The sequence below is a fragment of the Lathamus discolor genome, chromosome 1 (assembly GCF_037157495.1).
Source record: "Lathamus discolor isolate bLatDis1 chromosome 1, bLatDis1.hap1, whole genome shotgun sequence".
Classification (NCBI taxonomy): Eukaryota; Metazoa; Chordata; class Aves; order Psittaciformes; family Psittacidae; genus Lathamus; species Lathamus discolor.
In genome coordinates, this window is record NC_088884.1 from 77,647,388 (window position 1) to 77,791,566 (window position 144,179).

Below are 144,179 nucleotides of genomic sequence, written 5' to 3' on the forward strand. Positions count from 1 at the left end.
AGCACCCTAATTTTCTAAATAACTTTCTAGAATTAACCTCAAAATATAAAATCCTTTCCCCCTCCCACCCATGCATACAGTTAAGCATTCATGTGGTCCCCAGCCTCCCTCAGAGGGTAAGTGGCTGTGGACACCTGTGCACTTTTCCGTCAATGTGGGTGCTTGAGCATTACACAAGCCTAAGCTGCTCCCTACAACACACTCATCTTCATTTTAGCAAGAAAACATCCCGCATGGTCACGTATGCATGCTCCAAATGTGAGTCCCTAGCTGGTGCACACCATATTGTAGAACCACAGAATGGTTTGGGTTGGAAAGGACAGTAAGATTATCTAGTTCCACCTCTCCTTCCATAGGCAGGGACATCTCTCACTAGACCAGGTTGCTCAAAGCCCCTGTCCATCTTGTCCTCAAATACTGCCAGGGATGGAGCACTCACAGCTTCCTTGGGTAGTCTTTTATCAGTCGAGTAGTTGGATGTAGGTTACACACAGCTTCCATCAGGGAGGATGGTCTGCCAGGCACAGATAGAAGTGATGATGCTTCTGGGGCAACTTCAGCAGTGTCAAACCTGGTTTCAAATTGAGTGGAGATTTGGTACCACTTCTCACACCAAGGTCTGTGCCCCATGTTCCAAATTTTCATGCTTCTGTTACAATTCAACCTACCTCCTTTTCTCAAAAATGTCCTGGGAGTCCCCTGCTCACTGTTTGATCCTGCAAATGGTTGTTCAAGGTAAAGTTCATCATTGTTGCTTTCTTCTCAATATTACCAGTTTTGGGGCAACTGTCCTCCCAGAATATCCAGTGGGGAGCGTTGCATTCTCCTGCTTGGTTTGTGCCTCCACTGCTTTTCTACCCTTCCTGGTTACAACAACATCTTAGCACAAGGGACTGCACACATTTCCTCACAGAATCATTTTGGGTAGAAAAGGACTCAATAGGATTGACATACAGGCCTCCACTGACAAGAGTATGACAGCAGGAAAACTAATTTAACTAAATTAGCTAGCCAAGATTGGTTTACAACAGTTGGTTTACAACCTCAAATTCCACAACTCCATACCTGTACATGGAGCAAACATCTCCTGTTCACAGCAGAACAGCCACTATGTCTGTCCATTAACCTTCAGAGCTGAGCATGCAGCTGATTTGTTCCCTCATCTATTACCAAAGGCTTCTAGTAACATTTATTACCTGGATGCTCAGGATCATTTGGACAGTGCAAAGCCCACTGGCAGCAAACTAGCCAGCCTCATGTTCTCTGTTTTTGCTGCACATTAGCTACTGGCTATTTCTTCTTTCTCACAGAGTTATGCAGATCTAACAAGTAAAACGTTTTGTTTGAAATTAAAAAAAAACAACAACAAAACAAAACAAAAAAACCCACGAGCAATATCCCTTCTAATATATTCTCAGATTTGCGCTCCAGACATAGCACGTTATGCATTTCCACAGAACATTCAGCAGCATCTCTTTCCTTTTCATCACCTAGCTACAGATTTCATAATGTGTTGATTACAGCCAAAGGGAAAACCATCTCAAATTATTTAATCAAAGCCATACCTAGGTGTCTTTCTGCTGATTTAAGTGATATCGGTTATTTTCACATTCAGCTAAATACTCACAAAACAGATTTTAAATCATACTACTGGCATCAACCAAACAATGGAAACCATCTGAAAATTGCAAAGTCATTTAATTGGCTGAAAGCAATTGAGAGCGACCTGTTACCAAGGCATTACAAACCTTACAAGCTGGAAAAATTACATGGTATCATGATGCTGTAATCACCAAACAACTCTAACATACCCCATGTCCAGCTAAAGTGAGGACTGCTTAGATCAAGGGGTTTTTAAAACATCTTAAATTCCTGGCTATATCAGTATATAGGTATATATATAGGTATATAGTACTGCAAATCTGCATGTATTAAAGCAGAAGAGGTTGTTAAAGCACTTGCCTGCAATACAAGGGAACTGAGGTTTGGTGCCTGATGGTTTTCCGATGTTGTCTTTGTTACTTCACTGATGCCCACATCTACACCAGTACCTGACATTTAAAGATGCAGGCAGATGCCTAGTGAGATTTGCAAAAGTTCCCAAACTGGGTACATAACTTCCACAGGTTTTTTAGTTCGGCACATGCTGGAATCAATGGACAGCATCCCTCCAAAATCAGTGGACTTTAAGTCTATGGTTTCCTTGCCTGTCCAGAAAAAAGATATAGGTCTTCATTTATCCCACTGCAGTATGACAAATGAACAATCATGATTCATATGAAATGTATTACTTCAGCTACCCCAAATAAATAAAGTTAATTGCAAGTAGTCAGCAAGAGGGAATAACATGTTATACTCTACTCTCTAATTCACAGTGAAAAGAGTGCGGCCCTGCTGTGCTGTAGTTGAAATTCCTGCAAGAAACAGGTATTAAAAATACTTTTGTACAAATCTCAGTATTAAGTGTACAGTAGAAGGTATTTATTAAAGGATGTACAGTCCTGGTTCCTTTTGCTGTCTCCTTATTAATAAGATTCCTTTGTACTGTACAGACTGACTTCTGAATTATAGTTTGTTTGACCGGTGTCACACAGGGAAATTCAAAGTGGAAGGGATTCGCTGATGGTGGAAAGAGTGACTATGGAAAATATCTTTCACATGCAAGTCCTACCCACAGTGTTTTGGCAATGGACATGGCTTCCAGGCTCTAAACCAGTCATTATTGCTGCATACTGGACATATTGAAACCGCTATAAAAGTGATACTCAACTTCGGAAGCTTTCAGTTCTAGATCGATTTGTTTTAGTTTAAATCACTCTGGTGTAATAAAGTGGCACACATCAAGGTACCTGTTGAATCAAACTCTTCTCTCCTCATAGATTTGGAAATCAGAATGTACTTTTATTTAAAACTTGGTTCATGTTCCACCACGCTCTTTTACATTTCTGTCTTTGATTTTTTATTTCTTCCTTCACTAGTTATAAAAGGAAGAAATGTTCATTCTTCTCAATTTCTCAGATTTGTTACAGTGACAGGTCTTCAATAAGGTACTTACACTGAAAGTAATCAAGAAAAAATGAAGTTCTGTAATCTGACCATGAAAAAGGAGCAGAAGCAAGAAACATTCACCATAAAAGTTTTGTTTTTGGTTTTTTTTTTTTTTTTTTTACAAATAACTGCTAAAGTCTATTTTCTTAGTGATTCTTCAGCCAAGATCCTGTCTTTTCTATCACCTTCCCCCCACCATAGCCTACAAGAGATTAGCTGGAAGTGTTCCTTCTAGCACAAACTCCCCTGGACTGTTTTCCATGAAGTAAGAGGAACATAATTTGCTGCCCTTCCCACAGTGTACCCCAGCTGGCTGGAAAAGAAGGAAGCCCAAAGAAGTTACATAGCTCCAGTGCCATCTGCTTTCACTTGGCAGTTAGAGCAGGTCATGAGAAGAAAGTGGAAGGGTGGTCAAGCAGACACCCAGAAAATGTCCAAGTCTACGGTCCACTGCCTATGTCACGAGTTAAACAAAGGCACTATATCTTCAAGCAAGGTTCTGAAGCTCTCACCATCATTTCTGAACATGGGTATTGTACACAGTAGCACAACTTGCTGCCCCTGCTCCATACTGCAATTCGATGGGCCAGATCATCTATTTTCCTACTATGAAATTAAGGGAAGAAAAGAGCAGTGGAAGAACTCTTGTAATGAACCAGGTGACTTTTTTGCCCTTGAGTGAAGTTGTGCCAGCGTGTATCTAATTTTCAATTGGCTCATAAGCAAACTAAGACATTTTTTAATAAAAATATCCTTTTTTCATTTTTTCAGACTTCTTCATTTAAGTTACTAAATATTTTGTTTGGGAGTTAAAATACCTTTGTTTTATTGAGCAATCACATCTTCACAGTCCTTTCCTTAGAAAACTGGGCATTTTGGGGGTCGTCTAAGAACAAACTCTGCTAGATGACTCAGCCACCTTCTGCTTCTACTTATCTGAAACATAACAGCCTGCTTTCTTGTGCTTTTTCTAGACTTAGCTATGCAAGATGAAATATTCTTTAACAAAAAACACCCACAAAAAGCCTCCCACCATTACTGACACAAGCTCATCTGAAAAAAAACCCACCCAATTTAGAAAATTAGGAGCAGGGGGCTGCATGTGATTTTTAGCACTGCTAAGAAATTTAGACTGCAACTGAATTTACTTTACGTGGTGCTACACAAATGATCTGGAAAACTTCAATCCTGTCTATGCTTCTTAATGTAAATAAAATATTTTCATTTCAGGTATCTTGGTAACACTGTGAAATCTTGGGGTTTTTTTTCCAGGAACAGACAATATCTTTGTGAGCCACACCACAGTAAAAGCCACGCAGTATATCTGATACTGCCTTTCTCCCCTTTATACACACGAACTCCCCTGAGCAGCAACTTTCAAACCAACTCTACATTACTGATCAGCTACGATGAGACACAATTCCCTAGGAGAACTGGAGCTTTAGCAGAGCTGCATTTCACTCCATACCAGACTGAGAAACTAATTGTTATCACCTTTTCTTGGTGATCTTTGAAGGTCTGGAACAGAAGGACTTTCATCTACTTTCATCTGTCTTAGCCCTCTCAGTCCTCTTGGAGAAACTTCTCATGAAGTTTTACAAGTGAATTCTTTGACCACTACACAGACACAATTATTGGTAGTGGATGCACAGATTATAAGAAACACCTATTTATAAAGATCGTTATTTTTCTCTCTCTCTGGTTTGAAAGAAGAAAGGGGAATATTTTAAAGGCCTAAATCTCACCTACATAGGTGGACAAAACAATCCACAGGGTGAAAGGCAGTGTATTAGAAGCTTTCAAGATCCAGCCTATCAAAAACACTTAGCCTAGAAGCTAAGGTGGAATGTATGCTGACTGAATATATCCAATAATCTTCAGTGACATAAAGCAATTCTTGGAAGCTAACTAAGCCCTAAATTACCAGCAATGTGTTCCCAGTGATAAAAAAGTAAGATGAAACATTTCCAGCATACCAGTAAAATTCAGCTGACATTTTAAATACAAACTAGAATTGAAGATTAAATCTACAAGTCTTGAAAGTCAGATTAGCTGTGCAGCCATATTACTCTATGCACAGCCAAAGCTCTGATGCTGATTTTTGGTATATTGCAACTTTGAATGTCTCACCCGCACTCAGACCATTAACACAGCTTCATACAGATGATTTCTAGCATTGCAGCCCCTGAACAGCTTTTAGCAACTGCTTCAAAACAACATCTAACCTCCAGATAAACTTTCCAAAACAGTTGAACAGTTTTAAGATATGACATAAAGTAAGTACAGAAAAATCAGCTCCTCCATGGAGTTCCCAAATACCTTAAAAACCTATTTCATGCTCTATGGTGCCTGCACAACTCTAGCAGGGGGACCAATGGAAAAGATGTCTTTACTATGAAGATGATTGATAGTACCGTCAAAAAAAACCTCTACTGGAAAAACATGCATTAGGTAGTAAACACATGATTAAGTAATATAACCGGTTTGGGTTCCCTGATTTTATATTCCTTACTGGTAATGAAACCATCCATACAGAAGCTAGTTAAACTGCAATAGGACACTGTCATATGGTGTTAGCAGCAATGACAGATGAGAGGCACAATCATAAGAGGGCTAACAAGCCATTTGTGTTATTTGACTGTTTAAAGTAAGCTTTTAAAGGGAAGAGCAAGCTGTATAAAAGAAAAATAAAATTAAGAACATCCTCTACCATCTGGGCTCGTTACAGCAGGGAGATGGGTTTTGTTTGTTCTAAAGATGTATTGTCTGGATGGTGATCACAAAAATAAGCCCTAGTGAAAATCCTTGAAAAATAAATGCCAGAATATGGATTTTGCTTTGGTGGTTATTTAACCTTTCACTAGCTTACCAAGAGTATTTTCTTTTCCCTGGTAGTGGCATGAGGCCAAAGTTTTGCTCATTACCTGCAGTGGGCCCAGGCACAGGGGACTGCACGAAAAGCAAAGCTAAGAGAAGCTTCACTGACCAGCTGCTGACCAGGCTGCCCAGGAGGACAAGCTCCTGGAGGTACTGAAGCTGCTATCCAGCTTTATAGTGTCCCTGGAAACAAATTGATACAGCACTGAAAGTAATTTAAAACTATTTAAGGCAAGAAACAGGAAGAACACACCCACCTTTACAATTCAGTAAATATCATCAGGCTAGTTTTAAACGGGTTTATGCACTTCTTGGGGTGTACTGTGTATAGAGCAGTGGGTTTGGTTTATTTGTGTTGGTACTGGCTGGTTTCAATAGTGTCCACGGCATTCTCTTACACTGAGAGAAAACTTAGCTCGGCTCAGGCACATTTTTATGACCTTACTTACAAATCTATGTTTAGGGTACCCCTTCAATGTTGATACCAATGGTGATATTAAAAGGGTCAAAAATAACAGCTTTATAATAAAATTGACATAATAGAATACTTTTCAGTTAGATAAAAATTATCCTCACTCTTTTCCAACAACATTTACATTACAGACACTAGTATTTGAGTAGAATAAGTAAGATAGAAATCTACTCAGTCTCTGACAGAGTCTGTCATTAATCCTCTTGACATTTTTTGCTCAGAAATATAAATGAGATACAATTTTAGGCTGTGGCAATCAATGGCAATCTGCCCACAGGCTTCAGCAAGGTTAATATATCTTCACCTTATGATGAATGGTTAACCTAGTGTTAATGGGACAAGAGACAGAAGATTTTGATCTATTTAACCAGCTCCTTATTCTTTACTAGCCATTTAAGAACATCTTTTCTATAACTGTACCACCATTTAAGGAGTGAGTGTGACAGTGCCTTATTTTGTCCAACTGTAAGCTACTCATGTACTTCAGTATAGCGACCAGAAAAAATTGTCGTTGGGTTTTTTGCGCTGTTGAGTTTTATTTTGCTCTGAAAAGATCTTTTTTTTTCCTGGAAGTAGGTAAACTGATTAGCTGCCCTTTTACAGGAATTCCATCATGGGAAGATGTAATACTGCAGCACTAAGTGCTTTGTTATTATGGTATGTTTATGTTTTTTTGTTTTTTTTTTTTTATTTAATTGTCTTTTGTGCCTGTAGAACTCCATTACAGAGATCAGAAAAGCTATTAGCTGCACAGTAACGTGGGAATTGTCTCTTGCCCTGTGGTCATGATTTAGCAAAGTACTTAAGCCACTTACCTAACTTCATGCAAATTGCCTTCAAGTGCACTGGCCAATGCTGATGTTACTGCTAAATGTGTACCTTGCTGAAGAGGAATCTAATTATTCATTTGTTTAAAACTGAGCACACCATGAGGTCTTTCACTGTAGCAGGTCTTCCTCTTACCTATCATAGGTGCTGAGGTTATTCTTTTCTTTCTGTTATTGTTTTCTAAGCAGTGGAAATCATAATCTGTAAGTAGCACAATATTTTAATGTACCAGACAGCCTGGGCCTTCAGGGGGTTTGGGCACTGCTCTCTAGTGTATCTGAATGCTGGCTGTGCTTTACTAGGAAATTGCCACCCAGTGTAGGTTTCCTCTTCCTAACTTCAGCCATTACCAAGGCTTATGTCTTCTTTTTCACTGATGTCCATTATAGTCAGCAGAGAAAAACAGGAATGTCTAGACAACGACTCAAATGCCCCATTTTCCACATGCACGTAGGAATGAGTGGATGTATCTATTTCTTTCCAGTGATCATAAAGTCTGTCTTGGGGATTAGCTCACATGGTAGATACTAAAATTCCCATCCCATTCTTGACCACTCTGACCACGGAAGATGTCATACCAGGAGGAACACAAATAGAAATGCAGACACAAATGTAATGACCCACAAATGTCAGAGTTCGGCAGACACCTAATCATTTTAGAATTCTTAGGCACCTTGAAATGTCCAGAGCTCCCACTACTTTATTATGGATGTTGCCCCATTGTCTGCATCCCTACATTTTACTCCAGGTGAACAAGTTCCTGCAACCATAAATCTAGAGGGCTTCAGGGTATTCTGCATAGGGTCCCTTGAATTAATTCAATCTGAGTGAGCAAGCAAATTAGAAAAACGTTAAACAGATTAAATCTAGCTTCAGCAGATACGCGATTTGTGTGCGCAGTCACTGGATCCATAAATAGCCTTAGGCTGATGCTCTTTTGAAACAAAGGTGTTTAATGAGTGCATCCAGTTAACTTCTGTACCAGACATATAAATACCTGAAATGGGAAATAAAGCACAACTACTAAAGTATTTCTTTCCTCATAAATCAGTGTACCACTAGTAAGCAGCTTACACACTATGGGTTCTTCACTCCCACCCACATACATTTTATTTCTATTTAAGCTGAAATAAGAATCTGAGATCCCAAAATGTTTCCTCCTACTGCCAGATAAATAATGGGACAGAGCCAAGAAGTCTGTTTTTAGAAATTGTTATTAGAGCACAAATCTCCATTCTGTTCACATAGTACTCATAATACCACACTACAAAGGTCCAAGTCCACAGGTAGCACTACAATGTTTCTCATCACTGTTGGCATTCATCACAACTAAACTGGGAGGAAAACCAAAATATTTTGGATTGAACATATCATCAGTGTTCCTGTACTAACAGGGTGCTGGCCAAGGGAATTGGGCATCTAGATAGCATTTTGGCTAAATACTTCTTCTGCAAATGCAAACTATTTTCTTAATATCAGAACATGTGGCTTTATGTATAATTGTGCTGTTGAATGGACTCAGATCATTAAGGGGCTGAAATCGCTTTGTATTGGAGACTTGTCTGCTTTATTTTTAAAAGACTCCCTGGAATTTTTTATTGCCAAAGACTAAAGCAACAATGTTTTCTGATTTCCTTCAAAAACTTGTCTTTCCAAAGACTCACTGGAGCTGTCTGTAAGATAATATTCTCCATTTACAACTACAGTTTGGTATCGCTGACTTGGGCAATCACTTGATATAGAATCATAGAATCATAGAATAGTTAGGGTTGGAAAGGACCTTAAGATCATCTAGTATCAACCCTCCTGCCATGGGCAGGGACACCTCACACTAAACCATGCCTCATAAGGCTTTGCTCAACCTGGCCTTGAACACTGCCAGGGATGGAGCATTCACAACCTCCCTGGGCAACCCATTCCACTGCCTCACCACCCTAACAGGAAAGAATTTCTTCCTTATATCCAATCTAAACTTAGCCTGTTTAAGTTTTAACCCATTACCCCTTGTCCTGTCACTACAGTCCCTAATGAATAGTCCATCCCCGGCATCCTTATAGCCCACTTCAGATACTGGAAGGCTGCTATGAGGTCTCCACGCAGCCTTCTCTTCTCCAGGCTGAACAGCCCCAACTTTCTCAGCCTATCTTCATATGGGAGGTGCTCCAGTCCCCTGATCATCCTCGTGGTCCTCCTCTGGACTTGTTCCAACAGTTCCATGTCCTTTTTATGTTGAGGACACCAGAACTGCACACAATACTCCAGGTGAGGTCTCACAAGAGCAGAGTAGAGGGGCAGGATCACCTCCTTCGACCTGCTGGTCACGCTCCTTTTGATGCAGCCCAGGATATGGTTGGCTTTCTGGGCTGCGAGCGCACACTGAAGCTGGCTCATGTTCATTTTCTCATCGACCAACACCCCCAAGTCCTTCTCCACCCCCAAGTCCTTCTCCGCAGGGCTCAGTATATATGTTATACTGTTTTTTGTATTATTCATGTCCCTTGATCTAACCAGGTCGAACAGCCCTGCAGAGGCCCAGATGTAGGACACAATCATTTCTATGAAAATCATAAAAGACAAAGAATTAATTGAGTCACATGAGATCAGTCTTCTATAAATTCATATCAATTGATGTGAATTGTACTACTTTTGCTTAAATTTGTTATGAGATGGTTCCATTGCTTTTCACTGACACTATATAAGATTTACTATAACGAGCCACTTAACTCCTTTACTGCTCTTAGATTTTGGCATCAGCTTCAAAAGTTCTAGAACATCCTGATGTATTTAAAACAGTGCTCTTTGTCATGGTTTAACCACAGTGGTTAAACCACATGGTTTAACATCTAAGTTCTTGTGCCTGCTCACTGGCAGGACAACGTGAAAAGCAGGAGCAGCCTTGAAGTTCTGTGAGCATTTCTCAACAAAAACTAAAACATTGTTAATCAGAGATAAGCTAGTACTTCAGAGCAGCAAGTTTCTGTTCCTTTGATGACTCCTGATTTGTGTTGTATTTTGGTTTAATTTTAATCATTCCATGTGTATTTAGTTTTTGAGAGACGGATTTAGAGATGATACAGAGACTAAGTTTTACTTATGGTTAGCTATAGAATGCACAAAGAAAAGCTTAAGTTTCAGTTATGGTTATTGTTATAAAACAAGATAAAAACTTAGAACCTGTGTATGTTTAAGCCTCTGCTTTACAAATGCCTCTGCAAGTGAACGCATTTAGTTCAAAAGTTAGATTAATAATTTTGTCAGGCTAATCAGTATTGAAAATACGATTCCACAAAATAAAAAGGGAAGTAGAAGGGGAGCATTTTTGCTTTGGTTTTGTTATCATTTTGGAACCAATTATGTTGCAGTTACATAATTTAGGTGATCTATACAGTTATTAGCAAATTTGTGTATTAAAAATTCAAATCAACAAATCAAATATCTTGAAAGAAGATTTTTCTGTATTAACTGGTTTCACTGTGTTGTTCTTAATTCAGTTACTAATAAAATTTGTTTCAGATGTCTAAATAATCATGTGGGTTTTTCTCACATTGGCCATTCACATTTTCAAAACCACCTATATATTACAGAAGAAGCTCATGTTTTCAATTCGTTTGACGGATGAATGCAGCCAGTGCATGAATCTGTTAATAACATCATTTATTTCAGTTGAAACCAAGAAATAATGATTTCTGTTTCAGTAGCAGTCATTCTCTTTTATTTTTAAAAGCATAACAGCTCAGTTTTCCTAATCTATTAAAAATACAATAGAAATTGTTTGGTTTTGAGATATAAATTAAGCCCTTAAGTATTTCTGTTTCAAGCAGACTTTGTTGTTGTTTGTTTGTAATAAACCTGTTCCTTTCAGGAGCATTGCTGATTGCTCCCCTGACTTATTAACTCATTTTAGGGTCTCTCCTAACATTATGTAAAGTATTAAAAAACAAATTAAGGGATAATTTATGGCACATGCCTGTTAATAGTAAATCTAAGACTATAAAACAAACTATCTCATTCAGTTTCTTAGATTGCTATAAATATAACACATCTGAGCTTAGGTGAGAACAGAGGGATATGGAAAAGGTTTGCTCAGTCTTTACTATTAAGGAAGCATGGGAGGTTGTCTTGGAGAATGAAACTGTAAGGAAAAGGCAGCAGGCATAGCGGATGATATTAAACAGAGTTAGAGATGACTTAATCAAAGCTATTCTGCAAAACTGTCCATTAGGTTTTCCCCCCTCAAAAAAAAAAGAAAAATAAAAAATGAACTGCTATTTTGATGTATCTCTCACCATCACTTTCAACTGAGGAAGGTAGGATCACTTGGCTAAAATATTTCTGAATGACTCAGTCTTTAAAGAATGAAAACAATGGAGCAGTAAAAATAACAGGTCTTAGTGTGTACTCAGATACTACTGTCTAATGTAATATGGTTTAAGAATATACTGTGAAATGTCTGACTGTAGTTAACAAGCAAAAATATAAAGGGTTAAAACCCTTCTTCAATACACGAAGCTCTTGGGAAATTTCCAAGAAAAAAGCAGTATTCAGTTGCTGCCTCCCTCATATGTTGTATCCTCTTCCCCACATTATTAAATGGATCCTGAATCTAAGATTGCTGTAGAACAATTATTGTGTCAGTGGCTTTAGGAAAAAAAAGATGAAATAGCATTTAAAATTTTATCACTGCAGTTGAAAAATATCTCATAAAATATGTACCAGAGCCTCTTTCACTTTCAATATTTAGATGGCTTCTGAAAGAGTGCATTAAATCTTTAAGACTTGTGAGATAGTGGCTGAAACAGTTTACAGGAATCCGTGTGATCATCCACATTCCAGCACCAATCTGCCTTATACTGTCTGCAAGGGCACTTAACCTCTTTGAACTACTTCCTTACCATCCTTGATACAGAGATAACATATGATAAAAATTCAGAGAAAAAAAGCTTTTTAGACAGAGTATTTACCAGACTGTTCCTTGTTAAGCTCGCATTCTCAGGAACTCTGAACTCTCTAGGGACAGAAACCATTCACCCCTTATTCTGTAGGGAATGCAGGGAAGTTAGCTGTGAGCTCCACAGCAACTCACAGGCTCATACACAACAGGTATTTTGGTTAAAACCTACAGCACAGATTTCCATAAAAACAAGCTAAGCATGTCAGAGTGAGACAGAGGCAAGCTGTGGTGCTCCTGTTTCACTCATGCTTAGAGCCGAGGATGTCCAAGCTAGCTCTGGGAACAACAGCATTGCCTTCATTAGTAGAGCAGTGGACTTAGGTCTGTATTTACGTATTAAATGGGGCCTTTCTAAAGATAACTCATAAGCATCTTCATATTTTTATTCTCCAGTTTTTGCCCTTTGATGGCTTCACCCTTGTCTCTGTCCCACAGCTTCCTTTTTGAGGTGTTCTGTGTATTGCCACACAGATCTTTGCTCTCTGTAATCCACCTTACCATCCAGCCAAAACATCTGGAACAATTTAGATGATTTTAAATCTGGTGCTTCTTTACTGCTTTGTCTTAAATGGTTTGTGTATCCGAAAGTTTCCTGGAATATATAAAAAAATAAAATAAAATTAATTAATAATCTACAAAAAAAATATAATGTGACATTTCACTTGTCATTTATCAGTTATTAGACTTTCTCCTTTAGGGTTGCCTGCTCCAGTAAGACATTTTAAGTAACTCTTTAAGGATTATTTCATGTAACTGCATTTCAACAAGAAAGGAACGGTGACCCCATTAAAGTCCACAGATGCCTGTAAGTGTGTAAACTTTCTGAAGTATGGTATTCTATACATGGTATTTGTGTACATAGTATAAAAAAGTAGGTATTTTGAGTCTGCAAGGCTTAAAGTTATGATGGGATTATCATGAGAAAAAACATTTTTCAACCTGGTCATAGATTCTGAGAGACATTTCCGTTTTGATTTATTTTGCCTGGGAAATATCCTTTCAAAGAAAACATTAAAGAATTATTTTCCAAAGTCATACTATTGCTTTTGTTATGGGTTTTATTACAATAATAATTGTTGTTGTAATTATAACATTATTAATTTTGGTATTAGTAGTAGTACTAGCAACAATATCAATAATAAGGACTTACCCTTCCAAATGTTTTTTGCTGCCCCATCATGTGAGAAAAAAAAACCTTTGCTTTTTTGGCCAATAGTTCCACTACTATGAGGATTTACTTAGCATGGAGAATATCCAGATTAACAAAAGAGCACAGATTTCATTACCCCTCTGTAAGATTTCATACACAATAAAGCCACAAAAATACTGGATGATGTCTAAATCAAAGCAGCTTGAGACTTGAGAATCAGATGTCTTTAGTCAGGTAGAATTTTTTGGCTTGCATAGTATCTGCATGTGGCAAGAAGCCCTAAGGAAACTGTCTTTTTCTTTCTTTGGAAACACTTGAGGCGACCTAGAGTCCTCCAGTGCTCTTGGTGGGAACAGAGTTGAATGGTACTGCACCAAGGTCTAGGAAGAATTTCTTGATGAAAGTTATTCTAAGAAGAACGGGGTTTCAGGTTCACAGTCCATGCCACAGGAACACTGACCATAACTGTGTGAAAAGCAGCAAAAAAAGGACTCCTTAAGGAATTTTTTTGGCACAAATCTCTAAAGTGCCAGCAGACAGAGGAGCACACCAGATTACTAAGAAGTGAGGCAGGCAAGGCAGTACTTTATGCAGCTGAGGAGAACATTTATAGCCACACTGGCACAACTATTTGGGTATATTGATAAGACAGATACAACCCTCACATTCTACAGGAACAGACACCTTCCTGACCCTCTTTCTTAGTGTGAGCTGGGCCTACGGTCTGTGTCTGTCTGATTACAAAAGCATGGCTTGGGTGATCTCCATACGGTTGTACCGGGTCTAGGTGGATCAGCTCCCTGATTGCTTCTCAGAGTTTCAGGGAGACTCATCAAACTGTGATTATCCATACTGCATTTGAAATACTGAAACCAAGTCAATCCTTTAAGAGACAGTGTCTTGCAGGTAGTTCAGTATCTCCTTATGCCACCACTACCTGCCTGAAAAACAGTATCCAGCTAGGTCACTCAGTAATCCACAATTACTCTGGTAAAATAATGTCACCCAGGACAGAAGGGAGTATGTTGTATCCCTCACCATTTGGATTAGTGTGATGACAATGATGTTATTGTCAGCTGGATGAAAGATGTATTGTTGGCTGTTCTTAAACTGCCTAGCGTTACAGAAGATGAGGTCGTCATGTTTGGTCACTGTAGTCAATGATGGTGTTCATGAACTTGCAACTGTGATCAGCAAAAACTCACACAACCACAGATTGCTGTTTCCTTCACAAATACCTTCTTACACAGCCAAGGATTCATTCAGGTGGGTACGAGGTGTGGATGTGAATATTATTTACTGTGCTGCATGGTTGCACTGAGAACACCTGCAAGCAAATAGTGGTCGCAGGAGCTACAACATGTAAAAAAGAAAGGGGAAAATGTCTGGAAATAACAGCAGTAAAACCTACTCTTAAAAATACACAACTCTGGACAGAGTCCTGAGGCACCCTCAAGGGGTAAGCCAAAATATGTTTGCTGGATTTAAACCTCTTTAGATGTTTGTGATGAAGGAAATGCAAAGCACTGGAGAATGTTCAAATAAATGCCCCTAGACTGAAAATGAAGTGCCTGACACAGGTTTGCCAGAATAAGCCATTCAAAGTCTAGTGTCCTGTCCCGTGGGAAGAACTGAGCACAGCTTGTAGTTTGGTGGGGAGGCTGCTGCCACCTGTCTTTATTAAGATTTAACTTAATCTCCTCCGTTTCATGAGTCCCCTAAACTGTTAAGCTTCCTCCTTCGTAAGTTTAATTTCCTGCCTCAGAACAGCCTGCAGGACAAGAATTCCTTTTAAGTTCATCTTTCCAAACGCACGTGAGCTTTCCAGGGCTGCCACAATCTCCACCACTATAATAAACACACCTGAGTGCTTGTATAACACTTAGCTCAGACAGTAGGACTTTCATGTGCTACTTTCGTATACAACGACAACTTGACCCTTTTCAGCAAGGCTGGTTAATGAATTTAAAAATTATTCAATAAAAGCCACACATGAAGAATTTCAAAGTCCCTTCCATTCTGCAGGGTTCCAAAATAACTACTTGTTTCTGAAAATGTATATTTAAACTTCTTATCAAATTATTTCTTGCAAAGCAGAAAAAAAAAAAAACCAGCTTTCAGTGCAAAATTGACAGGAAGATTAAAATTTGGATGATATCTTTGAAAATGTATTCAGTGTTATAAATGTCTCAAAAATTTCAATGCCATAAGTTTTATTTACCCCAAAATTTCATTTATAATTAAGAGCAGGGGTGGGGGTGTCCCTTTTTTGAGAGAAGCTACTCCAGCATTCTCTGACTTTCTCTGTAGGGCACTGGTTTTATAAACAAATTTCAAAAGAGAAAAAAATCCTTAAGTCCTGCTTGAAGCTCAGCGGGAGAGAGGCTCCCTCCTGTGGAATATGAGGTTTCCATAACTTTTCACTTACACATTAAAAATACCTTACCGAAGAAGGACATGCTTTATTTAGTTATACTTCAGTTACATTTTTTAGGTAATCAAGAATATAGGGTAGTTAGACAAAAAGCTATTAAAAAACCTTTGAGATTAAAAAATATGGGCATTAAATTCTCAGTGAAATCTCGGCAGAATACCTTCCTGAATTTATTTCCAACAAGCTGAAATTTCTCCCTTCATTTGGAAAGGTTAGTCTAGAAACCATACTAAAGGATGCTGTTTTCAAATTTTCTAAAAGAAGGTCAAGAAGATTTGAAGAAGCTCATGAAAAAAAACAGAGTGATGAAGGAATCCCTAGTTCAGAATATTTGCAATTTAAGAAGGGCACCATACAATAGCTGTGAAGCCAAATAGCTGAAGAAGAAATTGGAAAGCTCACCTCACAGCATCCTCTCTTTGTTCTTCTTTCCTGTTTAAAAAAATAAAAAGCAAACAAATAGATTTTGTGTATTTGGAGATCTGCAAAACAGATTTGCAAATGGATGATTTAGTTACAGTTTCCCATTTTTTTTTCAGGGAAAGAAATACAAGTCTCTTAAATACCAAATGAGCAGTAGTTCTTAGGTATATATCTAAAACATGGTATTAAAGACTTGTTTACCTTATTATCAAAAATCTATACATTAAAACACTTATTGAACATAGTTTCTTCATTTTCTCCTTTTATTCTCATATGTTTTAAAATGCTTGGAGCATTATTAGGGCAGTAGGACATACATCGAAGACAAAAAAATTATGTTGATTTAATAATGTTAACAAAATATTAAACCAATTCTGCATATTTAATTACATTTTGCTTTTGAGTCCTTTTTAATGAATGGTATATATGCAATATCATTGCTACATTTCCAATGCTCTATTTCTTGCTGTGCATCACATTTTTAAAAGAGCCTAGTGTGCTATGGTTATATAAGATAATCAGAAAATTCAATCAAGGAGAAATATTTGTCTGAGTTTATGATTAGTCTCATTAGATTTTTTTAATGTTGCATTGCAACATTACCTAGATATTAAAATATACAAAAAAAGAAACCCAACCCAAACAAATAAACATTATATTGCATCCATTTTACTGTTTCAATTTTCAACAACGTATTTCAGCTTACATGAGCAAATTGCTGTGCATTCAATCCTAGATATATAGGAGTTGTCACAATGAGAGTAAGCAAAACACTCCTTTACTTTTAACATGCATATGTATTAGGCTTGCAGGAATATAGTTCATAATAATATACTATTATTATAATAATAAATATATAATTGTCCTTGGTTCAGTTGCTATATACAGAATAATTTATAATAATTATTGGCAATGGATATTTTGGTTACACAACTGCTGTAAAGAATTGGTTTAGCAATTTGAAATAAATATACTTTGCTGGATCTTGCTTTTGAATGTTGTTTGCATTCATTCCCAAGCTAATTGCTGTTTCTGAGTAGATTAGTCCTACTCAGATGTTATTGGTTTACAAAGCCAATACCCCCTGATAATAAAGTTCAGTTTCTGTTCCCAGTGGCTATGTTGTATTAATTTCATCACTGATGTAGAGTAAGCAATAGCCGATTTGTACTTTATGGTATTTTTAATAAAGTAATCATAGTGCAGGCTTTTTCTCTTAACTAGAATGAACAAGAAATGTATGAGGAGAGAACGGTATCCTCAGCTCTATTCCCCTGAGCATTGCTCTGCCGCTAGTCCCACATCAGGTGATCCGACACTCACATTGTTCTTTTCCTTTCCACCAGGACAATTTTTAAAAACACAATTCTATCCACTTAGACATCAACTTTGATGTCAGTCGCATATTGCAAGTTGAGGTCGGTGTGTGTATTAGCAGATTTTTTTTTACAATTCTTTAGAACTCTTAATTCCTGCATATCATCTCTGATGGTAAGATGACAATTTATATTTTACTGAGATAGAAACACCTATCTTTATTTTCTAGATAAGGTGCTGGACCTGTTTCATTTTAAACAGGTAGCATTTGTAATTAAATATATAATATGAATTTATAAATAGACATAAACTGAGAAAACACATACAAAGTCTGAGAGAACAATTTTCTTACATGAAAGATGCTGAACCCATACCCGCTGATTTGTACCCTGCTCAAATGTAAGTAAGTGTCCTATTTCTCAACTGAAGAGATATTTCTGTATGTGCCCAGCATAAAGCCAGTGGTACATATATATATGTTTGTAGAAAGATTATTATTATACTATTCAGAGAAAGGACAGTAACATAAACTAAGGGTGTATTTAAAACACAGATAGCTCCTCAGTTTAAATTCCATCTTGCATGGTAAAGTGGCAAATTATTTCACTCTTGATCAAAATTACTCTTGAAAGTCTTAGTAATTACACACAACATAAGTAATTTCATTTTAGAAACTATACAAGACTGAAGATGAGCATTCACATATTAAAATCCAATACTGCAAAATCAGATGCAGCTGTAAAATTAGAGCTCAAGTAAATAATCTGCTCAGTTTATCAGGTCTGACTGCAAGCATAATTGCTCCTCTTGCAATTAATTTCAATTATTAGAAGAAAATAGGTAGACCAGTTTAGTAAACAAATCTTAATAAACATAATCAAGAACAGCATTGCATAAAAATTACTTGATAACACTTTCTTTTCTGCTATTAGGCACTTACATTCATGTGTTTGCTTTTAAAATATGTATATTTACTTGAGTTTCTGCAAGAATAAGAGTGCTTGTTATATGCAATTGGTGTTACAGACATAGCTTTTTTTCCATTATAATTGCTACATGCTTTTTCTCATGCCTTGAACAGGTGGGTCAGAAATTAAATTGCAGACTCACACAATGGTCGAGGTGGAAGGGAATTCAGTAAATCTAGTCTAACACACTGCCCAGAGCAAGGTCAGTTAGAGCAGATTATTCAAGTCAATGTCAAGCCAGGTTTTCCATATCTTCAAGGACAGGAGCCCCACAGCATCTGTGGTCAACCTGTCTCAGTGAATGATCACCCTCAGAATATTCTTTCACTGTATACCACTGAATGTCGAAGGTGATAGCTTCAGGGTCCATATCAGTGCCATAGGCTCAGTGAAAAACAACAGGATCTATGATGCCACACTTCCCTGACTCATCCAGAGCAGGTGTGCAGGATTTCACTTGCATTTGGAGCTGGAGTAGGGGGGTTGCTCTTTGCCAGCGCATCTGGGCTTTCAGACTCCCAGCTGCACTCAAGGCAGGGTGGGTGCCACACATTTTCCACTCCTTGCTGCCCAGTTGAGAAAGGACACCAAAACGAAGTCCCCCCCAGCTATACATGGCAATCTTCATTGTGCAAAGCTATTCTGGTGCCAAAAACCTTTCCTGGTGCCAAATGTTATGACTTGAGGGCAGTCACCCTTTTACTTCAGTATAAAGGATGTTTTTGCAACACCTACATGCCTCTATAACTTTGTTGTCTCATCTCAGCTCTGGCCACACATGGAAGTACTAACTGCACATAAACACTCCTACACAAGCCATATTCCCCTGTGAGTGCCTTCCAATACTATAATGCACTTAGCTGGGGAACTTTCCTTCTGTCGAGGACTGAAGCAGGTAATTCTGCTACCCCACGTGCACCTCAAACCAGCACTTTGAAGTGCCCCAGTCTTGGTGCTCCCAGTTGGAGGAGTGTGGTATGAGGGCTACCTAGAGATCCTTTTTCCCTTAATTTATATTAGCCTGCATCTTGTTGATGGAGCAGATGGTTACTTTTGTTCTAACAGTAGATCACTCTTGGGAAATAAAATCCATAGTGAAATTAAGAACAAAATAGCTCAAAAATACTGACCATATTCATTCTGACTTGGCACAGACCAAATGAAGGCTTAACAAAATGAAAGGGAAAATGTCTGTCCAGACTGTACTTCATTTGCTTACAAATGAGTATTAGGACAGCTTGAAAGTTGTACTTTTGAAATCCAGGGAGATGGATTCTGCTGTTTTTCTCATACAGGTGAGGATAAGCACATTTGATAAAAATACATCACTCCTGGTTTTAGCTAATATTTTGAAGCAACATCAAGCTGGATTTATTTTGTCATAGAAATTTTATATTTGAATTTTTCTAATTACTCATGACAGTGACACCACTAGGTGCTTTTAAGATCAAGACCCCTGCTTTGTCACAGAAATGGTGCAGCAGACAGAACTGAAGTGTAAGATAGTCCAACATTACAGTGTTATCATCTTCCTTCACCAAGGTTTAGAGGATTTTGGTTCCAAAGAGAAGAGTGCAAATAAAGCTGTGATGGTCCATGGCATTTTTTGTCTCTGCTGAGGCTGAGAATAAAGGTCACTTACAATGATTTGTGAAAATTACCCTGATCAATTAAAAGTTATCCTGTTGGCCCCATCTTATCTCACACAAACAGCCTAATGCAACAGAGCAATAAATTCCAGTCCCTGGGAGGCCACAACTGGGATTTGAACTGGCATTATAAATTCCTTAAACTGTCAGCCATAAACAGTTTTGATTTCCCCCTTCTCTTGCTTCTTGAAAGTCACCACAGCTTCACAGCTTGGAGGACACAAGAATGATCTGTAACTCCTGTGTCAGCATCTACAACAAAAGTGAAAGGCTTTCCTCAGCCTTGGCCGTCTCCCTGGTTTACCCCACATAGAAGGTACAGCTTCTGTAGTATCTTTTTCTGGAAAGCGTATTGTAGGAGAGCTGTGGCTGACTTCTGAACCTCAATGATATCTATATCACCTTTCCTATATTTTATCTTTTTTCACCATAAACTTGGATAGCACATGGCAATATTTAACTGCTCTCAAAACTTTTACAGAAAAAGAGAAGACTGAAAAGGAATATACCACTTCCTCCAGAGTACTTTTTGTGCCATGGTCACTATAAAGACCAGTTTTCACCTAAAAAGCTGTTTTCCTTTGCTTAGGAGTACATTGGGTTTTCTTCTATATGACATATGCTGAAATTTTGACAACATTTGCAAGTTTAGTGGCACCAGTTATCCACCTGGTAATCTCAACATCATCTCCTTCTCCCCACAGCCCCCTCTGGGATCCTCCTTTGAGCTCCTTCTAATTTTATTTTAATCCTTTTCTTTTCTTTTAACTACAGTTTAGTTGACAACCGCAGCAGTACATGTGTGAGCCAGTCTGTTGCAGCTAATTGAGATTTTCAATTGTCATGATTTTGGATTGTATGCTTCGCTTCTTTTCACTTGACAATTACAAAGTTAATTAAATAATTCTGAACACAATTTTAAATTACAACTAGGCAATATAGGAATTGATATTAGCTTGTACATCCCACGTAATACTTGTAAAATGACTTATTTTTTAACTGCAGGGCAGTTAGCACAGTTGTGATTGTTCAACAATCTTTAACATAAGAATAAACTGGTGTTTAAAATCAGCCTTATGTTTTGGTTTGTTTTTTAATACAGCACAATTTAGCTTTTAATGCAGCACAGTTTCCTCTGTTAGGTTTGAAACACCCAGAACAAGAAATAAACAAAAACAGTAACATGAAGGTGGCTTCAAAAAGACCTAACTTAATGTATGAAATGAGATTTAGAGTTTACTCCACCAAAAAAAGAACACCTGCATATGGTAGAAAGAGCCTAACTTTATAAATTATCTTTTTTTCTGCCTTCTCAAGTTTCTGTATGCTCATCACTTCGGTATGTGACTCAACACTGGGACAAAAAACATTCCCTGTTTTAAGAGCATAAATACCTTAACAGAATATGCAGCACTGTTCATATTCAAAGCAACTGTTTAAAACAAATAATAATAATAAAAAAAAAAAAACAACATATTTTTCTTGCTGTTTTTAAAAATATATAGGACTCACAATCATTCAAAATGGTAGGGTATATCTTGTTGGAAGAACAAGCAAGTGATCATTTGTTTGATATCAAAAGAAAGTCCTAAGTAATCAATATTTTAAGCCCTATGAATCTTCAGAAATGAATTATGCCGATAGCTTCTCTATTGACAAGAAACTAAAGCACAGACTCCCTCTTTATTTGTAAAAAATACTGACACATTTTCAGACACTCCTATGTTACTGAGGGTTACACTACCGAAAAATCAGCTAAAGCAGGCATCAGGCAGAAGGCAGCACTATAAATCAGAACACGAAAGCATAGCTGACAACAGAAGAGCATCTAGAGATAAGAACTGTTATTTCAATTAATACTGCTATCCAACCAAAGCAGAACTATGTAGAATGGCAGAATTCAGGATCTGGTTTAAGAAGGCTGTTAACAAGCATGAAGGCTGAAAAAAAATCTAATAGAATGACCTCCTTTCAACAGTGCCCCTAGTAAATGCTGCATGCAATATTGAGATTTTTATTCACACTGTTTTGAAATAGCTTCTTTAGGATTTCATAGATGTAAGAATACAGAATTGTGTCTCCATTTTATATTTCATTCCTGAAAAATGTTGCAAGATTACAAAGAAATGTTACAGGTCAATTATTATCCATAATAATAAAATCAGGTTCATGATTTATACTTTTTAGTTGATGGCCAACCTCCACGTGACACGAAACACATACACGAAACATTCATATTAAACCTTTTTTTTGGCATAGTCATTTTAATTCTTCAATTCCAATCTCTTCATATTGTATTCTCTTCATATTTGCTTCCCTCCAGTTTTATCTGAGGAATAAAAATCTGTTTGCAAGATTGATGTCACAGCATTAAAGTCTTACTTCCTGAAGAAGCTGGAGTTTAGATCTGAGATTGGACAATCCTTCATTTGAGTAATTTTGAAAACCCGGATTAATGCAGTTAGGTTCATATAAAGTTCCTTTAGTTGTATGTACTGATCAAAATCTAAAGTTCTTATCATATCAATAGACATTTAAACAACAGATGAGTCATTTCTGCAATATCTTGGAATAGCCATTCACTGCCCTATACTGTTCCTCCTTCCATTGTTTGTACTCTTGCCTTTTACACCTGAAAAGCACTTCTGCCCTTAATTGTTTACTCTGACTCTTCCATTGCAAATTTCCTTTATTTATTTACCAGATTTGTGTTGCCCAGGCTAGAACTGTACACATTCCATGCGTGTTTTAGTTCTGGCATTTCCTTAACTCAAAATCCTTGAATTTATAACCTTGGTGTTCTTTTAATTTAAGATGCAAGCTCTAATTTACATCATCTGTCAATGATCTGGGAAATTTTATGCCAGGTACTAATTCCCAAGTCAAAGGACTTTTCAGTGATGTTAACAGTCTCCTATGATTCAATGTGACTTTAGATCCTCTTTCCTCTGACATTTTCACATAAAAGTCTCAAGAAAGGGGAGAAGTGAAATCCAGCAAGCGCTATCTTCAGTCCTAATATTGTGTGCACTCTTGCCCTATTTCAGCAATTAGTCCTCAGTTACAAAGTCAGAAAAAACAAACACCCAAAGCTGACAAGTATTTTGGTGATCAAAGAGCCAAGTCGCCTCCTCCTGCATTTCCACCCTGCTTCTCTTTATCCCTGTTGACTGAGCCACCTAGGCCAGTCTTAGCGGAGGTCTAACTTCTTTTCCACTCAGCATGACTGGTTCCCTGTTATTTCTTTTTGTTCAGCAGATGGCATATGCATGCCTAATAAACACTAACACATCTGCCCAACCAGCCATTGTCTCAGTCACTCTGCTGCTTCTTTTGGAGCTTCTCATTCCTGCCAATATTCCTCTTATGAAATAAAACCATCAAAATCACCGCATCCTAGGCTTGTGGTTTAACACAGACCTGCAAAGATGGAAGAATTACATGCAAATGATGTGGTGTTCTTGTGACCCACACCGTACACACAAAGCAGAAAATAAAATGCTCAACACCCTGCAAGAACTTGCTTTCCTATGTTGTTTTTCTGAGAAGTTCAGTCCTGTTGTAGACTTTGTACAGACTGGAGAGGGGCAAAATCTGATAAAAGCTACAAAATCAGCAACTCCCAAAAGAGTGAGGAAAATCACACACGCACTGTGCAGCAGCACAGGAAGGACAAAGAGCAGCAAATCAGAAAGTCTCGAGGAAGAGCTGTCGATAACACTACTAGCACGTAGTGCTATGGCCTGATTCACCTTAAGTGTGCTTGACAATAGTGCAGTAGTTCCTCTGATTTCAAGCCCTATAGTTCCATTTTCACTTGTGACTCCTAATCTAAACTGATTTAAAGAAAGAATGAAGGCTGACACCCTCACTCTCTACCTTACTATCACTGCAGCTTGCCTCCAGCACTGTAACACAAGCAGTTAATTGTTAATCATTATGTTATGTTATATATTTTTAGATATTCTTGCATCTTCTTTACTACCTACTGCTTGCATCAAATAGCCTACTTGAGGATTATTTTTAAGGAGTTATTCAATTATTTGGTTTGGGGTTTTCCGTATTTTCCATCAATATTTCAAGCAAGATGGTACCTTTTAATCCTGAAAGGTACTAATGACGTAGCTCAATTTAGCTTGCCTTTGACACAGTACAGGTTATTTCTGAGAACTCAAGCATCTCTTATAGACGAATGACCAAAGCAAGCCTTTCATTTTCCTCTGTAAAAGCCATCTACTTCTGTGAGAGATTTTTAAACCATTCATGATTGCCACATCTCAAATGCATCCTCATGGAGGCTAAATTTAAAGCTAAAAGCTCTCCTGATGGTCATAGTTAAAGCTCACATCTTTCAATCCATCATCTTGTTTGACATGTGAGAAATGTCTTCATTTCAGATATGACTTATCACTGCTACTTCAACACAAGAAAAGAGGATGGCATTGATGTTTGAAATAGATCATGCAATGATCTTTCCACCTTCGGTGGCCTCCAGCTCATGCTACCCAGTAATTACTTAATAACCATCATATTTTACCCCTGTTTCTCCTGAAGTGTTGTGCCTATGCAAAAATCCCTTTCTAGAAGTTTAAGTTTCTGCGTGGCTCATAATATCACTGAGTTTAATTGCTTTTTTTCACTTCCATGTCATATTGAAACGATACTGCAATCTGAATGCTTTTCAGGCCTCAAACACATAGGACATATCAACAGGTGAACCTACAATTCCTTAAGGAAATTGTATCAGTTTGGTCTCAGCAGGGGAGAAGACCCCACAATGTAATCTTCTGTTCCTGGAGAATATATTACAGTGGATGTGAAACATGCAAATTCATTGGTACGTTATGAATCTCCATTTCAGTTTATAGTGTGAAAGTTTCAAACCACTAGTTTTTCTTATACAAAATAACTTCCTTAAAACTTTTACTGGCCTGTGAGACCAAACAGAATATTTTTTTTTTATATTATTTGTCTCATTAAAAAAGCATAGGAGTAGAAATCTAAAATTAAAGTATCCAAATTTTTAATGAGACATTTTGTGATATCCAAACACTGTTCTGCTCTCAGAAACTTATTTTAAACTTTCAGATTTATGTTTATTACAACAGTTCAGTATAATTATAGTCCCATTATTATGCTTATTGTAACATGTAACTTGACTTACTTTTATTTCTAGTCTTTTTTCTTTTCTTTTTTTTTTCCATTGAGGAGGCACTAACACCACAGAGGCACAATTCAAAGTTCATTAAAGTTTGTAGCAGATTGACTTAACCCGAAGTTAAAATATTTTCTTGCTATTATTACATAGTACCTGAAGGTTCTGTTTTATGTCCCATCCCTGGAAGTGTTCAGTGACAAGCTGAACATGGCCTTGAGCAACCTGGTCTAGTGGGAGGTGTCCCTGCCCATGAAAGGAGGGTTGGAACTAGATGATCTTAAGGTTTTTTCCAACCCAAACCATTCTGTGATTCTGTGATTGTCAGTGTGAATAAAAACTATCATCTCTTTCCATCTCTTTTTATTCTTCTTTCTTTCCCAGCTTCTTTCCTCTTGATGACAACAAAAAACGTCACTCTTTCCCTATCTGTAGCTGGAAGCGGATTTCACCTTATTCAAGGTAAGCCTTAGTTCCTTTTCTCCTGACCTCCCAGTCTTTGGTCTTGCCTAACAAACACTGCCTGTTTGAAGTCAAGAAGCTGACATGCTTCTCCGCTAAAAACAGAACATCAAAGTAAAACTGTCACCTTCCAGAACATATGCAACTGCAAAATCTTTTCTTTGCAAAATCTTTTCTTCTTCTTTTCTGAGCGCTACCTCAATAGCTCTTGATTTTAGTTCTCAGTGGGCATCCCTAAATATGCAGAACCTTTCTTTGTTTCAGTCGTTATTTCCATGTGGATTCCACCCAGTAGTTTGAAAGTTATCCCTTGTGGTTACATTACTCTTACGCTGGTGGCCCTGTAACACCTCTTACACCTGTAACATCTCCTACATTTACTTCAGCTGTATTCAGATGTCATGAAACATACTTCTCCCGGCAAAGCAATAAATTCCTATTGACTGATCTCTTAACCCTCAGATGTGCTTTTCTTAATCTGGTCTTCTATCTCATCAAGAGCACGACAGCTACTGTTGATACAAACAGAGCAGACTACAAGTCAATTCCCTTTCTGCAATGTCCGATGATTGTTTCCGCTGGTGTCCCTCCAGCAGAATTCTGCTTTGACATCAGCAGAAACTTCACCAGGTATTCAGTCTATGCTTACACTTAGCTGCTGTTTCTTTTGACAACAGTATTATTACAGCTTCAAATGCCTAAGTGGAATTATATATGAGTGGGGAAGGAGAATAAGGTCTCTAACTTGCATATAAAGAAACATAATTATCCAAAGAGTGTAGCCAGACTCACAGAACTTAATTTCAATGTTTCCATGTGATTTTGAAGTCAAGTATTATATATCCACATTTTCTTAGAACTCCATCAAAAATATCATTAGTCATATTCTAAGTAGGCTTTCTTTAAGATTGCAAGAGGAAAATAAACAATACTTCGAGCAACTGTAATGTTAATTGGAGATTCAACTCAGGGAATAAATTTCAGTGCTTTTTAATTTACTTCTCAGTAGGCTCCAAGGTTTATAATTTCTGAAAAATAACATCGATGTATAGGAAAAGTGGCTGACAAGTGCAGTCGCACTTTTCTTCCATGTATAGTAATCATCAATAAATTATGTCAGCAATTGTAAACCAGTTTTTGAACAAGAACAGATACAAAAGCTTCTGTTTAACAGTTGTAGTTGTGTTTAAGCAAAATAGTCAGTGTTTGATGCATAGATTCTTTTGTTTTCTTAGCACATTCGTTTAACACTGACACCTGTAATAACCTATACAGCTATCCTCATAAAATAGCAGATAATATTTAACTTGTAAGAGCCAAAAATAGAGAGAGAAGATTCTCTTACCTAGCTGAACAGCATTATTGCTACAAGATAAGGAGCCATTTGATAAATATAGCTCAAAGAAGCAAAGAAATTAATAATTAGAACAAACCACTTGCCAACAGAAGGGTTAAAATCTTGGCCTAGAGCTCAGAATTCAAGACCTGCATGACTTTAGACAAAGTAAAGTAGGAGATTTACTAGAGATTCCTATTCTCTCCACTTTCTAACGGAAAGCTCAGAGTTGTCACACATTTCACTGCCTTGTCTGCTGGACTGAATTACTGCGGCTATTTCTGAACTCAAGCAATTCAGAGTGTTTCTGAGGCAGACACAGACTGTGCCCTCACTAAATCTCAGCTTGTACAAGGGTGCAATGCACAGCAGCACCCCCTTTATACCTTGGCTTTCAGAGAAAGGAAATGGGGCCACACAAAGCTAAATATTATACTGTGCAGCCATGTTATTCTGTGGCCAAATTCCCTATCAAATGATCAGGACAATAGCAGCAACCCAACATATTTCATCTCCCACCCCCAGTGCAAACAGCAGTCCATGAGATGTTATATGAATGAGTTCTATGCTGCTATAGTTTTGGGAATATGTTAATAAAAAAAGGTAAAACTTCTATGCTGGTTTGGATAACACATGCATTCCTTGGTCCCATATAGTACTGATGAGTGCATAAACCTATGCTCTTCACCCCCTAAGTTATTTTTCTTTGGTCTTTTGTCTATAGAGTATTGCAAATGATTAAAAGCTTGACATCTCAGGAAAATTATTTGCAGTCCTGTTCCATAGCTATGAGAAGTCAAGAAATCCAGAGTTTCTTCCTCTCCAGTGAAATCCCCTGGATGGAATAATGAGGGCATTAGTCTGTGCTTGTCTGTGCATACCTGTGTGTGCTCATACACAAAACAGAAGAGTCATATCTCCCATTACTAACATACCACCATACCTCACAGTAGAATACAGTTCAGCACTGAAGAACAGCATAAAAAGCCCAGAGCAGCTTGCAAAATGGGGTAGGAGAGGAAGCAGAGAAATAAAAAGAAAAATCCTAGAAAGCTGATACAGCACCAGAGATCTACAGAAACAGGATTCAACTTTCTTGAGCTGAACTGTTGCCAGCTTGCTTGCTTCAAAGCTGTGGAATATAGCCTATATTCTGTGAAGACAGAGCCATTTTTTCAAACTCTTCCTATGATGGAGAAAAGAGAAGCTAAATTACTCAGGGCTGGAGGGAACAAACAAGCTGTTGCTGATCAATCCCAGTAGTGAGAGAAAAGCTAATGGAAAGTAACTCATGCATGTTTTCCAACAGTCTGCAGTTTCTACACAGACACTAATTTTCATCATCTTTTCATCTAAAATGCATACAACTGCATGTATGCATTTTACATATATATACGCCTATATACTTCTGACGAAACTAATTCATTTCTTTCCAATACTGTGCATGCTCTTAAGTTTGGCATTTTGCAAGAGGTAAAGGTCCATCTCATCTGGACTGCTGCAATCTGAGTTATACTGAACTCTCTGGAGGGAAGGAGAAAAGCATGAAGCAGCAATAGGAGCTGAGAGACTCCCAAGATAAGTGGAGGGCAGCCTGCAAGTGGAAGCAGATCCGTAGCTGTGCAGTTCCAGTTACCCGCCTGCTACTGCCAGAAGATTCGATCCTGCTCCTTCATCTGCCTATCTTACAGAATACTAACCCAATAAAAAAGAAACTTGTAGTTTTTCAGCAGCAGCAAGGTAGGCATTCTTACCCCTGTGAGCTAACTACTGCTACACCCAACACAAAAGACAAAGCAGAAGCATTTAACTGGAAATGTGAGGAAAGAAGTCAGAACATTTCAGCTCATGTGGCGACTCATATGAGTGGTAGCTTGAAAGAGTATCCTGAGACAGACACTTCATTAGAAACCCAGAAGAGGCTGTATGGGTTTCTTCAGTGACGGTGGACAAGTGGAAACAGCCAGACCTGCAAGCATCAGAAAAAAAAAATTATTATATTTCATCTGGTTTAACTCTAAAATAACTTAAATAATTGTCATGCCCTGATTTACTATTTTATAAGTGAAACATTGATTTAAAAACTGAAAGCCTTTGCTGTCCTTTCCATGTTAAAAAAGTAGAGTTTGGAGAAGAAATTCCATTCGTTGGCTGCACGTGATTCCAGGCCTAGCAAGGAAAATTTTCAGCAGAGCTTTTAGAGAGTTCAACAGGAGGCCTTTCAGTAACAGAAGATTCCCACAATTATTTTGCCAGCTAAATTACTGACCACTGCATTTTGTTCAGTCTCTCCTTCCAGCTAAGATCTAGACAGAAAATGTCCTTGTCTGCTTAGACTGCTTTTCAGCTGAACATTCCAGTTTAAATTGCCTATTGAAATATAGGCTTTTTGTAGCAGCAGGAAATCAGTTATCATCAACAGCATCCCTAGAGATCAATTAAATTTCATTAGTATTGGAAAAAGTACAACTTGAATAAGAATAGCCAGCCTGGATTCAGATTATGGAGAGACTGACAGATTCACTTTAAAAAAAAAATCATAAGCGTATTGCCAAAACCAAATAAAACAGATTCAGTGGATGCCAAGGCAACATCTATTCTTTCTATATCTCCATTACTGCCAGTGGCTTTTACACACCATGGAGATATTTGGCTGGATTATTTCAGATTTTCAGGAAGTCCTTTATCCATTATCCCATTAGGAGTTGAGAAAGAGGAGTGAAGTCCAGTGGCTGCTGGCACAGTATATCAGAGTAATCCAAAGTGTACAAGAGAAGGAAAATCCTATAGTTACAATTTTTATTAAGCTAAAAATGAAATGGGATACTACAGAGACCAAAATGGGTTTGCATACATTTTTATAATTTATCTGAAATATTCCACAAACTGGCAAAGGAAGAAACAACATCCAAATCTCCTGTTAACATTAAAATGACAGTCAACTCCAGAGACATAGCATATAGCAAGGAATACTCCATTGGCACAGAGACATTCCCTTGTTTAGATTTAGCACCTGGATTAACAGATGACAGATGCTGCGCTACTGGTAAATATACATGCAACAGAGGAGCAAAGGGTAGGGAGGACATAAAAGTGCTTTAGTACATTGATCAAGGCACAGGTAGAGCATGTTTGTAGAAAAATCTCCAAAGTTTCATTTCATTTTGCAGATGCCTGTAGTTAGGGAACTAGCTGCCAAATATTCTGTTTTGGTGATGTTGTCAAGTATAGTTCAAGAATACATGTAAAACATTTTTGCAGTCTTTGGAACAAAACAAGCAATTCAACTTTGGATTTTTTCCATTTACTCTCTACAGATAAGGACTGTGTTTCTCTTTAATATTTTGGTTTAGTTCCTTTTGACCTATGGCTCTTCTCTACCAATTAAAATTCTGTGTTTGTGAGTGTGTTTACACACTAGACCTTCATTAAAGATGATGTGTATTCTACACCACCTTGGATACCTTGTGAGACCACTAAAACTACAGCAGTGGTTGGATATCCAATTGCAAATCTAAGATCTCATACAGAAATGTCAAGCAGAATATTTAAAAGCAACTCTCAAGGCAAAGTATAGACATTACCACCAATCAGGTTAATAACAGTTAACAAGCTAAGGTAAAATCAGACTCAGGAAGTCTGCCAGGACTAGAAATACCATAATAATAGGAGAATTTAGTTACTCTTATGTAGATTTAAATGTCACACCGGGGTATTTTTAGACACTGTACAGGAATGTTGCATGGATAAGCTAGTAAAGCAACTCAAAAGGGGAGAGTCCGGTTTCAGCTCTTTTCCCAGTGGTATGTTTGGCTTGCGTTATGGTATTACTAAGAAGGACTAACTCTGTAACAGTAACTCAAATGTGTTTGTATTCAACATCCTTGCAGAAAGTGTAAAGGCCAAGGAATCCTCTGCATTAGAATCATAGAATCATAGAATAGTTAGGGTTGGAAAAGACCTCAAGGTCATCTAGTTCCAACCCACCTGCCACGGCCAGGGACACCTCACACTAAACCATGTCACCTAAGGTTTCATCCAACCTGGCTTTGAACACTGCCAGGGATGGAGCATTCACAACCTCCCTGGGCAACCCATTCCACTGCCTCACCACCCTAACAGGAAAGAACTTCCTCCTTATATCCCATCTAAACTGCCCTTGTTTAAGATTTAACCAGTTACCCCTTGTCCTGTCACTACAGTCCCTACTGAAGAGTCCCTCCCCAGCATCCCTGTAGGTCCCCTTCAGATACTGGAAGGTTGCTATGAGGTCTCCACGCAGCCTTCTCTTCTCCAGGCTGAACAGCCCCAACTTTCTCAGCCTATCTTCATACAGGAGGTGCTCCAGTCCCCTGATCATCCTCGTGGCCCTCCTCTGGACTTATTCCAACAGCTCCATGGCCTTTTTATGTTGAGGACACCAGAACTGCACACAATACTCCAGGTGAGGTCTCACAAGAGCAGAGCAGAGAGGCAGGATCACCTCCTTCGACCTGCTGGTCACGCTCCTTTTGATGCAGCCCAGGATACGGTTGGCTTTCTGGGCTGCAAGTGCACACTGCCGGCTCATGTTCATTAGTGTTTGACTTCAAATCTCAGTTTAGAAGCTGTCAAAAAAGCTGCCATAAAGGAATTCTTAGGTACAAAATAGGGAAGAAAAGAGGAAATAATGAACGTATCACTTGGGTATAAACCCGAGGTGTCTCTGTGCCTTAAATATTGTGCGCAGTTCTGGCATCCCATCTTAAAAATGGTACAGCTGAGCTAGAAAAGTGAAGGCTGATAAATATGATCTACAGTCTGAAACAACTTGCATGTCAAGAGTGAGTAAAAGGTTAGGACTTTTCAGCCTGGAAACCCAATTGTGGAGGAACAAAATAGTAAACAGTAAAAGCAGTAGCACAGAGAGGATGAATATGAAACTCTTATTCCTTTTTTTTATTTTTGATTTATAATACTGCAGATTTCACAAAGCTGCACCTTACTGGCAGTCTCCACACACAGGTAATCCACTTTTCATCTAGTCACTCAGGATGTAGCATCACTAGTGATTCAGGAAGCAGCAGGCTTTCTGATACCTACCAGGCTACAGAAAGGGAGGCTGGTGATATGGATCTCAGTGGATTGCCAGAGACAGCAGTGGATTCTGAGGATGATGATGATGAAGAAGATACTGAAAGGGCATCGGATCCTTTGATGAGTAGAGATATTGTTAGAGACTGCTTGGAGAAAGACCCAATAGACGGGACAGGTGATGATATTGAACAACTACTGGAATTCATGCATCAATTGCCTGCTTTTGCCAACATGTCAGTGAGGAGAGAGCTCTCTGCTGTAATGGTGTTCACAGTTGTGGAGAAAGCAGGAACTATTGTACTAAACAATGGGGAAGAGCTGGATTCTTGGTCAGTCATTTTGAATGGCTCTGTGGAGGTGACGTACCCTGATGGAAGAACAGAAATACTCTGCATGGGGAACAGTTTTGGTGCTTCCCCTACCATGGAAAAGGAATATATGAAAGCAGTGATGAGAACCAAAGTGGATGACTGCCAGTTTGTTTGTATAGCCCAGCAAGATTATTGTTGCATCCTCAATCGAGTGGAGAAGAATATGCAGAAGGTAGAAGAGGAAGGGGAGATTGTGATGGTGAAGGAGCACAGGGAACTTGATCGCACTGGAACAAGAAAAGGTCACATTGTCATCAAGGGAACAGCTGAAAGGTTAACAATGCATTTGGTGGAAGAGCACTCTGTGGTAGACCCAACATTTATAGAAGACTTCCTGTTGACATATCGGACCTTTCTTTCCAGCCCAATGGAAGTGGGCAAAAAGTTGTTGGAGTGGTTCAATGACCCCAGCCTCAGCGATAAGGTTACACAGGTAGTATTGCTGTGGGTGAACAATGACTTCAATGATTTTGAAGGAGATCCTGCTATGACTCGATTTCTGGAAAAATTGAGTATTTAAATTTAAAATATTTTTTTAAAAACAAACAAACAAACAAACAAAAACGCTCTCAGCCCAGAAAGCCAACCGTATCCTGGGCTGCATCGAAAGGACTGTGACCAGCAGGTCGAAGGAGGTGATCCTGCCCCTCTGCTCTGCTCTTGTGAGACCTCACCTGGAGTATTGTGTGCAGTTCTGGTGTCCTCAACATAAAAAGCACATGGAACTGTTGGAACAAGTCCAGAGGAGGGCCACGAGGATGATCAGGGGACTGGAGCACCTCCTGTATGAAGATAGGCTGAGAAAGTTGGGGCTGTTCAGCCTGGAGAAGAGAAGGCTGCGTGGAGACCTCATAGCAGCCTTCCAGTACCTGAAGGGGGCCTATAGGGATGCTGGGGAGGGACTCTTCATCAGGGACTGTAGTGACAGGACAAGGGGTAACGGGTTCAAACTTAAACATGTCCCTGCCCATGGCAAGTGGGTTGGAACTAGATGATCTTGAGGTCCTTTCCAACCCTAACTATTCTATGATTCTACGATTCTACGATTATCATACCAATATAGATTACACCAAGCAAAATTGTCATCTAGCATGTTCGAAAAACAGAAAAGGGATTATATGTTCTCATAGGCTATAATTAGGCTGAATAACCTGTTACAAAATGGTAATAGTGATGCGAAAGGACATTTAAATTCATGGTGAAAAATCATTAAAAACAATTAAAGCTGCCTCTGACTGAATATATCCCTGAGCTGCACATTTTTGTCAGCTGCGGAAGTACACTAAAGAAGTACTATTCCACCTTCACGCAGTTTTTATACTAGACATCCACTGTTGGCCGCTATGACGGTATGGTAGGCTACACAGATCCTTGGTCTGACCCAAGATAGACAATGTTCTGTTCTTGCATTACTCCCTAAATAGTTCTGGAAATGCCTGGAATATGAACTTTTTCACTGTACTATACTGTGTATGCTGACAACAAAACCTAAAAAAGAGAAAGTGTTACAAAAATCAAAAAGTATAAGAACCAAAGCAGCTATATATACTGCAGAACTAGTTGCATTTATTTTGAGGCAGGATCAGGTTGGGATTGCACTTTTCTTGACCTGGCCTACTCATGGCAAATCACTACAAAAAAATATGCCCATAAAAAGTTAATCAGTCTGACTTAACCCCTGAAAAAAAAAGGGGGGTGGGGGTGGGGTGGAGCTGGGTGGGAATAAAAGAAAAAAGAAAAAGCCATTGGGAAATCATTGTGTTCCTAGGGCAGCTCTCGACAGCAGTGCTTGCTGGCCAGCTGGACCCGAAGGCCTTACACACAGATTGCTTATAAACTATTCTGGCAACTGGAGCCTATTTGAGATATTCTTTTCCCAAGGAAACAGGCCAGCCAGCTTCATAACTGCTTTGTGCACAAAGCTGCTAAAGAAGCGTTGAGGATCCAACCCAAAATGAATATGCATGTACACTTTGGTTTTCCTTCCAACTTAATCTCCTGTGTGTTTTAGTGCATTCTGTCATTTTCTTATGGTGACTAACTTGGATGCATTAATCTGGCATTATGTGAATTAGTGCCTGTTATAACAGATCTTTCATGTGCACATCCTCAGGTTGTGGAAAAACAGTGTGATAAAGAAATAGCCTACCATCATGCATTGGCTAGCCTATTAAAATCAGATTAGATAGATAGCTGTGATATTTTAGATATAGTTAATCCTACTTTACAGCAGGAAATTAACAGATGTCATCCTCTAGTCCCTTTAGCCATGTTTTCTACAAGTTCACTAAATATCATAGGAAAATAAATTAGGATATTTCCATGAAACTCATGATTTTACTTTTGCTGGAGAAGGGGTGTTGACCTCTTATTAAAAAAGAAAATAAAAAAATAACAAAGTGTTAGTTTTACCTCAAAGGATGCTTTGATAGGGAAATATGACCAACAAAACCCTTTCTACTAACACTAGAAAAAAGAGTGTTTTAAAATGTTGCTTTATCATTGTCCTCAATAAACACATCTCATATATCTCAAACTTAGGAGCCAAAAAGTAATAAATGGTTTTCAATTTCTGGGTTACCACCTTTCTTCAGGAATAGCATTGCAATTCTTCCATCCCTCACTTGTATATAAAGATGAAAGATCAGCCATTTGGAATTATTCTTGTACCATAAGCTGAAGACAAAAATCTCTGACATGCAGCCCTTAACAAAAGAGTGCCCTGATAAAATTCAGAGCCTCTAGATGGTACTGCAAGCAAAACCAGCTCCAATCAACAGTGGTGTTGTGCTCCCCTGTCAACAGTTTCAGAATATTTATACCTCCACCTACACATACAACATGTTCTTTTACTACAGTGACCAAAATACTAATGCATGGAAAAACAACTACCCCTGAGACAGCTGAATAAGCTGCTACTCAAAGCAGTGATTGCAGCTTACCGAAATTAACTCTGTTTCATTCCTTTCATTCCAAACCTTGAAACAAGTCACATTTCATTGCTGCTTTTTTTAGCATAGCATCTGATAAGATCATTTGAATATTTCTTCCTAGATCTTTCCTGGCTGTCTCCCCAGTGCCTAGATGACTCAAGAACTGATGGATGCAGAGCAAAACCTTTGTTCCAGTAACTATCTACGTGCATCTCTGAGTCGAAAAAGAAGGTGGGGGGAAAGGGGAGAGAAGGTGGAAATCACGCTTTTAAAGCATTACACTTGTTTACTAAAGAAAGAACCTAGGAACAGTAGAATAAAACAGAGCACAGGAACCTGGAAAGAAAGGAGATGAGGTCAGGAGAGCAAGCTTTTAGGCACAGGCAATTGCCTAGGGCATCAAGTACTCAGGTAGCAAACAGTCCAGTACATGGACAGGCCATGCTACTACTTTATCATTGCTTAAATGCAGCATTACCAAAATTGCCCATGCTTCCATGCTGCTCAGTTTTGCCTGTTTTGCTAGCAAGACTTCAGTCAGTTGTGATAAACTGTATGAACAAGGGAGCAGTGAAGGGATTGCTATCCACAAGATATTGACTAGGACAGAATGGGCTTAACCACCTTCCCCCAGAACTTTTCCCTCACTGCGTATGGTTCACAGTGTACAGCTGGACCTGTGTGAAACACAGAGGATCTGTAGGGAGATGGAGAATCTACACTAACCCTGTCTCCTCTGCTCTTACTCACTAAAAAATATCTTACCAATGGAGTTGTGCAACCAGGATCTTCCCTACCCACAGTGTGAAAAGGAACCCACTAACAAGTAAAACAGGCCTGGATGCCTGGGGAATCTCCACAGAGGTGATTCACGTTCAGGCCTGTTAAAAACCTTATCTCAGTTCGCTCTGTTCCTGCTGTCTCATCCACTGCGTCAAAACCTTTTTACAGCACAGTAATGACACAAACAGTCCTACCACAAAGGACAGATGTCATCATACACAACGGCAGCCACACACATACACACACCCCCCTTTCTCTTGGAGACTGTTCTACCTACTTCTTGTGACAGAGTATGATCTGTCCCTACAACTTGCGCTGTGCACAGCATCCAAAAATATCCCCTGGTTGAATGCACCCCAATGTATATCATCAGCAGATCTCTAGTGATAGCATCCTATTCCAATCAGATCAAGGTCTGCATGGCAGTCACAGCATGCAAAACTGCTTAACAGTCTGTGGTTCAAGCAGAGATTTTACCCAAGGGATACAACATTGAACAACATCAGCTGCCACCCTGGTATAGGTGAGCTAGATAACCAACTCCTCCAGCTGCAGGAAGAAACAGATTGAGGCAAGACTGACGAAATTAACATTGCTTTATCACCCAGGACAGGACGCAAGTTAGTCCTGCCCTATTACACAGCAAAATAAAAGCAAACATATGCCTGAGGAGCCACTGTTATCTGTAGCCTCAGGAACATACTGAATTCCGGAAAACCCTATAGCTCTCTTGAGGCATAAAGCAAAGCTCATGTTCATATGGCAGTTTAACATGACATTTTTCAGGTCATGACATGTAATCAGCCCTAGGCTATGGCCTGGATTTCCAAAACTAGCGGTTGCACACTCACCCCTCCAAAATTAATTCATGTTTGTGATATTCCAATGAGAACATTGTCATCTTGTCTGTGTGTGTGTGTGTGTGCTCTCTTTTCTCAGGCAATTTGCCACTCCCTTGAACTTTGTCTGTCAGGTAGAGAGTCCCAGTCACGGCTCCTACTGCTTTTATTGCCACTTCTCTGTCAAGCAGAGAACTGCCATCACACCCATTTTACGAATGCAAAAGTAGTATTTTTCCTTTGGTCTCTGTGACAAATCTTTACTTTAAATTAGCCCACAGGATGAAATAGATAAACTTCTATTTCCATCCTTTCAAAATTATGCCAGGATGAAGGAAATGTACAGGTTACTGTGAGAAAATGCAGGATTATCAGTGCCTGTTGCAAAATGCAGGTGGATTGAACTTCCGTTCTATCTCCTATGACAAAATTAAAATAAAATACCGATCTCATATTATTAAACATGGATTACCTCCTCCTGGGGTAATCTCCAAACCCACTCTGCAAGTTTTATCTTCCCGGGAGCAGCGACAGGGAGCGGGTTAAGCCGTGCAGTTCCAGCAAGGGAACAGGCGGTGGCAGTGTGGCCTATTGCTCTTCGCAGGGCTTTTATTGGAGGAAAAGAAATGATTCCCTTTCCCTCGGCGGTATGACTCAAAAGAAACCAGAAGGAAGTGGACAGATGTAGAAACAGTCCTGACTACGCTCCACTTGCATATAGCAACCATAGGATAAAAAAAAAAAAAAAAGGGGGGGGGGGGTGGGAGAAAGGGAAGGGGAAAAAAAGGGGAAAAAAACCCCAAACAAACAAACAACAAAATAATGAAAAAAGTGAACAGCACTTCATTTTCCATGTGGTCCTAGAGCTACACATAGGAATAAAGTTGTGTTTATCTAAGAGGAAGCCCCTGCTGTTGACCTGTTTTACATTTAAAATGAACACCTCAGTGTTCACTCTTAACACCCTTTCCCTCTAAGGTTCCTGCAGCTGAAACAAATCTGTTTCCAGGGTACAAACCCAGCTTGTTCCTTGAGTCCTAACACTGAGAGAGGGATGGAGGGAAGAGAAAGAGGCGTGAAAGGACCAACTTCAATATAAGTATTATTTGTAAGGAATTCTGATGGAGAACGTTTGCATGGTTTAGGCCAAGCACATCCGGTCAGAATAAGAAATAAGTCTTATACAGAAATACCTGGTTTTCTGATCTGCTGGACTCCACCAAACATTGCACACAAAGCGAAAGGTTTTTGTATGTGATTCCCCATCCCTTAGTCACTATATGCATCATAACTCAATCTCTTTTTTCAAAAATCTAATGAACAATCGTCTGTTGCAAATTGCAATTCTTTCAGGGATAATCCCATATATGTTGCTTTGCATCTGCAAATGGCACTGGCAAACTATTTGCCTCTCAAAAGATTCAGGGTTGGGTTTTTCATTTTTATAATTCAGTTGAGAAGAGGGGTTAATCCAACATAAATCACCTTCAAGGAATTGCTATTGATGGGGCAATCAGTTACATGATACTTTCTCCAGGTAAGAAAGAGCCTTAATTAACTTCTATTTCAGATCCTGGCTAAGCATTGTCTGAACTGCTGTGCAGGCAAAATTCTTTCTCTCTCCTCTCTCTTCCTTCCCATCCCCCTCACTAATTTTCCAGTCAGCATTCCTGGTTACAAGGAGAGAAATGTATCTCAGAAATCTCATTAAAGGTTTTAAAGCCCAGAGAAAAGCTGCTTTTGTTTGTTTTTTGTGTTTTTGTTTTTTTTTTTGCCATGGGTCTCACAAGCACAGAAGTGTACATTCTTGCAAAATAAAGTTAATAACAACTCAACAGCTCTTCCAACAGGGGCAATGCTGATGTGATAAGAGACTTCAGACCTTGTCAGTGGCATATCAGGACACCGTCTACAAGAGTATTTTCTAAATCCTGAGTCCATTTCAGGTGTATTTTGTGCATGAAACCAAACCGGTTTCAGCTATAAAAACTATCGAGAATTCAGGTTTGTGCTGGATTTCAGGAATGGAGAAGAGGGAAGGGAAAAGGAGGGGAGGAAATGTTTCACATTTTTTAGACTGTTTTCTAATCTTCTCAGTACTCCTCACTCATACGTGCTGAGAATGTAGTATCTATTGTTTACTGGAACTGCTTTTGTGACTGTCTGTATGTCAGCAGAAGGGTCTAGCATAGTTTCTAACATAGTTTACATTCCTTCCTAGCTGTGATGTGTCTTCCCCATTGTTTTTCCTGCCTTCTCCTGCCCATTCTTTGTTGTTTCATTTGGTTTGGGTTTTTTTTGTTTTTATCCTCACATTTTCTGCTACATTTTTCCTCTGTCCGTGGAAGTTCTGCCACATACCTCCAACTCTTTCTTCCCACAAATTCCCACTCCTCTTCCCCAGCTGGTACCCCCACAGCTTATCTCCAACCTTCCTGCTCCCGTACATAACCTTTCCCATTTACAGGGAAAGAGCGTGTCACTCCATTTCTCTTAACCAGTGAAACTATTCTCACATATCGTTAACGTGACCTCTCCCGTGATACGCCACGTTAGAACAAAAGGGGATGACATTAGCCAGACCAAGTGATGAGAAAGGCTAGAGATCCCTCCCCCTCTTAAAGAAAAAAATGGAAGGGAGACAAAGAGTAAATCAGGGGAAAAGGACTGTGGACTCCTCAGCATGGAGCCAGTTCCTCCTCCCCATCCTGAGTGTTTTCAGAATAAAGAAGGTGCCCCAGTTTCTTCCAGTACAGTATACCCAAATACAAGGATTACCCCAGTTCTTCCCCAGCCACACTGTATCCTCACTGCTGCTTAAAGTTCTGGTGAAAAACAAGCTACACCAGCTCTTTTTGAGTCCCTGCGTGCCTCTGAAATAGCAACACATGAAGTTAAAAGCCATGTAAGTTTTCATTTGCTTTTAAGAAACATCAATTTCCCATGTAAATACCTACATGGGGGGGGGGGGGGAGGGGAGGGGGGATTTTTTTTTATTTTATTTTATTTTTTAAGTTTTAATCGTGCAACCCTGGATCGTGAACTTCTTTTTTTAAAACCTGCACTTTCCTTTTCCCCAGACATAGCATGGTCCCTTTTTCCTCCCTTTTTCCTCCTCCTTTCAACCCACCTTTCAGTAGAGTGCTTAAACAGTAGCTCGAAGCTGTGTCCAGACATGGTATGAGAACTTCAGCCTTTCTCTGGCTCAGACACTGAACTGTAGCTGGGTGTGTAAGAAGCCACTTGTGGCAACACAGCCAGGCACAGACCTTTGCAGAATAGAGCCAGTCGGGTTTTTTCCAACTTCTAGTTGCTCGAATCCCTCATCACCACTTTCCAATGAACAGGCAGAAGGAGGCTTCAGGTCATCTCCCTGCAAATCCTCAGGACAGCACAGATAAAAACCTCCAGAGAGCTGGGAAGCCCCACAGACCAGCAGCCCTACCCCCTGCACACACAGTCCTGCCTGAAAGTTTAACCTTCGCAGCAGGGACCAATAAAGCAGCTTCCCATCTTGTATCTCTAGGTTGAAACTTCTGTACACACGCACAAAACGCAGCTCTGTGAAATACCGAAGTATCTTAAATATATAACATAATGCAAAGTACCTATGGGGAGGATACATAAGGGCAGTATATATTTATGGGTTTAAAACGTGTACTCCTGTTTGTTCCCGTGCGGGTTGCGTGTGCCACAAGAACCCGGTCTCCCGGCGGGTGCGGGACAAGGCGGCACAGCCGGAGCCTGCGGATGATGAGGGCCGGGCCGGGCCGGGCCGGGCCGCTGCGCGCCGGACACTTCACCCCGGCGGAAAGTGAAGAGAAACAGCAGGGAGGGGACGGGGAAACGGGGAGGAACGCGCGGCCCTCTCCTGCCCTGTCCCGGGAGGCAGCGGCGGGCGGAGCGGAGGGTGCGCGCAGTGCCTGGCACCTGCGCGGCGGGCGGGGCAGAGCCCGGGGCGGTGCTGGGTGCTGGGCCGGGCCCGGCCCGGCCCTTCGTTCACCGGCTGAGCCCCGGAGCTCAGGCGGCGGCAGCGGCAGCGGCGCAACAGGTTATCGGCGCGGAGAGAAGCGAGTCCCGGCGGTGGCCATGGCCGGCCGCGGCCTCGCCGCCGAGCAGGGCTACATCCGCACGGTGCTGGGCCAGCAGATCCTGGGGGAGCTGGACAGCTCCAGCCTGGCGCTGCCCTCCGAGGCTAGGCTCAAGCTCTCGGGCGGCCGGGCCGGGGAGGAGAAGGCGCTGCGCATCCAGCGGCAGGTCCAGCAGACGCTAGCCAGGAAGAGCCGGGGCTCGCTGTACAACGGTGAGTGCCTGTTCCAGACCTCTCTGTGTTGTGTGGAGGTGGCGGGGGCACGGGAAAGGACCCAGAGGTGAGACCGAGCCGGCCATGGATGGGCTCAGCCGTGTCCGCGGCTTTCCTGGTCCCTGGAGGAAGCTTGGGGCAGCCGCGGTACTGGTCACTGGCCTTTGCCGGGTTTGGCAGAAAACTTTGGCCCTGTCTCTTCTTCCCTTTCTTTTTTCCCACCCAAGTAATTCAGAAGTTTCTTCCTGCCAAGCGACGTAACTGGAGTGAGTGCCGGGGGCTGCTCCCGGTTCACTGCTGCTAGAGGGAATAGTCGAGCCGAAGCTCTCCTAATCGTGCAGCCGGTTACTGGGCTTGTTTTAATACTTTAGCTTCACCCACTGGCCCTGTTTGCGAAGTTAAATGGGAAGAAATACAGGAAATGTTTGTCCTTGTTCACCTCCAAATAATAATAATTAAAAAAGAACTAAAAGTTTGGAAAAGTAACTCTAGGAAAGGTGTGACTGGGAAACATGGACTGATAACACTATCAGGTATTATTTACCCTGTTCCTTGACGTGCATGATAAAAATTGATGTCAATCAATGCTTGCTTCTGTGATCCTGTAGCCAGAGGGTGAGACCCGTCAGTGAGGTCCATGCAATCATGCCTTTCACCCCAGCCGGGGTCCAACTGCAGTGACGGACGCACATGCACAGGGTGACCTTGTCAGGAGCTGAGGGTTAAAGGCCAGCTGCTCAAGAGGTTTCGTCTTAACTAGCAACGATGAAGAGATATGTTGTTACCAAACTAAGGCCTCATCATAAAAACTTTAATCTTGTTTTTAAACAGGAAGATATGACTGACCTACAGTCTGTATAACCTGTTGCTGTCATTAAGGAAGCTGTCACATTTCATTTCCAAAAAGCTGCAAGCCAAAGGTCTTTAAATTTGTAAATTTCTATTTGTTAATTTTATTCATAAATGTAATATTTGTATACTTCACTCATCTGTCTTCTCAGGCAGAGGAATGTTTCTTTGTACCTTCAGCTGGCTTCTATCTAAAAAATGCCTACAGTGCGGACGCGGACATACTCTGGTCAGAAAAATCAGGTACACAAATCACATAAACAGGTACACACAGCTGCGCAAAGGGCAGCTACACATGCAAGTACTTAACTTGGCTGCTCTCAAATGTAAACTCTTTTCAAGTAACTTCTTTTTCTCTCAATAGAGAGCCTGGGAAATGCTTTTTAAGCAATTGTTAATAAATTATATGGTGTCTTGAACCTGAGATCATACATAAAACACTATGAAGACAAAGTTCCTGTCCTCCCAATGTGTCTTAACTGCTCTGGAATACATTAAGAGGCCTGATGGATTTGGAGATAGTTGTCCTGGTTTGCGTTGTTTTTCTAAAATCAAGTATCTGAGCCCTTTGCATTTCTGAGATACCAACACTTTTAAGCTTCAGGATCAGGAGTGGCATATGAGATGGTTACCTGTATTGTTCATATATTAAATGATCTTTTTCTTCTTTCAAATGTGTTCTTGTGCCCAACTCACCATACATTTTTCAGTCCCAGTGCAAAACTTAAAAAAAAAATAAATGGAACTGGAGTGTATTCCATTTATTTATACATACATACATAAATAATAATGTATATGTATATCTATCTGTATCTTAGATATATATAATGCGAGTCAAATGCCTATCATGTATTTAACATGTTGACTTTCCTGAAAAATGTACATATGTGTCTCAGTATGCTTTCTATATAGATTTCCTCGAACTTCGACTATGCTTTGGGAAACACTTGAATTCTTATATGCAGGATACTTTTAAAAATACGCACTTCTACATAGAAAAACCTCACTTTCTCTGAATTAAATCAGTTTTCTAGCTATGTTTACCAAGGGTCCCATATTGTTTGCAGTGCAGGAAGGATGATACAGATTTAGAAGGAGCAGAAGCAGGCCCTTGTGATATAACTGTCCTATCTGTAGGAGTATTTCAGACTCTATTCATCAAGGTACTTAAGCACATACCTAACCAGTGTATTCACATACATGCCTAAATTTAGCCAAGCACATAACCACTGGGTATGAAAAATCAGTTGTAGTAAAGGTCTTACTCAGTATCATCTGGGCACACCCATTTTTCACTGACTGTACTGGAAGCTTTGAAGCTGCAGGAAGTACTTTGTCAAATTTCTCCTTAGAGTTTCAAATTAAAGGTGTCTGCTTAGCCTTCAGCATTACCTTTAAATGGAAAAACATCTTTTCGCCTCCTACCCTCATGTTGTTTGCTGTTTCATGCCCTTCCCCCCCACCCCCCCCTTTTCGAGGGTGTATTTCTTCTTTTTTATAAAGAAATTCAGCTCATCCTCAGATGATTTGAGGATTGTACCTGCTGCCAAATGAAGTTATGTACTGCCTCAACTCTTTCCAAGACTTAGTCAAATGTTGTTAATAGGTTTTCAAACAGTAGTTTAACAGCAGCTATAACTTTTCCAGTTCAGCATTTGCTGAACCTTTATAAATTAAAGATTATGCTGCCCTTAAAAATTTTGAACAACTACAGCAGCTGTGTCAAATTTTGGAATTCTGTTTAAGGATGGAAATAGACTGGCAGATAGTTCGGCCTTATCAAAGAAAAATGGCATTAAGAATCATATTACCCTAATGACTGGAGTTTTTCAGCTTGCATGTATATGATGCAACACTACTGATTATTTTATGCACACTTTGGGAGTCTGTTAAACCTTATTCTGTATATATCAGTCCATTTGCTTCTGATCTTGTTCATTTGATTCTGATTGTGGGGTGGTTTTGTTTTTTTTTTTTTTATTAATTTGTGGTATTTCTATTTCTTTAGTATAATGCCTGGACTATAAATCCTACTTTTCTGTATATCCTTATCAGTTCCATTGTAAAAAATGAAGGCAGAATTGAATAATATACCATACAAAACCAAACGGCCTGATAAACTGCTGTCTGTGTAAAGATTCTTTCTCTTAACACAGAGTTTTATAAACACAGTGTGTTTATGAAAAACAGAATTAAAACTTCTGTGATTTCCAACGGGATCAGATGCAAGATGGTTACAAACAGAGCCTTAATTTTTTATGTTTTTTCATTTCTAAAATACTTAGTAGCATTTTTTGTCAAAATAGCTTGCTTTTAGGAGTTTGGGGGAGTATTCAATCTTTAGCCTGCTATTTTGAAAAATTACTTTGTAGTGATTTTCTGTTTATAACTTTGTGGAAAAGGGAAGCAGAAAAATTCCTTGTTGGTGACTTCCACTCTTTTTTGGTTTCATTAAATTCCTCACCTCTGCTTCCTGAGCCAGCAGAAATCCTTTTCTTATATTTGAGCACTAGTGTAAACGTACTGACCAGCACAAAGTAAAACTGTTGGAAAAGCTCCTTTGGGACCAGGCATGTGCTGGCAGAGTGATGAAGGAGCATGATCAAAAAGAAGGCTCTCTGCTGTCTAGATGAAGTGATTCAGTTAAGTTTTTTATATGTTATTCTTTAATGTCACCATCTCAGTCCATTGTGAGTGGTGGAATACAGAAAAGGATGAAAAGATCACAGTCTAGGAACACTGAGGAGTCTCGGCTGAGGATATAATCACCCAGCTGCCCTGAGCAAGAATGGTCAACGGGTACACAGCAGGCGGGCACCCAGGATGCATGAAAATATCACAGTCCTTAACAGACTTCTGTGTACAGGCAACAGCTACATTGATGCCTGCAGTGAGGGGTTTAAAGCCAAAATTTGTCTTTCATGGTAACCATTCAAATACAAAAGCACTGGAAAAGACTCACAACAGATAGTTAACGCGGTGCATGATATAAGGGGAATTTGATACACCTAACTCCTTAGTGGAGGATAATTATCTTTTTTCATATATCATATATCTTAGAGATGCCTCTTGTTGTTTTTGAAAGCCAAGCAAACAGGAGATTGATCTGTCTGCAGCCATAGGCAGTGATTTCTGGGGAGGAACTTGCAGAGTCTTTGGAGGCATTTGACCTGCCATGTCCAAGGCAACAAAGGGACTTTGAGAAGAGCCTCTGTGAAGATTTGGGAGTTTTGCTCAGTCATTTGTACAGTCTCCCTCCTGATAGCATATTCTTTCAGGTCTCAAAATTTTGTCATAACTATTGCGATATCAAAGTTATTTTTGCACAGCTTTTCTTGTAGGCATTTAGAAGAGTGAAGGGTTTAGTATTCCTCTTCCACCGACCACAATCAAAATGTTCCTGTGCTGCTTTAGGTCATACTGATGGGAGAGGGGAGACTATGATTAATGATTCCTCTCAATTGCCCACACTTGGGTGTCTGCTGCTGTCCTAGATGCCTGCGTTTTCCAAAATATCCTAATGGGTTGACAGACATGACACAGGGCCTGCAGGAAACCCATCCTTTTCTTGACTGGCTGCTGGAAATCAAGTGTGGTATCCTATGGCCTCTCAAATAGCATTTGTTCCGTATTGATGAGTAACTGAATCATGTGCATGTTTTCTGAAGAGAAGGTTTTGTGAGACTTAAAGCACTGAGTCTTACGGTTAGAAAATATTAATCCTACAGTAAATGAAACCATTATATATATATATACACATATATATGTATATGTATTTAATCATTCATGGTTTTTCTTTATTTTTTTTTAGACTAATGAACTGAGTGTATAAGAAAAGCTGTAAGTTTCTCACTATACTGAGCAAACCTGAGAGGTGGGAAAGAAATGTATGGTTTTGCATTATGGTGGAAATAAGCTGAGGGAAGCCTTACTGGCAGAGGCAAGTTTTGATCAGTTCACCTATTCTGCACCTCATAACTGATGGAAAGACACAGCATTTCAGTTATCCCTTTTTCCTTTAACACACTGATTTTTGGCACAAGTAAACAGCACACAGTAAAAGGACTAACATTTTATATCTGCCTAATAAATCTACAGGTAAAATGCTGGCAAAATAACTCACTGATGTGGTAAAAGCAAGCAAGAGATACTGTAAATTCAAAGTGAAATTCCTACCAATATGTACAGTTTTTCCCTGAAATACAAAAAATGCTTTCTGACTTTTTCACAGGGAGATTGAAGGTTAAAAAAAGAGGACTACTTGAAGATAACTGAGTGTTACAACTTCTGATTGACTGTATTTTGCTTTTGAAAAGAGGAAACTGTTAGATATGTGGCTTATCTTCAACTAGTTCATGGATGGCCTTGTTATTTTTAAATTTGTTTAGTAAAACCAGGGAGTTTAGAGTTGTCAAAAGCATGCACAAGTTACTTGCTCAAAGGTTCTTTATGCTCTAAGTAGATAAATAACTGAGAGTATTTTCTCATCAGGTAAACTGGACAAAAAATGCTAACTATGAAGAAACAGAAATGTACATGTATTTCTATCTAAAGACTTATTTTTTTTAAGTACTTAAATATGTAACAATGAATACAGTTAATCTTCAAAAAGCAGGCACAAGCTATAGCCTAAAATTGGGCACCTGAAATAATACATTTATATGGGGATTATATTATACAAATGAGAGATTTATATGAATTTGTAGATTTTGGATGTCAGTGTATGTTGGCGGGGATGTTTTGCAGTAAAAAACAATGGTTTTCTTTTACTGCTTTCTTATGTACGTGGGTAACCCTTGGGCTATGGTAACCTTGTAATGTCATGAAGGAATTATTGCAATCCAGATCATGAGTTTGACCAAGCTGCATCATTCCAGTCAGATGACTCAAAGTTACTGTGAATGTGTCTTAACAAATCACTTAATACATGTTTAAATCTGTCTTATATGGCAAAAATGAAAGAATTGGAAAGTATGATTAAATAAGCAAAATAACCGCAAAGTATTATTGAATTAGGCCTCAAATTACTGTAGTCTGCTATTATATGGTATTGTATTATATTATACACAAATTTGGGCTTATCCAAGTAGCTATGTGCTAGGAAGAATCATTCATAAATTATTCTTGTTACATGAGTCTCTTCATTTTCACACTTTATTTTCATCCTTGTCAAGCCCTTTCCTAACTGTGGTCAGTAAGGATCAAAGACACAGGTGTACTCAAGTTCCTAGGAATACCCATGTGCGCTTAATGAAGCTCAGAGTCTAACTCTGAACATTAACCAAAAGCCTCAGCTGTTTGTCATACATACACTAGGTGCTTTCAAAAATCCCAGCAGGCACTTGCCTGCATGTTTCTGACACCTGGATTTGCAGGGACGTATGACTCCTGCTATTTTTCTAAAGTGGAGACTTCAGTAATTTGACCAAGTTAATGATTTGTTCTTTAGATTTCTGTTTTCTGTAGTATCTTAGGTAATACCTGCTACTTTGAAAATTCACGGCCAATTAACTTCTTGATTGACCCCTGTTATCTTTTCAGCATAAACTTCTGCAGCATGCACTGTCCCCATTTATGACTGATGTGACGTATAACTTGCCTTCGACTTCTGTTTCACCTTTTTAAATCTGTTATTTATATTCCTATATGCAGATTCTCATAGTAACACAGGAATCTCATGAATAAGTATTTCAGCAGTGTCTGTTGCTTTAAAAAAAAAATAAAAGCACTTCTTTCATGTTTTTGTTTGGTTTTTAAGTACAGAAGAATGCAGTATTAGTGAAAGAAATAATCACAACACACTTCTATTTTCAATGCTGAATCATGGAAAAAAAAGTGTCAAAGCAGATACGTTGTGGATCTTCTACATCATTTGTAGGATTAGTGAATTTTTTGGGTGCAGATTTGAAGTGTCATTAAACAGCGCTACTTTACAGCATTATGTGCCACCTGCCTCCATGTGGCATAGAATTTATTCATGGACTTTTTGTGTTCTTGGGTGAAGCTCTGAGAAGATTAGTGAAGCATTATTTGCTCCAGTATATTGTCATTGCAGTAGTATGTAAGGGAGAAGAAACAAGAGCAGTTGAGTTAAACAACTATGAAATAAAGTTTATACTCAGTGTATGCTATTTGTTTGCAGTGGTACATTGTGAAAATTGCACCTCTAGGGTACACATTAAGAGGTATACACATCAACCCATGTTTCACATCTACAATCTATAGCCTACAGCTGCAGTATTTTAATTTCTTGTGTACTGTGCATGTTACAATCAGCCTTTAGTGTAAACCATTCATATATATTCAAAGTGGTTATCATGGAATATAAATGTTCTTAGTAGCTACTCAGTCATACCATTTATCAGTACTTAATAATCTGTCATCTGCGATACATGAAATATTTTGCTTTGTTAAAGTATTTTTCATTAAATAGCTGCATGAACAACAAGACTTCTAAAAGTTAAAAATACATCCTAGGTAAAATAAATACAAAACTGAAAAAATTACCTGTATCCTCAGAAAGCTTTGTTTAGCCATGTTTTGCATGTGACACACCAAATGCAAACATCTTTCCATTATTTCCTTGTCTTGATTTTCAGCTTATATATATTAATGGCAGTGCAGACTGTGACATTTCCCAAGTACTGAAAATTGTCCTTTTTAACATTATCATGTTTTGTTAAAATCTTACTAATATTAGGTTTTGATTACAGGAAGTTTGCACCGTGCATCCAGTGTTCCAGAGCGTGTCTATAACATGGGGATTACTGAAAATGATTTTGCACCAAGAACTCCCTATGGTTTCTCTTATTACCAGTCAAACCAGGTGAGGAAAACAAGGCAATGAATAGAAATAAATATAATAGTACATGCATAGTTTTTTTTTTACCACAAATAATATCATGCAGATGGTCTTTCAAGGTTTGTTTGCTTGTTTGTTAGCTTTTTTTAAGCCTGAAAATGAGTTTTTTACAACTGATATCTATTAATGTTTTCCCCCTTTCCAGTGATTTCTGAGCCCAGTGATTTAATTTAAGTCAGTCATACAGATGGGCTTGTTGCAGTCCTGGTGGTTTTGTGAGAATTGGCATGGGGGTAGAAAATGAAAAACCATATTAACACCCCACTAAGGCAAAGGCTGTGACAAGTCAGATGTTTATCCATCCCACCAAGCAGCAGGTCAGTCAGCACTTTGGTGGCTTGAAGCTGGGGCAATGATGCCGCTGTTGGAGGCCAAACAGTTGGAGGTTGCTAAAGGAAGTCCAGCGATCCTGCAGGGTAACTAATGACATGGACAGGAGCTTGGAATGTGGTGAAAGAGCTTAGGAATTAAGCATCCAAAACCATAGGAAAACAGATTGCTTTATTTTCACAAGGACTGGTAGAGTGTTCCTTATCATTTAAAATAATCCTGTTGTAAAATATTTTATCATTACAAGAACTTCAGCAGTATAGTCCTTGCAATACAATGGTGTTTCTAAACAGTTTAATCATAAATGCACTTGTTATTTTGACCAGCTTTTCTTGGGTTCATGGCCTCAATGCTAAGATTAATAATTGGCTTTCTGCAGGGTTTGTGACACAGCTCATAACTGGTATGAACCTTTTTAGGGAGCAATTATATGGCTTGGAAATCAGCACATAGCTCAGTAGCAATGCTGCTGCATGATCATTAGTAAACTGAAAGCAATTCAGCTTAAGAACATAAATATTTATTTAGTAAAAAACTTTATTATGGGGAAAATTCTTTCTTGATTTCAGGATTATTCAAGAATGGATTATTGGCATTAAAGCTTCTGGCCAGTTTATGAAGCAGCTCTGACTCTGTGTGGGAAAAGTTAGAGCCATTTCCTTCAGTATCCTTCTAGCCTCTGTTCTCACCTATCATCCAGTCCGTAATATGTGAAATAAAATCCTTTTTTCTAGAAGAGAGCAACAAGAGGAAAACTGGATGAGACATAGGAACCACAAGAAAATACTAGTTTCAGGGGGGTGGGGAGGGAGGGAACAGGGGGGAGAGAAGTGGGAAAGAGGGAGACTATTTTCCAGTGTAAAAGCCAGGATATGCAAGATATCCTTGCATAGCTTTTGTAGAATAAACAGACATATCCAATGATGCTTGCCTCAGCCTTCTAGTTTCAGTAACCTTTACTCATTTTGTGAGTTGAATATCACCCTCAGTAACTCCTCAACAGTTAAACTGAGGGATTTCAGCCTGACAACTATCAGTTAAGCACTGTCTCTTCAGTTAATAACTCGTGTAAACTTCTCAGTTTACTTTAAAAAATGCCTTTAAAATTACAAAACTTTAATACAACATGGAATATATGGGGCTTTGATTTATGTCTGGGTGCCACTGTGCTTACTGATTTAAACAAAAAAAAAAAGGGCCATGATGATTTGTTTTAATAGCAGACGTGGGTGTTAATAGCCAAGGAGTTTCAAATTGAAACTAAGATATTAATAAGCAGACTGTTCACTACTAGGCATAATTGACTTAAAGACCTATTTTGAGTTAATGACAGAAGCCTAGATGCTTAGACGTTGTCTGCTAATGTTTAGACTATACTACTTCCTGCTTTCGTTAGGCAGATACAAAAAAGTGTTGCAGAATCCCAATACACAATTTTGGTGACGTTCACTTTTTGTTTTCTGATACTGACAGCAGACCTTAGAATTTTCATGTTTACTTTTTTGGTTTGGTTTCTTTGCTATTAATCCTAATTCTGTGATCTTACTGTGACTCCTGTCGTGTTCTTTTATGAACCTTTGAACAGGTTGCCTCACCATCCTCTTACACAAATGGCTGTGGGACAAGATTTACTTACAAGACAATGGAAGAGAGAGCTCAAAGGCAGCCTCTGAAGAGGCTAGAGGTTTCACCGCAACAAAGTCCTGAAAGATTGGCATATGCGTCCAGCGATTTTCACTATGATGGAGGAATTTCAACTGGATTCTCCATGAGGCATGTAGATAACAGGAGAACCAACGGGACTGTCCCACCAAGATATGCTAGATCTGAGATTGTTGGTTACACTCTTCGTGATTCAGTGAGCAGAGGACGCTCTTTTAAGAGACATTCCCACATGGGGGCTGTTAATGATGCAGTCCTTGATGGTGTTTACCCCAGCCCCACTGTACCTCTGTACCATCAAGGAGGCAACAGTCGCAGTATGTCCAACCTTTTGGAGAAAGAGAACTACCTGACCTCGGGCAGTGCAATGGGACAAGTGAGATCACCAGTTGCTTCCCGTTTTGGATCTCAGAATAGGCAATCTTTAAGGTCCAACTGGTACCAAACTACTTTCAGAAGCACACAGACCAGGAGGGAAGCTTCCCAGCCAGCTTCAATAGCCAGTGTTGCTGCAGAAACAGATGGGAAGAGGATGCCATTGACAGCTGCTGTGGCAGCAGCTGGAAGAAATGGTTTCCTGCAGAGTGAACAAGTCACCATCAATGGCTCTCAGTTGGGGTAAGCACAATGCAGGATCTGCTTTGGTTTTGGGGTGTCACAGCTGAAAGGAATCTATTTGTTTAAAAAGAGAAACTGACAGCTTGTGGTTCAGCAGCCAACAACAGTGTATGAAATGTTGGTGCAGAGGATGCAGAAAGTAGATTTTCTTTTAAAAATCCACTTCAAGTGCAACAGGGGAAAGGGAGGAAAAAATATTAGTGTATGTGCATACTGCAGGGTCCATGCCTCCTACTCTGGTTTGCTGGTGTTTACCTTTTTGCCAAGAGTTAAACAATTTTACAAGGAGACACGGAGTATTCACTGAGTAATTTACAGCCTAAATCACAGTTGCACTAGTGTATTGGCAAATTTTGTGCTTGTAAGAGACCAGATGATTTCGGCACTAGTTCTCACAAGAATAGGTCAGAAACCCACCAGTGAAGCAGTTTTAGGCAGATTGACAATTTCCGGTTAAAAAATTCTTCATGGTTTCAAGGAAACTTTTTAGTTTTGATTAACTTCAGTTAAAACACAGGCAGAAATTTCTGTTAGCCCTGTAGTACCATCCTTCCCTAGAACAAATGTAAACTGCTCTGAATATCAGGACCCCAGAGCTGCTTATTACCATGAGATTCTACATGCTCTGAGGACAGTATCTGAATTTGAAGCCCATGTAGCTCCATGGCAGAAATTCCCAAAGCTGTTCCCAGATTTCAGGAAAATTGTTTAAAACTTTACAAAAATTTTTCTTCATATTTTTTTCATTTAATATTCTTTTTTTCTTTTTTTTCCCTCCAAAATTACCCTTTTCCCCCCTGAAATTCCCTTCCAGAGAAGTTTTCAGATTGTCTACGATCAATTTCAAAAGAGAAAATTTATCAGTGCTGAAATTCCCCTCAGGAGTGAATATTTTTTTAATTCTAGAATATTTCTGAATGTTCCCAAAGCTCTTCAGGTTCAATGGACAAAATAAACCACTTAGTAAGCAGTAGATAGTTGCTTGCGCTGTTTATTGTGATTTCCGTTGTTTTCATAATCCAAATAGGATCCCAAGGTTTCTTATGTAAGTAAATAATGGTGTCATTTGCAACAGTGTTATTAAGAAATCTTTCTTTTTCCGTATCTGTGTAGCTGTTAAGTTCATTTTTCTGAAGGCAACCTTTCTTCTTTTCCTAACTTTGCTACTGTGTGAGATGAGGCATCATCTGATATCGCTGCTATCAAAAGATCAGCTATTTTCTGTCATGAGCTGCAAGTTTTGTGTTATGACTAGATTTACTGATATATAGTCTTTTGCCCACATCTCATCTGAATTGAAACTTTAACCTCAAGGTGATAGAGGAGTTAAGATATCTGATACCTGTGATGTGACTCTTAAGTTTTCAGTCTTTACAGCAAATGAGTCCAGAAAAAATAGCTGAGAGCTCACAACAGCTGAAGATTTGGGAGTAGTAATGTTGAAAAAAGGTACCTGGGAGGACTTTGTTTCTCAATAAGAGAATTTACAGACAGGCATATATCCCACTGACTGAATAATCTACTTAACTTCAACCACATTCCTGAGTGCATTTCAGAGCCACAACCAGCAATTTTGATATATAATTCTGTGTTGGAGCAATTTTGGTTGTTTTGCAGGTGCAGACACTGGAGTCTGGTTGCCTGCGTGCACAAACATCAACCAAAGTGTTTTTCCTGCCTGCAGATGTAAACATCTATCTTCAGTCATTGTGCAAGTGACTTGCTTGAGACCATGCTGAGCTCAGGTGGAAGATTTGTGACCTAATGGAAATTTTTGACAACATAATAACTTAAGTGCCAGTTTTTAAGTTCAGCTTTTGCTGGAAATTACAGAGGAAAACAATTTGAAGTGCTGTGAAAGCCTCTAAAGTTCATATTACAGACGTTTACAGATTTCTTTTATCTCAGTACTTCTATTTAATTTAGTGGTACATATTTTGTTTAGATTTTCAAATGTCCTAGGTTCTGCTTTAGTTTCATAGCTAGGTTTTGGGGGAAGCAAGAGACTCTTTGTTCTACCTGAAGGTTAAAAAAATTAATTGTAAAATATAATAGCTTATGGTAGTGAAGAGGCTGGTAAAAAAAACCCATGTAAGATACAATTCTGAAGGAGAATTGCACCACTAGATAATTAAATGATGAGGAAGAATCTATAGCCAATTTAGGTGATTGAAAACAGTAGCTGTTTCACATGCTTATGTAATAATGTGTATGGTACCCACATACATCAATTACTGTTTTCAAACAACTGAAATACACATTTAATTTGTAATTCTCACCACTGGAAGGGCTGGATGTGGAAGTCCTGTTTTGGGTGTAGTACATTCTGGTTCATCCACATCTAGCTACTGCAGTTTAATATATAATTAAGTATTTTAAACATAAGAGACATCATTTTAGTTTGTGGTATACACTGCTTTCAAATCAGAGATATTTCACTGAAGTCCATCATTTCAGCACTAATACAATAATTTTTTTCTGACAAGACTTCTCAGTTTAAGAAGTTAGTAGAGACTTTAAAGTTTCTTGTTATTTCCCATTCTCTTTAATTTTAAGGTTGCATTATCTGAGATATTGCTCACTTATCTGTTGCTCCCTTAATAATGGAAAGAGGAGAAAAGATAAATCTTGGTTTCCTGAATAATTTGACTTTTCCAGAAAATTGTCTTTTTTCATGCAGATCACAATTTAGGTCCTTACAAGGCTAATTAAGAAGATGTAGAATAGTTGTTTAAGGTTAAAGAGAAGCAATGGACTACCTGTGTATAGTATTTGGAATATATATAAAAGTATTTTCAAACTTTCTGTAGGAAAATTAGCTCATGCTATCTAATCAAAGTAGAACAGGCAGAACACAGAGATGCTATCTCAGTATCTTCTGGTACAGTGAAGCAGTTAAAAGCATTATTATACCAAGGGCTTAGGAGAGATTCAACCTGAAGCTGTCTGGAAAAAAAAAAAAAGCTTACAGAATCTGGCCTCTAAATGTGCTGTCACACCATTATTAGACAACACAGTGTTTATATCCCAAATATGTTATAGTTTGGCAATTAAGGTGAAGTCAGAACTTGTCAGATCATTGTTCTGTTTAACCACTATTGCCTAAATGCCCATCTGTTTGTTATCATTACGCATGCTAGTCAGCTATATAGCTATCAAGATTGCCTGTAAATGTTTTGAGGGTAGGATGGAACAATTGCATCAGATTCTATTTTGACAGGAGTTACAGTGCTGCAACCACACCACTGAGAATCAAGGATTATATTATATCCTTTATTACTGTAAGATAAAACAGTAAATGTTGTTTTTATCTAACAAAAAACAATCATAGTATGACAGTGCAGAACGTTAGAGAAAGATTTTGACTGCTGCACATGAAGAAGCAGGAGCCATGAATGGCTAACTAACTCTTGTGAATGGTCTCAATACACACTCAGAAATTTGGGCTTTGGCTCTACATGTGCCAATGACTGCTGATGGACCTTTACTGCTCAGGGACGTCTTTGCATCCTGAGGCTGAGTTCCCACAAAGATTCTCCAGTGTCCCATGAGGGATCAGCTCATACAGCAATCTTGATCTTGGGAAGTGCATGGGGAGAGTCCTTCTTCGCTGCTAGTCGCTGAAATGATTAAAAATTTAATACATTAGGAATACCTGCCGCTCTGTAGAAGGCAACTGAATTTGGTCAAAGGGCTCCAAATTTATTTCAGTGACTAACAGGCAGGTAGGCATGCACACATGTGCACATATATAACATGGTCATAAACCCTTGTTGATTTGACAAACATGACCCAATCTTGAAAAATCTGTTTTTCTCTCCCATTTTAAAGAGAGTAAAAAGAAGAAACGTGATCTGGCTTTTTTCCATCACTCATTGTCCAAGATCTTTAAATAAGTTTCTGACCGGTACATCCAACTTCCAACTCAGAGTAACTTAGTAACTGCTTTGTTTTAAATCTGGGCTGAAGTAAACTCTGAAAATCAGAAATCTGTAAGCATTGCTGTACCAGAGCCCAGGGGACTAGAGATACTAACCATCATTCTGTCTAATTTCACTTTTATTTAACCACTCCATTGACTTCCTCAACCTACTGCCCCCTTCATTTCATCTTTATCTTGTACAAGCTTGCCTCGGCACCTATAGATGTAGTGTATCTGCTCAAAACACTAACTCAGAGGAGGGAGAAGACAAGAAATAACATGATTTATACCAGAGGGAAATACAAAAGCAGGTAGAAAGCTCAGGAGTATAGTTTCATTTGAAACAGGTGCAGTAGAATTGTTCTTCACTTCTTTGCTGTCTTTGCAGCCATACTAACTGTCTTTTGCCTTAGCAAAAACAAGCAGCAGATGTTGATTTACAGTGTAGCTGGCAGGAAGAAATCAAAAAATACCCATTTTTGTTCTCAGTATCAAACCATTTTGTAATTCATTTTTCTGAACATTGTTTATTATTAATCTTTTTGCTTAATTAAAAAAAATGGAAAAAAACCCTAAAAAATTCAGTTTAAGCCACTTTTTTTCCAACACACCTATTTTAACATGAACGGTAATTGTGTTAAAATTTCTAATTTTAGATGCACTTACTGACAGGATTGTCAAGTGCACCATTCTCATTCTGGTAGCTCTGAAGTAAGGAGTAATTGCCAATAACTACTTGTTACAATGCTGTTCACAGACTGCCTTCTCATCCCTGTTTCAACAAAAATTTTTTGGTTAAAAAAAGAATAGAATACTCATGGGTTTGGTCACTTCCCCTCCCCCCCCCTTTTTTTTTTGGTCTACATGGAGAGTATTTAAAACCAAAAGTGAATAAAAAGGCTGGGGAGCTTAACCGCCTGTTCCAGAGCTAATGCACCTGATTGTGCCACGAATTGTTTTATGTTCCATTTATTGGGAAAAAATGCATCTGCTGACCTTTCTCCCCAATTTGTTATATGGTTGTCTAATACAATCATCATTCTAACAAACATGCTGGAATTTTGAAGGGAAATAGCCATACGTATTTTCACTCCTACCACAGGCAATGTGCATACGTGATTTAAAGAGTGGTTTTATTTTGCCCCACCTGAAAAAAGGCTTTGCCCATCTATTTCAAACCAGAGCAACTCGTTAAGCTTGAAAAAAGCAGGTACTGAGCCCTGCATGTATGTAGTCTGGGAACTGAGAAACTGAGGATAGGCATGTAAACAAATATAAAAAAGCAGTCATCACACTACTGAGTAAACCAGGCATCTTCATGATGAGTAAAAGGCACTCTACTTTCTTATGGCCTTCACTGGATCTTAGTCCTTCATCCTCTGAAGTTTCCATTTTGGTTTTATAATTTGAAGAATGACTTGCTTTGTGCAGAACTTCTCATGGTTGCAACACTTCCATTTATGATTTTCTTTTCACCCACAATATTAGTATCTCTTAAAGCTTTTATAGTATTTTCTGCTACTCAAAGGGGAAAAAAAATCTAAGAAAAGCTGAAGTTAGAATCATAGCATCATAGAATAGTTAGGGTTGGAAAGGACCTTACAATCATCTAGTTCCAACCCCCTTGCCATGGCCAGGGACACCTCACACTAAACCATCCCACCCAAGGCTTTGTCCAGCCTGGCCTTGAACACCACCAGGGACAGAGCATTCACAACCTCCCTGGGCAACCCATTCCAGTGCCTCACCACCCTAACAGTAAAGAACTTCTTCCTTATATCCAATCTAAACTTCCCCTGTTTAAGTTTTAACCCATTACCCCTTGTCCTGTCACTACAGTCCCTAATGAAGAGCCTGCCCCAGCATCCCTATAGGCCCCCTTCAGGTACTGGAAGGCTGCTATGAGGTCTCCACACAGCCTTCTCTTCTCCAGGCTGAACAGCCCCAACTTCCTCAGCCTGTCTTCATACGGGAGGTGCTCCAGTCCCCTGATCCTCCTCATGGCCCTCCTCTGGACTTGTTCCAGCAGTTCCATGTCCTTTTGATGTTGAGGACACCAGAACTGCACACAATACTCCAGGTGAGGTCTCACAAGAGCAGAGTAGAGGGGCAGGATCACCTCCTTCGATCTGCTGGTCACGCTCCTTTTGATGCAGCCCAGGATATGGTTGGCTTTCTGGGCTGCAAGGGCACACTGCCGGCCCATGTTCATTTTTTCATCGACCAGCACCCCCAATTCCTTCTCCTCAGGGCTGCTCTGAATCTCTGCCCAACCTGTAGCTGTGCCTGGGATTGTTCCGACCCAGGTGTAGGACCTTGCACTTGTCATGGTTGAATTTCATGAGGTTGGCATCAGCCCACCTCACAAGCATGTCAAGGTTCCTCTGGATGGCATTCCTTCCCTCCAGCGTATCAACTGAACCACACAGCTTGGTGTCATCGGCAAACTTGCTGAGGGCGCACTCAATCCCACTGTCCATGTCAGCGACGAAGATGTTAAACAAGACCAGTGCCAACACCCATCCCTGAGACACACCACTCGTTACTGGTCTCCAGCCGGCCATTGAGCCATTGACCACAACTCTTTGTGTGCGGCCATCCAGCCAGTTCTTTATCCACCAAGTGGTCCATCTATCAAATTGATGTCTCTCCAATTTAGAGACAAGGATGTTGTGTGGACAGTGTCGAACACTTTGCACAAGTCCAGGTAGATGACACCAACTGCTCTGCTCCTGTCCATCAGTTCTGTTGCCCCATCATAGAACGCCACCAAATTGGTCAGGCAGGATTTCCCCTTAGTGAAGCCATGCTGGCTGTCACCAAGCACCTTGTTGTTTTTCATGTGCCTTAGCATGCCTTCCAGGAGAATCTGCCCCAAGATTTTGCCAGGCACAGAGGTGAGACTGACTGGTCTGTAATTCCCTGGGTCATCCATTTTCCCCTTCTTGAAAATGGGGGTTATATTTCCCTTTTTCCAGTCGTTGGGAACTTCACCTGACTGCCATGATTTTTCAAATACGATGGCCAGTGGCTTAGCAGCTTCATTCGCCAGCTCCTTCAGGACCCGCGGATGGATTCCATCAGGTCCCATGGACTTGTGTACGTTCAGGTTCTTAAGATGGTCTTGAACCAGATCCTCTCCTACAGTGGGCCTAGGGTCTTCATTCTCACAGTTCCTGCGTCTGCCTTCCAGGACTTGGGTGGTGTGGTCAGAGCATTTGGCAGTGAAGACTGAGGCAAAGAGCCATGAAGAACCTCAGCCTTCTCCAAATCCAGGGTACCCAGTTCTCCCGATAGCTTCCACAGGGGGCCTACATTGTCCCTAGTCTGTCTTTTATTCGCTATGTACCTATAGAATCCCTTCCTGTTATCCTTAACATCCCTAGCCAAGTTTAATTCTAAAGTTACTTGAAACTTTTGAAAATCCTGGCATTACAAGAAATTTCACAGGTTAAATGTGATTTTTCTGCAGTCTTGCTTCACTATATCTCCTCTGTCTATGCTTTCAAGGAGCCCAGAAGGGGAGATGACTCTGGAGCGTGCAGTGAGCATACTGAAGAGTGAAAATACACAGTCCACACCTAGGATTCTTGCTGCAGTTACTTTCATACAGCATGAATGCTTCCAGAAAGCAGATGCCAGAAGAAAAGTAAGTAATTATTTTTATGCTGGTTACAGTCAGGTAGAGAGCAAATATCTTTCTATACTGCATGGCTACTGTGTGCCAACATGAAAAAGAAGGACAGTCCAAGGAACCTGGTAGGATACTGATGTTGAATACTTTCCCTAAAATATGCTGTTGCTTTTTGCTGCAGACTCTTTAACATTTGTGGAATGGCAGTTGTTTATCCTAGCAAAAATTTGGTCTTCAGCTTTTTGTGATTGAAATGTAGGGTAAGAATTCACCCAAACCATCTGTAACTACAGATCTTTATTACCAGCTCTCAGAAAATAAAATTCTGGGAGTACAGTGCAAACTTATCCAAGGTTCAGGGTTTACTGGGACTGCACAACTGTATTAATACATTGTTTGGATTAACCAAATTTGTTAAGTCTTACAAGTTTTTTGAAGGGGTATATTAAAATTATTATCTTCTTCCTTTTTTTAAACATCATTTCAAACACTGTTACGGTTCTCTTGCTGAACAGTTCTGTACATTAATGTGTAAGGTGGTTGTTTATTTCAACCAGTTCAGTGCAGTCCAGTTCAGTGACAGCTGGACATCGCTCAGTCCTTTTAGCTTGCTTCGTGGTAGATCAAAGTCCGTTTTGTAAAAAACACTAGTACGATTAGCAATCAGTCTGAGGACAGAGCTTCAGAATCGAATGTTTGAAGGTGTTTATTTATTTATTTTATATATTTTTAATATATAATGTATATATATTATAAATATAAATATAATTTTATTTATTATATATTTATTTATTTAAATTAAAGCTTCCAAGAAAAACAAGTGGATAAGTAAAAGAGTTCAAATTGTTTTCCTGTCTATCCCACATATCCTAGCTGAGTTTTTCTGTTTGGTGCCCAGCAAACTTGTTCGCATTGGCATAGTATTTTTTCTCCTTTTTAGCCTTTCAGCCTGCATTTCTTTTCTTTGTCTCCTGATGCATTGTTCACAGTACTTGATAGTCCTTGGGTCTAGTGGCTTTTCTTTTTCTTGTGAACTTGTAGTCTTACAGTATTTTAGTCAATTTTGTCTACCAATGAAAATTTGGAATGACGGTTCAATAGCTTTTGTAAGTTCTCCTCTGCACATTAGGTCAAAATAGCACCACTTCTTTTACAAGAGCTATAAATCCCTTAAAATTACCAACAGAAAGGCTGCATAAATATTTTAAAAAACCAACCATCTATGGTATTGGTGTCAACAGGGCTTATCTACTGTAATAAAATAGGTCGATGTGCCTTCAGCATGCTCTATGCTCCACTTACCTCAAGATATATATTTCTGTATTTCATTCTGCTAGCATCTAGATGATAGCTGAATGAATGCAGGGGGAATCAGGTCAGCAGTACAGTAGCAAGAAACTTTGCCTTTTGTACAAGTGTATCAGAGGAAAGGTAGACAGGCAGTGTGGCTTGCCAGGGCATGAAGGGCAAAAGGCTTTGTTCCATTTCATTTCTTCGTGTTGCCAACACCTGTCAGCTGTATTGAATTCTTTTTATCATTAAACTCTGGACTACTCAAAACAGTTATATTAGATTCCTAAGTCTTTCACATGCTGTTGATACTACACAGGGATGATTTTGTCCACAAAACCATATGGCATTTTGAGATGGTAGAAGAAACCATCCTCATTTGTACATGAATGTAATGTATTTTCCATAGTAAACTCAGTCCTAAATGAGCCAAGGCTTGCTTATGCCACATCACAGCTCATATGGATTCATCATTTGCCACAACATGTAGAACTTGGAAACTATTTGTTTCCGCACAGCTGCTGAAAATAACACCTTCTTAATTCTTTATGCATTTCGGGCCAAAACCACATTTTCTAGAGAATTAGTCACTGAAGAGTAGTCTTTGTTAAATGTAGGTGGTTCAGTAGCTGGCTAGTTTACAATATTTAATCGTCTACATTTTGAAGTTTACTAGTTTACTATTTTTTTCTCAGTATGATACAGATAAGCATTATGTACAATTACTATATATTTAATACACTTTCAATAAATGTACTGAAGTTTACAGAGTTAAAATGCTGTCTTTCAGGCTAGCTGCTGAGAGAAAAAGAACTCAAACCAAACTGGGCACATCAGGAACATTTCACATCCAGAAATCTCAAAGCAGTTTATAAATGTTCCAGAGTTAAATCTCAAATATCTGTTTCACCAACATGGAAGTTAAAATACAGAGCAATTAAATGCCTTGTCAGAGAGTACAAATCTTCAGCAAAGCTGGAAGAGATTTAGTTTCATTCTCTTACATTAATTATAAAATATGATGCCTCCCTTAGTTGTGGATTTTAACTATGGCACATGTGAAAGCCCAGAAGCTAGCAGTTGTGTACAAATGATTAATGATCTGTGCTTCTAGTCTTTCAAAAAGGAGCAAATGAAGAAAAGTACCTATGACTATTTAAAGGTTTGTTGGGGGGAAGGTAGAGTTTGTAATTGACAGTATCTAACTATTCTCTTCTGTGTTTTGTTCTCCTTGCAGGTTTTCTCACTTGGTGGTATCCCAAAACTTTTACACCTTCTTGATGTTCAGAATGAGGACATTCAGCGGGCAGCATGTGGTGCATTGAGAAACTTGGTGTTTGAGGACAATGACAACAAATTGGAAGTGTCAGAGCAGAAAGGGATCCCACTCTTGCTGCACCTACTCCGAAACACCAGGGATGTAGAGACTAAAAAGCAAATAACAGGTAATGTTTTCTGTGCAGTCAAGTGACCAAATACGAGAACATTGTCACCTATTCTAAGCTTTTCTCTTAGGGTGAAATTTCAAGGTCCTTATTCAGGACCAGTTTTTAAGACAGTAAGAAGAGACTAGGAACTGCAGCTTCCCCTCTTAAAGGTTCTTCAGAAATTACATCAGTCTGTCTCTTTGCAGGAAGCTCAAAGTCCTAGATATTCCATAAAAGAAAGTGAGGCCCAAATAGCAAGTTCTGTAAAAACTTTTTAGTGAGCAGTGATTGGAGCAGCCTCAATAATGGGACCATAATTAATGCTGCTTCTCAGGCAGCAGCTCAGCCCTCACTTTTTGACACTATGCTGCCAGGGCATACTGGGGGCTCCTTGACAAAGACACTCCCCCAGAACTGTCAGGTGCTGTGGATAGAATGTGGTTGCCCTACTCCCCACAAACTCTACTGACCCAAATTTTTACTCTGAGCTCCTTCCTGCCTAGCTATTTGCACCTGAGCCTGTCTTCTCATATTAGTGACAAGCAGAAAACTTGGTATGCTTTCTCTCTGCACTCAGGGGAGAGGATTTCTGCAGGACATCCACTTGACTGTAAAGATCAAAATAGCACCGTCAGTGGACTGACATGCATTCTGGATTCAGTTTTCACAGGGCTAACATTCTCATGCTTTTATTTCCCATGCCCTAACAGGGGAAGAACTGTTAAAAATTAGTAGAGCCCATTGCAATTTTAGAGGAGCCCTTTGGATCAGAAACACCATATTGCACCTCTTGTTTACATCAGTGTAGCAGAAGGAATGGTGAGAGGAAATATCCACCACTACTGACAAAGTGATGTGTGACTACTGCCTGGTTAGCTTTGCAGCAGCCGGTGAAGAAATGCTCACCACTTCATCCCTGCACCCCTGCTTGACCATGACGTGTCTTTAGGAATTCAGCTGCTTGTGACCCACATACATTCTAATTAGCATGCACAGGAAGAGCAGACTTATAAATGGAAGAAAACACTGTGAATAAATTAATGGGGATTTATTTCAAGTGATCTTTAAAGGTACCAGAAACATGAGCTATTAAGATAACTGTGTTTGAAAAGATACAGAAGGTGTCAAGCAGCCCTGCCTGGAAGCAAAGGCATGTTGAGACCTTCTGTAATTCTGCATTCTTTCAAGTATTTGAAATGCTGTGCTCCCTAAGCTGGAGAACAAAGCTTTGTATTGTTGGCTCTTTTGGCTCAGTTGAACTGCTTTGCAACATTAAAATGTTTTAAAGCTTTTCAGATTCATCAGATGCAAAATTGGGTCACTTAGTAACTTATTCAATAGTGTGTTGTCTCTGTGCTGCTACACGCCAGTGAGGGAGGCAGTGAAATTGGTGGTACAGGGGCCAGAAAGCTAATGCCATTGTCTTGATAGCAATTTCTTTATTTCTGACAAAAGCTTTGACTGTTTGTCAAGAATAACTCATATGGATATTGTGAATATTACTGTCTTCCCCTTCACCAGTGTGAAAAAGGATGAAGGACCGCCTTCTTTCTACAATTACTGCTGTCATTGAACATGCAGATTTACTTGTGAAACAGGCAAGACACTAACAAAATATTTAAGCAATATTGAGCAGAATGTTGCAGTTTGCACAGAGCAAAATATTTTTATATACTTTCATGCTTATCAATTGGAAAGGAGGGCCTTAAAATTACACCAAGGGAAAAGTATTTCTTGCTTTGTTCAAGACCAAATGTGCAGTGAGGAGGAAGAACACTTGATGGTGGGTCAGGAGGGTCCCTTGGTGAATATGGCACCAGGACATACTTTTGTTGACTCTTGAGCAATTCTTCGAGCTCCCTAGCAAGTTGCAGGTAGCCTAGAAGGCAAAGGGCAGCCTGAATGAATGAATTTCAAGAGAATATTAACTTTCCTTCCAGCCTCTTTCTTTCCCAGGCCCCTTGCCAGCCTTCAAAGGCAGACAAGGAGTAAGCTGCAGACAGGAGGTAGACGGTCACTGTTAAGTGTATCGTTACTAAGTTCAGTGCTTCCAGATGATCTTGGCATGTACGGTGGTATCTAGGGAACACTGGAATTACTACACAGTCATTTGTACCAATTTACTGTGTAGCCCAAGACAGGCTGCAACACAAAGCTTTTCCAAGCACATGGCAAACCTCTGAGTATCTTTCTATGAAAATGGATAATCCCTGCTGGGCAGCAGTTTTCCTACAAGCTCACCTACAAGTTTTGTTTCTCCTCTTTCATTGCCTTTGCTTCCTACAGGACTACTGAAATACCACAGCTATGCATGCAGTCGCACTGCAGTGTTGTAACAGTTCCAAGAAAAGGTTAATGCAGAAACTTTGTGCTTCCACCTGGTCACCTTGAAAAGCCCATCTGACTTTCAACATCATACTTATTGCTTGCCTGCTTTGAATGTAAATTAGAGACTTACAAATGTGTAATATGATAATTAGCTGGACATCTTCCCCCATAAGAGATTAGAATAGTCGTGATACCTGATAATACCACACTGAACTCTGATGAAAGACTCCTGGCCAAGGATTGAAAGCATGTGATACTCCTTAAAAAGATGTCTAAGCTCAGCAGAGGAAAGTTCTTTGTACTGGTATGTAGGAAGCATGGTACCAAAGTACTTCACCTGACCAAAATACACAAAGACAAGGAAGCGGTGGGGAGAAGGAGGTTAAAACTCTGAGACAGTTTTCTCATACTGTACTTCATTACCTGTCAGAAATCTGATCTAATACTTTTTCGTATAAGTACATCTCAGCCTTAGAAGTTTAAGGCTTATTAGTACCAGTAGTGTTGATCCAAACACTTGCCTAATATTAAGCCATATCATATTGTATATTCTCAAAGAATAATTTGATGGCCTGTATTTTCTTCAAGACCTAGGATGAGGAATACAGTCTAAGCATAGTCATACAGTGCTTTGTATCATCCTATGAAAAGACTGAAAGCAATAAAAGTATATGGAGATAACAAGTGCCATGTCCTGCCTCACAGTCTGTGCACCCTAGGAGAGCACACAATAAGCACAAAACCAGTACCCCCACCAAAATGGCTTTGTGCATATGATGATGGTTTGAAAGCTGCCATGGACCAGTTTACCTAATGGTTCTGTGCAGAAATAGCTGCCCAGTTTCTCTCTGCCATTTACATGCTCATCTCACCTCTTCTTAGTGAGGATGAGATCTCAAGATCACATTGGCTGAATTTGCTAGCTTCATAAAATCATTAATACAAGTAAAGTCAAGGAACCACGGGCTGTGTTCTTTGTTTGACATAGAAACAAGCTTCTTGCAAATCCCTTAGGAAAGGAATGAGTTTACTGCCAAACAGCAGGAAAGGATGTCACTTGGAGACAATGCAGGAGCCAAGACAGGAATGGCATCCTGTAGTATTTGGAGAGTATACTGAGGAATGGAAAGTAAAATGGCTACAGCAAAAAAACCCAAAAAACACCCCAACCAAAACCAAAAAATACTAGCTTTTGAAGATGAGCCAGATGAGCCTCCAGGGGGTAACCTCTTGATCTTGTTATCATGCAGCATAAATCTAAGAAATGAAAGAAATTTTTTCCTGCAGGGAAGATTACAGCACAACCTGAAGTGTCATCAAAAGGAATATACATTTGAAAGGAGACCACACCCATCTTCCCAAATAACGATCTAAGGGAAAACTACACCCCTATGAATACATTATAGCATAGCTGCAAGGAAAGAGCCAGCTCCTAAAGACATTTTCTAATGTGAACAAATTCATCCACACCCAGAATGCTCTGGAGAGAATCCTTCTGAGCCTAGTGAGGCATTGCCTGTGGGTAAAGGAAGGATTTTTGGTGTAAAATTTGCAGTGTGAGTTTCTGACAGTTCTATTCTAGATACCTGTTGATAATTCAAAATGCACTTGTTCCTGTAACATTCTGTCCTTGTGCCCTTGCTTTTGCACCATTCTGCCTTAACCTGCTTCGCTTAGCAGTGCCCTTTGGACTGCATGTGTTATTTCCTGTAAGCCTTATTTATCCTTCAGGAAAATGCATACTTCCTTTTATCCCCTGATTTAGAGGTTGAAGAGCCAATCCCAGAAGAAGGAATGGGTAGCTTCTGGCTGGCTTTTGTCTTGATTTTGCTATTGCTTACAATAGCTGAAATTAAACTCAAAGTGTAAGGAGATACAAAAGAAACATTTTTTTGTTGTGAGCTGATGAAAGGAACGTTCACTGATACTCTGCCAGTGTTCAGAGGAGGATAATTGTGAAACTTAGAGCAGCAAGTTGGGGAAAACAATGAATGCCTTTGTAGTGAAAAGCAGAAATACGTGTCTTTTTCCAGGGGAAGAGTACTTTAAAAGGAATTTTCACCTGTTGGAATAGAACATAAGCAGAGTTAATCAGTTGTTTTCGTGTTTGGAGATTGTGAGTAGGCAAGGTGTGTAGTGTTACTTACTGATTTGTTTTGTGACAAATGTCTGGACAACAATGACCAACCACTGTTTCAAAATCTTTCCCCCCTATAAGGAATTTTGCTACCAAGTGTTAGAGAAAGTTCTCATCTCCTGTCTCCCAGCAGTTTTCCAAAGACCTATAAACTCATGCTTTGTACCTCCCATCTATCCCTTTTGCATGCGAGTATCTCTCGCATTTCTCCCTCTCATTGGTCTTTACTTGGCACTTAGAAGTGCAACTAGTTCTGCCAGGCATCCAGAAAGGATGAATTCCTCCCTGGAAGCGTGGAGAATGATCACTGGTGTCAGTGTTGTTAGCTCTGTTTAACTTGTGTTATTTCAGTAACAGAGAAGATGATTGCTACAGATGGGCAACGCACATGCAGAGCCACGGGAAGCTGTGCAGCTTGGGAGGGCATTAGACTGACTATATAAAGATCTGGCTTTAATTACATGGATAATTGTGCACCTTTTTCTGTCCCATTTCCATGTCCTCAGATCAGGGCTGGTAAAATCTTATCACCCCCTTCTGCTCTTCTTCAGGATATGAAATGCCAGGCAGAGTCCTTCACTCATTAACTTCAAGGAGTTTGAGATTAGGTCTTTCAAACTGTGGGGGAGTCTTTTTGCCACTCTGATTTTATTTTGGATATTGCAGGTTTGTTGTGGAATTTGTCCTCCAATGACCAGCTGAAGCACCTGTTGATTAGAGAAGCCCTTCAGACGCTGACAGAAGCTGTTCTCATCCCTTACTCGGGCTGGCCAGATAGAGATTACCCAAAATCAAGTGTTTTACCTGACCCCGATATCTTCTACAATGCCACGGGATGCTTGAGGTAAGCATTCAGTCTACAGGTACCCAAAACAATAGTGATGATAAAACAGGCCTGCATGCTTACTTTCTTTCTTGCTTTGAACTTTGATGGCTCCAAGAGAAAAGTCTGCACACAGATCATGTTTTGAAATGCCTCATATGTATCAGACCCAGAAGAATTACTGCTCAATGCAATGAAAACAGCTTTCTTTATAAGGCTCCGATGTATTAATTTGATGGGTACACCACAGACTAAAAATACCCATAACAGATGATAGTAATCAGGGGTCTGGTTGGAGCATAGTTGCATTGAAGTCAAAGAGATCCTTCACAGGATAACAGTTATTAGTATGATGTATAGTACTAGCCCCTGACTGATAATGATAGTAGTAAAACCAAAACTTTTATAAATGGTTGTAGGAGTGGTATTACAAAGTAGCACTGGAGAAAAGCTAGCAGAAACTTTAAAACTATGTGAGCCTTTGAAAGTTATTTTAAGACTCTAGTGCCATGGTGTCCAAACCTTTTTGATCATACAACCCAGTCAATAAAAACCTTTTGAGAACACTCCCTCAGTATATGTATAGTTACTTATTTATAGGTTTTATACAGGTTCTGCTATGCTAATATATTATGTGCATTAGAAAACATGCATAAAAACAGCAACTAAAAAGGATGTTATAAAGATTAAATAATTACTGGTTTACATTTTGAATTTTATTACTTAATGGGACAAAAATATTTGCTTCAGCACCCCAATGAACTGTCTTGTGCACTCATTAGGGAGACCAGTGCTCTAGTGGATGTATAGCATGGTGACCTTTAAAGCCTAGACCTATAGTTGTGTGATCTGCTGATACAAATACAACATTGACACTTTCATAGGATGTGAAGTTCTTTGACCCATATAATTATCACTTATAACCTCTTTGTTAATAATTTTTTCATAAACAGTTCGTACTTTTGATTTCTAGAGTTTATGAAACATAAGAAGCAACTATCAATTGGAGTCACATAAAAATATGCCTACTCTACAAGTTCAAAATAATTAAGACTCTTAATCATAGCTTGAGTATGTGTCTATACTTCTGATTGGCAGAACAGATTTATGATTGTGTTGAAAGCCATAATTGCTTCTTGTCTGGATCTATTACTCGGAAAGGGGACATGGTACCTACAAGCACATGAAGTGTTCAGTTTTCAGCTGCTGCCAAAGATGCCTACTTTGATGTATCATAATCTATAGCTAAACTGATTAGAAAATTCCTTAACCTAAATTACGAAAAAGACATTTTCAATTTCCATAGTAAGCCCTGCCCAGCTTTTTGCAAAAGTTCAAGTGAATTGAGGACAGTTTGCAGCCATGGGTGGAATAATAGATTTATGGATGTGTATTTACTTCGGCAATCAGCTAGTAGCCTCATGAACAGAGAAGCTACTACAAAGAAACACCAAAGGCCTTAGTAAACACACCCCTAATTGGCTGAAGTATAAAAATTGCATCTTTAATAAAAACACCTTTAAAAATAACAGTGTCATTTTAATAACATATAAAAATGTGGCCCTTTGTGAGTTCAAAGTCATTGCACATTAAGTAAATACAAATACGTGTGTGACATGCATGTCTTGTTTACACATTAAAAAAATGCATGAATGGACATAGTTTGAAATAATTAATGAGTAATATATAAGTGCAAAGGCATAGCCTGAGTTTTAAGCTCTTCTTAGTAACGTATAAGGAATTAAGTTTGAAATACAGAGGCTGGGAAGCTGCCCAGTGTTGCCTTACACATACCTGTTTCGTTAACATGTCCTATAGCAGAGTAGCTGTATCTGTACTCCGTGAATTTTGACTGTGTAAATGGCTCTGAATCTGAGTCATGTGGTTTCAGAAGACAAATGAATTGTTAGCTGCCCAACAATACCCAACAATAAAGCACCTTTTTCTACAGGAACTCGTATCAGCCTACTAACTACTAGTTAACTTCATCTCTAAGTAATAATTAACTTTTATTTACTCTGATGGGTCAAAAGCAAATACTGAGAAACATTAACTACCCATAATAAAATCTCTCTAGCTAACACTGGTGGCGTTGTCTATGAAAAAGTGGGTTGTATAAATTCATATTAGTTAGTCCAAGCTGCATTTGTAAAGAAATGAGTGTGGCTGTTAGGTGTGCCATTCTGCAGTGGCATTACCTGATCCCCCACTGTGTTTGAACTCTGGAACCATCTCTTCCCTATGAGCCAGCCAAAGAGGGCACAGCATTATTCTCGGTTTTAGCGTGTTATGACTCTTTCTGAGCTCAATGGAGCAACTTGACATGTAGTTTATATGTGACGGATAAGGTGTAACAGTAGCCAAGTTGTTTTAAATTAAAGTAGATTCTGAATGTACCTTACTCTGTACAGAAAGTCAGTGAGTTACCTAGATGCTGATGGTTACATTACCTATTTTAAAAATATGATGGCCATATTCTAGTCATTATTTTTAAGAGCTTGGACGCTGAAAATTATCATTAGAAGAAGGGCTTGAAAATACACAGGTAGGGTTGATCTGCAGGATTGCCAACATACTTTCTAGCACAGAATAGATTTTAGTGAGGCTTAACATAGTTGTACAGACCAAATATCTGAGATTTTTAAGATGAATCAGTTTGTGTCTCTTTATTTGAAATGAACATGCCTTCCCAATTAGGTCACTAGAAGTATTCCTTCCGTAAGTATTAATTAAAAAAAAATAATTAAAAAATCTCTACACAAAGAAAAGTGGAAAACTAAAAGAGCAGCACACTACAAAGTAATGTGTGCTACACTACAAAGTAAAAAATACTATGCACTGAGGGAATGATGTTACTAATGAAGATGTTTAAAGGGTATATATATTTGCCAGAATTTAAATCTGTAATTAGTCTTCCCTTTTGTAATACTAACATGTTTGTTGTGCATGTTGATATAGTCTATAGCCTGCAGCTTCTACTAAAGGGTAAAGATCGTGCTTTGAAGTGCAATACATTATGCATAGTACATTACTTAGTTATAGTAAAATGCCAAAGCTTCTTTTCAAAAATTTACATACACCTATTGACTGAAAAGGACACCCACTGTTCAAATCTAACACTATCATCTGACAGGCATGTGCTCTGTGCCACACAGCTACCAACTAATAAATTAAAGCTCCTCCTCGCAGAATTTCAGGAGGAGAACAGAATCCACATCTGGCAGATAATATTGCAGATACTAACACTGGAATGAGGGAATGATCAGAACACTCCCCATTCTGCTAACCAGTTACTGCCAGAAGTATTGTGGAGTTCTGCATCTCAGCTGCCTGTGTATGCAGTCACTGATAAGAAAATCTGACTTTAGAAGGATTTGTTAATCCTGTTCTCTAGGTCTGTAATTTGTCTTAAAGCTTGGCTTCAGAGACAGATTTACAGAAACTGGAGGTCACAAAACTTAACATAATAAAAAGAAGCTGTGTGCACCACACATTCTGCATTAGCAGTTAGAATAAGTAATGGTGTTCTTCAGTCCTGAAATATGATAAAAAGCACTGCATCCTGAATAGGAGGAGTAAGCCAAATCAAAAGACTTCACTCATTGCTTGACAACAAGCTGAACTAGTAAAGTTTGTGTATTAAACTATCTAGAAGAGTGTTGCAGACTTTTGCAGACAAGTCCTGTTGGATTTTAAAGGCAAAGACACTTTTTCTTGTCTTGAAAGACCTACACATAACAGTTCTGTCTCCAGTTCCAGTAAAAATGGGTAGAAATCTTGAAGATACTTAGCCTCCTTCTCCATATGCCTTCTCTGAGTCTGAAAGGGTAAGATGCCAACAGTATGCAGAATATATGGGTTTGAATATCATTTTTGTACATAAGTGAATTTCTGACATGACTCTTCCTTTGATTAAAAGGAAGTCATGGTAGAAGTCTGTCTGTACCTTGAAAACTGACAATGATCTTGTTCCATTTTTACCTGTAAATACCTGTATCCAAAGTTCTGCAATAACGAACTTGTCAAAATTTATGTTTAGTGGTCACATTTCCTCCTGCAAAGTATTGCATTCAAGTGTTGGAGCTAGTAATCACAACTGCTGTGTTTCATTAGAGTGCTCCTTTTAACTGCTCTGTAACTGGAGCATCCTGTGGCCCTATGTATCCTAATTCTTCAAAACTTTGTAGACACCTATCTCTAGAGATACCTCTGTTCCTGGTTCCCCAGCTGGTAAAATAGTAGTAACACTTCTTTTTCATTATTATTTTCATGCTTTGTCTGTCCCAGTTCCCTTCTAAGCTCTTTGTGAATTACACAGTGACCACAAGGACAGTGAAAAGATTTAGTTGAACTAAGCAATATTATTGCATCTCAGACCAGGGGGCTGCATAAACATAAACTTCCATTTGCTCTGGAGAGAAGTGAAGCCACAGCTCTCACCATATGTTGGTGAGAGCATATGAAAAGTGTAATGGCAGCTCAGTTTCATAATGGAAGCTTCTAAGAGAGAACATAAAACAAATTACTGATGATAAGAAGTCTTTGAACCAAGGCCTCTTGAGTAGCATCGCCATTCCTTTATTTCCATCCATTCTTATCTTTTCTTGCCTCCTCTTCAGTTTTATCTGTTCCCACAGCTCCTGAAAGGAATTTTATTTCCAGCAAGCAGCTTGCAGCCTGGAGCCTGTAGTTACTAAGTAGAGCACAGATACCTTTCCCTCCTTGTCACGTTTTTGAACTATGTGAGGTATGAAGGGAATAGGATTTCCCAAACTACTTCAAGAAATTGTTACCACATAATTGAGTTAAATTCAAATTACCAGTTTTAGCAGAGTGAGTCCCAGGGGCAAGAGCCCCATTGTTATTAGTCACGTGGATCATTCACACCAGTGCAAAAACCTTTCCCAAAGTAGTCAACTAGTATGTGACTCAGTGCTGGCTTAAAGGGAGTACCCCTTTCATTTGGTGCCATTTGCAGTCTAACTGAACATACATTAGCGTTGTTTCTTTCAATATCACACTTGATTTTACAGTGTTACATTTCTTTGTATTTACCTCACATCTCTGGATCAAAACAATATTTACCAATAGGAAATTAGATGATCCTCCACAAGGAACATGGGCAAACAGCTGTTTTGGTTACAGATACATTTACACTGTGCATGTGCGCAAGCAAGAACAGAAGCAGCAAATACGGGATGAGATAAATGATACATGTAGATAGATATCGTGCATCCACATTATCATGTGGTATAGTTTGGGCACATCACCAGGATTACCATACATAAGCATGCTGGACATCTGAGATTTTTAATAGTTAGATGGCACCTAAGTTTAAGTTCTAAGTCATTCAAAGGAGGGCATCTCTACAAGCAGCAATATCCCTAAGGCTGTGTTCTTCCCATGCTGCATTCTCCCAACCATTTAATACCAGTACAGGGTAGAGGTATCAGAAATTGGGTAGCAAAAGAATTCTTCTATGATAAGAATCTTGATTTTGACTCCAGCTGATCTGCTTTTCCCAGTGTACTTCTGATGGAATACAGGCAAAACAAACTTGCACAGCAGGCTTGACGATTCCTAGGTAGCCATGAAGTCTCACCATGAGATTTGCCACAACCCACATGACTGAGCCAGCCCAACCATGGCCATTGCCCAAGCACTGAGATTTTAAAGGCCTCCGGGAGCTACAAGAGTCCAACTGCTGAGCTCAAAGTGGGGCATTCCAATTGTCAAGAACCTCAAATCTTAGGAAGCCAAGATTAGTAGCCAGTTTTGTAATTTTCTAAACAAAATGTTACCACTGTTTAAAAAAAAAAAAAACTTAAAAAAAAAAAAAATATTACATTTCTGTGATACTCCTCAGGTGCCCCACCATATTCATGCAAGACAGCAAGGCTAGGTGATGGCCTGTCCTTGCACAGCCACTCAGTATGATCGTAGTTGTCATAAGTTCAGGGATTTTTAGAATAATGCACTGTGACTAAATGAGATACTGGGTCAGCTGAAGTGTCTTTGGCAAGATAAATTCCACACTTATCTTTTAATAGTATTTTTAGTCTGTGTGCTTTAAAAGCTACTTTTGCTATGGACTAGAAGGAGGGCTGCAGCTTGTACATTTCTGTCAGCAGAACCATAAACATATGAAAGTGTGACATGCCTCAAATGTGACAGAAAAAAGGTAAAATTAAATTCCAATGTGATATCTATAGTAGAAATCTATAGTATGATATCTATAGTAGACCATGTTGAGGAATCTGAATATTGATTCTATGATACATAATTCCATGGAAGAATAAATGAACTCATAAATAGAGATATTGTGAAGAGCATGACCTAAAGTAAAACTACAATTATGATGCATTAGTATTTAATCTGAATGTGTACTTTGCAGGGGAAAATAAAAACAGAAATACATTGCCAGTATGTAAACCACTACATTCATTTTACAATCACAAGCCACAGGAAAGTTTAATACTGTAACGTACTGGCTTGGTCATTAATAAAATTTTAAACCATTATCATTTCTAGCAGGTAAAGTAAGCATGCAAAATAAACACCCTGAAACTACCTAAAGGAACATGTCCCTCTCTGTTTGTGATGGATGCTAAGATTGGGTTATATTTAATGTTATTTCAAATAAAGAAGCTGGAATGTGATACTGCATACAGCCTTTTGGCCAGCAGAGCTGTGGGAGTCCAAAATAATGAGGCTTAGGTTTGTAATTCCAGCATTCCATAATTCAGAGTTTGTTCAGTTGTAAAAATAATTACACCCCAAAATTGTAAGTGTTGTTACTTCCCTCGTAATCAGTAGCTTATTTAGAGCCAAACTTGAAGCAGCAAGTATGTGTTTGGCTTTTCAGGAGTTTTAAAATCATTTTCATAATTCATTTTCAAGTCATACGTGGGTTACCACAAAGCACAGGAAATGTTACTTGAAAGCCAGGCAAATAGTGGCTTCCTTTGGGTATGAAGGAAGCAGGAAGCATGCAGAGCCATGTCTGAGCCACTGTGGTAGAACAGCAGAAGGCATCTGCAGAAGGCATCTGGCATTTCTCTCTCTGAGCAGCTTCTAGTGGCTTCAGTGTTTTTCTGCTTAAATGCCAGCAGCTTCTCTGGGAAGCTGGGAATCAGCTGAGCACGGTGTATTTTTAACTCTTCCTTGTCTCATGCTGCTGGCCTGGTGGTGATGGCAGCCACATCGTGATTCATCTCCTCAGCCTCTCGCCCAGCAGTGGGGCCAGGCTGCTGCTCTGACCTACTGGCTCAGCTGATTGGCTTCCCTTCCTGCCCACTAGCACTCCTCGGAGCATTTCTACAAGCACATGTAAATTGAGCCCCATAACTGACTTCAGTTGTCTTGATATGTTACTTTCCAAATGTTGCTAGAGCTCTCAGAATGTGTGTCTCTTGACGGGGCATCTTGGATGACAAGCTGGTTTGATGTAGGTAAATGATAAAGGACATCTGTGTGTTACAGGTATTTTTACAGGTAACTTTCCTCTGGTATTTTGACATAGCTACTGTCTTATATATTAAAAATATAATTAAAAACGGAAGTCCAGTTCAGTTTACTGTTTAAGAAGGATTAATTCAACGAGATGAAGATGTGACTCAGGTCTTCCATTATCCATCCAAACACAACAGTTTGTTTTTCTGGAGTATTTGTTTTTGTCTGGAAATGCACTGAAGTGAAAGTTTTACCTAACCAAGGCTCAGATTCTCATGACAGCTCTGAAGAAAGGAAACAGTCAATGTTAATTTTAGTATCTTTAAAATTTAGCTAGGAAAGATTGTCAGAGGAGAAAAGTCTTTGACTGAATCTTTGCTTACCAACATATTCCTTTCTGTACAGAAATATGAGCTCTGCTGGCCCAGAAGGAAGGAAAAAGATGAGAGAATGTGACGGCCTAATTGATTCTCTTGTGTATTATATTCAAGGAGCTATTGCAGACCACGAGCCTAATGACAAGGTATTCTTTGAGATGAAAGGTCTTGTCCTAGGGGAAGACCAGTGTTCAGAAACAGTTGTGATGTAATTGCTAAACTTATTTCCAGAGCTTTTAGAACTGCCACCAAAGATGTAAGTCCAGTAAGAAGCTTTTTGAAGTATTTATATCCTGCAATCTAAAAGAATAACATCGCTTAGCATTGGGAAAACATTTTCAGAAACACCAGAGAGAGCTAGAAACTTCTGTCTCTTTTTAAAAATTATATAAAATCACAGCTTTCAGAGAAAATACCTAGAGAATCAGCACCATCAGTTTAGTTGTCTCAGGGAGGTAGCTAGCTAGAAGCTTAAAAATGATTCTGGTTACTCTCCTATATATACTTAGTGCTATATACCCCTTAGGAAATGAAGAACCTAAATCCCTTTGGGCGGCAGTGTAATTGAGGAGCTTGCGTCATTTTGAATGGGATTCATTTTTCTAAGGTATAGTTACACTTGCTGCGTAAGCTAGTAACTACAAGGACATATACACCTCCAGAAGCCAGTTGCTTTCATTTTCATCCTCCATCACTGACTGCAGATAAACCCTGAACATTGCTTAAACAAGGTGCTTGTCTTAAAACTGTGTGAAGTTGGGCGAGAAGACCAGCCGTCACTCATGAGAAGGTTAGCCTCAGCAAGTGAGGTACTTCTAGTGTTCCTGCTATAACTTGTGCTGTTTAGTGGCAATTACTGCACATTTATAGCTCTATTCTAGGATTAGTTACTTGAGCTTCTCCATCTCCCTGTATTCAGTGCCATTAGCTTCAGGGAGAATACAGCACATTACATTTGTGCCAGTAAATCCTTGCTGCATTTTGTCTTAAAACCACTCATTCCTTTCACTTTCAAATAAGGAGGGACTGCCACTAGGCTCATCCCTCAGAAATTGTAGATCCAATCTTAGCTTTGCGAAGAACGGCACATATAATTTAAAAAAGCATTCTAGCTTCTTCTTTAAGAAAGATACAAAGTTTCCCTTTTGCTGATGCTACCCTGCGGTGTGTACGTGATCATCTTTACTGTTAAGCTCTTAAACAGTCCTTGGCACACTTCTGGTCTGTGCCAAATAGCACTCGCCCAAACAATTCCCAGGCACAATTCAGGAATTATAATGTCTCAGGACCATTTCCAACAGGCATGCACCCTGCTCTGAATACAAGCTCTGTGTGCCAATTGGCCTCAGTGCTCAGGAACATCCTAGGGCATGTTTAATTCATGAGTGTAAATGCAGTCTTGTGGATCACTGGCACAAAGACTAGCTCTTCTGCAAGCCATTAGAAGCTGCAGTTAGTTGCTGAAGGTTCAAAAATGAAAGCTCTTCTCTAGTCTATGCATGTCCTTTCGTCATATGCCAAAGCTTTCAAGATTTCTATTCTTTTGTTGTTTTAGGCCACAGAGAACTGTGTGTGCACTCTTCACAATCTTTCCTACCAGCTAGAGATAGAGCTCCCTGAGAGCTATGCCCAGAGCATATATATGCAAAGAAGAAATACTTCTACCAATAATAAAACGCCGGGCTGTTTTGGAACACGAAGCAGAAAAGTAAAAGAGGTAAAGCACATGTTTAGTTACATCTGATCTTGTCAATCAGCTGTAGCAGCTTCTGGAGGATAAGGATGTAATCTGTTTAGCAATCTGTTATTGATGTTATCTAGTAATGTCACACTCTTTTGCCCCAAAAATGCAAATTTGTAATAACACCCATAGCAATTCATTGTTTCATTAGATGAGGAATACTGCCACTCAGTTTCATCACCTCTGATGGTTCTAAGTGGTATCTGTAGAGTGCACAGCAATTGCACAAGTGCCCTACCAAAAAGTGGGTGTTGTGACAGTTTCACCAGTAAAACCAGCACAAGGTGACTTGCCACTTCCGTGTGTTGCTGGCATTTGGGCTACTTCAGGACCTCTTCTTTTGATGCCATGTAGTACAGATCACAAATATTCTGGTGACAGGGCATTGTTGGAGGAAAGCAGGTATTAACGGAAGGTAGAAATGAAAGAAAAAGATTTATGACCTTTCCCCACCTATTGGTTTTGCTGGAGTGTATTTTGCCTTCTCCCGTTCCATCCACAGTACAACTCTAGCTGGCCATTTCTGTTTCCCCTTGGTCTCAGCCCCCAGGGTCAGTTGCTGAGAGATGAGAAGCAGCCTCCCCTGCACCTATCTCCTCTTTTTGGATGGAGAGGCCAGTATAATTAAATATTGAAATTTTACGTGTTATCATCTGAGCTCACGATTTGAAAATCTGTGTATAACCTGCTCATAGAGAGTTACAAAATAGCTAGTTTAGTTTGTGATGCGTTAAGTCATATAAGGTCAGTGTTTCTAAAGGCTTGATCTGTTTGCATGTTTAGAAGCAGCAGGACACCCCGCTACCTGAGGAAAAGAGCAATCCCAGAGGTATTGAATCACTCTGGCATTCCACACTGATTAGGATATATCTCTCCTTAATAGCAAAAAGTACCAGAAACTATACCCAGGAAGCATCCTTGGGAGCTCTTCAGAACCTCACAGCTGGCACTGGACCAGTAAGTCAGCTTTTCTCTTTCTCTTGTTTTCTAATTCTTAATGTGAATTCATATTGTTCAGGGCTGCAATGCAACATGCTCACTGCACTGAGCTCAAATGACCACTGATGAGTCACTAGCTAGCAGACATGATCAAGGAAATCAAAGTATATTGAAGGGAAAGTCATAACCAGCAGTGAAGCTATTTCTTGCTTGGCAAATACTGATGCTGCTCACCCTGTGTACTCCTCTATGTTTGGAATTTGCCAATTCATTGCACAAGGGATGAGTAGATAGGTGTTAAAAGCACCACAGAAGTGTTTTCATGGAATATAATCAGTCCCATGGGGAGAATACAGCTTTGACACAACCATAGATCACTTTTGTGGTGAGGAAACTAATGACTTTTGTCTGATGAATTAGCCAAAGAGGACATGGGAGAAAGAGGGCTTGAAACTTCTTTTATATCACCTACCTTTTCTGTTGCAGCTTATATGTAGCTCTGGATTTAAACTATTTTAAACATGCTTAAATTGATGTAGAGAACCTTCTGTGGGGTTTTATGAGGCTATGCATTCACGCTAATGACACACTATTGCCACATGCTGTATAACAGATGCCGTTTTCAGTGGCCCGGACTGTTGTTCAGAAGGCAAATGGCCTTCCAAGTATTCGAACTATGTTGCATGTAAGCCACCCAACAGTAAAGAAGACAGCAGTCTCACTGCTCAGGAACTTGTCCCGCAACACCTCTCTTCAAAGTGATATAGGTGAGCAGACTCATTGTCTCTTGGGCTTCCTCAGCTCTCTCTGCCTTAAAGTTTCCTTCTTTAAAAAAAGAAATGTGCAAAAAACCTGATACATGAGTTTAGTAGATTTTTAGGGCAGATACTTGAGGTCACTATACAGGGCTGAAAATAAGAAAGACTCTAACCTCAAGTTTCGCTAAATTCTGTGTTCCTCATCAGAGACTTTCATTGATGTTACTTTCAAAAATACATAATGGAAGTAAAATCTGTACAGATTTGGAGAGGGATTTTTTCTTCTGCTTAAAATAAGGTGAAAGAGAGTGAGTCCTGAGTTCTGTATTGCCACAGCTACGTAATCCTTTGCAAGAAATCATACAGCATCTGTAATTCTTCAAGCAAACACTGCATTTTCTTCTTTTAGAGAGAAAGCTTTGTAATCTTGCAGTTCACCCAGGTTTTATGCATAAGTTTTTTGAGAATGGAAGCTAGAAGGTGGTACAGGGAAGATAGCTCAGGCTTTTTAGAGGACCTTATATCTAAAATATTATTTTCACATCAGAAGCCATTTCTATTCTGAGTAGTTTCATTTCAATTTAATGTATATTTGAATTTTTTGCTGCTTATGGGATAAAATCAAGTCACATTATTTGTTTTACTTTGTTCCCACCAAAGGGGAGGAGATGTGGAAATTACAGGCATCCAACTGGTTCATGGAGGAGATTAACCTCCAGAATTCTGCAGAAGAGTCTCCTGGGCTCTGTTTAATCCTTAGAGAACATTCCCTGTTAATGCAAATACTGTAACATGTTGTTTGGTTGATTTCAAAGGGATGATCCATATGGTGTTAAAAATTACAAGTGGTGAATCCACCAGTAAAAGTATGAATTTTGTTTCTCTTCTAACTTATAGCTAAAGAAGTGTTGCCTGATTTGGTCTCAATACTTCCTGAGACAGTCCCGGGGTCTGATATTGTCTGTGAAACCACAGCATCTATCTGCTACACCTTGTACAATCTGACACAGAGCAGTTCGCACAATGCACGGCTTCTCCTGAGTGCTGATGGCCTACCAAAGATTATTACCATCAGCATGAATGACAGGTAAGATGGTTGAGACGCCTTCTCCTCTCCATTCTGCTTTCCCTGGGAAGAAAAGAAACTGCATCCTCTGCCACTTGGAGGATGAAAACACTGCATCGCAAGGTACAGGACAGCTTAAGCAAGTGACTGTGATGTGAGTAAAATTGCACATATTTGGAAATACGGAAAAAACCTCTTATAGCAACTGTTCCGTCCACAGCTAAATATGCCATGTTCCAGCATTTTAAATAACTCTTCAGAAGATAACTGCACAACATTATCTGTATTCTGATATATACAGTGACTGACCAGCAGATCTTATCTGTCCACAGAAAATTTCTATCTTTCCTGTTCCTTGTAACATAGTCCTGATAATCTTTATCAGTAAAGTGCAGGGATACATTTTACAGAACCTACTGAACTGCACTTTAAAAGATGTTTATAAAGTGGCATTTTAGAGAATAGATTTGAAATCCGTGTAATTATTCTTTAATATGTCAACACATGCAACCAATATTTACTCAAAAGTATTAATTAATGAATTTGAGTAATGAATTTATGAATATGAATAATTTTTCTGTTTGCCTTCCTCCCTTTTTACAAAATGGTGGAGGAAATTCATCTCAGCAAGGGAAGCCCTCATGAAGTCCTGAATACCTTAAATCCCATCTAGGTAACCTGAGATTTTACCTGCTAGAAAGATCCTTTCAAATGGTTGTTATGCTGAGGTGTATTTTGCTCAACTGAAAATTTCTAGTATGACAGCTGCTCTAAGATGAAGGCTATAAAGTACTTAATTTCTCCCAAATTTTGAAGAATTAGTCAAGTAGGGAGTCATGTTTCCTTTTTTTTTCAGTAGTCAGGACAGCATGAAACATGCTAGAATACCTGAAGAGCAGTAAACCAGCACTTAGGAGGAAAGAGGCAGAAAAATGCTACAAGTTTACATTTGATGAAGTATGAATATGCACTGTGATTATGACATGGGAATTTAAAATGTTTTATCATTCTTTTTGCAAAATTGCAGTAACGTGTTTAGCAAGGCTAGTAGGGCTGCTTCAGTCCTCCTCTATTCCTTGTGGTCACATACCGATCTTCACAGCGCTTACAAAAAGGTAAGATCTGGGTTGGAACAAAGATACGTAATCTGTTCTTTTGGACCTAGAACCCTCTCGTTTGTCCTCTGGGGCCTTTAGCACTTCTGCACTGTTAAGAAACAGCCTATGATAGGATTTCAAGTGGTCTCTGAATTTGGTGTTCCTATTACTTGTACATTATGCTGCCCTTGATCTTTGCTCATCTTTGTTCATATTCTTTCCGTCTGTGGTTTTGTATCCACTGGCTAAGTTTCTGAAAAATATTGCTGCTGCCTGCCAGGAGTGTCAGATGGTGAGAAGTGATGCGCAGTAGGTGTCCATCCACCGCTGACTTAACCCACCTGACACACAGGGCTAAGGTGCCAGAACACCAAAGGAAGGGTGAGGCAGCTTCCTGCTGTAAAACCAGAGCAGTCTTGTTCTTGTTGTTTGTATGGTCTGGGAGCCCAGGTGTTAGTTATATTCAAATAAAAAGCTACTGCCTAGCAAAGGTGTTGGCAAATGTTCACTGCCACAGTCAAAATCAAACAAAAAATGACCAGCATGAATCAGCCAACAAACCAGTTTGTGTCTTTCCGGTTGAAGCGCTAGGACTGCTTTTTTCAACATGCAGCTGGGTCAATTTCAACCTACCTACCTTCAACCTGCATTTCAAACTGTTTTCATTCCTTGTTCTCTTGCTGTTCAGTATTTCTGCCACCTAAAATTCCCTATTACCTACAATTATTCAATTTTTTAAAGCTCTAGGCTATAGCATTTGTTACTCAACTTATTTCTTCTTGTAGATTTTTTGTTAAAATTTGCTCAGAAAAGGTTACCTAGTGTAGTATCCTTTAAGAGTCTTGCATCACACTCAGCACGTACACTGCCCCACAAGCCAGAAAGCTGCGTTCAGGAATAAGGGTGCTCTACCTATATAATCTCTAACTTGATTTTGTTGTCTCTGCTTGTTTGCAGCTATATTCCTGACTTTACTGTACAGCAATATCCCTAATGACACGCAGGTGCATACACTGGGTATGCCTGTAAGACACATTTGTCAGATCTAAGTTTCAAAAAATACTGATTACCTGCTATTCTTGTGCACATTGGGTCCCTTTAGAGATACAAGGTATGGCACTAAAAACTGCAGGCCACCAAATGGCTAGGTGTTTTTTGAAAAGTCAGTCTAATAAGCAACAGAAATCACTTGATCAAAAGAGACTGATAAAATCCTGAGTCATTTTGGCATTGCCCTGTAGTCTTTGTTCAGATAGCGTTAATCTCGGCTGACATTAGTCACCTAAGAGTTAGGAGTCTGTAGAACTGACCTAGAAGAATAGGCTCCTGGTACAGTCAGTGGAGAGAGTTAAGCAACTCCAGTGATTCATCATCTCTCCTATCTTAGACTGAATGGAATCACTCCTGAGAGATTCCTGTTCTGTCTCTGCTGATTGCAAAGAACTCTGCCTAGACCCCCCACCATGGCTCCATATCTAGCTTTCAGGCTGCTGAACCCACCTTCCCTTGCAGAATTGGTACTGAAGATAACGAATTATTCTGTTTCTTTCATTCCAAAGGCTGACTTTAAGAAGGCAGATTTCATCAATACCCGGACCACAAAAGCCTACAACTCACTAAAAGATTGAATCAGAGCATAACACCACTGGAGACAAGTGAGATCATATGTCAGTTAACATGACTATCTTCACACAGTTGGTGTTGCCACCATGAACCAGGAAGTATCTCAGAGAAGAAAAAAGAGGCTGATTTTATATAAGACTGGAGTGACCAGCGGGTAGCTGTTTTGTGGTTTTAATCCTAATAACCTTGTTATCACTGTATATATCAATATAAGAATAACCAAAGATGGATTCTTCAGAATGTCTGAGGTGAAATTTCATCCAGGTTTATCACCATTCAGTCAGAGCTTCAGGTGTCTATCTTTAGTCTAACAGGCATTTATACACAGACGTTTGAAATGCTGATTAACAGCAAATTCTTTTCAGACTGTTTTATACAGATAGTTTTCTACAGTAGATAAGCATCAAGTGCACTGCTCAGGAGATAATAGTTTTTCACTCTTTTGTTTCTTCCCACATGCTGAATAAGAATCTTCAGACTCTGTGAGTATACACAAGAAGCTGTTTCACTACCTGCATTATAAAGCACCTATGAAGTTAAAATGATTATTTTTGTACTGCTTGTATTCAAGAGCTCACTGGTTCTTAAGTCTCTTTCCTTTGAGATTTCATTAGCAACAGCAACAAAACTGATTTTAAATAGGTCTTATCCCTTGCTTCTCTCATCTTCCTTAACATGGCTCTTGGATTTAATAACTGTGTCCAGAAGGAGGTTTTTAATTAGAACCACTATGTTTCAAACACTATGTTTCAGACACTTTGGGCTGAACTTAGAACCATCATTCTTTGCTAGTTAGTGGAAGCATTATTTGCCAGTGATTAAGTGATTACTTTAAGAAAATTGTATTTTCAAATCAATTCTGTTGATAATCTGTATACAGTAAAGGAAGTCTTGCCTTTATTTTTGAAGCAATATATACACACATACAAGAGGTTAGGCTTCATGCTGCTTAAGGAATTAATCTGATCCTGCTTCACATTCTCTCACTTGAAATCAGCATCCTCCCCACAGCAATTATGTGCAGTGTGATAACTGAAGGACTGTGTTTGCACATGTGGGAATATGTAACAGGAGGAGAAAAATTCCAGAGCATCTAAAGTCTGTTTCCCTCAGAGAGGGAAAAGAAGCACTAAAAAAACCCATTTGATACCTTCCATAAGCAAGTTTTATCTTAACAAATGAGTAGTTTAATTGTCTGTTATACCAATAGGAAATTTATATATAAATATATAAACCTCTGTGGACTGGATTATCATCTGACATGATCTGGCATTACTCTTCTGAAAGCAGGGAAATAAGCTACATTCATGGAAAAAAACCTTTGGTATATGTATTTACAAGCCTTCCTGCATGAACAGAGCCTGTCCTGTACCCCCATGTTGAACTGCTGGCACAGGAGCTATTGCAGTTGTTTTTATCCAGAAAGGGATGCATAATCCTTAAAGCAGGGCTCTCACAGGGAAGATCATCACTTCACTTCAACACTCCTGGCCAAAGGTCTAGCTTAGAAACTTACCAACAGTAAATTGTGACATTGCACTGTTGTCATAGTTTAAACGTATTTATATAAACGTGGTCAAACATATTTTGAAAATCAGGGAGCTAAATTCTGCTGGTAGATGCACATAGTTCTCACAGGGTTCCTAGGAAGTCCCACACGTGCCTACAGAACAGAACATGTCCTGGGGAGGTAAGCAAACAACCCTGTTTTCCCATCACAGATCATTTTCATAAGCCTGTTAGTCCTACACATTTGCTTTGAATAACTCAAATCAAATGCATTCCAGTAAGAGGTTTTAAAAATACTAAATTTTTTTTAGGAGGTCATTTTCAAAATACTCCAGGTCCAAAAACAACACAGAGGAAGGGAACTTACAGCACCGCATGGGGAGGAAATTGTTTTTGTAATTTTTTTAAAATATGATAGAAAACAGACAATTAAAATCTATTTTTTTTCTTCTAACTTGTTAACCTAAATAACACTGCATATGCCATGAATGAATAATCACCAGAAAACCTGGACAAGTCTACTTTTACTGTCCAAAAGTTAGCAGTAGGCAAAACTAATATATGAAAAGTAACCGTGAATATGGAGTAGCATGGGAATGAAGAACTGCAGACTAAAGATCAGGAAGGGGACTTTTAGAAATACTCAAGCACTGGTTTCATTCTGTTAAACAAAACACCAATGCTGGGCATTTTTAAATGTCCTACTTAATATGTCTATCTCCCTGTATGATGTCCCTAAGAAGGGGATGCAAACTTTTTTGGGTTCTTTCTATTGATTCCATGGTATTAAAGGTCTTTTCCAACCTAAATAATTCTATGATTCTGTGATAGTGTTCCTTTAAAATCAGAGCAGTGTTCTAAAGTCACAAAGGAGTGTATTAGACCTGGCAACAACTGAAAGCCATAAACAGAGATGAGGAACAGTGACACACCTTATTATGACTGATCTCCTACTTGCATGTAATCAAAAACATTTCACAGTACTCCAAAGAAAGCAAAGAATGTTAGTCAGAGAAATAATAAAGTGTTTTCTCTAATGCAGAAAATCTGTCTTTGGTCTTTGTTGTTATTCATGGGATGCAGCAAATGTATTTTCAAGTCTTAGCCCTTCCTTTAAAAGGGCAAATTCATTTTAAAATTAAATTTAGATAGAGAGACTTATACTTTTCTAAAACAGGAGGGTGTTACTGGAGGCAGGCTGTGTAATGCTGTTATGGCATCAGACTGCTCCTGCAAATAACTTGTTTTTATTTACAAGATCTGTTAAAGTTTTCTTTGTCTAGTGTTGCTGACCTACCAAAGCACCTGGTATCTTTAGCATTCACTTCTCTTAAACTGGTGTTTGCCAGTAAACTTCACCATGGGCCATATTACCAGGGGAGATCTCAAACATACTTAAAATCATCCTCACTATTGTCTTGTACCTGGGAAATATAACCTTCCCACTTGCTCTTTTACAGAGAGGAGATTTGACTTCAAACATAGTGGGTAGAGTCCAGAAAGTTTTTGGCTGAACGAGGAACTGACCTCAGGTCTTCTTATCTTGAGATAATGTTCTAACCACAGCCCAGTACAACTGCCTTTCACTGAATTGTTTTAGTAGAAACTATTAATTAGTATGGATAATGTTGTAGTAGATAACAGTAAACATAGACGTTAATTCATTGCCAGAAAATTAGTCATTCCTTTCCTCATTTAATCTCTTGCCCTTCTGCTGTCATTGCACCTAAATATTACTGCTTTGTCTTCGCTCTCCTTTGCTAAATAGAATTAATCTATGTAAAATATTGCATTATACTGTGTACTGACATGGGGTTTGGGTTACTTGACTTCTTTGTAGGGTTTGTCTTTTGAGTAGGAATATGCTGTCCATTAAAAAAGGTTCAACCCTCCCTTCTGGGCCCATAAAAAACTGCAGGTGAGATGAAGTGGCACCATCATGAGCCGCAATACAAGAATTCCAAACCTTTCACTAGTTACTGCTTAGTCTGGCAGTAAGTCTTCAAAAGGCAACTCATTAAAGCTGAGGGTATCTCAGGCTGCCTGAATGCTTGTTACCATGTTTAGCCCTTAGGCTTCAGCTTGCCAGAAGCATTATGTGTTCTTGTCTCTAGGGTTCAGGACCAAAAAGACCAACAGTATCACTTCACACCCCTCTTGGGGGGTGGTTAATGAGATAGCCCAAGGAGCACAGTCACAACGTGAATCACGCACAAGCTGTGCAAAGTTGTGAGACTGATATTTCCCAAGTTATTTCAACTCCAGCAGGTGCTCTTCCATTCTTTTACATTAATTGTTACTGATTAAAACCTCAGTTTACATTCCTGATTCATACTGTAGACCCAGCCCACGGGGAAGATAATACGACCTTAAGCCATCGTCTAATATGAGACAAAGATCGGGAAACAGCAGCAGAAATCAGACTGGAGAAAATGCACGTTTGAGCTTAACATCACAGTGCATCAAGGACAAGGCTTGAAGAATCAGGTGCCAATATAACTATGTGAGTTTACACCTAGCATATTGTTTTAGATGTTGCATGGCATCTACCTATTGAAAATGCAGCAGGGAGATTTGTACAAACATATCAAAGACATAAAGGGTTTTATTGCAGATAGCATACGTAGATCAGGATTTTGCAATTCTTTACAGTCATACTTTAGATATTTTAATAGGTTTGCATATGGTGAGGAAATAAACCCATTTTATCTCATTTCACATGTTAAGAGACAAAAACATTTAACATACATATTAGAGGTATTGTCAGCTCAGGATCAGAAATCAAAGTTTTCTTGCATCCTTTCTTCCAGCATGGTGTCCAGTGTGAGTGGAAAGAATTCAAGTTTAGCAACTTGACATTTGCTACAAATTTTTCTGTTATTCAACCTGAGCTCCCATTCCCATATTTGTATCCTGTAATTCTTAATGACCTTTCAGACCAGCCTAAATATCCACACACACATATAAAGAAAAAAAGAAAACAAAAAAGAGGAAGCAGGCGTTTGCCTTACATGTCTTTAGCAGCTACAGTTCAGAGCCAGTATTTTCAGCCAAATCCACACAAGGTATCAGGGCCTTCTGAACATGCCCATAGGCACAGAGCAGGCATCACCATGACCATGAAAGGGAGCAGGGACACGAGCTGCAAATACAGTGCTTGTCATAAGACTCTTTTTTTCCATGCTGAACACGTATTCCCCCAAAAATTGCACAAAACCCTCTCTTACCTATGCCTTCCTTTTGCAATCTCTAAGCTGTAACCAGCTATAGAACTATGAACCAAGCTGCCATCCCTCACACTTTGAAAGGTGTTGGCCTCAAAAGTCTCCAGCCTGCTCTTGCTTTCTGGGGCTCAGAAATACACCAGTATTTAGACGTCTGGGAGCCCATGTAACTTAAATTAGAGATTTCAGGTCTCTGTGAGTTCTGGAAAGATTTAAGGGCATTGTTTGACCTACACAAATATGTCTTATTTTGTGTTCACTAGGAACTGAAATAGCCAAGCCTGAGCCACTGGGCAAACACGAAAAATAATTAAGAGCGAAACAGGCTTTTTTAGCTGCTGCCTGAGAGGGTAAATATCTTTCAGAAAGTTCAGAAACTTTCTGAAGCCCATGAAGGTCATAAAATAATGGGCCCCAGCCAGAATAGCTTGGAATATCAACAAAATAAATCAGCAGTGTTGTAGTGTCAGTGTTGAACTCTGCTTGGAAAGCACACTGTGCCTCGGGATACATGAGCACACTTGAGTTTAATTCAAAACACTGGACATTGGGCAAAGCCCAATTAAAAAAAATGTGCACAAGTCTAAGCCCCACACAGCTCCATCCAAGGCTGGAAAACATTGGATGTGGAATACAGGATGTATGATCTGCAACAGATTAAAACAGACTGTAGAAAAGAAAGCTGTCAGCTAAAAATGAGGAGATCATACAGAGCGGAAATATGCTTTTTCATCATAAAACTTCCCCTTTGTAATAAAAAAGTTGCTTGGCAGCATCATTGGGGTGGATTGTATAGTGCACTTGTGCTGTAGTTACCTTTGCATTTGCAGTTACAACACAGTAATAGATAGGGTGCTGCAGAGAACAATAGAACAATGGAGGCTTTCAATGACAACCTTTAGCCTTGAGGAGGGACAGGGTGGCCGTGCAAACTGTCTGCTCTCTCTGTTGGTTAGCACGTTGGTTTAAGAGTGTTATGCAGTTCCTCTTTAAAATGAAAGCTGGGATTACATGCATTTTAGTCTGTCTTTTCAAGAACTAGAAAAAGGATTCTTAAGAAGTTTCTTCTTTCCTGATGCTAGAAAAAAACTGCTCTAAACATACAATACGTATAGCCTTGAAATAAGGTATTATTAATAGGATTATATTTGTTGTTTTAAAAGCATATGGACAAAGCTTAGATTTTTTAAAATAAAGGGAGGCTGTGATGAGAAACCCTGGCCTGATAATATACGTGCTGATAAAAAGGACAATCTACAAAGTAGTATTTGCAAGAAATGTTGTAGGGGGTTTAGGGTTTTTTTATGATACTGCTACTCAACCTGAAAATACTTAAAACCTGGAAGTGAAAAACTGGTGCTTTGGATTGCAAATGTTCCTGTAAGGGTTATTGCAAAAGTTTTCTCACAGCTTAAATGGTACGAAGAGATGGAGGAAAATTTGTCTTCTGGTGTGAAAGATTGGAGCAGAGGCATTTGAAAGAGGTATGAGTGCCAGAGTGGTTCACTGAGGAGAGGGCAGGAAAGCCAGAACATGGGGAGGAGGGAAGGGAGCTGGCTTCTCTCTGGTGAGGAGTAAGGGATGCCAAACCTCCAGTGAGAAGTGTAACTGAACAGGGTCAAGCAGCAAATACTACCCAGGCAAAAAAAAAAAAAAAATGTATGAGTTGGGTAAACTGTGGAAGGGAGAAAGGCCAAGCAAGCAGTGTGGAAAAGAAAGAAATTTCAGAAGCTCTGAAATATCCATGGCAGAAAGCAAGACCATCTAGATGGTCTTCCATCGCGTCCAGCAAGGTGGACTCAGAATCATAGAATTATAGAATAGTTAGGGTTGGAAAGGACCTCAAGATCATCTAGTTCCAACCCCGCTGCCATGGACAGGGACACCTCACACTAAACCATCCCACACAAGGCTTTGTCCAGCCTGGCCTTGAACACCGCCAGGGATGGAGCACTCACAACCTCCCTGGGCAACCCATTCCAGTGCATCACCACCCTAACAGGAAAGAGCTTCCTCCTTATATCCCATCTAAACTTCCCCTGTTTAAGTTTGAACCCGTTACCTCTTGTCCTGTCACTACAGTCCCTAATGAAGAGCCTGCCCCAGCATCCCTATAGTCCCCCTTCAGATACTGGAAGGCTGCTATGAGATCTCCATGCAGCCTTCTCTTCTCCAGGCTGAACAGCCCCAACTTCCTCAGCCTGTCTTCATACGGGAGGTGCTCCAGTCCCCTGATCATCCTCGTGGCCCTCCTCTGGACTTGTTCCAGCAGTTCCATGTCCTTTTTATGTCGAGGACACCAGAACTGCACACAATACTCCAGGTGAGGTCTCACAAGAGCAGAGTAGAGGGGCAGGATCACCTCCTTCGACCTGCTGGTCACACTCCTTTGGATGCAGCCCAGGATACGGTTGCCTTTCTGGGCTGCGAGCACACACTGAAGCCAGCTCATGTTCATTTTCTCATCGACCAGCACCCCCAAGTCCTTCTCCGCAGGGCCGCTCTGAATCTCTTCTTTGCCCAACCTGCAGCTGTGCCTGGGATTGCTCTGACCCAGGTGTAGGACCTTGCACTTGTCATGGTTGAACTTCATGAGGTTGGCATCAGCCCACCTCACAAGCGTGTCGAGGTCCCTCTGGATGGCATCCCTTCCCTCCAGCGTATCAACCGAACCACACAGCTTGGTGCCATCGGCAAACTTGCTGAGGGCGCACTCAATCCCACTGTCCATGTCAGCGACGAAGATGTTAAACAAGACCAGTCCCAACACCGATCCCTGAGGGACACCACTTGTTGCTGGTCTCCAGCCGGCCATTGAGCCATTGACCACAACTCTTTTTGTGTGCTGCTAGCCAGCCGGTTCTTTACCCACTGAGTGGTCTCAGGAGACCTTCACTGCAAACCTGGCAGGGTTATACTCATCTCCCTTCCCACTTTGTATGTGGAACAAATAAGAAGCTGGAGTGGATATTGCCAAGGTTTAAGGACATTGCTAAGGGGGTTTGTTTTGCAGGTTTCCAAGGTCCTGCACATAGAGCTAGAAAGTCAGCACTGGTCTGCACTTGCCTCTTGTACAACCATAGCTGCAGCCCAGCAAGCTGACCAGTCCTGTGCCTTCTGAATACACAGCACAGATTACACATCCATCCATCAAGGACTTTCTTACTAATTACATCAGTTATTTTGTACTGTTATGAGAAAAGGTGGACAGATTCACCACAACCTGAGCTTAGGGTTGTAATTAACTTATTGTGGAGGTAATTATTAATAGTAAATGGAGCACAATGAATTCTGTAGTCTACAATATGCTCACCTACAAAAGAAGGGGTATTAAGTACACCTGAAAAGCATGCACCTGTGTTTTAAAGGCAAAATCATGTTCTTCACATCTACTGCAGTGCCTACAGATGCAGATTTGTTAAATTGGCATTAAAAGAGAGAGAGAGAGAAAGCATAAGAACCTGTGGTAATCTTACCTAAAAAAAGTGTTTATATATAGATTTAAAAGTTGGGCCCACTGTTGCCATTTTGTCTATTTTTTTCAATGGAAATGTGCTTTCTTCACACGGCCAGAGAGCTACGGGACTCACAGCAACCACCCCTAGCCCACCCCTGGGCCATGCAAGGCTTTACCCATCTCCTTATGGTCGTGAATAGGCCCCGTTTTTCTCTCCACTGCCACAGCAAAAGCAATGCTGTCAGCCAACCAGACAGTGCATGTCAGGCTTGCTCCCCTCCAGTGCCTGCTGCACCAGTGCAGGGCCGGATGGCACACAGCTGGGATGGCCACGGGGAGCCTTTATGGAGCAGAAACATGGCCCGTGGCTTTGGCAAAGAAGGATTGTTTGAACTAATCTAAGGTGGGCACAAGGCAGCCTGGGAGGTCTTTGAGCAGCACAGAGGCTGCTTTCTACCCATCATGTGGGCACTCTCTCCTTGGAAAAAATCATTTAGCAGTATCGATTAAACAGTCGTGTTAACTGAGGTTGGCAAAAGCCTTGGAAAGTACATGTCTGCTCTCAGGTTCTTCATTAAAGTCCACAAACAGCAGTTAGTTGATTCCCAGGTAAATAAGGTGTAGCCCTGGACAATGGTACCTGATCTCTCGCGTGTTTGTACCAACCACCAGCAACAGATGTGTATCTTGCTCTGTCACTGTTTCAACTCATGCAGACTGGTTGTAGGGCCTTGGCTAGAAACTTTTTCTCTGTAGACAAACATGTAAAAAAATAAATAAAAATCGGTCTAACATTTCAAGCCAGAGAAATCTCTTAAAACAATTCCTGTTAAATATTAAATTCTTGTTAAATGTTCATGGCCCTGCGGTTTGGGCAAGAAGACACTCTCGTGACTGCTAACAGCATCACTGGCAAGGTTTCTTTCCTTCATCCTGGGCAGTCCCCAGGATGTTTAGCTCTGGCTGCAAGCAAAGCCCCTGCATGACCTGCTGCCTTCACAAAAAGGACATCAAATATCCCATAGTTTACACTGACTTCTGCTCTTGTCCTTTAAGCAGAGGCATCTTTACTGGAGTGAGAGAGTTTTATTTTCACATTTGTGTCAACAATAGCTTTTTCAGGGCAAGAAGAGGAAGTCAAAGAGGAAAACAAAAGGAGGGTTTCTGTAAAGATCTTCCCAATTATTTTTTCCTCTTTCTGTGCCATAACAATAGCTCTTCTGCTGAACTAAGGAAAATATTATTTTTCTCCCACCCCCTTCCAAGATAAATTAATTAATGTTTGTTTTGGGAAGAACTCTGTGCACCAGGCTTGCTGAAAACTGCACACATGCTATAAAGTACAAATCATTTTTGCTTTGGCTTTAAAGACAATCCCTGAAGATGACTTCTCACTGACAAAGTTGAGATCAGAAATAATCCAGCAGTTCCATCTCTGCTCCCACATCAAAGTAGTTCTACCTCCTGTAAATTGAGTAGTGAAGTCAGGGTAACATATTGCTTGTTACAAGCATAACATATTATAATAACATTGCTTAGCTCCATAAAACCAAAAAACATTCCCAGACACAGAAAAGTCAGCACAGGGTGGAGGGAAGGGAGGGTCCCAAAACAAAGGATATTGCAAATGTGGCTGGAGGACTTTCTTGCCAAAACAAAGTGAGATACATCTGTTTGGGTCCTTCTTCGTTTCAACAGTAGCTGTACCAATACAATGGTTGCTCATGGGTGTACAAGCTCTCCCCAGGCAGGGAGGGTTAAGGTTATAACAGTGCAGGAAAAACCCATGGACACACACACATATACACACATTAGTGTTTTGCAGTGTGTCTATACACAAAGAATCTTCCGGGATGGTAAGAAGAAATTTAAGAATATGGGCCCTGTAAGGGATACCCCTAAGATAAGGGATATCTCACTGTTGGTGGTAAGAGGTTTCTGAGGCTCCCAGCATTGCTTTCCAACCTGCCATTTCACTGGAAAGGGATAACATCAAGAGATGCAGCCTAGATCACCAAAACTGTTCATATGCAAGATAATTTATGAAGGAATGAGAGAGCCATGACAAACATCTTATGCCTGTTTATTATTTCCTGAAGAGCTCTGATGGGGACCATCTTCAGTAATATTGTTCTCGTGGTTGGAGTCCCATATTTCCCCAAACATACTCCTCAGAAACTGTACCACAATGTCTGAGGTGATGGTTTGTGGGAATATCCGAGCTCCAGTATTTCTCTGTAAAGTGGTATCTAAAAGCTCTGCATGCTCACATTCCCTCTGGATGCCAGGCCATTTAACTGACTTTCACACATGGCTGAACTTAGCAGACCATCCCCACCATCAAGTGGCATCACTTGCCACGTTCTCCTTCCCACTGTGACTTTTTCAAACCTGTTAATGCTTCTCTTTATAGCTCTGACCCTTGCAATTTGCACTTAAGGAAATGCAACAGCTTTCTCACACACACCTGTGCTGTGCAGTACCTAGTTCTTTGCACCAGACTTAGAACTGCGTCTGCTATCATAGGATGAAGACTGTTCTGAGTCTTTTTTTAAAGTCCTCTTATATAAGAGACCTGTCCCCATAAAGAGCATTCTGCTCTAAGGGATTTTTAGGGTGCGGGAAGGGTAGTTCTGTGAAAGCCAAGCTTGTACTTTGACATAAACAGCCTTAGATTGTAAAAAAAATTGAATCACGACACCTGGAAATTGCAAGTTCTGTTGAAAGCTTTCTGTAAATGAAGCTGTAACTTCCCCCCTCCCCTCCTCCCCCCCACCCCCAGCACTTTAAACCATTTTAAAATCCTTCACAGTCACTGGCCTATAGCTTTTAAATGCCTAAACACAATTAGTTTGGGGGGCTCAGGAGCTTTGCATCCTGTTCTTCCATTGGTGTTCCACAGACAGGCATGTTTGGGTACAGCATCTACCCCTGTTATCACATACATTATATATTATGCATGTATCATTTCAGGTGGCCAGCTCTTCCACATACATCAAATGAACTTGGTCACTGTCCAGAACAAACATTCCATTTCTTTTAATATGTATTCTTGCTTGTCTCTTCAAAACACAGGCAGGCTGCTCTCACAGCCACACTGCTGCTGCTGGTGCCTGCACTAGACAGGGGATTTGGTCAGGGCTTACTAGAGGAGATACTAGTGATTTTGCCATATCCAGAAATATTACAAAAAAAAACCTGAAAAAGTGTAAAAATACCTTCAGGTTTAGTTATGAATATTATTCAAAAGAAAGAGGGTATAAGTTTTTCAAAAACAAGTTTCCTAGGAAAACTCTGACCTTCCTCAGGAGTGGAAACAAGACTAATCTGTGTTAGGATCTACAGCAGGGACACCCTCACCTTGACACACAGACTCAAGCACTGTGTCGATATTTCAGTGCTCAAGCACGGCAGATCTCTGTACTGGGTGTGGAATAACCCAGTCAGCTGGGTTTTGACCAACGTCAAAACGTTTTGACCAACCATCAACGTCAGCTGGGATTGACCAGCTGAGCAGGTGACCTTGGGAGTTACAATGGAAATCAAGTGAAAATTGAACGCATAGCACACTCACCTACATTGTGAATTGGAGAAATGGCACAATGGGCTATGTTTGGAGAAGCATGGCCAGCAGACCAAGGGAACTTGTTACTCTTGTTTGGCAGGGTGTAACACCACATTGGAGTCCTGTGACTTGAACGCTCCTAGATCAAGAGGGATGCCAAGAAGCTGGAGAGGATCCAGCAGAGATCTACCAAGGCAGTAAGAAACATAGAACACATAAACTGTAAGAAGAGGTTGAAGGAAATGGGCTTGTTTGGCCTGATTAAGAGGAGGCAAAGCAAGGATGTAAAGCAACCTATAAGTACTTGAAGATAAATTCCAGAGATGACAGAACTGAACTTGTCACAGTAGTGATAGGTGGTGAAGCAAGTGGCAACAGGGCATCAGCATCATGCTGAGGTTTGGGAGATTTAGATTGGGCATTAGCAGAAAACTTATCGGGACAGTGAAGCCATGCTAGAAATGGCTACCTAAAAAGGTCAGAGACACTTCCACCCTTACCACCTGTGAAGACTTGGCTAGAAAAAAAACAGCATGGCAACACAGTATTTTCTACTATGTGCACAGTGCAAATGGTGACATCTCCAGTGCAACCAAGACAGCTGCTGACAGTAGATAACATTTTAGTGTTACTTTTGGTTTTGCTCCCCTTTAGTACCATATAATTTTTGCGGGAATTTGAAAGCTTCTTGACAGAAGGCCAGGTGGGATGGGGCTTTGAGCAACCTGGTCTAGTGAAAGGTGCCCCTGCCCATGGCAGGGAGTTGGAACAGTATGAGTTTAAGTTTTCTTCCAACCCAAACTATTCTCTGATTTTATGATTCTATAATGTGAAAGAATAACAAACCAGCTTAGGTTTGTGGGGATATAAAGAAAAATTCTTCAAGCTAACTTTAGCTGAAGATTAGGAAATATTTTCCAGTTGAAGGCAATCTCATGCACTAGTTCAGGATTTAAGTTCCATGTGGCCCTGACTAGCTACAAGAAGCAGATCAGGGCAACATTTGTTCCAACTAACATTAGCACTAATTTGTTTTGGGCAATGACAAGATGCTTTGACCTTCTAATAGCATAGAGAAAATACTTTTCTTATTCCCTAGCACAAAGTTTAGATTCACATCAAAGCAGATAGTTTTTCACAGGTCTTGAATGCTTCTGTACTCCTGTGTTGTTGTTCTAATCAAGCCAAGAGTTCTGTCCCCATGAAATTTCATACAACAATTATCTGAAAGGAAAAATACATATTGAGAAAAAAAAAAAAGAACACTAACTTACAGACTTCCTGAAGATGGACTTAAAATTGTCACCACAAAAGAACTTTCCCACACCTATTTTCAGGATCCACCATGTTTTTGATTGAGCTTTGATTTTTCACAATGCTGACAGCTTCCTTTACAGTACTTTTATGCTTTTGCCTTCTCCTTTCAGTATAACTCTCACATTACAGCTCTAATAGTCACCATAAGTCAGACCAGGCCAGTTTTGGAAATTCCTTTAATCAGCTCACTAATCAGGGCCTTATACGTGAGCCCCACATCAAGAAGCAGTCTGATCTCTTAAAGGACTTGGAGTCTTGCCTAGGTGATGAATGAGCCACTCGGTCAGTTGTGAGAAAGGTCTCAGATAAGGAGGAAACCTAACCTTATTCATTAGCTGTTTTCACCAGCTATAATCAATAGATGGCTTCCAGACAGATACAAATCTTGGGCCCTCCATGTAAATGTTTGCCTAATGTGGCACTTGTTTTTCTCATTATGGTTACTACATTAATGTTAATAACTGTGTTCAGTAAGTAAAAATATTAGATGTTATCATTCCTTAGAATGCTAAAAGTTGGATGTATAGACTAATTTTGATTTATGGGTCTTCATTCTTGTAATTGCGGGTTTTTTTCCCCTTACAGATTAAAATCAGGAAAGAAAGGGGAGAAAAATAATAACATACTGTAGAAATCACCTTCATTGATTTTTTTTCTTTTTTGGAGCTTCTTTTGTAACTAATATGATAACTTAGAGATTCTTTATTAGTTCACTTATTTGTTTATTAGCAGTTGTCAGTTAGAAATGTTAGGTATAAACAAGTGGTGGTTAAAAAAATGTCCATGGAGATTGAGCCTATATTTTTAAATATATTTAGAAACTTAGTACCTACTTAGGTAAGAGGAATGCGAAAAGACCTGGGCATGTGGGTAGCAGTTAATAGATGGGTAAAGTTGTACTGCATCTGTCAGTAAATGATGAACAAAGAGACAGGAAGGAATAGACATCATAGCTCAGGACAGAACAACCCAAAATCATGTGAAAGAACTTCATACTGAAATAATTTCCTTGTTATGCCTCCAAGGCAGATTGCTACAGTAATACTCTATTTTAACAGCAGTAATGAAGCTGGAGATAGTTTGTTCATAAGATAAATCCTGTGTTTCTTTCCTAGTTGATGTAAAAGTTAAGTAATATCTGCTAAAAGCCCCATGTCTCAGCAATTATGCTGTATTGATCAGCCTCGGTTCTGTGAAAATGTATGAAATAGTCAGCAGTAATTACTAATAGAGGAGTTAGTCCTGTTGTTGAAAAACTGAGATGCATGCTACTCTGCAGAGCCCAAGCACTGAGTCCACATACAAGGTAATTGAGTAAGTGGAGGTAAGTGGTTTAGGAACCACCAAAGACCTTGTCATGTAGGAAAACCTTACCATGAAGTCTTCCTTGCAATGTGTTTGAGAAGCCTAGTTGCCACCAAGAGTCATATATAAAAATCTAAATTTTTATTTCTAATGAATGTAGGAACCTTAATTAAAAATCATGTAATGCCACTTAGGAATAGAACTACCCTTACATACGAAAGTACAGAGGAAATAACAACATGAAAACTGTGCTCAAACTTCATTCTCTGTATCAGTATCATAGTTCAGAATGTACTGCAGGAAAAGACCAACAAGTTTTACCTGTTCTTGAAGAGTTTACTGGATTCCTGTGCCCAAAGTTAATCATCTATTTATTGTTGCTCACCTGTCAAATCAATGAAAGGCTCTTGGCACTAATAAAATCTGCTATGAACTAAGTGACCTTCAAAACAACCAGCCTTCTCTGGCATCATCTAGAATAGCAGTGGGTGAATTAATCTCATCTTTGCCATCTCAAACACACAAGGACGTCGCTCCATTCTACCCTAAAATATCCACCTCAAGTTACTTTCCAGTGACAATCCTTGTCACTTCCTCAGCAAAGTACTCATGCAGGAGTTTGCTGGTTTTGATATTGCTTTCTAATCCTTTGATAAAGCTTATTGAAGGGACTATTGTTACTTCGAGTGGAATTTTCCCAGTGTCTGCTAGGAGCCCACGTATCTGTGAAATGAATGTACAGGGCTGTATGCCACAAAAAAAAAAAAAAAAAAAAAAAGAGGTCAAAGGTACTACCAAATCTCTTCTTTAGGACAATGGGAATATCCATAGCAACTCAGTGTTTCAGAGCAGTGTAACAGTTTAGAAACAAAACAACCACCATTCCTGGCAATACTCACTTATCCCTGTGGAGCTGGAGGCAGTAACATGATAGCAATCAAATATTTTCATTAAAAAGTGGGCAGTTCTATGACCATAAACTAACTTGTAATTCTGCTGCCTTTTTTTTTTTTTTTTTTAATTTATTTTATTTAACAGTCCTCTCTGGTTTCAGTAGATACATCACTTTGGCAGGGAACTGCTCTTTACCAATATCCTGTAGCAGCAACGGGCACTGTGGAGCCCTCCTGAGCATAAAGCACACATGAGTGCAAGGCTTTGTATCAACCCTTCATCCTTGCTGAAAGAAATAAGAGGGGGAAGGTCTACATAACTTACAGATATAGATTGGGAAAGCATTAGATAAGACAGAAATGTATTGGTTTAGGGTTGTGGGTTTTTTCATAATACAGTTTTTTCTATTAAAAAAAAGGAATTAGATTTTTCAAATGTGTAAGTAATCCACCCATGCTACAGCTCAGCATGCCTGACCTCAGCCATATAAACCAGCTGATGCACAGTCCTGCAGCCCAGACTCAGCCTCAGACTAAAACAGATTAGGAAAATTACACGATTGCATCTCAGCCACATTGCCAAAGACCTGGAGAAATTTTTCAAGAGATCAGAAAGGCCACAAGAATATGGATAAATCTGTCATTTAACACCACTTTTTTACAGTTCAGATTGACTGCAATTTCTGTGATTTCTGTATCCCTGATCTATCTTGGGCCACTGAATACCTGAAGATACTTGTGAGAGGGTGAAGCTTAGAAGTGCTCTGCTGCCTTTGAAAGGTGGCAATTATTTATTTGAAACATTGATTACACATATATCGACATGGATTGAAAGTGCCTGCTTCAGATGAAGGGCTTTCTTTTGCTCTTTCCTGATAAATAACTGTTGACAGCTATTAAACAAACTTGATCGTCAACAACAAAGAGCATCAATGCTCCAAGAAGCACTACCTGTGTTCATGAGAATTTGGGCTGCTGTAAGTACAGCAGGTTCAGGAGCTGGTGGGTGTTACTCCACCTTCAAGGTCAAATAACCACCAATCAATCAACTTTATTTTTCTTTTTAGATTTATTATTTCTGACAGACAAATATAGATTAAATATATTCAGCAACTCCCACACATTTATTGTAGGAGCTTCCTCTTGCAATATGCTAGCTCAAGGGCACCCTTTTGCCAAGAGAGCTTTCATATCAGCTAGATTGTTTCTAGGAAGGTGTGAAATCTATTCAGGCACACCAAATTCCAACGTGTCTCTGTATATACCTGTCTGTGTTTGCGTGTATCTATACCGATTTATGCCATTGGTTATAAGAAGAATGTCCTGAGGAATGTCAAGCTTTGAAAATTAGGAAGGACCAGCAGTTAAACTACATTTTTTAATCTGTCCTCTCATGTTTCCAGCATATGTTGTACATTGGAACAGAGAGGAAGAGCTTAATCTTGAAATTGAATTACAATCTTAATGACACTCTAATGTCTATGTTCACAAGAATTCACAGTACTTTACAAGCAACTCAGCCTGTGTTGGCAATAGCAATTTTTGACCCTGCATTACTGCTCACGAGCACTTCAGCTGGGTGAAACGCTTAGATGCCAGCTGCATACTAGCAGCAGATTATAGTTCTGAAAATTAGAGCACTTTATTTTTCTCAGCAGTGTTAAAAACCACACAGGATAATTACGGCAGTTCTGCAACTCAGGCAGAACGCTGAACCTGCCTGAGCCATTCTCACTTGAAAGTGACATACCAATTACAAGTTTCATTTGGCTAGAGGCTTTAACTTACTATGTTTCAACATTATGCTGAAGTTGTAACTTCATTTCACACTGCACAGGCCTATCCCATGCCAAGAGAGGGCCAGATGCAAAGATAAACCCTGAAGAGAACTTACTTTGGCAACCCACACCCACAATCCTGGAAGGAGACATTTAGGTGCCAAGTTTAGATATAAGCTTCTGCTTCGTTTTGCACATTGTCATGAAAACACATCGGTAATGTATTTATGACCACAAAGTGAAGTCCCATGCCAATAGTTAACTGTAGAAAATGGGACCTAATTACAGTATTACTTTGAAATGCATGCTGCCTGGACAGGACCAGCAATGATTTACCTGCCTACCAGCTTTGCAAATCCCACCTGGCACCTGAAAAAATACAAATATAGAAAAACAACAAGACCCTGTTTCTCACTCATGTTGCAAAAGGAGAATTAGAAGGGTAAACAGCTCAGGTAAACTAGAACAGCTGGTTTTTCTAGCCTGGTTTCTTCAAGGAATCCCTTGTTAGAAACAAACTGTATTTCAGAATACCCTTCTCATAATGATAATGAGACATTTATTGATTTCTCTGAATCAATAACAATAATCACACATGAAAGCATAGCCTTCCAAAACATATTTCTGCCAGAATCAGAAAAAATATACGAGAAAATTGATTCTTTAAACATGTGAAATGTTGAAGAAGCTACTGCTCATGTAGGCCAGTTTTGAACATTTCCACAGGGAAAAAGTTTTACACTGGCTGCACCAGTGTCTCAGAGCAACCCTCTGGCTCTCCAGGCAGCTAGCAACAGCTTTCCCACAAGGTGTGCATGTGAGCGTCTGGTGGGGAGGTTGCCTAAAAGCGACACTGTCTTTATAGGCAGCCTCAGTACAGAAATCTGCACCCGCAGCTGTCAGTGAAATGTCAGTGTGGGGTTTCACTGCCCACAGGGGTGATAACCCACTGGTGCTGCTACCACGCTGCTCTCCCTTGGGAAAAGAAAGCCAGGTCTGCCTGCCAGGAGGACAGAATCCAACTGCTTTTTTAAGAACTGTCTGGAGATCCTGACTGCAAACTGCTCGGAGCATTTAGGGCTTTGTGCAAATGCAGCTCCTTTAATTACAACACTAAAAACATCTTCTAAGAATTCAAGAAAACTGCATTTCAGGTAAAATGAAACATTCTACATTTCATGGCCAGAATGGAAGAAGACAGCTTAATTAAAACGACCGGGTTTTCAGACAGAGCACAACGTTTTGTGTCTCAGCTCTATAGTTTTATAGCTCTGTAGAAATCGTTTCACAGAAGCTGAGATCTGCTCAGATTTCTTCTCAGGATAATATGTTTTCTTTCACATGGAATTCTCACCTTCATGTTTCTGCTAATAAAATCATTCCTTACACTCTTATTTCACCTGTGCTGTGTTCTTTTCCACTTCTACACTAAAGAGGCAAATGAAGAAAATTGCAGGCCAGCAAGGCCTGTAGCATGTCCAGCCATGTAGCCATCTAAGAAGTTTGAACTGTATTAATTTCAGCAGCCTAACCGCTTTCTTGTTAGTCTCAGTGCGGTATTAGAATTGGCCAAGTCAAATGCCTAAGCTCTTTTTCAACTTTTCACAAAAATAAGGCAATGCTGTAAATTCCAGATCTCACAGCAGCTTCTGTCACCCAAAACTGAATAATTTTTCTGCCATTGAAATTAACCTGGAGCAAGGGTAGGAAAGTAGACACCCTGATTTGCCATCACCTCTGGATCTTCACAAAAGCTCAACAGAAGACTGACATCAAGCAAAAAGATGCCCTGTGAATTAAGGTGAGATTTAATTGCCTTTGAATTGAACTGAAAGAGAGAAAAGAAATGGATGAAACCAAAGAGTGATTGCCTCAAGGTATTATGACCCATCAGTTAATTGTACTTTGACTTTCTTTGTAAAGAACACCTCTCCAGTCTGACCTGGTTGCTGACTAGTTTTTCATCTACTTGGGAATGGCAAGTATTTGCAATGCTTCCTTAATGAGGTTATTCAACACATGACCATTCAGCAGTTTTATGGAGCACTTAGAAGTCCAAAGCTTGCATTTGCATTGGAGGACATTTACTGCGGACAACAAAGTACAGGCAGGGAGCCACAACAGCATCCTACAGGACAGGGAAATCCTGTTTCAATTTGGATGTCATTGCTGGCTCAGAGTGGGGTTTCACAATAGTTTAAACAAACTTAAATGGTTGTTTTTCCTCCCCCATGACTATACTTTCTCTCTGTCTTCTCTTGCATCAATTTCGGCATTTATTCAATACCTCATTCTCTGTTTTTCACCTCCTTTGCTGTGGCTCCTTTGAGCCTGTGTAGCTTTCCAGACAGCTTGCCTGGGTGTCAGGCATGTGTGGCATTAGGCCAGGGCAGGTACACATGGCCAGGGCCAGGATGAGGCTCTGCCTGCAGATGCCCTGACACATTTAGATCTGGCTTGTCACCAGCCTTGGCTATGGCTCTGTCATGCATGATCTGGCAGGAACCGTACTCATCAGAGGAGGAAGACTCTTGATGCAGTCCTCAGGAAAAATCAAGATCACAATGGCAGTAACTGGATTTCTTAGTTATCCTCTTTCTTGCTATTATTTCATGCAATTGATTTATATATGCCTTTCGGTGAGGCCTCTACCAGCCAATCTCATCCCTGGCCAGTTTGTGGTGCCACACCTGCAGGTCAGGGCTTTCAAGGGCTGACAGGGTAAGGCAGGTCCCAAGAAACACAGTGTTAGCAAACAGGAAGAGAAGCACTCCAGGAAAAGTGTATCTCAATGTTTGCATGCATGCATGCCTGTCATACAACACCATCGTGCTCTGTTCATGCAGTGAGCCATCTCATAACCTTATATATAAGTCTGGAAAGAGCTTCTCCTTCCCTGTTTCCTTCAGAGGACAGGAGGAGTCATCCTTTTCAAGCCTCTTCTTGCTTGAAGCTATTTGACTCAGGTCCCAGACCTGTACTTCCTCCTTAAGAAGATGAGAAAAACCAGAAGCCTTGTTGCTTGCATTGTTTCATGATCATGGATGATGTTAATTGCCCCCAAAGTAATTAATTTCAGGAAGCATTTGCTTAGATTGCTCACTGAGTCAGGAGCACAACCACTAAACAAGCCATAAAGATACATATCATAGCCCATTATTTCATTAATCCTGGAAGAGCTGCAGTAGCATGTATTACGTGCTGTTTGAATATTACCTGGTAACTTAAAGCTTTGGTTCTGAGCTGCTGGCCAAAGCAATCTCCTCCTCTGGCTTATCTGAAGACTTGCATCGTGAAAAGGTGCAGCATCAGACCCCCAAGAGGGTACAGCATCTCAGCCACAGGTGATCCATGTATTGCCAGTCCCTAGTCAGAGCAGTCATCCCACAAGAGCCAACAGGGTTTAGTGAAGGAGCTAATTCAGTATTTTGAGGATTGAGCAAAGTGGAGGTGTCCAAGTCCAAGCTGACCTTTTCAAGGAGAGACCTTATTAGATAGTGCCAGGTCACTAGGATAATTTCTGTTGAGTAACAGGGAACTATTGGAACTTTATTAAAAGAAAGGGTTGTGTATCAGGCTGTGTACCGAGATACCACTAAGTATTTCGTGTTACCATACTTCCCTGGTGCCCCCTCAATCTTCTTGAACAAGCCTTAGAGCAAGAAATCGGAAAAGGCCAGCTGTGCAGGTGTCAGCCATTCCAGATGTGGAACGGAAATAAGGGGTGCTCTCCTAGCTCCATGCCTGCCTGAGCACAGAGGAGTTAAAAGCTTGGGTGGAGCCATGTTTACATGTTTGATCTGTGCTCTATGCACTGAGCAAGGAATTGACTAACACGGTTTCACTCCTCTGGGTCCTTTGTCTGTAGCTGGGATTTGGCACCGTGAACCGAGCCACAGTTTATCTACACTTGAGGAGTGGCATCTGATTACTTGTAGGAATAAAAGGCTGCCGGAGCTGTTTCATTTACAGCTGGCCAGCTGAACTCTAGGCAGGAAAGCCGCACCCATCCTCATTTCGGTTTAAATGAGATTGCTCTGGTTTTGCACAGGTAATTTCCACTGAAGGTCTCTCCTGTGCTTTACTGCGGCACAGGTTAGGTATGGCAAATCAACACATCCTTGTGAATTCACGGCTTTAAAGGAAACCCGCTCAGCCGGAGGAGAGCACGGCCCCCTCCTGCCAGCCCCAGCCTGTGCCCTGCACAGCCCTTCATTGTGGCGGAGGACCGGCCCATCGCGTTTGCTCAAAGCAGCGAGGGGAGGGAAGGTGTTGGCTCTGCCTGGGAAGTGCTGCCTTGGAGCAGAGCACGCAGTGACTCATCTGGCAGCCTCTGCTGCCAGACCTGGCAGCCTTATCGAGAGCGGCAGCGATTTTCAGTAGAGTCACTGACAAAAGGACTCAGCCCTGCCGCTGGGACGTTGCGCCTGTTGCTGCCTTACCTGCCATTGCAGAGACAACAACAGCAGCTGCAGCAAAACCGGGGGTACAGGCTGAGGGTGGAGAAGAGGACAGCAAGGTTCTGCTGCGCCTCGTCTCCCCAGAAGTCACCTTGCAAGGGAGGCACAGCTCCAAGCGCTGCTCTGCTTTCCTTGATCAGAGGTGATCTCCAAGGTCACCCACAGATGGACACTGCATGTGACAGATGCTCAGAGGAGGACTGCACACCAAAGAGGCACTCACAAGCCCCCAGCATGCCAGGCAGAGGGGGAAAAGAGGTGCCTTCCTTCCCAGCTGAGCATTCTGTACCCCCAGTTCCACACAACCCTGCACTGTTTTCCCTACTTGCTGGGCATGTGCTCCTACACTGCTGCTGCAGAGTGGATCACCAGTAATAGTAACTATTTGCCTTGGAAGAAGAAGCTTGGTGGTTTCTCTTATAAGCTACATCTCAATAGCATCGGGTGAGAAACCAGCATTTCAGGAACCCTGTGAAATATTTCAATTAAGATTAAAAGAAAAGGAAAAAACATCTCTCTTTTTTTTTTTTGGGGGGGGGGGGGGAGGGGAGGGAAGTATTTTGGACTGAACTAAATATTTTCCTGCTTCCAGCTTTTTCATTTTTTTGTATTACCCAAAGCAGAGGAAAGTGGAGGACACATAAGAAACACCAGACATACATACACAAAAGTCACCAGTGATCTCAGAGGAAACACACCCCAGGGGTGGGAGAGCCTCAGTTAAATCTCTGAAGCTCAAGTGCCCTAGAAGCCACCGAGCACGTAGCAGCATGTCCCTCCGTGATGCAGCGTGATAGGACCAGCCAATCTCTCTTTCACAGATGGTGCTGTAAACATTTAGGCCCAAGGTAACAAAACAAAACAGAGCAGAACTAAATACTTCCAGAGCGCTGGCAGGAGGGACTGGGCATTCGAGGTCCTGTTCCAGTGAGCCTTTCTCATGAAGGTGTAAGACAAACGCTGCCGGGAGCAATTTGCCGTCAGCAACTAATCAGAATTCCTGCGCTGCTGGACAGCAAATTTCCAGTGGTAACAGACTGCTTCTCATGAAGTCTTCTGGTTAACAAAGGACTGCAGACCCCACCCTTCCCTGAGTAAGTCTTAGTTTCTTCAGTGGGGTGGACTCATATGTGCTTTCCCAATCAATCATCAACGCAGTCATCACTTTTCCAGGAATTTTGCAAGAGGACATATAGCCACATAAGGCAGTTTTAGTGAACGTGAGCTGGTCCCAAGAACGTTTTGACATCAAGGTTAGTAGCTTTGACATAACAGAATCAAAGTATTAAAGGCATTTAGGGTGTGGATGTAACTTGAAACATATTTAGGAAATAAAACCTGACAGACTACCACATAACAAAGTACGAGTATTGTTTCGGGATCTCACAGGGCCTCTGATTCTGATAAGAAGGCATCCAAGTAAAGCACGAGGAATGATGACAATAAAATCAGTGTTTACCGACCTAAAGTTAAGAACTGTAACTCTGCAGTTTCCTGTGCAAGTATGCCTATCGTAGCTGTGAAAACTATCACTAAAAAATGGAAAAGGGAAAAAATGCATTTGGCCTAATGGGGTAAATGTATTTTTAGCCAAACACTGTCATTCCTTTTTGCTATACAACACCTTTGATAAGTGAAACTCCTCGGTGACAGTTTGACAGACCTTTCAAACGGTATTGAGCACAAAAAGCTATCAGGGCCAGAGGTGCTGCTGTTGGAACACGCTCCTGCTTCCTCCAAAACAAGCATGTACAAATGAGGAGAGGAAGGAATTAAGCCAGAAAAAAAGACACTTTTAACCCTGCCACTCTATTCAACTTGCAATATTATTGCTGAGGAAGTAAAAGCAGTTTAACTACAAACCTTCTCCCACATACCAACAATTAGGCTTTGAAAGGCATGATTTTAGTGCCTTGAGGCAGTTTTGCAAGAGTCACTTTGGCCAGGAAAACCAATATGGGATGAAAAAGAGAGAGTGAGATAGGAGAGATCAGAAAATAAAAGCGGGATGATGGGGGGATATGGGACAGGAAGATGCAATTCCTGAATAAACTGAAGCCAATGACCCTCTTTGCAGGAGGGTGCCTTTTAGCTCAAGAGAAAAATCTGGTTGCATTTTGGGACCCTGAAGACCCAAGAGAAAACACTGGTCTGGCAGCCCTGGACTCCTTAGTGCTCCTCCAGATGAACAGCAGCTTATGGCCACTCATAGCCCTTGCAGCTGCCCCAGCCAAAGCACTTCAGTGGTACAAACCCTGTTGACATCCCTTTCTTCTGTCTTTTTTATGTTGTTTTGGGGGAAGTGGGGTTTTTTTGTTTGTTTGTTTTGATAATGGTGGGGTTTTTAGTTTTCTTTTTGCCAGGTACCTGGAAAACATCTTGACATTGTCATTTCAAATTCAGCAGACCTGTTCCAGCCTGTTATTTGCCTCCTTTTTTCATGTATTTTTGTGAATGACTGCATAGGAACAGTCTGAGCTGGACTTCCGTACATTTTCCAGCATAGGTTTAGCCTGCTGGCACCAAGCTGGGTGCCAAACATCCTAAAAAGTAAGAAGCTGGTTTCTGAAACTTTTTGATGGACTTTAGAAAGACAGCAACTCTTTAGGTGAAGACTCCCTTCCCCAGAACTTTTTGTTGAGTGAGGAGATAACAAATGAGTGGCACAGGCTACCTTTCCTTTCAGTTACACACAATTTGGGGATATTTTGGTTAATATGGAGTATGTAAACTTTGATTCTGAGGAGAGTAAAATGCCAGGCAAAGAAAAGAAATAACTATAGCCAGCATGAACTGGGCAAAGGCCCCTTAGCCAGGCAGACCATGGCTAGGTACCATAGAGGAAGATTCCCTTCTCCATGGGGGACAGCTTGGGGGAGAAGGGAGAAAAAAGGCAACCTGAGGCAAGCTCACTTGGGTCCAAACCATGGAAAAGGGGAGCTAAACAGAATTACTAGGGAGGGCATCACTACCCAGCACATGTACTGTAATGTCTTCAGCTGGATAGAGGCAAAAGATAAACAAATTGCATTTCAGATACCAGGAATGCTGTAAAAAAAATGCAAGCAGGAAACAGTGGAAAGCACTGGGCAGCTGCCTTATTAGCACTTCACAACTGAGAGTAGAGCTTGAGGCTGGGCCCTTCACCAGCATACCTGAAGGGAATGTATTTATTGTGCTTAATGAATATTACTCACGGAGGTCACACAGACAGATGACCTGGGTGAAGTGATGAAATGAAAACCTCACGTTCCATTAAGAAAACTACCTCAGCAGTTGTTTTCTCTGTGCTTCAGACTGAACTGCATTCCTGTATTTATGCCAAGTACCTTTTCCTATATCATATATCTTTCAGTTTAGCCAGACAAAGGGGAAGTAATAAATTAGAGCATATAGAACAGGGGAATAAAATGCAGAAGTTTTATATTGCTGTCCCATGAGCCTGAGAAAACAGATGAGATCTTGGCTCAAGCAATGATCGAGAAACACACTGAGCAGCATTAATTCCCCTCAAGTGATTTCTTGAGGAACTGTTTTTCTCATCTTAGCCCCAAAGTTACCTCTGTTCCTTGCAAATTTCTGCCTTAATCCCAGCAGAGGGATGGCTACAATTTCAGTAGAGAAAAATTATTTGCAGAGATAACAAACATATTATAACTGAGATGATCAATAGAACAGCTAACCTCAAAGGGGGGAAATGCACAGAACTCAACATTTCCCATTTTAATCATTTTTGTGCATCTCTCAGTCTAGCAATTCATCCCACATTAGCACCGATAGCAGGGTCACAACAGGTTCAAGACACACTCTCACCAATTACTGAACAAGGTTTTTTGATCTGTAAAATCTGTTTCCTCTCTGGATTATAGGAGGAAACATGATCTGCACAGTCAATGTTTAGAAAACTGATGGGAGATTAGGCCTGGTTTTATACGCAGCCCAGCAACAGATTTATCTAGCTTTGAAATATTTAATTGACTTTTTTTTCCACTAACGACTATTCTCTGCCTCTTCTGGTTGAAACATCTGGGTTATAACATTCTGCAACGAAGTCTGCATGTTGGATGTGCAGCCAAAATTTTAGGCAGATAGGCACAAGCGGGTGTTGTGTGAGAGTCACAGATGTGATTTGTGTTGGGTAAGTGTTACTTGTTGCTGTGCCAGAGCAAACTTGATAGAAGCTGGTGTTCTGCCCTGGCATTATCAAACAAGTGAAAAGCTGCTGCTGCGCTGGACTCCAGCACCCTTCAGCTTCTCGTGGCCCAGCACGGGTAGTTTTAGAACCCAGAAAGAGCAGGATGAGGTCTTTTACAATCCTGTATGTGCATACAACCTGTCCTGAATACCTCTCTACAAAAAATGGGCAAGGCCTTCTTGTCTAGGTGCAACCCATTGGCTCGGTCTGTTTACCTCAATATGAAATTCTTCCCAAATCTGATCTCCATTTTCTGCAAGGACCTGACCCACAGGTCAGGGGTTTCACTATTCCTAGACAGCCTATCCAAGGAGATCTATTGTTTTAATATAGAAAAGCTACAATTCCAATTTTTATTCTAAGGTTTGTGTGAAATAAAGCATGTGGTAAAATGACTGTGGTTTGCATGGGTCACTATACACACTTGAAAGCAAACTTTATCTTTAATATTTATAACTTACATATATTTAATTGGCCATTTTTGCTGTTTTGAGAAACAGTAACGGAACACAAACCCCCCTCCCCAGGCTAATTTAAATTACAGTTTTGTGAACAAAGCATCTGCTTCACCTCTCCAAGAAGATGAGTTTAAAGTCTTTTACTGAGTGGATTGCATTAACCTTTCTAATTGCTATTCTCCTGAGAAAGCACTTCCAGATTTCTCCTGACAAGACATATTTCACTCCTGAAACATATTTACCACCAGTAATTAAATCCAAAATGAGGCGCACACACACACACGCTCTTGTAAAACAGGCAGCCCAATAGCAGAACTGCAAATGCTGAAGAGCCTCATGGCTCCATGCAAGCTTGGAGCTGCCTGTAACAACAGCTGATAACAAATTCTGTCCAGCACAATATGTCTGCTAGCTGCAGATTAACCAAAATAACCAAACTCCATTAAGTTAAGATCTGACACTGGAAATATGTTTAGTCCTCTCATTCAAAAAGTCCTACATTTGCCTTAAAAGCAGATGCTTGGCATGCTGTCTGTGCATTCCAGTGTGGCAGAGGATTGGTATTTACCACCAAAACAACCCCAGGAACATCCACAGGATCTTTAAATGACTGAATCATATAATCACAGAATGGTTTGGGTTGAAAAGGACCATAAATGTCATCTTGTTCCAACCCCTCTGAAAACAGAGTGTCTGTCCTTCCTTTCTCCCTACGCCCCAAATAGTATACAACCCTGTTTTATCTTATTCCGCAGAGCAGCTAAGATACTTCCTATGATAAATACCAGCACATGTACTGGGAGCTCAGCATGTTCACAAAAGTGAAATGAACTGAAATAACAGCGCAGTGAGTCGCCCAGTGGCTGCTCCCTTTGAAGAGATGTGGAAATCAGAGACAGCAAACTAGAAAGGATCACCTTTCCTCTGACTCTGTCAATGCCATTCACATACAACTTGAATTTTTAGCTCAAATCTACAAAGAATTCTTTCATAATGTCCACATTGAACTGAGAAACAATGGAAAATTGCTGATTTGATTCTATTATAAAACATGCAATTATTTTGGAGTAGGCACAATAGTACTAAATTCTGTTTCAACTTGGTATAATTATAACCAGCCATTCATATGCAGAGCTTACATCAAAGAGTAATTAATTTTGAGTAATAGCACATAATTCACCCTAACGTGTGTAATTAGAAATGAAACACAACATGTGCCCATGTTGCTTTCCATTGAGGGAGAACAGGAAGTGCAGACTTTTGAATTCGTACTTTGTGGGAACTGCTTAATAACACAACTGGTAAAGATTAATCATTCGTCATAGTGCAACAGATCAGGTAATATTAAACAACCAAACAAAAATCAAGCTGCTCAGAACAAAGGAAACCCATTATAAACACAGTGGAACTTACACATGCCAAAGCTCAATTAACTCCTGGTATAACTCCACAATTAAGGAGGGGAGGAGGAAAAAAAAAGCTTCCAACATAAATAATGAACTTGGGCCTCTGCTTCTGCAGCACATGGTGTTCCCAAAGACAGGCTGAAGCTCTGCCTTAGCCAGAGATGGCCACCCAGCATACCAGAACCACAGCTCTGAAGCAGCACCCATCTTACTCCCCAGCAGCACATCTGGGACAGCAGAACCAACAGGACGGATGGATGGCAAGGGCAGCCTGGATCCCAACACCCACCCCCTCTGCAGGACCACGGGGGACACCACGGTGGGAAGGATTAGTGTGGCCACATCCCAGCAGCACAGAGCACCTGACCAACTGCAGGAGCCTCCAGCAAGCCCTGAGCGGTCTCAGCTGAACCAGCAGCAACTGCTTGGGCTACAACCATCCTCCGAGAGTCCACAGGCAGGCAGCATGGGGGCTCTCCAGGGGTCCTGAATCTGTACTGCTGCTATTTATTTCATATTATGGCTATCCAGGTGAAACGATGTCTTCATTTCTGCAGCAAAACCCTCCACACCCGAAGTCTTTTTCCACCCCAAAGTACTGCTGATTGGCAAGTCAGCTTTCTCTCTCCCCAGTACTTGCACATAGTTGTCATGATCCTTTATGTAAACACTAAAAGATGAAAGGACTATGCTACTGTGTACCCGGCAGCAAACAAAAATAATAAGCAATATGAAAGGAAGGTGCTGACATGGGAACTCTTGTAAACTGGAAAGAGCAAGTAATACATATGAGCAAAAAGCAAAAAGGCTTACAAAAAAAAAAATATGCTGCCTTCAAAATATGGTGACTTACCTGCTTCAAATAAAATAATTTAATAGAATGTTACTGTGATAAATTGTCTATATCATGTAGCACATGGGGAACAGCCACGATTCACGGCAAAGCATGTGCCTTGTCCCAGTAGTTGCTACATGATATTTTGAGCTCGTGTCTCACTGAAGTTTTCATAACTGATTTATAGTCTAATAATTTTGCCTGCATTTTATGGATTTACCGGTTACATTTGAATGTCTGCATTTAAATCCTTCCTATCTTGATTGATAATTTACCAATATACTCTTTGATTCTGCTTTGCTAGCTGTCATTCAAATCAACATTGAAGTTTGGCTTCAAGAAGAAATCGGAGCCGGGGGGGGGGGGGGGATGCTTATTTACTCTGAGACACAGATATTATCTTACCTAGGCAGCCAGTCAAGGGATCAGTGAAGAGAAAGGTTTCCCTTTGTATTTCAACATAGGGTTGTTTGGGGTTTTCTTTTCACTATAGGACATTAGCCACACAATGGAAATACAACTGTGACAAAAGGGTTGAAGATATCCTGGCTGGGCAAAGATCACTTTTCTTTATTCTCTCAGGTGAAGAAAGTTTCTCTGAAGTATCATTCCCCTAACTGCTTTGCTTCACTTGACTCGATTCTTCTGCACTTTCCCAGTTCCCCAGCTCTGATTTTATTTGTTCCCAGGACTTGTCATCAGTTTAAGATGAAACAATACTTTATGGAGGATTCATAGCTCTGAACACCTCCATTTCATGTATATGGGAAGAGAGGGCTTTTCTGAGGCTGTTGTGACGGGAGATATGGGGTAGAGAGCTCCAAAGAACCAAACGCAATTACTCACAGTAAGTGCAAAGGTGGACGTACAACATTTGTCAGTCCTTAGGAAATATCTCAATATATTTTGGAGGTAATGACAGCTGCTCTGGATTACCGACCTTTCTGTAGCACTTCAAGGACCATTGTAGCAGCCTGTGCTGTGGGCAGGCATTATGCTTCTGAGTTTTTTAGTTTGATTTGGTTTATTTTAAAAGTTGGCTTCTGAAGTTAGCTGTGCTCTACCTATTTAATCAAATGCATTTGACCAAACAAATGTCACTAGGCCATGATCCAATTCTTTGGAATACAGGTAGCAAAGAGCCAGCTGCACTGGTCTTAGCCATCTGGGAAAGTCTCCAACAGTGGGGCTAATTTCCCTATGCTTTGCTCTTCCTTCATCATGTGAGCTTCAGTGAATTTTAAAAGGGGTTGAGGGTTATATTTATGTATGTGTATGTTTATTTTTTAAAATACCTCCATATATATGTGTACAGATACAAGCTAAAAGGTTATGTAGTAATCACGATTATAGCTAGTAACTGCTAATGATCCACTGGTTGTGTGTAGCCACAATACCGAAGCCATACATTCAAGAGGCTTCTCTACCTACCACTGTTAATGAAATTGCTATTTATAGAAAACATGGTGTTTCTTATGCTCATGGAAAAGATTGAATAGTGAATTCCTCAGGGTTATTTGAGGTTCACACACACACACAAAAAATTAAAGTGCTCGCATAGCTGCACCTGGACTTGTTCCCTTCTATTTGGCAGTCAGGACTTACGCTGGGCTCCAGAACCTCCTTTGTACTTTAATGTTAAAGTTTAGCAATGTAAACACCTAACAATACCCTATAGTAGGCCATAATCATAGAAGCATAGAATCATTTAGGTTAGAAAAGACCCTTAAGATCATTGAGTCGAACTGTAAACCTGATGCTGCCAAGTCCACCACTAGAGCATGTCCCTAAGTACTACATCTACACATCTTTTAAATACCTCCAGGGGTGGTAATGGAACCACTTCTCATGGGCAGCCCATTGCAGTGCTTGACAGCCCTTTTGGTGAAGAAATTTTTCCTAATATCTAGATTGGATGGGGCTTTGAGCAATCCGGTCTGTCAGAAGATGTTCCTGCCTACGGCAGGGGGTTGGAACTAGATTTAATGTCCTTTCCAACCCAAACCATTCTACAATTTTATGATCTAAACCTCCCCTGGCACAACTTGAGGCCATTTCTTCTTGTCTTATCATTTGCTACTTGGGAGAAGAGACAGACCTCCAACTCACTACATCCTGCTTTCAGGTAGCTGTAGAAAGTGATAAGGTCTCCCCTCTGCCTCCTTCTCTCCAAACTAAAAATGTATTATATTGAGAAACTTTGAGTCTCCTTACTTACAAGGATAATTAAACTATTGCAGACAGAGATATATAGAGCCACTGTTTGCCTGGCTTTCATGTCACTGGAGTCCCACAGAAAGAAGGAGGATTGTCCATTACCAGATCTGCTTCAAAAGGTTAAGGAAATGTTTTAAGTCTCTGTTACCTAAATCATGACTGAGCAGATTCAATTTCCATGGATTCCCAGCCTGCAGCTGCTGTGTAGTGCTGAATTGGCAAAGGGAAAGGAAATAATGTACCAAAACCCACCACTTTACAGCTCTGGGACACGTGGGACCATGGCTTTGCTATCACCGGATAGAGTGAGCATTAGATCGATATAACACCTTTGGCAGCCATCACCTCCAGGAGTTCACGCCTCACATTATGGGAGATGTTATGGCTTGGATTGAATCACCACTGAGAAGCTTGTATTTCTGGCTGTTCTTCAGTCTCTGCTGGCTTGATCTGGCCAACTTCATAACTTCATAGCTGAAACAAGACTTCTGGGCTGACGGACATTTCACCCAGACACTGCAGCTTGCAGCCAGCAAAACCCACTGCTTCTTAAAAACATCACGGTCTATCAGGTTTTACCAGTATCACGTAAAATTGCTGACGTGTCCTTACAGAGTTAATAACCCCAGCTGCAATGAAGCTGATCTCATGCTTAACTTCAGGCAGATGAGAAATGGCTGCAACTCAAGGGCTAGGAATGAGATTTAGGAATCGGTTCATACAAAGAGCTGCAGAGGAAGGTAGGCACTTTTCAGGCAACCAGAAAATAAAATGCACCTTTCTGAGACAACCAGCATCTCTAGACATCCTGTGTTTCATTAATGGACTTGCCTTTCCTGTGCATGTCCCATAATGCCACATTCAGGCTGCCCAGCTCTGCAGAGAGCCCAGAGAGGGGACAAGCAGGGAGTGAGGGCAACCCTTCACCCAACAGACATCACCCAGGGGCTCAGGCCCACAGAGTACATCAAGGGGTGAGCCTGGACCAGGGTGTCCCATCAGGAGCAAAAGGAGGTGGGGTTGGAGACAGGACTGGGCAGAAGCACCCTGTAAGAAGCCAGGACAGGCTGAGATGAAACAGGGTCCTGGGCCTCGGATAGGGTGGGGAGGCCACAAGGAAGACTGGGCAAGGCAGTGAGGGCTTAACTCCTAAGTGTTACCTACCTACGTGGGCCGTATTTCATTTCTGCATACTCACTGCTCAGTTGCTGGCGTCCCTGGACATACCAAAGTCCTCTGGCTGCACAGTGGTCTTTACAAGTGAAACTTCCTAGAATATGAAGATCTTCCCTGATGGATCTAGAAACATCAAAAACCATGATCATATTAAAAGTCAGCATCTAACCCAGGACAGAAGGGCTAGGCATCTCTCCACCTGTAATACCTGATAAATGAGCAGCGTGACACTGTTCATAAAGCTCCTGAGTTCGTCCACAAGCCCAGTGTTTCTTCTCCTCCTGAATTTCATTCAGTCCTCCATTCTAATATCTCCATGATGCCTGACAAGAAAGATTAGATACAATAACACCTTGATACACAGCAAATCTCTAAGTGTGATTAGATTAGAGCATCCTGAAATGTCTTTGGGAGCTCCTACCATCTCATCACCAACCATTCACTAACCACCTACTTTTCCACATTGTTGATAGGCATTTCAAGCAGCACTGAGCTTAATATAGATCCACAAGGGATTTTAGTTGGGAATTCCCCTCCATTGTGAAAAATGAACATTTTTCTCTATCTTATATCAGTATTTGCAGCTTGCCTTATCATATGTGTGAAGTCTGTGACCTGTTGGGGGAACTGCAGCTAAGCTATTTCAGGTGGAATCTCATTCCTTAATTTTCCCTTATCATGTAGCAATACAGAGGGTATGAATAGCCTGAACAGAGTATATTGATTAACAACTGAGAAGAAAGAGCAAACATCTCCCTTTCAGAAGTGGAGCAGCAATGTAAATTATTACCTGTCAGACCACAAGGCCATCAAATTAATCATCTGTGAACATCAATGACAGCTATTTATATACATGATGCAGTATAAGGAAAATAACCACCAACCTGGAAGGAAAGCTGACACTGTTTTCCACGTCAGGGAACAACATGTTTCATCACTTGCTAAAATGGTCACCAGGCTCCTGCTCTTTGTTTAGATATATGTTAAATAGATATCAGAATAATATATATTTTAACAGATATTAAATTAGAAACAGACATGTGCAGTACCACAAATGTTCAGTATCCATGCTGAGATACACAGAAGAAAAACAAACTGCATAGTAAGAAATGACACAGAATCATCATGTTATATAGAACTGCCAAGTGCGGCAAAATGTTCTAGGTGACTCCTAGAAATACAGAGACATGCTATTGATAGTTAAAGTTTACTCAACTTGAAAACTCTAGTTTGCGTAGAGTTTGAAAACCACATTTTGAGGTGTAAAAGAAAGAAGGGAAAAGGGAGTTGGAGAGAGTAAGCAGTATTTTATCATCTATGCCATATCTTAAAGAAGATACTCTCACCCTGTATCACTGAATGCTTTAACGTGCCAAGCCAAAGCCACATGACATCGTCTGATATCAGATAAACACAAGTTAATTTTCAGCAGGATTTATTTGGATGTTTCTATCTAAGGTCCATTAAAACTGAGTTCATTGAAAGCTGATTCCCAGCTCAACAAATGCAGAACAGGCAGACCGAAGGCTGGAGACACACAGGTAGAAATAATTTGCTGCTCTGTATAGAGCATTGAGAGTACTCCATTCCCACTGCCCAGCCTGCATCCCAAGCCCCACTGAAAAACCTCGGTACATTCCAAGAAGATTTGATGGGTTGTTCCTGGCAAGATAAGCAGAAATATTTCAGTAAAGCTTTCTGTGGTTGGCTCTGAATAAGCATTTAACATATATGTTAAATATATGTAACATAATATATATAACATAAATATATATCATATATATTTAACATAACATCCTTTACTCTTCACTGCTTTTTCCACATCCTATCCATGTTAATAAACACCAGAATTTAGGGAAGACAATAATGGCTGCTACAGGGACCAGTACACTAAAAATACTCATTCACAGAGAAGAATTTCCTATACAGAACACTTGGCATTTCCAACAATGGTTTTATTTTTCTGGAAGAAAAATATATGGTGTGTAGCCTCTCTCTTTAGTGCTGTACTTTTAGACTAGTGGTCATGTTCTTCTCTTCTCTTCCCTTTTTAATTCTCTTTCCCCATATACACATGATATTCTGTACAGTTACAGTTGTCAGCATAATGTCCAAACACCATGGATTAATAAAAGCATGAATATATCTTCTTCATTTAGGTGGACAGAAATACTATCTTATCAATTACAATTGACATGGACTTGAGTTAGCATTCTGCTTGTACAGCCAATAACATGTCATCTGTGAGAAATTACATCAGGGTTTATATGTAACACCTCACCCACAAACTGGTGAATGTGAATGGAGAAAGATGTGCAAGAAAAGCAGTAGCCACCCAGTTTCTCAAACATCACATCCCAAAGCTCACTTTCATTGCTTCAAACACCAGCCAGCTTTTTAAAGCTCATTTTATGTAACCTGCCAGGAGCACAGCCTGAGGTTTGTGTGGCTGCAGGCTGTGCAGTGTGTAAACAAGAAAGCTGATACGTGCATGCAAACAATTTCCAGAAACAGAAGAGGCTTGAGGGATTGCACACATTTTCCAGAAGAAATCTGCTGTTATCAGCTTCAAAGACAAAGTTTGTTTATCAACTGTCTAAGCAGGCAGCTCGATGTTAACAGATAAGGTTAGAGATACACCACAGTCCAGGTGCCTTTCAAAAGTATGTGTCCCTGCCAAATACAGGTCCCCATTTGTGTTAACTGTTAAATCTCATGGCCGGTATTGTGCAGAGCCAATCCATCAATCAATCAGCCAACTGTTTCCTTCAAGCCTCAGAAACCGTGAATCTCAAATTCTCAGAGGACAAGGGCATGCTTGTGCCAATGCTCCTGACCCGGCAAGAAGTTTGAACTGACACAGGCCACCAATGGGCTTGCAGAAGTAGCTGTATGTTATTTGAAATACACAGCAGTCTCAGCACGTGCCCACAGCTGATCTGACAGCCTGATGCCCAGCTCACAGGCAGAATTTCATCTCAAATCCTTCTGATAGAAGTTCACATCTCTAAAGTAACTTACTTTTTCAATACTCCTTAATGTGTTCCTGCCTTTTACACTGCTATTTATCTACTAAACCACAAACTTGCATGTATTTGAAAGATATATTTGCTAACACACTGACTTCACAATGTATCATCTAATTGAAAACAGGATTTCCCATGAAGTGCTCAGAGGAAAACTGGTACCATGTCAGACAAGGCAGCAGCAGGCTGTTACCACTTTGTGCAAAATAACAATCCATATAAATATATCCATAATAACTTCCCTGTGTCCAAATAATGCTGTGGTAAATCTGTCAAGTCCACAATCCATTTCTTAAGCTAGAATTTTTTTAGTCTATCTTATTGGAAAGAGAAGAACAAACAAAAACCCATAAAAAAAAATCACAACCACCTTCTGAAAAGCTGTAGTTTTGACTTCCACTGAAAGGAGTAACTTCAAAATAAAAATGTCCTAAAACACTTTCTCCATTGCAGTGGGTGGAAGAGTAGTCCTCGAAAGTAAGTGTAGAAAACAGAGATGTTAATACTTTCCCTATGCCTGCAAACAACACAAATACTTTTAATTACAAGAAAGGAAGAAAAAGGCTGGAAATCAACTATTTTCACTTGACACCACTTTTGATTCACTGTCGAATGCTCTTACAATGCAAGAAAACAAGCATCAGCCATACTAAAGGTGAATAAAAACCCTGAGTGACAGAAACAGACTTTAATGGAGCAAAGCAATCAGCTTTCTGGGAAATTCACAAGTATAAGGTGTCCAGGCTCCTTTGGACCTCGGGAAGGTCAAGACTTAAAGCCAGAAGAGGACTCACAGCAAGACAGCTGTTTGTCACCAGTGCATCCTCTTACCTAAGATATTTTGCTTTTAACAGCAGCTGTATTCTTAGTATAACATTTCTCATTGACTACTGGGCCACTTAAATACACATACCAAGTATTAGTCACATAAAAAGCATAAATTATTGATCCAGAAAATCAGCTAGGTCTGTCTTGGCTTTTGCATTAAGTCAATTATGCAGATGCGGAACACATAGTACACCAGCAGGCAGAGTCAGACTTTGCAATAACACCTCAAATATATTTACTTAGCCTATTCCCCAAAGCCAAACCTGCGTGAATGCTACGAATACTGCAAAATTGAGGATATCAAGTTCTTGTATTGCCACCTCGTGGCTGATGCACGTATAACTTCATTTTGTTGGGAGGAGAGACGGAATTCTGTGTGATGCGTAACAAGCTAATAAATGCTGGCTCAAATCAAAGCAGAATTTTAAATTTAGTTACATTTAATAAAGATACTTTAAATTGAATGAGGCTTTCCTGTGCAAGAAGAATAGGAATCGAATCTAGGTGAGAATTTGCGGAACTACCCCAGTTGTGATGTGACAGTTGTGCAGTCCTCCTTCAGCACAGCATTCTTGCTGGTGGGACACAAAAGGCAATGTTGCCACTGATAAGTAACTTCTAAATTAATCCAATTATGTAATTCTTCTGGGAAATTCTTGTAATAGTTTTCAAGGCCTCTGAGTGATTTGAAATTCAATTGCTATGGAGACAGTTATGGTTTACAGGAAATGTTACCTTCTTTTGAGAATTAGATCGCACAATACTGATTATTTTATACTTGCTATGTCCACATCTAGTTTAGAATAAGCAAAGGCAAAGGATCAGTGGACCCAGTGAAAAGGAGGAAAACACAGGTGGAAGCAGCATCAGTGACTGACCACAGAATTGTTTGGATGCTCACCAGTGTCCACAGAGGCTTTTCATACTAACCTTTTGTATTCACTTTAATTTCACATAGCAGTTCCCTGAACTCTCCAAGTAATTTCCTTCAAATCACTAAGGTGCTTATATAACTGCACTGGCAAGCAGAGGGAGTTTTAGCTTTCACATGTGTTTTTTATAATCTGAAAGCAGAATGGTTTCCTCCTTTCCTTCAGTGTCAGCACCATCCAGAATCCAAAATCAGACAGCAGGGATAAAGGACTCATCCTTTAACAACTCCATTGGAAAAAAGAAATAAATATTACATTCTTATTCTCATTATTAGCTTTTGTTATTTCTTGTTCTAATTGACATTATTTATCCAAGTATGCTGCCATGAAAATAATTATCCTTTTGAGGCTATGCTGTTTATCACAAGGAAGGCTAAGCCTTTACTATCAGTTCTGTATTTTTTGTGCAAATGCTTGCAAAATGCTGCAAACATCATTTTCTCACAAGGCTAAGTGAAATTGCTTTATGGTTAATAAGAAGACAATCACACACAAAGCCTGATGATTTATAATAAAAAGGCTAAGCACCTTAATCTTCTTTACCAACATGTATCCACATTTCTTCTGCTTAGGCTTAGCCTTTTTTCTGGTAGGATAAAGTCCTGAATACTTCCTACCTTTCCTGATTACATTACTGGTATCCCATGATACAGCCAAGAGAGATCATCCTAGGCTTCGTCTTACTTTTTTAAGAGAATGGTTCTTAGAACAAATAATTTGATAGTTAGTTACACTATGGCAGGGTGGTGGAATAGCCATGAGAATTTTCTCAGTAATGCCACAAGCAGATATTTAGTTAGCAAGTGATAGCAATTGTAAGCTTTGCGGGGGAAAAAAGATACTATGTGCATATATACACATTGTCTGATTATTTACATTTCTGTGTTACTAACATAGCATGGCACTTTTTAAAATTATACACATAAAAATATATTTCAGTGATTAAAAAGGCCAGCATCTGGTAAGTACAAACATAGTCGCTGATAGGTAAGTTCTAGCATTATGCAGTGAGTTAGATGCAGTCCAACATTGGCTGAAAAAAAAATAGTCCTTTGAGCAGTTTAGCACCCTTTGTAAACTTCTCCTACATGAGCTCTTGCTCCATCTTTGCCAGGAGTGAAGGGCATGCACCTAAAACATCACACTGCGATGGAATTGCAATGGGGATTACTTTTCTGTTGGCTTCATGGGTTTCTGCATTACCCAAGGAAAGCTGTTGCAGTTAAAATAGGAGATGCACAGCTTTCTTCCCATGACTTCCTCTTACTCTGAAATTGAGCTTGTGCATGACTGATTGTGGAGAATAGAGAGATTTTTGACTTATTATACTATCATGTTATTTTTACATACAGCATTTAGCTCTGTAAAGGTGCTCTTAAAGGATGCCTGTAGCATGGCTTAGTCATACCTACATTGTATGAGTTGCATGTCCTTGGAAATTATGGCCACTCTTCAGGCCCTTGCTGCATGCATACATACACACATGCACACATTACCATGCTGTATCAAAAACTTTTTTTTGCTGTTGCCTTCTCTGTTTTCACACTAAGCACTAAGCACAGAGCCTGCTCCTGTTTTCAAACCAGCTAACAGAGGAAATGAAGAATAGAGGTATGTCCAAGACTTGCATGTACATTGTGTGAGGGAAACAAACATATTTCCAATCACAGCAGCATCCAATCCAACATGAGTACCAAATACTATCATGGCATAGGCTTTGCCATTTGGTTTGTGATGGTGTGCTCTTTTCATCTCCAAAGGGAACACAGTAAGAGGACATACATTGAAACTGCAAACAAATTTATTTTTTTTAATGACATAAACTTCAATTTAATCCCATGCAAAACGCTTTGATGATCTCACTCTAAAGAGGATGTATAAAAGGAAAAAATGCTGAAAAGTAACAAGCCACGTACAATAGCATTTTCAGTATGATATTTTAAAAATCTAGAGGATTTGCACAATTGATTCTGCGTTTGGGATTGTCCTAGAAAATCACAGTATTGAAACTGCAGTTGAGGGAGTCTAAAGGCAAGGACAAAGGCAGCTGTCAGCAACACAGTCTGCAAACCCCTGGCTCATTTAGAGCAAAATGATTTAGCCTGGAAAAATATGAAAGCATAGTCCACATTAATTGGTCTGGTGTTTCAAGGACAGACATCAAATTTATGTCTAAAATGTGATCAACATGCCACAAAGACTGATTAAAAACAAGTATGCACCTCTCAGAGCACATATAAAGAGGTCCATGAAAAAGAAACAAATTTAAACAATATATTACACCAGAAAAAAAGGAGAGAAGGAAGAGGAAAGGACATGCAAGCACCAAATGCCCCTGGGCAGAGAGAAATAAGGAAACAGGGAATTAATTATTTTTCACCTGAATAAAGATTATGGGACAAAAAAAAGATATATTCAGAAAGCAAGAATAAAATAAAATAAAAATTAAATTAAATTAAAATAAAATAAAATTAAATTTAAAATAATTATGAAAGTGAGGGGGGGTGGGAAACCACAATAAAGGAAAAGGAAAATTCCTCATTTCAAATGATCTGACTAATCCAAGAGAAGAAAACCTCCTCCAGAGGGAATGAGGACTGCAGAAAATAACCACTGCCTTCATGGCTACAGACATCACAGAGTTAGGCATGATTACTCCTTAGAGGTACATTAGAAGCAAATGCTTTTTCCACCCCTAAGCCACAGGTAGAAGCAAATCCTGGTACAGCGCAGCAGAAGCAATAATGAAAAAAGAGGTGGCAGGGGTATTGGTATGAGGGGTGCTTCTGGCATGGGGTTCGCACAACCAGAGCAGCTGCCATCACAAGGTTAGTATTCCAGCACCACTGAATATACTGAGGGTCTGAGGGAATTGGATCCTAAAGCTCATGTTGGTGTTGTGGAACTTTATATTGGTTCACCGTTGGCAGGAGCCACAGATCATCCCTCTGAAATGAAAGCAGAAGTACAGGAGACGTGAATAAGGAACAACTGGCAAAAATGAGCTCTGTAACTAAATCAACTAGTTCATTGCAAAGGGGGAGGATGCTAACAAGATGCAGCATCCCAAAGATTTCAGAGAAGTAATTTGATGCAATTGCTGTATCTTTTGTGCTTCCAAGTTGGTGTAAGCTGTCTCTTTTTCAACAGACTGTGCCTGTCTTGGTCTCACATTTAGCACATGTCAAGACCTCACTCCATTTATTTTCTTCCACTTCTCCTTTGGGATGGTCATATTTCAGAGCCATAATAATTGTAGCTGAAAGTTAATATGACTTGTCCTTTTCATATTTGCTGTCATCTCATTTGGACATCATTACCTAAAGGATCTTCAGTTAATCCTCTGGATTGCTGATAGAAAAGAAAACAACACAGTAAGTGACAAATGTATAACCATTAAACGCCATTAAACAGTATGGAAGACTTTCTAAGACAATTTTCTGATTTCATATTTCTAGTTTTGTATTGTCTGACAGTCTTTTATTTTATATAAATTAAATCACCTAAGGTGTACACTAATAGTGTGCTAAAAAGCCTTTAAAAATCAAGCTCATTAATTTGTGTTAGTGAGCTATGTTTTGATATAGGAAAAAAGAACTCTACTTCACTAACCCCATCTCATATCAATAAAACTGTATTATCTCAGTTCTACAGAGACCTGTGTGCACACATCCACTGAGATAATTCTTTGCAAGAATGAAAACCAGTAGTCCCAATGCACTCTATGAAATACAGCTGTGTTAATGTAGATTCAACGTTGTGACACAATTTATGTCCAGTGGTATATATATTCAGACGTTGATTTTCTGCAGCAGCTCTGTTTGACTTCTTGAAATGGAACATCACTTCCTTGTTGGAAAAGAAAGTCCTTGAATTAAATGCATTTCCATGGTTTTATATTGAATGCCACTTTGTTGAGAAGTTCTCATGCTTTCTGGCTCACAGACCACCATGTATCTTGTGCTGCTAGTGAGAATTTTGCAGCTTCGGGAAATTATGAATTCAGAAGAGTGCAAGATGTGACACTGCCTACCTTGCACTACTTGTTTGGCATCACAGCTCTTGGGCAAATGCACGTAAGAGGCTTCTTACCCTATAACGGCATACATGTCATGCTGGGTATTTTGCATCCAACCCTGTTCTCATCTAGCCAGTCTCAATGAAAGTATTAAATATGCCCTTACTCACCAAAAAAGTGTTATTCTTAGCTTAGATTGGTGGTGAATAAGGAAACACTTGTAATTGCCTACATTAGTGCTACCAGAACTAAACATCTGCTTCTAAACTAGGCATTTACCTGAATCCACAGCAAGTAGTAACTTTCCATCATCACTGTTTCCAGTAACAGTCAAATGTGCTATAGAATAGCAACTTCGTTTGTGTGAAGGTGGTGCATGGGAGATCATTACCAGGCCCTTTACAAGATAATGTCTATTTTTTTTGTTTCTAACGTGCAACAACTAGATATTCTCTTCTTGTCAGTATTATTTGGATAGTGAATATTTTTTTCTCATTCTGTATTTTTCTGTCCCCCCCGCCTTGTATTATCACTTTCACACACTACTTCTAAGACTGACAAAAGATTTTAACAATGTTTATAAAGTACTTGCTACTGTCTTGAAGGTAGCTGCCCCTGCTAAGGTATTTAGACTGTAAGACAGGCGAGCATGTAGACCCTGGATTTCTAGGGAGACATACACATGCCTTTAGCAGAGCATGACCTGTTCAGAAAGAGTATGTGGCTCTACAAAGAAAGAGGAACTGCCACAGTCAGTAGGTGGATAACAGGTAGGTATCTACCTATCCTATCCCAAGGTAGGTAGATAGGAGGTCAGAGCCCATTTTGGGATGAAGGAGGGCAGGATGGGCCTATTGAAGCCCCATCTAAATGCTATGTGCTGACCTTCCCCACTTGCTGAAGGAGATTAATGACAGATGATGCGCACAACCTTTCATCCCCATCTTCTTCCACTTCAGAGTGGGAGCAGCCACCTCTACTATCTATATCCCCACGATAAGTGTTGTTCTCCTGGCACTCACCACCTGGCACCCACCCCACCTCCAGTGATGCAAAAAAGCTGGTAATGCAGAAGAGAGCCCATCCTGAAAGGGTGAAGAGTGTGCAATTCCTCCCCAGCAAAGGGAAAGCACAAGGTTTTTAGGAAGATGTCCTCAGGGAGGGACAAAGGAACCATGACACATGGATTTTAACCATCCCTAATATCACCTACATTTCTGTCTCGGAGAGGCCAAATGACCTTCGCTATATTCTTTGCTCGGATCAGTTTCAGACAGTCAGGGCAGGGTTCACGTGTAGTGATGAGTTCAGCATTACACAGGTCTCTCTCAGAACTGAAAAAAACCCAATAGTGTCACAGTTACAAACAAGGTGGCTTGCAGAAGGAATTATTTCTCTTGGAATTTAGAGTGGGTTCTTCTCTTATTTTCTCTTCAATCATTGGCCAAGAGAAGTGAGTAAGGGATCTCCAGCCCATGACAAGCAAATACTTGCAGTTCGTACCATGAGCTTGCCAAATGAGGAAATGGATCTACCTATTCTTTGGAATATCCAAGAATCATTTCACCACCAAACCACAATCACCTGCATAATTGAGTAGGTGACAACAGAGCACAAGCTTTTGCAATGTCACTGTCAGTCTGCAGAGAAATTTCCTTCGGGCAGGAAACTTCATAAAACTCAGTCTGCGTGTGTCAATGGATCACCCAGCTGTGATGCTCCACATTTCTAATGCCTAAGTAATATGAGAGCCCACACAGAAGCAATAGCTCTGCAATTGGCTACTCCCATCCTCAGCACGTGTGAAGACCCATGCCCATGACTGCCCACAGGAAGTGGGCTTACATAGGGTCAAAGACATGGCACTAGCAGAAACCTCTGAGGCTCTGTCACATAAGTTGAATGCCTGTATTAAAATATAAGATCACATGGGCCAAGATCTTTGTAAAAAACAATTGTATCCAGTGGCTTATATTCCTTTCCATGCTATGTAACATCACTTCTAATTTCTGCGCTTTGAGATTCCCATGCTAGATTAGTCAGAGAACTTTTTCTTCATTAAGCACCCACACCAAGCCTTCTTTTGTTTAATTCCTTCAAAATATTTGATGAGTTCCTACCTCATAATAATTGCATTAGCTTCTGCGCATACAATTGCATGCTGGTAAAAATCAACATCCACCTTCTTGCAAAATAAACTATTCGTTGCCCCTTTTGGATATCCACTGTAGCCCACGGCAACCTACAAAGAAACAACATACAAAGAAATAAAAGGTAATGTTGTTCTGGGACATTTAGCTATTTACAGCCTAAAATCCAACTCCTAAAAGTTGTTAATAACTTCAGGGAGAGTTCTAATGTGATGTTTGGTAATGTTTATGCAGATCTCCATTTCAAAGTGATTGATTATAGATCTCAACTTGTTAATAACTTCAGGGAGAGTTCTAATGTGATGCTGTTTGGTAATGTTTATGGAGATCTCCATTTCAAAGTGGTTGATTATCGATCTCAATCATATATTTGTATGAAATGTGAAGTTTCAGAAAATCATGAATTCTTTTTTTCCTCAAAGGAAAAATTGTCTTTGTTTCCAGAAATGCATTTTCCTGTGAACAGTTCATACATTTTTAGAAGAAAAGCACAATTTCCTAAACCACATAAACCTTTACTTACAATGTTGTCTTCCTTGAAAATCACCGCCCCCACTCCATTATTATTGTCTGAGGATAAACAGATAATCAGAATTATAAATTCACACAACACTATGATATTACAACAAACCTGCTGGTCAAAGACTATGACATTCTTATTCATGTCTGCTGGTCCAGACGTTCATTAATTCTAATATTTCATTAATTACTTAAAAGAATACAGTGTAATCAATTAAAGATGGGGGGGAGGGGTGTTGCTCAGTATATTACATCTCCAGGAATATGACTAACAATTGTGTAGAATTTTTCCACACTGAGTAAATTAAGGTACAAAATTTAGTAATATTAATTTACTTACCGCTTCTAGATGCTAACAAATCACAGAGCTGTAATGCATGGGTGTACTTAGGATTATTCTTTACAGTGGATTCCTTCTCTTCTAAGATTTTTATATTTTCATCTTTGCAACTTGCAAGAGATTTAAAACACTTCTTTGCTATAGTAAGATTTTTTTTGTATTTTTTCAGTTGGTCATCCTTCAGGTGTTCCAAGTTAAATTCTTTTAAAACATCCCCACTAGTTTTCTCATCAAATATAGATGAAACTGGAACTAAATCATCATTAGAAGATGCTTTTTGATTTGAATTAAGTATTTCCATCTTTCTTTGGTTGGCTATTGTTGGTACGTATACTGCTGCAACAACACTGCTTTCTGTAAAGATGGCATTAGCGTGTTTTACCAGATCATGCTTTGAGTTTGCCATTTTAATTTCAAAATTTGGCCAGTAATACACATGTGAGACTTGTGCTGAATAAAGAAAACAGATACGTAAGATTAATATTAAATATGAAATATACTAGCAGTTGTGTTTTCCACTAACAAACATAAAGTGATATAGAATATACTTAAGCAAGCCGCAGCTTTTCCTCACCTTAGTAAAATAATATTAAAATATTTTTTATTATCACATTATTTTCAGAGTCAAAAGGGAAACTTGAAACTTAATATACAATTGATTACTTTATATTTTTTCCAAGTGATTAAACTATTATCTCTATTTATGTTTACCAAATTGTAAAGATTTCCAAAGCAAGGAGATTGTTTTGAAAAGATACAGGAAGTTACTGAAGTTGTAGAGGAAAAAAATGTATATCATATATAACATATATTTATGTATATCATATATATATAAAACATATATTTTGTCTCTTTTTTTCTCATTTAATAAGCTCTGATGGCTCTTTTTTTCATTAATGACTTGCACTATTCCTTCATGATCCGTATGTTAGTAAATACCAACAATTTGCACAATGACATTATGAATCACATCTTAATGTTCTCTAATAATCACAGCTACCTATTGTGTAAGATATTTAGCTACATCAGCTTCTGACAGGGACCTGAGTGATTCATAAAAGAACCAACTGAGGAAAAATGCAGAGGGCAAAATGGAAGCAAATGAAGAGGAAGAGAAATGACTGGCGTTACTAGTTTACCAGGCTGTAAGTACGACAAACGTGCAGTCTTAGTCTAGAAGATATTTCAGTTTTGATACTGACCTTGAACCAACAATTTTGCACAATAATTGCAAGGTTTCCGAGACATGTAAACTTCACAGCCTTTCAGTGCATTAGGAAACCTTAACAGCACTTTTGTCACAGCATGAAGTTCACCTGTTGAGCAGCCCAGGGCAGTAATCCTTTTGGGCTTGCTTGGTTCACAGATGACAATTCCAGTTCTGCAATGCTGCATAGACATACACAAATAAATGTACAGGTATACAAATGAAAGTATAACCATCCAGCGAATGAGAGTCCACCTAGATAATGTGTACGTAAAGATGAAGCAATCAAAGGATCTCACAGAAAAAGAATGGCATTTGTTGCAAATGGGTAAGCATGAAGCAATCTAGAAAATTCTTGCAGATTTTCAGACGGTTTTGGTGTGTCTACAGCACCTAACTCAATTGTATTCTAGATCAACAGGGCAAATACTCTTACTGCAGTCCAGAAAGGGTTAAGAGGTAGACAGACCTTTAGAAAGTCTGTAAGTGTGTGTAACATCATGAAAAAAGTAGGGAGATGGATATTCCAATAACTGGTCTACTGCAGACTACCAAAACAGGAGTGACAAGGTGTAGTATCAAACAAATGACAACACTATTCAAAGGATACTCATGGTGGGAACCACCATACATCTATGTAACTTCAAAGCCTCAGACAGCTTTGATTTACTAAAAATCCAGAGTCTAAGCATACAATAGGTTAAAATCCTAACTGCAGGTCTATGACCCATAAGCAACCCACACTGGGGAACAGACGCTCCTGAGGAACCACAGCCAGCAGACAATTTATGCCAGGGAAGGGCCAGTAGGCAGCACGGAAGAGCAGAGAAAACTAGGATAAAGTACAGAAGAGCTGCAGACAAACCATCACATACACAGCCCCAACCTCCTGCAACACCCATCACCTCTCTGAGAGTAACATAGGGTAAAAACAATAGAAGTTGAGACTAGGAAAGTGCAAGGGTAGGTGTTTGGCTCAAGCTGAGATAAATGTTTACTTTGGTATTTAGCTCTTTCTGTTTTCTTTTTTTCTTCAATACCCAATTCAGTAAACAGAAGTTTGTATTTATCAGCAATGAATTGGATTAAGTAAAAATTCTCCAAATTAAGATCACTTTGCCCACAACACCAAGTCAGTAATTTTTAAATCAAGATCCTATTTGACAATATGGCTTTTTTTTAGCCTTGGTAACAATGAATATGATTGAGCTGAAGTAACTCACAGATTCCTGTGATTCACTTGGTAAATTTTCCATATGTAGTGCCAAGAAGATGCACAGGTCTTCTTTCTTCAGATGAGGAATGGGAGGACCTAGAAAGAAGGAGTGGACAGAAAAGCTAATCAAAACAGTCCTCCAGAAAAAATAGGCAATGTCACACAATTAGTAAATAATTACTGGTAATGAGATAGAAAGGATAATTATTTAGCTCTCTGGTCCTAGGTGGAAAGTTGGGGAAAAGCATTATAATTTCCATGCACATTGGACTAAAAAACTGTTTCTTAATAATGCATCAGAGTTCAATGAGATGGTTACCCTGTAAAGAGCCTTATCTTTGCATTTCAAACATCAGCACATCTATTTATGCGTGCCAGTCCTCTGAGGAAAATGGAAATGATCATCTTAGGAGCCGCTGCTTGACAGAGTGCAGAGCTATCCCGGATCTCCTTTCTGTTTTGTTTTTTTGTTTTTGGTTTGTTGGGTTTTTTTCTGGGGAGAGAAGGAGGAGGGTGTGTGTTGTTCTTTTTAATGCTATCTACTCTTCTGTCATAGGCAATGATTTCTACTGACTTCAAGAGGAAAGAAACACTATGTGAATATCCAATGTGCAATCTTAGTCTAGGAGATATAGTCTAGGAGATCTAGCCAATCTGGAAAGACCAATTCTATTGTCATTCTATGTCATACTCTTCTTCAAAATATTTCAACTATCACAGTTGAAAAACCTCCCCTTTTTATGCATTTTTTTGTTTGTTAAGATTTCAATAACATTTGGTAAGACTGGTAAAAAAATGGATACAATTACTTAAAGTAAAATTAAAATTAAGACAAACATGTTGCCAGAGAGATATGTCAGAAGTTTGCACATCAGCTCTCTGTGCTGTGTAATATCCAGCTCACTACTTTCAGGACAATTGCATTTATTCAACCCTGTTTAATTAAATTAAATTAGGGAAATCAAAAACTGTGATGATTAGTGAAGAGTTTACTGAATTTATTTCACTTTGCCTTCATCGCTCATTCCTTCTGTTCCTTCACTGTCTTCTGAATCACTGGATACTGGAAGACACAAAAGAAAAAGGCTGGATTTGAAATAGCACATAAAAAGAGATTACATGAAGTTTAGAAGTTTATCAGCCCTCCCCCTCTTATTATCAACACTAACACACTATCCATCGTGAGCTGGACATCTCAGAAGTCACATGTGGTTCAGGACAATATTTGATGGTCAGGCCAGACTCTGATATTTTATTCAGAAACAAACTATATTAAGATGAATGGGAATTGCACAGATGTAAAACAGTTAACTGAATTTCATGTAGAAATAAATACAGCTGCCCAGTGGTGGTGGTGACAAGGGGGTAGGTTGGGTTTTTGTTGTTAGGTATCTTTTCAAAGTTTGAATTTCATCTTTTTAACCTCCAAATGCATAATGTTTTCCTCACATACAGAATGGCCAATACTTACACTGCCTTCTCTCTCCCTTTGCTTTCACACTCAAGACTGCCTCTTCTTGTCTTTGATACTGAGTCTCTGCTTGTTCATTTCTGCCATCCTGTCATCTTCCTGGTTCTTGCTCTTCCCATCAGTTTGATTTCATTCTACTGCAAATACACACTTTTCTCTTCAATTTTAAAATAATCTATCCCTTACTCCTCTTCAATTACATAGTTCACCCCAGTTCACTTGTCCGTTGTATCTTCACACTCCATGAAGATGTGGTCAGCAACATTTTTGGAGATTCTGTCTTCTAATTGAGTTTTGTTTCAAATGTTTATTTCAAATCTCTCTCCCTTAGCAAGAGCAATGGTGCTTCAGCTTATACATCATTAAGATTTGAAATTTCTACCTCAGTTATAACTTTGTTTTCCCTTAAACCAAGCAAGAAGTATAAAGGATTTTGTGTATTCTCAAAATATGTGTTGTTCTTAAAAACTTCTGTTACTTTTTACTGGTTGTCTACTCTAAATAAAATTGTAAGTTACTTAAGAAAACTTCAATATTGATAACATTATTCTGTGGCAGGTGACCTGACTCTCTAACTGGCATAAAGCCAGTGGCATGTGGAGAACAGTCAAGCCCAATACCTCTACAGATTCAGATATATCCATGTAAGGCTGGAAGAAATTCACAGAATAGGCATGAAATAAGAAAAGTATCATGAAGGATGCCGATTAGTAATTTGGGGGAAAAAAATAATGACTTAGCAAAAGAGCAGAAACCATTAACCCCAGAAACTTGCTATTCCTCTGTCTTTTCAACTGTAACCAGTTATGGGGTCTGGCCACTTACAGTCCAAAAGGGCGACATTTCTGTATAATTCTGTCTTCTGCATATTCAGAAGTACTGTGGCAGAAATGGAATCTGCAGCGTACAGATACTTACAATGTATAGCTCCAAATGAAGGTTGGAACAAGCAGAACTAATTTAAGGGTAACTCAATTCAATTTACAGTAATTATATGCCATTTATAAACCGATTCTGTTGTATTTATTACGTCCTGCAAAAAGGGCTTTAAAGAAAAATATTTAGTAACACACCATACTCCTAAATTTAAACACCAAATAATACGAAAAGAAGCCAAATGAAATGGTAAAAAGGAGGAGGAAATGAATCTTAACCATACCTGCCATAAGTTGAGTTTCACACTGTTTCCACTGGAATAAAAAGAAAACAAACAAACAAAGAAGGTATTTAAAGTACATGTGAACATTTAGTTCATACATTCCATAATTTATCTGCTCATATCTGCCATTATATTTGTAACAGCTATTAATCAATCTAACACAAAGATTTCTTGGACCACTGGACTTACATGGGTCCTTGAAGTCATTCTTGTCTGTTCCAGTTCTAATGCTTTTGCTCTCTACAGGCAGATAAAAGTCAACTACATAGCCTACTCTCCTCTAAACATTTATCCAGTTCATCAGTAGTTTTGTGTGTCCCAGTTCCCTCTTTTCCCAACTCAGACTGCTTTACTTACACCAGATGTGTCTTGAAAGTGAAGCAATATTTTTCTACATTATCTGCTTCCACTTCTGACATGCCTTCTACCTGCTTAATTATTTGTCTTTTAGTAATACCACCCTGAGTCTAATCTTCAAGATTCAAACCTACCTCATGATAGTCAAAGTTTTTCTTTAAACCATCTAGATGATCCTAAAACAAAAAAGAGAAGCAAACAAATAAACCAGGCACTCACAGAATTACTGAGGTTGGAAGCCACCTCTGGAGGTCTCCAGTCCAGAGACCTCAAGGCAGGGTGAACTACAGCAGATCTGTTGGGGTCATGTCCACTCGGGTTTTGAGTATCTCAGAGGATGGAAGCTCCACAACCTGTCTGGGCAACGTGTTCCAGGGCTCATCACCCTCACAGCAAAAAGGCTTTTTCTTACATTTCAGTGAAATTGCCTGTATTTCAAATTGTGCCAAGTGCCTCCTGTCCAGCCACTGAAAAGGCTCTGGCTCTGTCTTCTTTACTCCTTCCCATCAGGTATAGACATGGATGAGATCCCACCTGAACTTTCTCTTCTCCTGGCTGGTCAGTGTCAGCTCCCTCAGCCTCTACTCATATGAGAAATGGTCTCATTACTTAATTGTCCTCATGGCCTTTAGCAGGACTTGCAGTCATATGTCCTTATCTTTCCTGTACTGGAAAGGCAAGAACTGGACACAGCATTCCAACCATTACCTCACCTCAGGTAGCTGTCAATCCACCTCAGTGTCCACTTATCTAGTTCATTCTTCACCAGTTTGTCTATTAGGATGCTGTGGGACATGCTGTTGCAATTGTTAAATTCAAGATGAAAACCATCTACTGCTCTATACTCATCCAGTTGGTCATCTCATCACAAAAGGATGTCAGATTAATCAGGCATATTTTCTCCTTCATAAAACCATGCTAACTACTTACAGTCACCTTATTGACAGGTCCCATGGTCTTGTGCACATTCAACTTCTTTAAATATTCCATAATCAGATTCTACTCTACTACCTTCACTGCTCCACATCTTCCCACTGGTCTCAGGGACATGGAATTCCTGAGGGCAAATCTTGCCAGCAAAAAACAAGGCAAAGAAGATTTTTAATACCTTGGCCATGGTTGTCTTTATAGGCATAGAATTTAATCTAGAATATGGGAATTAACTGGATACTTGGGCCTGAACCAACACTGAGACGTTGTCTTTCAGATAGATTTCTCCAAAGGAGTTCACAAATTATTTGATTTAAATTGCATCTGATTAAATCCTACTAAGCAATTGTTGGACTTCCTGAAAGGAATAGTACTCCTTTGCAAACTCAGAAAATACTTCTTCCTTCCACTATATGGTGTCTGGCACAGACCTGTGAACAGTAAGGCTAAACTCATCAGATGCTTAAAATATGTGAATGTGAGACTTACTTAGAAAGAAGAATGTTGCATTTACCCTGAGGGATAAAAGTGTGGGCAGTGCAGGATAGAGGTACCCCTTCATGTTGGAGGTCTTAATGAAGAATACCACAGCTCCGTTCAGTATCTATGTTCCAAGTTCTTTAACCAAGACACATATCAAGGTCTCATCACCATAAGAGTTCAGACACAGCCAGATGCAAAATCAGGGAACATTTCAGAGCTCTGACATATAGTTTGAAGAGGAAGATAGACTTCCCCAGTGTGAGATCTTAAAATATGTAACTTGCTCCTTTCTTGACTTTAGAAGTATTGAAGTGTAAAGATCTCCAATGCAGAAAGCAAGCCATAAAATTCCAGCTACATACGAGTATAAAGAATGAAACATTTTGTAGGTGATGGCCTGGTATAATTCCTCTCCTATACAGCAGGGTAAGAACTGATGTATTTTTCTGTAAGTCAACTATTAATAAACTGACCACCCTTTCCTCAAACATGTAATTACACTATGACAATAAATAAATAAAATTATATAAGCATACATCTTCACTTTGTTTGGATGATTCTTTTACACAATGAATTGTCTTGATTTTCACATCCTTCAAAAGGTTCTGACAGTCACAACAGGGAGGTTTGATGCAGTAAAGTATATCGCTCTCTTCTATTTTGGACTTTGATCTGAAAAATATATGTATTTGCAAAATTAACTCATTTTCTGCAAAGCTAAAAATAATCTTTAAATTGGATTAATGGCTGAAGAACAGATGGAAAGGACAAAGAGAAAATCCACAATTAGTCACTGACTTACTCACACTGCACACTATTCACATCTATTGTAATAAAGAATGCCTGTGAAGTCACTCATTAACAGATTTGTAACAATAACCTGTACAGGAGAGCATTTGCTTCAGCATGGAGAACAACTTCCGATTTTGCAAGTTCAGTCCTTCGATGTTTTCTCCCTTTAGAGGGCAAGTTTGCATATAATATGCCAATGGGATATCCATTATAGCCTGCTCCAAACTGCCAAAAAAAAAAAGGAAACAAATAATAAAAATCTAACAGATCCTTCCAAACATTTTAATCACCTACTAATACAGCTTTAGAATCTAAATATATGCTTTCTATATATTTCTAGACACATCTAACTTCTAAGTTTTTACAGCTATTTATATAAGATTTTAATCACTTTGCCACAAGCATCTCACCACTCCATTATGTTATCCCTTTCAACACAGTCAGGATCTAATTTTGCTTTTGCACAGTGAGGTCATTGTTCTCCATCAATTTCATCACCATCTTTTTGTCTCTCTACCTGTACAAGAAACTTAGGATCCTCCTTTTTAATGGGCTTTATGGATTTTTTTTTTTAAGTTAAATGATAAAAATATTATCATTACTATAAGCATATTTATTATGGGAGAATGTGTTCATGAAGGAAATTCATCTCACTTCTTTACATGTCTACACCTGAACTAGTCAGCCTAGATTCCCTTTATATTCAAGAAAGCCTAACCAAGTCTACCTGGCCTATTCCAGACTTCAGATTAGGGTGAATGGCACTCTAGACCTCCACCAGCTATGAAAGGGAACCAGGGCAAATAACTCAGAAGTAGGCATCTACACTGCACATGTCTACACAGAGTCAAATAAACGGCATCCCTTTGAGCACAGAACAGAAATTTTACAAGTATTGGAGAATTCAATGTACTTACAAAAAATCCATCCTGACTATAGAGTGTACACCCCACACCTCGGTTTGGATCATCTTTTAGAACAGAGAAAGATTTTTACATCACTTAAAAACGTACTTTTCTCATACTTTAAAACATATACTTACAGATTAACATGTAGGGCCTTAATGCATGGTCATCAAGTGACTGCTTATATGTTGAAAGAATCCCTCCACGCAGATATATTATCCAGTTCTAGACAGATAACCTTACACAGTAACACAAGGCATAACTACTATCAAGTACAACAAATGTCAGATTTCAGAAGAACACTACAACTTAAAATCTGACTCAAGGTACACTTATTCTTTGATTAGTAATTGTAAAGTATTAGCTTGATACAAAATCTTAATAACACAATATAAAAGGTTATAAAATTCCATTTATGAGATTCACTGTAAGTTCACCTATTTACATTAACAATATACTAAGAATGTTTAAATCTATCAATATATAATATTCTTTCCCTCCTCCAAAATGGATTAAATGATAAAACATTATTTTCTATGTTTCCATAACATGTGTTTCTATCTTCTACTTTAGGTTTTAGCTCAGTATTGCAACAAACATTATGAACAGTAACATTAAACTTTAGTGTAACAAATATATTAATGGAAAACATTTCAGCAGTTATGTTAGGAAAGCATGCCAATTCTTCTGGTATCCACATATGTTGTGAAATACTTACTCTTTGAAGTAGCTTAATGAATGAATCAATGGCAATAATAAAAAACAGATAGACAGTAATCCATTCTTTATATTTGGTTACTATTCTTTATATACTTTCACCATAACTTACCAGATCTTGCTGCTAAAAAATAACAAAGCTGCAATGCGTGTCGATGAACATTTTCCTTTGGTTCTTTTTTCTCAAGTTGGGAACAATGCAATAAAAAATCATAGCAACGTAAAGCATTTTCCATCCGTTTGACATACATATCTTTATCTACGTTAAACAGCGAATGATGTTTTTCAAAGTCTTCAGTTTGATAACTGAACAACTTAAAATTGCTGTTTGGCTGTCCTTTGCATCGTGTTTTTTTTGCAATCATTTTCACAGTTTCAAAGCTTGCCATGGGTAAGAGCACACTGCTGCTTATATGACTTCCGAGAAGCATACAGTCAGCTTGCTGAGAATCTTCTTTAACCACTGAATCATCTCCCTTTTTTTCAGGAGCTATTGGCCAGTAATAGACTGAAGAAACTGAACCTAGAGACAAGCACTGAAAGTCACATAAGGTACCATACAGTTGGGTGGGACTTTTAATTCACATGTTTTTTGATTGAAACAGTGGGCCAATTTTCTATTGCATTGCAATTCTGTGTATGCACTAGAGTCTAAAGCCTATATTGTTACACACAGGCTTAAACCACTCCAGTATAATAGTTAGTTATATATTCAATTCAAATCTGAATTTGAATATAGACAACCAGTACCTTACTTTCATTAACAACCTCCCACAGTTTGTGAGTCCTTTCCCATGCAAGCAGTCTCACTTATTTTTAAGAGACTATCTACATAAAAAAAGGATTACTTCACTACTGGACTGAGCCATGTAGCACATTTTTCTAGACATGATGTTTAGCGGGGTCACTTACGAACTTTTTACTCAGGTAAAACTGCAGTTAACACAGATAGATTGATTAAGAACGCATTTTATACCTTGAATGAGGAATGTCGTACAAGTTGAGCATGGTTTCCTTGACAAGTATACAGTGTGGTCACGCAGAGAAAAGGGAAGACACAGAATTATATGTTGTACAGCATGCAGCCCAGGTTTGGAGAAACTCATAGCTACCATTTTGTGAACTTTGTCTGATTCACATATTACAATCCCAGTCTTATTGAACTGAAGGGGAAAAAAGAAAAAGGCAGCTCATTTTTCACAGCAGATTTTATTTTACAAGCATGCAGATTCAAAAATATTCTCTAGATTTTGAAACACTGTACTACATTTAACTGCACTTTAGACTTTAGTCCCACCATCTTAAGGTGACAACTTCCCTTTATGAAAAGTTAATGTAAATCTAGTATGAATTGATTTTTTATTTGCACTTTTTCTCAAGAAAATTCCATTTAAGAGACACGTCAAACCAAAACTGAAATCAATCAGAAAGATCAAACTCTAGATTTCTAAAACACTCTCAGAACTATTTGTTTCTTTTAGCCAAATCTGTCCAAGCATGCATAGACACACATATATAAAGGTAGGTTCTTCATAAAGGTGTATTAGCTGTGGTAGGAAAAAAGAGAAAAACACATTGGTATTAAAGTTAATAATGTCTCTAGATACATCCCCCCCCCCCCCCATAAGTCTGGTAGATCCACTACAGAGTGTAATTTACTTTGTGCACTATTGTAGCAACAGTGGGCAGTAGAATACCTGCATTACACTGATGTACAGGAGATTTAAAGAACATGGACACTCATTATACAATAATCACTACAGAGTAATTTAGATTTTAATTGGAATCCTAACCATTATCATAGAATCATAGAATAGTTAGGGTTGGAAAGGACCTTAAGATCATCTAGTTCCAACCCCCCTGCCATGGGAAAGGACACCTCACCCTAGACCATGTCACCCAAGGCTCTGTCCAACCTGGCCTCGAACACCGCCAGGGATGCAGCATTCACAACTTCCTTGGGCAACCCATTCCAGAGCCTCACCACCCTTACAGTAAAGAACTTCCTCCTCATATCCAATCTAAACTTCCCCTGTTTAACCAGTTACCCCTTGTCCTATCACTACAGTCCCTAATGAACAGTCCATTCCCAGCATTCCTATAGCCCCCCTTCAGATACTGGAAGGCTGCTATGAGGTCTCCATGCAGCCTTCTCTTCTCCAGGCTGAACGGCCCTGAGTTTCTCAGCCTGTCTTCATACAGGTAAATATACAGGTAAAAAATATAAATATACAGGTAAAAAAAAAAAAAAAAAAAAAAAACAGGTAAAAATAGAAAGACTAAATCATTGAAAAAATACAGATGCTTTCACTAGCAAGGGATACAAAAGGAAAAAAAGAAAAGGGTATATATAAAATCACAGGAAGAAAGTCAAAGGAGGCAGTTACACTACAAAACAGGAAAGGAGAGAAGAATATAGAAAAGGTTGCACAGCAACAAGTTGAAACTAAAACCAAACAAAACAAGATCCTGCTTTGGAAACATAAACTGCACAAGCAAACATGATACAGAAAACATCTGATAGCTGCAAGAGTCAGAAGACTATTGTGAACTACAGGTCAACAGCCCAGCAACACAAAATGCTACTATTGACCTCCTCGCACAATAGACATTTAGAGGAATCGCAGAACTGTAGTTACTCGATCTAAAGCACAAACCCAAAACCCAAAATACAACAAAAATCTAAGAGAAAGACTGAAGCTTCACCTAAGAAGGTTGAGCAATTGCTCCTAGAAAAGTTTGAAGATCAGGTTAGACAAGTATCTGATACGGGTGGTGTAATTTGACTTAAATCTGCTTCACAGCAAGGAAATGGATTAGATTACTTCAGCCCATTCTTAAGATTCCATTGCTTTACATTCAAAGCTGGTTGTTATTATTAGGTCCTATATCAGATCAGTTGTTTATAAATTCAGTAATTTTTAAGAAGCAGTTCTTAAAGTTTGCAGAAGTGTAGCCATCACTGTTATTGTTACCTGATAATTTGATCCCTGTGCAGTATTTTATTGATAGTTTTATAAACAATTCTCAGATGACCCGTAGTAGGAAAAACTTTCTACACAAGCCAATCGGCATATGGAGTTGAAGATAAAATATTTAATATTTTCATACTTGCAACTAAAATTAAGCTAGGGTATAGTTTAATTGTGGAAATAACAAAATGAATAAATGATAAAATGGAGTTTGTTGTTACTTTTAGAAAAGCACAATGGCTCTTGAAGTGTCTGGGACCATCACCATCCAAGCCTGATCTGCAAAGTCTTGTCACTCTCATCCTGTGAGGAAAGGGCTAAAAGAGCTCTGCTTAACAAGCTACTGCTGCTACAGCTGTACTTAGCACTGAGAAAGGTTTCTGTTTTCTCTCACCTAACAAATGCTGTCCCTAAACTGATTCTTATATGAATGAGTTCACAGCCTACAGCTCTGCTGAGATGAATCTGAGGAAGACTCACAACACTGAGTCTGGCACACAAAAGGTAGAGTTGCATGCTGGTCTTGCTACTATGTGTGATAGGTTCTATTCTCATCATATAAATGGGTAAAGTACTAAAATGTCTTCAGAGACAGTCACACAAAGAATTGTACTCCCTGAGTTAGTAACATCCCCAAAGAGGAAACACATTACCACTGTCCATGCTGTCTAGTACTATTCCAGCTATTGACAAGACTGTCACTTTGAATATATAAGTCTTCTTTTAGCTGGGTGTATCACCTGCTTTGTGCCATTCCCAAAATCAGTAACAGCTCTGGCTAAATCACTGAAACTAGATGCATCCCCAGGACCATCAGGAACAGAAACTGAATCTGGTTCAGTACCCACAGGAAGGACAGAGGGAGGCCAACAAGTGCCTCATAAAATGATTTACTACTTTAAGTCAGAGGTTAACACAAACACTCTTCATAATGTCCTTACATGTTGTCCTGGTTTGAGCAGCAGCAGTCAGTTTTCTCCTTCTTAGGAGCTAGTACAGTGCTGTGTTTTGATCTTTTGGCCTTGGAACAGTGGTGATAATGCCGATGTTTTCAGTTGCTGCTCGAATGTTTGGTCTGGCCAAGGACTTTCTGAGCCTCATGCTCTGCCAGGGAGGAGGGGAGGCTGGGAGGAATCAGAGACAGGACACCTGACCCAAACTAGCCAAAGAGGTATTCCATACCACAGCACGTCATGCCCAGGATGTAACTTGGAGTGAGCCGGAAGGGGTAGAGGGACTGCAGGGTTGGACGAGGTATCAGTCGGTGCTTGGCTGGGGGGAGTGGGGCGAGTTATCAGTCAGCTGGTGCTGAGGTGTTGTATTCTTTCCTCTTGTTATTTCCTTTAGCATTATTATTATTGGTGGTAGCAGTAATGATTTGTGTTATACCTTAGTTACTAAACTGTTCTTATCTCAACCCGTGGGAGTTGCATTCTTTTCGATTCTTCTCTCCGTCCCTCCAGAAGCAGGGGGAGGGAAAGAAAGGGGGGGAGTGAGTGGACGAGGTTTGTGGTTGGGTTCAAACCACGACACATGTAGAAAACTGAACATCATTTATCCCCATCTTTCAAGCAGGAAAAGCAACCACATGACAGTGCCATTTTTCCCAGGCAATCCCCTTCCATTTCTATGATTCTGTGTTTCTATGATTTCATTACGGTATTCATGAACAATTAGGACATGTCAGTATGCTTCAGCAGTATGACACAGGGAAATGAAAAAATTGGTATTAATCAATTCTTAGGAATCCAGTATCTTTATGTAACTTTATCAGATTTCCATGAAAACTTTAACAGCATGGCTTACTAGCAGTAACTTTCAAAACACAAGACTAGAATGGATAACCTTGTCAGATTCACTCCACCACGAAAGTGGCGATCACACAATAGATGTTTATGAATGTTTTGTTCGATGAATGCCATTAGATGTTTTAAAGGCTAATTCTCAGTAAAATAAGCAGTAAAAATACTTCCTAGCAACGATACTCTGCTACATACCTCATCAGATGGGGCATGACACTCTGGAGACTCCTCCATAAGCCGAGCTAGAAACATGCACAAATCTTTCTTTTCTAAGCGTATGCATGGATGACTCTCTGAACAGGTCCAAATAAAGAGGTCATAATTAGTAGGCAAATTCAAACATGGTCAGGCTACAGAAAAAAACACTGTTGATTACCCCACTTTCAGTAATATAAGGAATGAAGGTAGAGTATTTCAATAAAGAATACAGAATTACTTATTTTAATGTAGTGCACATATAGGTTACCTGTCAGAAAATAAAAGTGACACAGACAAAAGCTTGTGGTGGCGTTGCCTAAGGAGCACACCACTTATTGCTAAGGAACACTTTGCTGATTAACAGCCATAAAGCAATACATACCATGACGCAAATAACAAAACTAATAAATCCCACAGAAATTAGTACTGAAAGAAGAGCTGTGGGCTGTGATTAAACTCCTGCTGCTGGTCATTCTATGCACAAAGAAGTAGTCAAACTTCAGTTGTAATGTCCTGGTTTTGTATTATTTCTGAAGCTGAAGAGATGTGCCTGTTTCAGTCGGCTATATTGAGATGATTAACTGGAGCAAAGAGATACAAACCATCCTCCACGTCCTCAGCTCCAGAAGGTCCCATTTTCCAAGTTAAAAAAAGTCTTCCTTTTAACTTACTTTTGAAGCAAAAGCACTGTAGTGAAGAGGATATACCTGTATGTGTGTGTATATGCACATGTAAGTTATTTGCCTTTATTCACATTTAAAAAATAATAAACACCCCTCACCCCACATTAAAGCAAACAAAGCATAATGGAAACTCTGTTATCTTGTATTGCCAATCCCCTTTCTTTTTGCCAGCACAATAAATCTTCAGAAAAACAAAACCAATTCATCCTATCCCTGTGAAGCATACAACTACCACTCCAATGACAGTATATCACAGCACCTGCCCCCATTCTTACAGAACACCACTAGCACAACCATTATTTCCCACTGCCAGATACCTCAGCACTTCAGGATTTAGCTCACTGACTTTTCTGGGTGTTTGGGTTTGGGTTTTTTTTTCTTCTTCTGTTATTTTCCACGAAAACCTCTTTTTTTTCCATCATGTTTATCCCCAGTGTGGTATAACAGAATGATTCTGTACTTGACTTACCTGCGCGCTTGTCAGCAGTTACGTCTTTGATGCCAATAACTTTCAAGTGGTGAACCTACTACTTTTATACTTCTCTCCTGTGAGTCATAGTCCTGTACACCCTCTGTTTCACTTTTGACATTGCTTTTGACCCACCCTGTCAATCTTTTCATGGCATGCGGATATACAGTTTGCCAATACTTTCCCATGTAATCAATATACAAAGAAGGGCTGTCCGAGATTGGAAGGACTTGTTATAGTAAAGACTGAGTTTCCCTAAACAATATTATTTTCCGTTCTCAATCATGCTGTTCACACCATTTTTCTTTTAACTACTCGTGACTTTCTCCTACCACAGTGCTTTAGGGAAGCATCAAAGCATACCAAGTGTAAAAATTTTTCTAGTATCTTTTACTACTGTCACTAAATCGAAGTCGACTCATTGTTTGGATAAACTGAAACAGCACATAAGCGGTGCAAGCCCTCTTACCTGCTACCATACCAGAAGAGATTTACTTCAACTTAAAGACAACTAGGAAGAACGAGGAAGTTTATGGGCAGGTAAAACACATTGTGAAGGCAGTGAACCCAATGTCCTATTAAATCCTGCCAAGACAACATTTTAAACACTTGGGATTTTAAAGTGTACGAATTCTGGATTTTGTGAGTGCTGAAGCCGCGCTGCTACCAATTTAAGCGTTTGGTATCTATTCTGCTGGCCTCCTCACTCAAAGCCGAAAGCATGATTTCCAACACATGTTTTAGCCTGAAAGCAGCTTAAAATCCCGTTATTTCGGGTTGACGGGTTGAAAAACAAAACATGAAAGAAGAACCAACCCATGCCGTTTCCGTTTATAACTTTAATATCCCGAAGGACAACCACCCGCACCGCACAGCCCTGCCCCTCTCTCAGCTCCCCTGCCGGGGTATTCCTTCACACAGCCAGGGCCCCGCCTCCCCGGGGCGGTGCGAGATCCTCCTCCCCTCAGGCGAGCCGGCTCCGGCTCTGCCATCGCCTCCGCTCCGCCTACTCCCAGCGGTCCCGGGGCAAGATGGCGGCGCCCACAGTGCTACGGCGGCGGTGGGGCCGGGCGGCGGGGCTGTGGGGCGGCCTGCGCCGGGCCCCGCAGCCGCTCTCGTTCCGTCTCCGGCGGCGAGCCCACGAGCAGCCGCGGCGGGCGCGGGGTGCTGGCGGGCTGCTGGCGGCGCAGTGCGAGCGCGGGCTGTTCCAGGAGGTGTTCCCGGCGCAGAGCGCGGAGGAGCAGCTGCTGGAGCTGCTGGAGCCGGGCCGCCCGCCCCTTACCGCTTACTGCGGCTTCGACCCTACGGCCGACTCGCTGCACGTCGGGCACCTGCTGACCGTCATGGGGCTGCTCCACTTCCAGCGCGCCGGGCACACCGTCATCGCCGTGGTGGGGGGGGCCACGGCGCGCCTCGGGGACCCCAGCGGCAGGGAGCGGGCGCGGGAGCCGCTGCCGGCGGAGCGGGTGCGTGCACACGCGCGGTCTCTGCGCGCGGGGCTGGAGCGGCTGTTCGAGAACCACCGCGAGCTGTTCTGGGCGGCGGCGGCGGCGGGCGGGCGGTCGCTGGGCCGCGCCGTGCTGCTCGACAACTCCCGCTGGCTCGACCGGGAGCCGCTGCTCGACTTCCTCGGCGGCGCCGGCGGCCGGCTCCGCATGGGCACGCTGCTGAGCCGGCAGAGCTGCCAGGCGCGGCTGCGCAGCCCCGACGGTATGAGCCTCGCCGAGTTCCTGTACCCCGCGCTGCAGGCCTACGACTTTCTGCACCTCCACCTGCACCACGGCTGCCGCGTCCAGCTGGGCGGCGCCGACCAGATGGGCAACATCATGTCCGGCTACGAGCTCGTCACCAAGTACGGCGGGGCCGGAGGGGCAGCGGGCGGGCAGCGCAGGCGGGGCGCCGGCGTCCCATCCTACCTGAGGCGCGGTGGCGGCAGGGACGGGGCACCGGGAGCCCCAGCTCCGGGCGGGGACAGGGCGTCCGTCAGGCGTCGTGTCACTGCAGGGTGAGGGCATCAGGTGTTCTAGCGCAGAGGCAGGGTCAGGGCATCCGTCGGGTGCCCTAGCTCTGTGCAGAAGCATCTGCATCCTAACTGTGCAGCGATGGCGTATCCATCGGGCACCGTAAACTGCACAGCTTCTTGTTGAAAATCCCTACGGCACGAGGAACAGAAGTTGCTGCTCCAAGAGTTGGCGTTGCATAAAATGTGGGATATGAGAATAACGGGTTGTCCTGATAATAAGAGTGGCACGTATGGACATTTTGGCCACGGTTTTAAGACTTCTCCATGAAATGTTAAATGATTTATTTTTTCTTTTACCAAAAGGATGGATTCTTTTATTAAATAATCAGAGAACCAAAATGAAGTATCCTAAAGCACGGGACAATATTGAGACAAGTCTTCTGCTCACAAACACATTCTAGTGCAGTCACACCAAGGTAGAGCAGTAGTGGGTTGGTAAAGACAGTTGCATTTCTTCTCAACAAAACCTGATGATGCTGAGCTTTTGCTTATCCACCAAATTTGGTGTAAGTCTCAGAAAAATTGGCAGAAGTACACAAGCAAATGAGTGAGTATGGGTGACAACCAGAGACAATGTTTCTGCTTCACCACATGCTGGACTATTACAAGACAGAGAATCAACACAAGAAAAGCCTTACAAGTGTCCCAGCCATGCAAGCCGCCTCAATTAGTGCTTAGAGCAGAAAACCATAGGTACAGCATATCTTAATTTGCTAGTGCTGTTGTTCATGAAACTACTTAAGTACATAAACTTTTGTTACACACAAAAGAATGTGTATTTTTAAATTCAAGGATTTGTTTGTCCTTCCTAAAGCACTCTTCACCATATTCTGGCATCATTTGCCCCTCACACTTCATCTTATTTAACTGTTTTTAT

At 39.9% G+C, this 144,179-nt stretch overlaps 2 protein-coding genes across 2 annotated transcripts in view; both read left to right on the forward strand.

Annotated features, from left to right (window-relative positions):
* Window positions 1–41,045: 41,045 nt before the first annotated feature.
* Window positions 41,046–84,865, forward strand: PKP2 (plakophilin 2). Its single transcript, XM_065681566.1, has 13 exons — window positions 41,046–41,375; window positions 48,938–49,050; window positions 51,002–51,696; window positions 59,129–59,267; window positions 61,780–61,987; window positions 67,101–67,278; window positions 75,115–75,232; window positions 76,642–76,803; window positions 77,611–77,784; window positions 78,380–78,533; window positions 79,422–79,611; window positions 80,618–80,705; window positions 82,247–84,865. The coding sequence occupies exons 1-13, from the start codon at window positions 41,162–41,164 to the stop codon at window positions 82,313–82,315; spliced, it is 2,502 nt and encodes an 833-aa protein (XP_065537638.1). The 5' UTR covers window positions 41,046–41,161; the 3' UTR covers window positions 82,316–84,865.
* A 57,403-nt stretch (window positions 84,866–142,268) lies between these two features.
* The window catches only part of YARS2 (tyrosyl-tRNA synthetase 2), a 6,972-nt gene continuing 5,061 nt past the window's right edge, over window positions 142,269–144,179 (forward strand). Inside the window, exon 1 of the mRNA XM_065681614.1 lies at window positions 142,269–143,131. Coding sequence (XP_065537686.1) covers window positions 142,311–143,131 — 821 coding nt within the window. The 5' untranslated portion in view covers window positions 142,269–142,310. The remainder of the gene's footprint in view (window positions 143,132–144,179) is intronic.

Bases quoted from the DNA above. Each gene is read 5' to 3' on its own strand.
- PKP2 (XM_065681566.1), top strand. From the start codon at position 41,162: ATGGCCGGCCGCGGCCTCGCCGCCGAGCAGGGCTACATCCGCACGGTG. The intron at 76,804-77,610 runs GTAAAGCACATG...TTGCATGTTTAG, and splicing joins GAAGCAGAAAAGTAAAAGAG to AAGCAGCAGGACACCCCGCT. The intron at 79,612-80,617 runs GTAAGATGGTTG...GCAAAATTGCAG, and splicing joins ACCATCAGCATGAATGACAG to TAACGTGTTTAGCAAGGCTA.